The 144,179-nt window shown below is 33.3% G+C and overlaps 3 protein-coding genes and 2 pseudogenes across 4 annotated transcripts; 1 reads left to right on the top strand and 4 right to left on the bottom strand.

The window, feature by feature from the left end:
- Positions 1-38,974: 38,974 nt before the first annotated feature.
- On the bottom strand, positions 38,975-39,536 carry LOC127731914 (histone H1-delta-like; annotated as a pseudogene).
- A 12,460-nt stretch (positions 39,537-51,996) lies between these two features.
- LOC127731915 (uncharacterized) lies at positions 51,997-54,088 on the top strand (annotated as a pseudogene).
- Positions 54,089-74,454: 20,366 nt separating this feature from the next.
- Positions 74,455-100,144, bottom strand: LOC127731981 (uncharacterized). Of its 2 annotated transcripts, XM_052240971.1 has the most exons (6): positions 100,089-100,144; positions 97,448-97,526; positions 94,333-94,443; positions 78,367-80,133; positions 77,764-78,267; positions 74,455-76,158 (listed from the first exon to the last, which is right to left on the bottom strand). In XM_052240971.1, the coding sequence occupies exons 1-6, from the start codon at positions 100,125-100,127 to the stop codon at positions 74,753-74,755; spliced, it is 3,906 nt and encodes a 1,301-aa protein (XP_052096931.1). In that variant the 5' UTR covers positions 100,128-100,144; the 3' UTR covers positions 74,455-74,752. The 2 variants fall into 2 exon arrangements, with proteins under 2 accessions (XP_052096931.1, XP_052096930.1); XM_052240970.1 differs by having other exon boundaries at positions 77,764-80,133.
- Positions 100,145-113,014: 12,870 nt separating this feature from the next.
- On the bottom strand, positions 113,015-113,658 carry LOC127731998 (histone H1-delta-like). The gene has a single exon (XM_052241046.1). The coding sequence runs from the start codon at positions 113,618-113,620 to the stop codon at positions 113,048-113,050; it is 573 nt and encodes a 190-aa protein (XP_052097006.1). The 5' UTR covers positions 113,621-113,658; the 3' UTR covers positions 113,015-113,047.
- Positions 113,659-117,217: 3,559 nt separating this feature from the next.
- On the bottom strand, positions 117,218-118,133 carry LOC127732014 (histone H1-delta-like). The gene has a single exon (XM_052241061.1). The coding sequence runs from the start codon at positions 118,090-118,092 to the stop codon at positions 117,526-117,528; it is 567 nt and encodes a 188-aa protein (XP_052097021.1). The 5' UTR covers positions 118,093-118,133; the 3' UTR covers positions 117,218-117,525.
- Positions 118,134-144,179: the final 26,046 nt, after the last annotated feature.

Raw genomic sequence — 144,179 nt, forward strand, 5'->3', positions numbered from 1 at the left:
TACACGTGCTGTTCTTATCCATAGTCATGCATATTCATCAGCTTTGTAGGCGTGTAATAGTCACATAAGCGATAATGACCAGCCAGTACACACTGTTTTGATTTCATTAACCAGTATTAAAAAGATAAATATAACATCCCCGCCCACAAATTAGAAATTTCTAAAAATTTCTTACTGGTAAATGAAATCTGTATAAATAAAAATTATGAATAATAAAAATAAAATGCTCCACTGGGCGCAGCTTGATACGACCTCAGAGGTCGAACCCTGAACAGTTGGGGCAAGTATGGACACAACATTCAAGCTTGATACAGCACTGAATTTGGATTCTGATTATATATTTGACACAGCATAGGTTTCTGACACAGAATGAATGTGGTCCAAGAACTTAAAAAATTTTAATTTACCTATTCAAACCATATCATTATTATTTGCTTTTATATATAAATCAGAAATAACCAATTTAAAATGGAAAATTTCAAAGAAAAAAAAAGGAAAAAGGAACCCCCCCCCCCCAATTTTTTGAACCTCCTTAAGATTCATTACCCCCAAACTCAATCCCAGCCTTCCTTTTGTGGTATGGTACCTTGTAGTACAATTTCAGAGAGATCCATACACTTGAACACAAGTTATTGTCTGGAAACTAGAAAAATGCTTGTTTTTTGGCCCCTTTTTGGCCCCAAATTCCTAAACGTTTAGGGCAATTACCCCCAAACTCAAACCCAGCTTTCCCTTTGAGATATGGAACCTTGTAGTACAATTTCATAAAGATCCATACACTAACACACAAGTGATTGTCTTGAAACTAGAAAATGCTTTTTTTTTGCCCCTTTTTGGCCCCTAATTCCTGAAAATTTGAGGCAATTACCCCCAAAATCAATCCCAGCCTTCCCTTTGTGGTATGGTACCTTGCAGTACAATTTCAGAGAGATCCATACAGTAGAACACAAGTTATTGTCTGGAAACTAGAAAAATGCTTGTTTTTTGGCCCCTTTTTGGCCCCTGGTTCCAAAACATTTTGGGCAATTACCCCCAAACTCAATTCCAGCTTCCCCTTTGAGATATGGAACCTTGTAGTACAATTTCATAAAGATCCATACACTTATACACAAGTTATTGTCATGAAACTAGAAAAATGCTTGTTTTTTGCCCCTTTTTTTGCCCCTAATTCCTAAAATTTTGAGGCAATTACCCCCAAAATCAATCCCAACATTCCCTTTGTGATATGGAAACTTGTGGTACAATGTCCGAGAGATCCATACACTAACACACAAGTTATGTCTGGAAGTTACAAAAATGCTTATTTTTGGCACCTAATTCCTTAACTGTTGGTACCATAACCCCCAAAATCAATCCCAACCTTCCTCTTGTGTAAAATTTCATAGAGATCCATTCACTTAAACTAAAGTTAGAGTGCGAAAACCAATGTGTCTTCATTATACGACAGCAAAAAAATCTATATGCAAATAAATTGTATACACATTAAAAAAAAATCAAAAGTTCTCATTAAGATACTATGTTTTAAATTGAATAACAATGAAATTTGGTGACAAAAAAAAAATTTAGTGCATAAAATGTAGCTTTAAAATATACATGATATACATACATGTTCAAAGTGATGACACTAGCAGAGACCTGTGACTCTTAATAAATTTCAAATAATAATTACTAGTTTATCTCACAAACTCACACAATTATCCATTAATCCCTGGCCGGAGATTAAAGATTCTTAGAACATTCCATCAAAAAAGATATTAATATATGAAAACATAGGTTATTTCTAGCATAACATCTTTTGCGCTACTACATCTGTTGTTCAACGTTCAAACAATTAACGAAATCCCGGCCATTTTTGGCCACTAATATTACACTTTAAACCTCTTTCATGAATCATTTGATTCCACACAAAAATTCCTAATACAATTCGCCACTTAAATAGCAAAAATAACTTTTACAAATAACCTTATCAGCACGATTTAAGGATCAACAAAATTACAACAAATTTTACTACTTCTAAATGCAGTCACGTGTAGCCATATATATATATATATATGCATGCAAAAGAACCAATTCAATATATGATCAAATAAAACAAACAAACGAAGCAAATGTCACTAACAATTCCATGTAAATCAGTGTTCTCATTAACATCATGCTGATTAACACATATTAACAAAATGTCAAATTTCAATATTGTCACAAAAATGTTCTTTCATCTACATCTGTGGTTTGGTATTTAGATATATCGATAGTGGCGAGACAATCACTTTACAAGTGCCGAATCAATATTCACACACTCAATGTCAGAGTGAGAGTATGGTAAACCATTCTCAATTTTAAAGAAAGTATACAGTGAAAACTTTAACATGTCTAATGGTTTTTGTAGTAAAATAAAAGTGTTATTAGGCAAACTTGGTTTTCAGCATGTTTGGGAAAATTAAAATACTATGTCAAAGACAAAATTACTTTTTTCATTTCAAAAGAAATTAGAGGAGGAATTCATAAAATCCTGGAAACAAGCTCTTTTTTGTGACTCTAATAAAGATAGTCATGGTAATAAACTAAGAACGTCTCGCAAAGTTAAAAATAATTTCGAATTAGAAAAATATCTCCTACTGGACCTTAACAAAAGTGTTATTTCTAAAATGGTAAAAATTAGAATTAGTAATAGCAAATTACTAATAGAAGTTGGTAGATATACTAGAACGCCTTTAGAACAGAGAATTTGACCACTTTGCAAGGATGGAATTGAAGATAAATTCCATTTCCTCATTAAATGTAAAGCGTTAGAATTTAATAGAAATATACTCTTTTGTAATTTAAGTGATATAGTTCCATCTTTTGTTAAAATGTCTGAACAAGATAAATTTAGTTTTATTTTGAAAAGTAATGATACTGACATTTGTACTGTATGTGTAGCTGGAATAAGCGATATGTATGATTCGAACATTCATTTAAAGCAAACATAATGTTGTTAAGAACTGTTGTAGTATTAAAGCTTATTGTTATAGCTTGAATTAATAATATAGTATGAATAACACCTCAACGCAATGTAGATATAAAATATGTGTCTCTTATCATTGAGAAAATATGTCTCTGTATATTTGTTTTTGTTTATTTTTGTCTATTTTTGTATTTGTATTTTGTAAATGTCAGCTGGTATTATTAATATTCCTGTATTGGAATTTACACCAATAAAATTATTTGATTTGATTTGATTTGATTTGACTCTTGTGGCAAGGCAATTCTCACACACAAGTATAATTTCTTCAAATAATGTTCACTAGCTGTGGCAAGGCAATTATCACACACAGATCAGTAAGAAACGTATGAAACAATGTTGGTTGTCATGGTTGTGGCGAAAGAATTTTCACACACAAAAATAAAATCACATTATTATCGGAGCATTTTAAATGGTAAAAATATATACACTTTATACAACATCTTCGTGATTATCCTTTTTTCACATTTAGAAGCAATTTTGGAGCAAATAGATATATAAATGCAAAATCCCAGAGAGTTTCGTAAACTGGCCTACCTCTAATATGAAGATGAAAATCTCATGGTCCATAATAATATTGAAAATTCCGTTGCTGTATATAGTTCCACAAATAATATATAATTATGTTGAAAAGTTATGGTTAGCTAATATGTCTCACTTGTTTTAATCGCCGTACTGGTCACAGCACCACCTCCGATATCAACAGAAATGTTTTTAAATCAGCAAACAATCCATATAAATTAAATGAATAGTTTATATATCCAGGAGAAAAACCTTTGTGAGCTGATCATCCAGCAACTACTACGAAATTAGGCGAGGTGTATCTTTCCGTTTGGCATTGTTTGAAAACACTTCAACTCGATGAAATATCCAATTCACAGAAAATTAATATACAAAGCTAGATAATTAAAAGTTAAAATTGAGTTAGGTCCTCCACCATGATACATGTAGATCCGTGTTTTTACTCGCTTGGCTTTATAATAATTAATAACTATATTTCCGATCTAATTTTCTATTCTATAAACTACATAAATATAACACAGACAGAAACACAAGGGCAATAACCAAAAGTCAATATAAAGTCCTCAACCATAGACAGGTGTCTTTACAATATGTCAGTGGTGTATACATCAGTATGACAGCAACCCGAAGGCAATAACCAAAAGTCAACATACAGTCCTCAACCTTAGACAGTTGTCTATACAATCATGAAAATATGTCAGTGGTTAATAAGACTGTTGTTTATAGATATACATGTAAGAAGATGTGGTATGAGTGTCTACAATATATATCACAAGGATAAGAACCAGGACAACCTCATAGGTACTTGGGGACAGGAGAATTTTTTTTTGCCCTCCCCTTTTTTTTCCAAAAATCAGTTATTTATTCGTTTTCTATTGATTTTAATTATTTTCACGTTTTTCTGTATTATACGAACATAATTATACGACAAATAACTTGTATTTGCTATTTACTATCAATTCCAAGTTTACTATCCACAGCTGTCACTGATGTTTTATATAGAGAGAAGGTATCTCACTTCGTACCTTATCACCTATTTAAGTATTTTCCTACTTGAATTCTAAGAGGAATCCCAATTCTAATTCATTAAATATTTAATTTCCTTTGGGTCAGTGGGTATGACTCGTTTTCACAAACATTCCTCTTCTCGAAGTGCCGACATTTTTAATATAATTTGACATTTAGCGACAGAACAGATCAATTTTACTCGTCGTGTCGTCATTTTGATTCTTAATTGACAGAAGTGTTGTATGGGCGACAACTCTAAATTTGGTTCCCTGTAACAAACGTTCCGAATGTTATTGTACAGCAGGATAAGGGACGAGAGTACGTCATAACAGTATAAAGTATAAATAAACAGTAAACTCTAAATCCTGTTCCCTGTAACAAACGTTCCGAATGTTATTGTACAGCAGGATATGGCACGAGAGTACGTCATAACAGTATAAAGTATAAATAAACGCTAAACCTGCTCGACTTTATTTATGCTTAATACTGTTAAGGGGAACTCTCGTACCTTATCGTGCTGTAAAATAACATTCAGAACGTTTGTTACAGGGAACCCGATTTAGAGTTGTCGCCCATACAATACTTCCATCAATTAAGAATCAAAATAAGACAACACGATGAGCAAAATTGATCCCTTTTGTCGATAGACTTTGAATTATATCAGTGATCTCCCCAGGCTGTTTTAGAGTCGCGACAGCGCGACGCTATAATAATTTCCGCGACACTATAATTATTTTGAGGATGCTATTTTTCTTGTATATACATTGCCGCAAAATCGATGTCCTAATTTTTGAACTTTCATCTAATTACCACTTGTGTGATCATAAAAATTATATCACCTTTAATTGTAATCCCTTCCAGTCGGACAATAGAGGCAATTAAGACTTAAGAGTGATAAAATACATGTAGGTGTTAATTCTGTTAATAACTGTTTGGATACGAATATCCCAAGCTGACATTTATGACATGACTAATAACACTTGGTCCAATCGCAAATTTTGACATCGAGAAAATGGAATCAGAAAATCATAAACAATTCGAAATCTACGTTTGCATCATGGCATAACCATCTCCTAAGATAAGAAAAAACCTAAGCAGGGTACCTCGATGTAAACAAAATTGCTGACCAAACGAAATTTGTTTCATGTCGATTGAACAGCAATTTTTCATTTATAAGTGAAGAAATTCAAAGATATAAACGATTTATTTCTTTAGAAAAGAGGTGAAAGTACTGACTTTACAGATTGGTCGTATGTTATTTCAAACTAACAACTTTTAAAGAAGTATTTTCTTTCCCTTCCGGTACTTGTTACTCGAGAGCATACATTAAACTTTTTGAATTTCGGCAAAATAAGTTTGATTCTTCATTAGAACGTGATGAAAATTGCCTTTAGTTAATGGTTTATCCATTTATTGCATTTAAAGCGACTTATTCATTCCAAACCGCTTGTCAAACATTGTTTATTTTCATTAATTTTTCTTCGACCACCATTGAAATATTTGTACAAACTACGGATTGGGTGTGGGATTCATGGGAAGCGGACCAGCTATGACAAAAATCCACATTTTTACAATAATAACTACAGACGCACAAATGGCACAGCTGACAGAATAATAATGATCCCAAAAAGGAAAACTACGTATTCCACACGCATTAACGGACTATTTGTTAGATCTCCTTGCTAAATGTATTTATTTCTATGTAAATGCATTGTTTCAATTTACTGATTAAATTAGCTTAACTTTGTTAAATATATCTAACTTTTTGATAAGAAACAACTGGGACTAATACATTGAGTCCCAGGAAATAATGAATTTCATAAACATGATAAACAGAATAGTTTTTTAATTGAAATTTTATTACTATATGATACTTTCTTTTCCTTTTTGATATAAAAAAAAGTTCTTTTTTGTACTAGATATTTCGTTAACAGTTTCTGATAAGAGGAAAAATATAATTCTGTAACTATAAATGAATATTGAAGACATAAACCATTGTAAACTGAAACAACTGTTATACTTTTATTGTATTCTCAGTTATGATTTGAACAATATAAACATTACTTGAAGCAAGGATTTGTATAGTGACACTATACAAATCCTTGCTTAAAGGAAATAGAGCATCGCCATGACGCGACAAATGACACTGAAAAAAATACAATTTATTTTTTTACACCAAATGTGATGCTATCCAAAATTTCTGGGGAGAACACTGTTATATTATAATTAAAACTAAAAGTGCCGACACTTTAAGAAGAGGAATGTTTGCGAAAACGAGTCATACACACTGACCCAAAGGAAATTAAATATTTAATGAATTAGAATTTGGATTCCTCTTAGAATGCACATAGGAAAATAGGTGATAAGGTATCCCGCAATGGTGGTAAGTCGTGCACTTAAGGACATTTTTATTTTATTTTTCTATGGACTTAGCTTTGTTTTTTTTATTACTGTGTATTGTCAAACTTGGTTATTCATAATTGTTTTTCAGTCACTGAATGTACGATGTTGTTCCATACTGGAGCGGATGACCCAGTTTGTTTACATTCAAATTCTAATGGCTTCAAAACCATGTGACACATTGAATCGTTATATTCAATCAAATTGCTCTACTGTCAATTTGGTGAATTTTTAGTACAAGGCAATTATATTATTTGTTTGTATGATATTGCTTTGAAATAGTTTGCAATAAATTTAGGGGTTTATTCAATAGGAAACCTCATTATTAGCCATGAAATTTGACATCAATGGAATTTTATATGAATATTTACTTATGGTCAGAATATCGATCTCTTTATATTGAACCAAAAATTTTTTTTATGAAAAATATATGTATATTGTTTTTTATTAACCTACTCTATATTCCTGTACAAAAATATGGCATGATTATCGTTTGTTTCCCAAAGTTTTTCTTTCGATTTGGATGGGGTTTTTTCGCGGGAAAATCGCTTAAGACGTAAGGTGCTTGCAATTTTGAAATCCTTAAAAATACGATTTGCTTGGCCTGTTTGGTCTGCCATTAAGATTGATGACGCTTAATGGAATGTAAACAAAGCAATGGAGGCCGGAAGAGGGATTTTCTGAAGTTCTGGAATGTGTTTAGGCATTCGGAAGTCCGGTTTGAAACGGCCATTAGAAAATTGGCATTTTTGTACACTACTTTAGAATAACAATGAAAACATATCTTTAGAATTTTTTTTTTAATTAATTTTGTACGCTGGTATTAGCGTAGTGACGTCAATGCAGAGTTTTCCCGTGTGATAAGTACAATAAAAAATTCCGAACGAACCAACATGACCGATTATAGACTATGGTAGGATACGAAGTGAGTTAATTACCTTCTCTCTAAGGCTCTATATAAGATATCAGTGACCGCTGTGGATAGTAAACTTAAGATTAATAGTAAGTAGCAAATACAAGTTATCTGTCGTATATTTATGCACTTATAAATACAGAAAAACGAAAAATAACTGATTTTGGAAAAAAGGGGGAGGGCAAAAAAAATTGTCCTGTCCACAACCTGGGACCAATATTTTCAAAATGCACGTCTTATTTTAACTTACTTCTATGCATTCTCACAATATCTTGGACATATCTTTGAGTATGTTTGACCAAAACCGTCTGCATTGCCATTTCTTTCACAAACCTATTTTTGACAGGGGCGCGAAAACTAGTGCGCATAATATACAACTCGATTCGGGACTTGTTTCCGGAAAATCTAAAGATGAGATAAGTCAGATAAGGACATGGAAAAATGAATGTTGGTTTCCCTTGATAGGAGAATTATTAAGGCCCAGCAGGAGGAAAATCTCTTTATTTTTATTTTTTAGGTTTTGTGATCAGTTTGTTTTTTCTAAAAAACAAGTAATTACGATGCGAAATATGTTCTAGTTACTCCCCTTTGGCCGATCGTTTGATATTCTCGCTTAACTGATTTTGATTTGTGTTCACTCCACTTTTAATTTTAAAGTGAATTGTTTTTCCTAGTCATTACGTTAGAATTCTTTAGAGTAATAAGATCGAAAAATTTTCCCACCTCCCTCCCTATTTATATTGTTTGAAAAATATTTTATTATTTTTTTTATTTTTATTTTTTTTTGCATATTTTTGCATATTTTGCATCAGTGACTTATGCGGCGGATATTTAATGTTTGTGGCCCGCCATTAAATGTATTTTTCTAGCTATAACTGAATAAGTATTAGTATTTGTATATGTATTGATATTTGTTCTTTATATTATTGTAATGACATGTATGTAAAGATTTATGTTTTCGGCCAAATAAATTTATATTATTATTACAGTCTTTAATGAAGCCAAAAGTAATTAGTTTAGATCTGCTAATGTTAACCTGACAACCTTATCACAAATAATAATATATTAAATGACAGTCAACATGGGTTTAGGAGTAAAAGGTCTTGCGAGACCCAACTAATTATCAGTATACAAGATCTAGCAAAATCATTGTCAAATGGCAATCAAATAGATGTTATACTTTTAGATTTTTCTAAAGCATTTGATAAAGTCCCCAATCAAAGATTAGCTCAAAAATTAGATTTTTATGGTATTAGGAATCAAAACTTAAATTGGATATCAGATTTTTTAGCTGCAACAGCAGGTACTCTTAAATGGTGTTAAATCTTCTAAAGAGGTAGGGCCAATTTCCCCTGAAATTTTTTCACAGAAGGGCCAATTTCAAAAAGTGCCGAAAGAATAAAATTTACGATAAAAACAAGAAATAAAAATGTTTTTTATGTATTATGTTATGTCTTGAAAATAGTAAATTTAACCTCCAAAAAAGGATGAAAGTCAAATATGCGGAATTTACCGTGTTTTTAGGTTGGAAAAACAGGGAATCCCCCTAGAAGGACACTTCAAACCAAAACAAAGTTTTGTTTTTTATTGTTGTTGTAATTTATACAACATTTCCCCTCAAAAATGAAATTGGTTTAGTGTGTCCTTAATATCTAAAAAACAACTTTTTTAATAAAAAGTGGAACATCACTAAATTTTACCTATATAGCTGCTTAATAACAATTATGTTTAAGAGTCGCCGTGGCTCCATCGGTAGCGCTTACGACTGTAAATAATGGATTGTTTTTAAGATTGGGTTCAAATCTCACGCTAATTTTTCTCATTTTTTATGTTGAAATATTAAAATGTTATGTTTCTATCACATTTTTTCGGATGTTTGTTTAATTCAAAGAATCACACTGAAGTAGGTGCTTGTACATAACCAATAACACGAGAATTGATTATATAGCAATGAAGCCCAAATGTTGTTTGTATTATACAAATAACGAAATAAGGCCATAGCAGAAAAATTTCAAAACAACAAAATTTTTTTTTCTAAATCTTGAACAAGAACGTTTTAGAAAATGGTATGATATGTAACAAATGCAGACAGTAATTTTATCGCCAATCAACCAACTGTGTAGATACAAGACTGGCATTGTTACATTGTACCACCGTCCTTACACCGATCATAAGTCATCAGAAAATGAAACAACACAACAGAAAAAATCAATTACACTACCAATCGTGACTGTAGGTAAAACATCAAGAAAATGTTGAATCTGTATCACAACATAGGGTCGATCCATTTCGTACAATGCCATGCAGAAAAGACCAGATTACATGTGTTTGTTACGTACGGAAGCCTTTTAGGGCCATGTTACGCAAGCCGTTCTAGTACCAACTGGTGTAGTACCAACTGGTGTAATCTGTTTTCCTGTTCATAAAGGCGGTAAACCTTAAAAGCCGGAAAAGTGTTTAGATATAGATACATCCAGATTGAGGAAAACAACATCCCAGTTAAATGCGTCCGATATTTTTGGCTTCTTGGCATTAAAACAGAAACCTATCTTGAATCAGATTAGCTGATTTATATCAGATAATTAGATTATTAAATGTTTCTTGTATTTATATTTAACCCCCCTTTTTTAGGCGCCACTTAGGGGCATTCAGTTTTTCGGTCTGTGCGTCCGTCCGTTCGTTCGTTTGTCCTTCCGTCCGTCCGTCCGTCCCTTCGTTCGCCCGTCTGTCCCGTTTCAGGTTAAAGTTTTTGTTCAAGGTAGTTTTTGATGAAGTGGAAGTCCAACCAACTTGAAACATAGTACACATGATCCCTATAATATGAGCTTTCTCATTTTAATGCTAAATTACAGTTTTTACCCCAATTCCACGGTTCACTGAACATAGAAAATGATAGTACGAGTGGGGCATCCGTGGACTATGGACACATTCTTGTTTTTTAATATTTTGTTAGTTTTAAGTTAAACGAAGCTGTGAAATACATGTACGCTACAAATCACCTACCAAAATTAACACGCTAACTGAAGCACCATGTTTTCTTTAATACAAAACTAATTTTGAATATCTATTAGTTGATAATTCATATTTTAATGCTCCTCAGGGGCACTAACAAACAAAATCAATATTGGTTTTGATAAACAAAAAAAAATCAATAGTCTTGGCCTTGATTATTGTAGGAATACCTGTTCAAGGTATGAAAATAGATAATGTGACGTGTTTTCATATACTATAATTAGCATCTATCGGGCTATTTAAAAACATGATTTACCTAGCTAATCAAATGAAAAACTCAAGGGAAAATGGCCCTACCTCTTAGCTGTTGACTCTGGTGTTCCTCAGGGAACAGTATTAGGCCCAACATTATTTGTATTATTTATTAATGACTTACAAGAACATGTAACTTGCAATGCAAGACTTTTTGCAGATGACTGCTTAATTTATTGTACGATAGAAATGTAAATAATAATTCTGACGCACAATTACTTCAGAAAGATTTATCTAATTTAGTATAATGGGAACTTACAAAACTGCACACGTAAGGTTAAAAACCTAACGTACACATCACTTGTCCGTCCAGTCGTCGAATACTCTTCCCCTGTCTGGGATCCGTACAAAAAGCACCACATCACTCAGGTTGAGCAGATTCAGCGTAAAGCAGCCAGTCTGAGATTTGTCTATAATGATTATAAAGATAGAACACCGAGAGCAGTTTCTAACATGATTAATTCTTTACAATGGAAAAATTTACACATTAGGCGAAAAAAGGCTAGATTAACTATGCTATATAAAATTAATTGGGGGTTAGTAAAAATTCCAAAGGACAATTTAACAAAATCTGATAGACGTACTAGGGGGAAACATAAATTTCGGCAAAAAGCATCCAAAAAAGACTTCTATAAATATCCAAACACTATCTCTGACTGGAACACATTACCTGAAGCAATAGGTATGTCTGACACCCTGGAATCCTTCAAAAGTGGCATATCCACTCTAACATTTGAAGGACCCACAACAACTTTTTAAACTACCAATGCCACTATACACAATGTATATATATGTGTTATTTTACAAATTATTTGTCCTTTTTACTTTATTGTTTGTATTATTTAAGTATGTCCATATGTACATAGCACGCAAGTTCCGGGAAGTTTTTAGCCTAGGATCCTGGCTCACTGCTCGACAGTATCGACGAAGTATTAGATTGGGTCAGGATGCCAGGCTAGGAAGTTTAAACTTCTACCTAGGAGTCTACTCCCGTACTAGGAAGAAGAAGACATTCTTTGTTTTACATTCTACTAAAACACACCCGCGACATCGCGAATCTGTGACTGAATTAAAGTACCTAGGCCTTATGTTTAGCCTGGATTTTAAGTATCCGTATTGTCATCTAATAAATCATGCTGATAAGAAAGTGCACAATTGCTTTTTCTGCTTTCAAAATCTTTCTGTTTAAATCCGTCCTCGGGTTTACTTACTACAACCTGGGAACAGTATATCTAACTGAACCCGTCCTCGGGTTTACATACTATAACCTGAGAACAGACCAGTATATCTAACTGAACCCGTCCTCTAGTTTTCTTACTACAACCTGGGAACAGTATATCTAACGTCTAAAGTCAATATATATGTTACTGCTACAACTGTGTGTTCGTATTATTTATTGCACTTATTGTTTTTTGGTAAAGTTAACTTTCTGGTAGTAAGAGCCGTCACGGCCAGGCTGGGAAATTGGGTTGGCAAATGCTCACATTAATTCTGTACTGATACAGTGTGTTAAAGGTCATCCTTTACACCATAACCCATGGATCATGTGGATGTGCTCCTATTAAAGGAGGGAGATACATACATTCAACCGGAAACTACATGTGACACATACTATTGGTATCGGTATCGGATTCTACACGGAACTTGTATTTTTTGGTAATATTAATTATGTGGAAAACAAACGGAATGGTGTAATTTTTCATCAAAACCATTGTCCTATATTAGTTAAATATAAAGACGAATTCTTTGATTCGTCGTTTTTACGTCATGCCGGCTAACCGTAACTAGCCTCTTTTAAAAGTGAGGCAAAATATAGTTGCCGCTCATGTCCCCCAGAAGCTCTGGACATAATGACGCAAAATCGTGCATTCTTAGCGTTTACCGGGCATTCTCTTAATCTGAAACGCAAGGTTTGTTTTAATTATTTTTTTGACAATATTCTGGTCTCAAAGCAAAATATATAGATTCAGATTTAGCCTTTTAGTTTTTAGAGACAGCATCAAAAGACCGATGGCGATATGTAGGATAAAGCAAAAATCATAATTCACATAGTTAAGGGTACATTCAGGGTAGATTCAGGAAAACATTGCTAAAATGTTTGTGCTGTTTTAATATGTATACCGGCTGATTAATGTCGGATCTGTCTGATCTGGTCTTATATTGTGTTAAGACTTTGGTGTAATATTTTTGTGACTTTGAAATTTATTCACAGGACAATACTTTAAGTACTGCTTAAATCGACGCATGGGGCCGTGTTGACCTTGTTGTAGGGTATGAATGATTCGATCATTAACGAAGACCTCCAGCGCCTGTCAAGATGAAGAACAGGAATAATTTGTATTTTTTCAATGAATTGTGTGCGATTTTGTCCAAAGCACATTTACTCCATATCAAATTGAGAATGGAAATGGGGAATATGTCTGAACAAAAATGTGTACTAGTTCAGCGAAAATTGGCGTCACACTAAACTCCGAAACATATAAATGAACCAAAATTTAAAAAACCTACAAGATTAACAAAGGCCAGAGGCTCCTGACTTGGGACAGGCGCAAAAATGAGGCGTGGTTTTATGAGTGTCTATCTATCCAAGTCATGCATAATGTGTAAAAAGTAAACAATTATAGGTCAAAGAAAGACATTCAACACGGAGCCTTGGCTCACACCAAACAGCACGCTATAAAGGGCCCCAAAATGACTAGTGTAAAACAATTAAAACGGGAAAACCAACGTTAAACATGTTTGGTGAGATCTGAACCCTCCCCCTATACCTTTAGCCAATATAGAATAAACAAACATACAGTAATACACACAGTAAAACTCAGAGTCTGATGTCAGAATAGGTAACAGAAGAAACTACTAATAACCAAACTGACAATGATACATAAATTAACAAAGGACTACTATAGCAGTTACTGACATGCCAGCTCCAGACCTGAATTAAACTGACTGAAAGTTTATGTCTTCATCATATATCCCCGTTTATTTTCTATTAGTAATGACCTGTACACGGCTTAATGCAAGTTTAGTCCTTCAATGTAAAAAGTAATATGGCAATAAATTTTTTTTCTTTTTAAATGATTTGATTCTGGGAGATTGGTTGTCTCACTTTAATTTAACTTATTCAGCCTTTTAGTTTTATTTACAGAAAAGAGAGCCAGTTTGTATTCTTTTATATAAAGTTTAATTTTCCATGAAAAAAACGACCAATTTGCCTATGTCCGTTTGCATCGTATCTTCTCAAAACAACATCTGGACATCGGTGGACATGTAAAATTGCCAAACCACACAACCGTTCACCCTTCATTGTAGATCTTTTCCAAGTCTTAAGTCTTACGAATTTCAAGTATTTTTACAATTTAAAATTAGACAAAAGGTCCTTAAATATAATGAAACTCACGTTTAAAATTAAATTACTAATACAAATGAAATTCAACACTGAGACAATATGTTCATAAAGAAGGGAAATCAATGAACAAAAGACAAAACCGTAAACAGATAAGACACATAACGACAAACAATAGACAATCAACACTGAAAACTAAAATAAATGAGAAACATGGATCCCGAAAAAACAGGGACACGTCAGAGGGTGAACAAAACTTGCTTCCTGCAAGACACTCGCCGTGAAAACAATTTGATATGAAGACAAGCTTTTGTCTCAACTTATTATTTTTTAATTAAATGTTGACACACTTAAAAATAAATCAGACAATTTTAAAAAGAATTATTGAAAATTATCAATAGTAACCAAAATAGAATTGAGAATGGAAATGGGGAATGTGTCAAAGAGACAACAACCCGACCATAGAACAGAAAACAGCAGAAGGTCACCAACAGGTCTTCAATGCAGCGAGAAATTCCCGCACCCGGAGGCGTCCTTCAGCTGGCCCCTAAACAAATATATATACTAGTTCAGTGATAATGAACGCCATACTAAACTCCAAATTGTACACAAAAAACTAAAATTAAAAATAATACATGACTAACAAAGGCTAGAGGCTCCTGACTTGGGACAGGCGCAAAAATGCGGCGGGTTTAAACATGTTAATGAGATCTCAACCCTTCCCCTATACCTCTAGCCAATGTAGAAAAGTAAACGCATAACAATACGCACATTAAAATTCAGTTCAAGAGAAGTCCGAGTCTGATGTCAGAAGATGTAACCAAAGAAAATAAACAAAATGACAATAATACATAAATAACAACAGACTACTAGCAGTTAACTGACATGCCAGCTCCAGACTTCAATTAAACTGATTGAAAGATTATGTCTTCATCATATGAATATCAGGCACAATCCTTCCCGTTAGGGGTTTAGTATCATACCATCATAAAATATATGAGAAGAACATAAACCGTGTCATGCCAACAACTGGTTTTTAAATAAATGTGTTTAGTGCCGATGCAAAGACCCTATAAGTGAATCAATATTAACGCCAAAATATGCAATCTTTAATGACCTGACAACAGTATCGTAACTATATCCCTTCTTAATAAGTCTATTTAAAGGTTTTGTTAGCTTCAGAGGTGAATACTGACATTTTTGAAAGCATACACTTTTTTGTTATCTACAAAAAGTCCAATGAAAACAAATGACCCGACAGGGTAAAACAAACCCGACAGGTTTAGGGGAAACAATCAATCATTTTTGCATGACTTTAGGTTGCAGTCGCATTGGCGGTAACTCCTTTGATCGGCAAAAAGTTCGCATGTTACTCGCGATTTTAATGATTTTTAGCCATAATTGTCCAAAATAATTTCGGCCCGCTCCGCTTTGCGGTAAATATATATATATTCCGTTATATGGAATTAAGCCCCCTTTAAAAAAAACAACCCGTAAATGCCCCCTGAGTCTTGTATATTTACTGCTTCATAGTTTTATATATTGAACAGCTGATCTTTGAAAAAAATAAAATAAAATGCTACATATAATTGTCATTCATGTAGTAATCTGATACCAGTCTTCTTAAAAGTTTGGATTTTGTGCTCGACATCTGGTCAGGCAAATGAAAAAAAATATGCCTGACCAAAACATTATTTGAAAATGAAGAAAAAATGTCTGACATATGGTTAGATAATTGTATGACATAATTATGAAAATACTGCGATTATGAGGTATTGTCAAAGAGAGAACTCTCCATCACAGACCAAATACGAAGGAGGTAGCAACTATATTTATCGTTAGGCCTACGACAAAGAGTAAAACCCCGGCGTACCGCATAGCAAGCTATACAGGCTCCCGGAATTACAAATGTTTCAGACTGGTTGAGAACTAAATCAAACTTTTAAGTATGGTCTAGATCAGGGTCGAGTACAAATCAATACAGTTAAGTATGGTCAAAATTCGGGAGAAGTGGTTTCTATGGTGGCCGGATGCAGCCATTTCACCTTTTCGCGTTTTCGCCTTTTCTTCTTTCTTTTGCAAACACGAAATAGAGAAATCGAGAAATCGAGAAATCGAGAAATTGAGAAATCGGGAAATCGAGAAATCGGGAAATCGGGAAATTGAGAAAGCGAAAAAGCGAAATCGAGAAATCTATTTCCCGTTTTTGCGTTTTCTCCTTCGCGTTTTCGCGTTTTTGCTTTCTCGATTTCCCGATTTCTCGATTTCTCGATTTCCCGATTTCCCGATTTTATCGATTTCTCTATTTCTCGATTTCTCGATTTCGCTTTCTCTATTTCTCGATTTCCCGATTCCTCGATTTCTCGATTTTTCGTAAAAGTGAAAGGAGAAAACGCGAAAACGCGAAAACGCGAAATGGCCACATCCGGCCACCATACATTTCCAGTAAAATTCTTACTTGTTCAGACGGTCGCGTAAGAATCAGAACGTTAGAGTACTGCTAATTTCATACTTTATCTGGTTTATTATGATGGGTAAACGAAAACTTATCATTTGATAGTTTTTAAAATAACTTTACATCATGAACATTTGCCTTATTTTATATAAAGTATCAAGTATAAATGTGTAGACTTTCACATATTTTGGGAGAGGTAATTTAGTTCAATGACATTCCGGTAGTCGTCTTTTCATGTCAACGTACATGTATAATTGCTCCAAGTTCTCCTGGAAACTTTGTTATATAAACAATGTCATAATGTCTTTTCCTGTGGGAACAAATATTCTATACCCTTTATTCCGTAAGGAGCAAATACTGTAAAAATTGTTCCAGTGGAAATAATACTGTAGAATATTTCTTCCACTTGGAACGTATATTATGAAAGAACTTCTATTTTTTTACATACAAAATAATAATCTCTACTTCATGTAAGCAAATTATTAAATACATATTTACCCTAAAGCTGTCATTCGTATTCATAGAAAAGTAAATTTGGCCTCCAACATTCTCATTCGGTAAAGATTCATTGATGTCCCTCTAATTGCTGTAGTGTTAGTTAACAACAACGTCCAAAGCACTTATGTTTTCATTGGTTTTGTCAAAGTAGGTTATACCACATCTTCTTTTTTATATTTAAATGTTCTTGCTGCTCATTGGATGATTTGGTTGTGTGACACCATACTGAAGAACCGTTCTACTTAAGTACAAAATCGAGCGCACCAGTTATCTATTACGATACTATTTTCGTTGTATTTCAAGTAGTGGTTTTGAAATAAACTATATCAGAGGCGATTTGCCCTGTTCCCCCTGTTGTGGTAAAAATTTGGTTGATTATATAATGAATCACTGAAGCATGACTGGAGCGGGCCCCCCTCTTAGGCAGTCAGTGCCCCCCTCCCCACTTATAAACATTTCTGGATCCGCCACCATATGTAGCACAATACAAATTCTTCATACAAGAACTTCATCCAAACTTAATTTGAATCATTTACAAGGCAGCAAAATTCAAGTACAATGAGCTGCAAAAGTTTCTTACCTACATCCGATTTCACCTGGATAGATGCACGCTCGGTGAAGCTAGTTTGTCTATCGAAATATTGCGTTTATTTTTTATCGCATTGTAAATATTTCTTAACATTTTTATTATTAACCTAATGAATAGTGTGTTCAAAATACATTGTTAGGCAATGCACAATACAAATACCAATACATAACACTCTGTCGGCAGTTTTTATAGACAATAAATTCAATTAATACGGCAAAGGTTTACAGTATTTAAAATGAGATATGTCACAGATGTTGGTAACATTTTGCATACAACTTTGGCTCGTTTAACTATATTTATTGCATTGGTAGCAATGAATTACATTGATTTCCCAGTCAAATAAAAACCGATAATTTCACATGTGAAATAAACGTGGTTATTTCACTCTCTGACGGCATACAACAATAGGCGTTGTCAAGACGTTGATAACGTCGGATCAAAACAAATTGTGAATGCGTAAAAAAAAGATATAGTTCCTTACATTTTCTACATTAATTTCATTAAAAAAGCCATTTGCCAATGTAATAAAAAGAATAACTAATCAAAGAATTCAAATATCGAAAAATATTCAACTCGTGACTGAACAACACTGATAATTAACTCATGCGCTACGCGCATTCGTGAATTAATGTGTTGTTCGGTCACTGGTTGAATATTTTTCTCTACTTGAATTCTTCGATTAGTTATTCTATAAATATATACACTGGAAATGGAAAAAGTAATGCATAAATGGAGGTGTTTAATTTTTTTAAAAATATTACTGAAGTGATCTTTTTAAGAAAATATGCATATTTGTATAGAAACTACAATAAATAGTCTAAAAATAATCAAATCGCCAATCACCAATGCATAGATTTTTCTCAAAATTGATATATTGTAGATACATGTATTTCCGTTTTAATGATGTAAAATTAAAACACAGTTCAAAGTTTAAATTTCAATTTAGAATTTCCTTCTTCCTTAATGTACTACATGTATGATAAGAGGTTTCCGTTTCTCCAGGAATAAGCTCTTTTCTCGTGAATTGAAGTAAAACAAATTTTGATAACTGAAAAATCCTTTTGACAATTGTGTAACTATACAGTGTTTGACAGAGGATAGAAAGTTTTCAGAACCATAAGCATGATAAGCTTAAGGTTTGATTTCCATCTTCTCCGATAGCTTCAACAAAATAATTCATTCTTTTCCTGACAAATTGTCGTCAATGAAATCTTCCCATTGTTCCTTTCATTGTGGTTGTGTATTTTAAAAATCATTATAATATTTATTTCATTTATGTATTTGCTTTACAAGTCCGTTTTATGATCCTTCCTATGTTTAGCCTTTCTTTAAAAACGTTTGAAAATATTACATTTCTTAATTTCTTTTTTTTCCCATAGTCTCAACAGGCCTTTAATTATCTTTCTTAAAAGTTGGAAAAAAATCTGAACATATAGTGAGGGAAAATGATCATATACAATGTAATTAATCATATTTACCGTTCTGGACAGTACGTTAGAAAAAAACGCCTTGTTGCCTTAAAAGGCCTCAGTTTGAAGGAAGAGTTCGATTAGTAATGAACACAGGAAGTGAAGATATGTAGTGAAAACGAGACAATCATAAAAGTACTGACGTACTGTTGACTCATAGATTGAGTTTTGTACACAATGTACACAATGAATGTATTCCCATAGCGCCATTTTCAAATCAATTTAACACAAAACTCTTATCGAAAAATGTCCTAATTGATTGCTACATTAAGAGGGAAATGATAACATGATATATAGGAAATTTAATTTTTCTTTTCATTTTTACTAGATTGTGTTCTTGTGCACTTATGACCCGTAGCGTCCCCACGGAGAACGAGTAAAATATTGAGTTTAATTTCCCCGCGTTTAAGGAATGTTTTATCACTTGATTATCTACTTTCCTTCGTCCCCGAAACCTTTTCTTTCATTTCTAACTTTCACATTCGAAAAAGTCTTAGAGTTAGAAAATTTTATCTATCAATGAAGACGACTTGTGGTTAGAATTAATATTTGTTAATGGTTTTCGTATTTGTTGATGTTTTAGGATTAGAAAATTAACATGTATCAATGGTTTTTGTATTTGGAGATGTCTTAGTATTAAAGATTTAACTAGTATCAATGATTATTGTATTTGTGGATGTCGTAGGATTAGAGAGTAAACAAGTATCAATGGTTTTCGTATTTGTTGACGTCTTAGGGTTACCGAAACAAGTATCAATGGATTTCGTACTTGGTGACGTCTCAAGGTTAGATAATTTACATGTACCAATGGTTTTTGTATTTGGTGACGTCTTAGGGTTAGACAATAAACTAAAATTGAGAATGCAAATAGGGAATATGTCAAAGAGACAACAACCCGACCAAAGATGCACATTTAAAAATTCGTTACTATATATAGGATGCCTAATCGATTGATAAGAAGGGCACAACTGGTGTCATTTGTGGAGCAAATAATATCTTTTCCTGTGGGAACAAATATTCTATACCCTTTATTCGGTAAGGAGCAAATACTTTAAAAATTGTTCCAGTGGAAATAATACAATAGAATATTTCTTCCACTTGGAACGTATAGTATGAAAGAACTTCTATTTTTTTACATACTAAATAAAAATCTCGATTTCATGTAAGCAAATTATCAAATGCATATTTACCCGAAAGCTGTCATTCGTATTCATAGAAAAGTAAATTTGGCCTCCAAAATTCTCATTCAGTAAAGATTCATTGATGTCCCTCTAATATTATTGCTAGTGTTAGTTAACAACAACGGCCAAAGCACTTATGTTTTCATTGGTTTTGTCAAAGTAGGTTTTACCACATCTTCTTTTTTATATTTGAATGTTCTTAATGCTCATTGGATGATTTGGTTGTGTGACACCATACTGAGGAACCGTTCTACTTAAGTACAAAATCGAGCGCACCAGTTATCTATTACGATACTATTTTCGTTGTATTTCAAGTAGTGGTTTTGAAAAAAAACTATATCAGAGGCGATTTGCCCTGCTCCCCCTGTTGTGGTAAAAATTTGGTTGATTATATAATGAATCACTGAAGCATGACTGGAGCGGGCCTCCCTCTTAGGCAGTCAGTGCCCCCTCCCCACTTATAAACATTTCTGGATCCGCCACCATATGTAGCACAATACAAATTCTTCATACAAGAACTTCATCCAAACTTAATTTGAATCATTTACAAGGCAGCAAAATTTATGTACAATGAGCTGCAAAAGTTTCTTATCTACATCCGATTTCACCTGGATAGATGCACGCTCGATGAAGCTAGTTTGTCTAGCGAAATATTGCGTTTATTTTTTATCGCATTGTAAATATTTCTTAACATTTCTATAATTAACCTAATGAATAGTGTGTTCAAAATACATTGTTAGGCAATGCACAATGCAAATACCAATACATAACAATCTGTCGGCAGTTTTTATAGACAATAAATTCAATTAATACGGCAAAGGTTTACAGTATTTAAAATGATATATGTCACAGATTTTGGTAACATTTTGCATACAACTTTGACTCGTTTAACTATATATATTAACTGGAAATGGAAAAAGAATGAAAAGAAGGCATTTATCTGTTTAATTTTCTAAAATATTACTGAAGTGATCTTTTTTTTAAAAAAAGATGCATATTTGTGTAGAAACTACATTAAATAGGTGAAAACGTTCTTAAATTTGTCTAAAAATAATCAAACCGCCAATCACCAATGCATAGATTTTTCTCAAAATTGATATATTGTAGATACAAGTATTTCCGTTTTAATGATGTAAAATTAAAACACAGTTCAAAGTTTAAATTTCAATTTCGAATTTCCGTCTTCCTCACTGTTACTACATTTATGATAAGAGGTTTCCGTTTCTCCAGGAATAAGCTCTTTTCTCGTGAATTGAAGTAAAACAAATTTTGAAAACTGAAAAATCATTTTGACAATATGTAACTATACAGTGTTTGGCAGGGGATAGAAATATTTCAGAACTAAAAGCATGATAAGCTATAAGGCTTGATTTCCACCTTCTCCGATAGGCTTCAACAAAATAATTCATTCTTTTCCTGACAAATTGTCGTCAATGAAATCTTCCGATTGTTCCTTTCATTGTGGTTGTGTATTTTAAAAATCATTATAACATTTATTTCATTTATGTATTTGCTTTACAAATCCGTTTTATGATCCTTCCTATGTTTAGTCTTTCTTTAAAAACGTTTGAAAATATTACATTTCTTAATTTCTTTTTTTCCCATAGCCTGAAAAGGCCTTTAGTTATCTTTCTTGAAAGTTGGACAAAAAAATCTGAACATAGTGAGGGAAAATGATCATATACAATGTAATTAATCATATTTACCGTTCTGGACAGTACGTTAGAAAAAAACGCCTTGTTGCCTTAAAAGGCCTCAGTTTGAAGGAAGAGTTCGATTAGTAATGAACACAGGAAGTAAAGATATGTAGTGAAAACGAGACAATCATAAAAGTAATGACGTACTGTTGACTCATAGATTGAGTTTTGTACACAATGTACACAATGAATGTATTCCCATAGCGCCATTTTCAAATCAATTTAACACAAAACTCTTATCGAAAAATGTCCTAATTGATTGCTACATTAAGAGGGAAATGATAACATGATATATAGGAAATTTAATTTTTCTTTTCATTTTTACTAGATTGTGTTCTTGTGCACTTAAGACCAGTAGCGTCCCACGGAGAACGAGTAAAATATTGAGTTTAATTTCCCAGCGTTTAAGGAATGTTTTATCACTGGATTATCTACTTTCCTTCGTCCCCGAAACCTTTTTTTTTTCATTTCTAACTTTCACATTCGAATAAGTCTTAGGGTTAGAAAATTTTATCTATCAATGAAGACGACTTGTGGTTAGAATTAATATTTGTTAATGGTTTTCGTATTTGTTGATGTTTTAGGATTAGAAAATTAACATGTATCAATGGTTTTTGTATTTGGAGATGTCTTAGTATTAAAGATTTAACTAGTATCAATGATTATTGTATTTGTGGATGTCGTAGGATTAGAGAGTAAACAAGTATCAATGGTTTTCGTATTTGTTGACGTCTTAGGGTTACCGAAACAAGTATCAATGGATTTCGTACTTGGTGACGTCTCAAGGTTAGATAATTTACATGTACCAATGGTTTTTGTATTTGGTGACGTCTTAGGGTTAAACAATAAAGTAAAATTGAGAATGCAAATAGGGAATATGTCAAAGAGACAACAACCCGACCAAAGATGCACATTTAAAAATTCGTTACTATATATAGGATGCCTTATCGATTGATAAGAAGGGCACAACTGGTGTCATTTGTGGAGCAAATAATATCTATTCCTGTGGGAACAAATATTCTATACCCTTTATTCGGTAAGGAGCAAATACTTTAAAAATTGTTCCAGTGGAAATAATACAATAGAATATTTCTTCCACTTGGAACGTATAGTATGAAAGAACTTCTATTTTTTTACATACTAAATAAAAATCTCGATTTCATGTAAGCAAATTATCAAATGCATATTTACCCGAAAGCTGTCATTCGTATTCATAGAAAAGTAAATTTGGCCTCCAAAATTCTCATTCAGTAAAGATTCATTGATGTCCCTCTAATATTATTGCTAGTGTTAGTTAACAACAACGGCCAAAGCACTTATGTTTTCATTGGTTTTGTCAAAGTAGGTTTTACCACATCTTCTTTTTTATATTTGAATGTTCTTAATGCTCATTGGATGATTTGGTTGTGTGACACCATACTGAGGAACCGTTCTACTTAAGTACAAAATCGAGCGCACCAGTTATCTATTACGATACTATTTTCGTTGTATTTCAAGTAGTGGTTTTGAAAATAAACTATATCAGAGGCGATTTGCCCTGCTCCCCCTGTTGTGGTAAAAATTTGGTTGATTATATAATGAATCACTGAAGCATGACTGGAGCGGGCCCCCCTCTTAGGCAGTCAGTGCCCCCCTCCCCACTTATAAACATTTCTGGATCCGCCACCATATGTAGCACAATACAAATTCTTCATACAAGAACTTCATCCAAACTTAATTTGAATCATTTACAAGGCAGCAAAATTCAAGTACAATGAGCTGCAAAAGTTTCTTACCTACATCCGATTTCACCTGGATAGATGCACGCTCGGTGAAGCTAGTTTGTCTAGCGAAATATTGCGTTTATTTTTTATCGCATTGTAAATATTTCTTAACATTTCTATAATTAACCTAATGAATAGTGTGTTCAAAATACATTGTTAGGCAATGCACAATGCAAATACCAATACATAACAATCTGTCGGCAGTTTTTATAGACAATAAATTCAATTAATACGGCAAAGGTTTACAGTATTTAAAAGGAGATATGTCACAGATGTTGGTAACATTTTGCATACAACTTTGGCTCGTTTAACTATATATATTAACTGGAAATGGAAAAAGAATGAAAAGAAGGCATTTATCTGTTTAATTTTCTAAAATATTACTGAAGTGATCTTTTTTTTAAAAAAAGATGCATATTTGTATAGAAACTACATTAAATAGGTGAAAACGTTCTTAAATTTGTCTAAAAATAATCAAATCGCCAATCACCAATGCATAGATTTTTCTCAAAATTGATATATTGTAGATACAAGTATTTCCGTTTTAATGATGTAAAATTAAAACACAGTTCAAAGTTTAAATTTCAATTTCGAATTTCCGTCTTCCTCACTGTTACTACATTTATGATAAGAGGTTTCCGTTTCTCCAGGAATAAGCTCTTTTCTCGTGAATTGAAGTAAAACAAATTTTGAAAACTGAAAAATCATTTTGACAATATGTAACTATACAGTGTTTGGCAGGGGATAGAAATATTTCAGAACTATAAGCATGATAAGCTATAAGGCTTGATTTCCACCTTCTCCGATAGGCTTCAACAAAATAATTCATTCTTTTCCTGACAAATTGTCGTCAATGAAATCTTCCGATTGTTCCTTTCATTGTGGTTGTGTATTTTAAAAATCATTATAACATTTATTTCATTTATGTATTTGCTTTACAAATCCGTTTTATGATCCTTCCTATGTTTAGTCTTTCTTTAAAAACGTTTGAAAATATTACATTTCTTAATTTCTTTTTTTCCCATAGCCTGAAAAGGCCTTTAGTTATCTTTCTTGAAAGTTGGACAAAAAAATCTGAACATAGTGAGGGAAAATGATCATATACAATGTAATTAATCATATTTACCGTTCTGTACAGTACGTTAGAAAAAAACGCCTTGTTGCCTTAAAAGGCCTCAGTTTGAAGGAAGAGTTCGATTAGTAATGAACACAGGAAGTGAAGATATGTAGTGAAAACGAGACAATCATAAAAGTACTGACGTACTGTTGACTCATAGATTGAGTTTTGTACACAATGTACACAATGAATGTATTCCCATAGCGCCATTTTCAAATCAATTTAACACAAAACTCTTATCGAAAAATGTCCTAATTGATTGCTACATTAAGAGGGAAATGATAACATGATATATAGGAAATTTAATTTTTCTTTTCATTTTTACTAGATTGTGTTCTTGTGCACTTAAGACCAGTAGCGTCCCACGGAGAACGAGTAAAATATTGAGTTTAATTTCCCAGCGTTTAAGGAATGTTTTATCACTTGATTATCTACTTTCCTTCGTCCCCGAAACCTTTTTTTTCATTTCTAACTTTCACATTCGAATAAGTCTTAGGGTTAGAAAATTTTATCTATCAATGAAGACGACTTGTGGTTAGAATTAATATTTGTTAATGGTTTTCGTATTTGTTGATGTTTTAGGATTAGAAAATTAACATGTATCAATGGTTTTTGTATTTGGAGATGTCTTAGTATTAAAGATTTAACTAGTATCAATGATTATTGTATTTGTGGATGTCGTAGGATTAGAGAGTAAACAAGTATCAATGGTTTTCGTATTTGTTGACGTCTTAGGGTTACCGAAACAAGTATCAATGGATTTCGTACTTGGTGACGTCTCAAGGTTAGATAATTTACATGTACCAATGGTTTTTGTATTTGGTGACGTCTTAGGGTTAGACAATAAACTAAAATTGAGAAAGCAAATAGGGAATATGTTTACCTCTTTATTTAGACTCGGAACGATTTAGAGCTCGACATTTTGTATAGACGTTTGTCTATGGAAAGCCTCAGCTGTCATATATTAGAGATTTACAAAACGTTATGCTGAAGCTTAAAATGTAACGTTAAGACAGCGTGATGTTGAATTGAGTCATCAAAATGCTAACTCTAAATTACAATATGCTAAGTTGAATTTGCGCAATGTTGACTTGCAATGACAAGTGCTTTAGTCGTGATAGTATAATGATAAGTCACGATGTTGTGATGATATGCCAAACACACGTAACGTTGGGTTTAATGTACATGATGTGAAGTTGACGCTGCATGATGTTAGCTTGCAGATTGATACTGCTCAGTCATCCACATCGACAGCTATGATAACAAATAAAATGAATAGCTAAAATGTATGGTGCTGACTTGTTATTAATAAATGTAGAGCTGAGATAGTACGATGTTATATCATTGTGATATTACGATTGGTCTATCATGCAATCTGTTGATTTAAAACACCATGATGCACAGTTGAAAGTACATGATGTTAAGTTAAGATAACACGATGCTACACCACTATATTGAAACGAAATGTTTACCATACAATTTGTTGACTTAAAACAACACGATGCAACGTGTTAAGCTAAGATGCTCACTTGAAACTACAGGACGTACAGTTGAAATTTTGTAATGTTAAGCTACGATAGCACGATGTTATATCATTATCATGTCACAATAGGCTTATTATACAATTTGCTCATTTAAAACTACACAACGTACAGTTGAAAGTACGTGATGTTAGGCTTACCACACGATATGCTCATTTAAAACTACATGATTTTCAGTTGAAACTAGGTGATGTTAAGCTAAGATAGCACGTTGTTATATCATTAGAATGTTACGATAGGCTTACCACACGATATGCTCGTTTATAACTACACGACGTACAGTTTAAAGTACGTGATGTTGAGCTATGATAGCAATATCTTATATCATAATAATATCACGATAGGCTTGCCATACAATATGCTCATTCAAAACTACACGACGTACAGTTGAAAGTACGTGTTGTTCAGCTAAGATAGCACGATGTTATATCATTATAATGTCACGATAGGCTTATTATACAATTTGCTCATCTAAAATTACACCACGTACAGCTGAAAGTACGTGGTGTTAAGCTAAGATAGCACGTTGTTATATCATTAGAATGTCACGATAAGCTTACCACACGATATGCTCATTTAAAACTACATGATTTTCAGTTGAAACTAGGTGATGTTAAGCTAAGATAGCATGTTGTTATATCATTTGAATGTCACGATAGGCTTACCATACAATATGCTCATTTTAAACTATACAACGTACAGTTGAAAGTATGTGATGTTGAGCTATGATGGCACGATGTTATATTATAATAATATCACGATAGGCTTGCCATACAATATGCTCATTCAAAACTACACGACGTACAGTTGAAAGTACGTGTTGTTGAGCTAAGATAGCACGATGTTATATCATTATGACGTCACGAGAGGCTTATCATTCAATGTGTTGACTTGAAACTACACGATGTAAATTTGAAGTAGTTTGGTCTTGACTTGAAACAGTAAAATGTTAAGTTATAAAAACAGAACGTAAAGTCAAAATAAAACAATGATAGGATGACATATACTTGTGCAGAATTGAAGATTTTTTGGTGTTGACTTCGAATATAGTACAAATATTAGATCGTTTTATGTTAAATTGAAAGACAATAATGATTCGTAAAACATTACAGAATTATGTGAATTGAAACTGCAATTATATGGAAAAGAATGAGGGACAAATCCCCAGGATTTTTTCTTCTTCATTTGCAAGTTCGGAGGCAAAATGATATACAAAGAAAGTTTTCCATAAATTCATAAAGCAAAAGAATTACCCATCGCTATATATTACACTTGAATACAGTTTTGCCGTATATTTTACATGTTTTGTTTGGATTTTTTTTTATGATTAAAAACCAGACTTTTTTTTATGGACAATATTTAAGAAAATATTTATCTATGTTGTGTGTTAATATATACAACATAATATTGTGCTTATAAGACTTATGACTGTGAGGGTCAAATTTTACTCATATAAAATCACATCTATGTAAGAGTTAGCGGAGAATTTGTATTTACCACTCCCGTTTTCCACGAAATAGAACATAAAATCTGGAGTCTTAATCTTAAAAAACAAAGATCAACTGATATGACAAATAATACGATTAGCGTAGGACTGAGAGGGTCAGAGCTATATAAGAATGTGACCCCACCCCGGTCTTGTTAGAGGTATCTGAAAATTTGAATTTTCTTTTCCATGAAATTAGCGATGCGATTACGATTTCCATAGAATGTCAGAGACAGTTTGTCGACTAGTTCGTTGAAAATTCGGCTAGGCAAGTAAAGTATGTCTTGTAACAAAGCAGGGTTTATTCATTATTCATATCACACGTACATGTTCTCGTCCTGCTATGCATGTAATATTTGCCACTGTACGTAAAACGCACCCCTTTTCCCCGAAATAAAACCAAAAAATCTGGACTTTATCAAAACCGATGCTATTTGGATTTCCATAGATTGTCAGAGTCGGTTTGTCAACTGGTTTATTAAAAATTCGGCTAAGTAAGCAAAATATGTCTTGTACAGAGCCAAGATTTATTCATATTCATATTACACTTACATATTCTTGTCCTTATATGCATGTAATATTTGCCACTGTACACTAAATACAAATACATTTTCATCAATTCTTTTTTATGAAAAGGAGTCTATTTTAAGCACGTTCATCGATTTGACACCCTGTAGTTCATGTTTTTTTTGGGAGTTCCTCGAAAATTATAACACATTCCTTCTTTATTTGCAAAATCGCCAAGTGACGGGTGCCACATATGAAACAGGATCTGCTTACCCTTCTGGAGCACCTGAGATCACCCCTTTTTTTGAGGGTTTCGTGTTGTTCAGTTTTTGGTTTTCTATATGTTGCGCTTAATATACTGTTGTTTGGCTTTTGATCTTTTTTCTCTCGTTTATTTCGGCTCATGAGTTTTGGTCATGACATTGTCAGTTTGGTTAAGATTTTTACTATCCCTTTTGTATCTTTCGCCTTCTTTTATCCATTTTTGTGTATTTTTTTTCTTTCGATTCTCCCCTCCCCCTGAACAGTATAATAGATAGATAAAATGAAAACAGAAACCCTTTTCAACAAAAGGAGATCTACAAATAACTCGACGTGACCAAAATTGTAAATTTCTTCCTCATTAGACATATTACCCTTAGGGTAGATCGGGCGTCTTCCGCCATCTTAGGGAGCTACCATTTGATTTTTATTGGGGGGCTAGAATGAAATTTGAAAAAAAGGCAGGACAGGAGTTTTGAGTAAAAAAAAAGGCAGGATGAGCAACTTGGCAAAAAAAAAAAAGGCAGGATGACAATTTATGTAAAGAAAAGTCGGAATAAACTAATAAAAAAAAATGCAGGACCGAATAGAGTGAAAAATAAAAAAGGCAGGACAGAGATTACAACTAATATAGCTCAACACAATCGGTCTAGATCTAAAAAAATATACACATTTTGAGAGAGGAATGTTATTCATATGTAGTACTTTTCATCTTGATGAAGAAAATTATGAGATTTATCAGATTAAAACGACTATTTGTTTTTGAATACAGAACGTTTTTTGCATATGTTTTTCAACTTTTCCATATAGGGGAAATAACTCGGATAACAATATTTTTTGTCGTTTTTTATTTTTTTTATTTTTTGCCATGGCATTGTCAGTCTGTTTTCGACTTATGAGTTTGAAATCCCTTTGGCATATTTCGTCTCTAATGATGGAATGTGTAGGGACTTTATCTATTTTGTTTTGTAGACAGAAAACGAGTCTCGTGATCCCAATTTTTATTTTTATTTTCTAACATTGAGTTTTCCATGTATAGTTTATACAAGATCTGACAATACTGCATAACCTGTAGCTTGCAAAATGCTCTGTGGCCCAAACTTTTTATTATGTTTTTCAAAAAAGAATCAACTACATTTTGGCAAATAATCAAAAAAAATCTACCGATTTTAATTTAGACCACACTCGTGAAAACTATGAGAGAGAGAGAGAGAGAGAGAGAGAGAGAGAGAGAGAGAGAGAGAGAGAGAGAGAACACATATAGATAGAGAGAAGCTGCAAAGAACCAAGAAAATCCCTATGGACAAGAAAATAAGTGACGGAAATCATTAATTGGCTTCTTATTATAAGTTATAGGGGTCATTGTCCATTAATGACTTTACCAATTTAAAAAAAAATAGAATATTCTCCGAGTGGATATATACATAAACCATGGCACTATCTTACTTGGTGCTGGAAAAATGGTTGGCACTGCTGTAAAAGATGTATTTTTTTTTAAAGTTGACGATTTAGAATGGAGGCTCTAGGTCAAATTTCATTAGGTTTCATATAGACTTCATGTATGAGCGAAAAGTATACAACAGAATCTACCATACTTTATGTTTGGGTTGGCCCCATGCAGTAGGATTCTTCCACCTATCAATTCTTTTTTTTTATTTCGTGGAAAAGAAAATTTAAATTTTCAGATACCTCTAACAAGGCCGGGGGTGGGGGTCACATTCTCATATAGCTCTGACCCTCCAGGGGCGGTTCTAGCCATTTTTAAAAGGGGAGTTCCCAACCCAGGATAAAGGGGGGGGGGGGTTCCAACTATATGTCCCCATTCAAATGCATTGATCGTCAAGAAAAAAGGGGGGTTCCAGCCCCCGGAACCCCCCCCCCCCCCTCTGGATCCGCCATTGCTCTCTCAGTCCTACGCTTTACCGTATTATTTGTCATATCAGAAGGCGAAAGATACAAAAGGGATAGTAAAAATCTTAACCAAACTGACAATGTCATGACCAAAACTCATGAGCCGAAATAAACGAGAGAAAAAAGATCAAAAGCCAAACAACAGTATATTAAGCGCAACATATAGAAAACCAAAAACTGAACAACACGAAACCCTCAAAAAAAGGGGTGATCTCAGGTGCTCCAGAAGGGTAAGCAGATCCTGTTTCATATGTGGCACCCGTCACTTGGCGATTTTGCAAATAAAGAAGGAATGTGTTATAATTTTTCGAGGAACTCCCAAAACAAACATGAACTACAGGGTGTCAAATCGATGAACGTGCTTAAAATAGACTCCTTTTCATAAAAAAGAATTGATGAAAATGTATTTGTATTTAGTGTACAGTGGCAAATATTACATGCATATAAGGACAAGAATATGTAAGTGTAATATGAATATGAATAAATCTTGGCTCTGTACAAGACATATTTTGCTTACTTAGCCGAACTTTTAATAAACCAGTTGACAAACCGACTCTGACAATCTATGGAAATCCAAATAGCATCGGTTTTGATAAAGTCCAGATTTTTTGGTTTTATTTCGGGGAAAAGGGGTGCGTTTTACGTACAGTGGCAAATATTACATGCATAGCAGGACGAGAACATGTACGTGTGATATGAATAATGAATAAACCCTGCTTTGTTACAAGACATACTTTACTTGCCTAGCCGAATTTTCAACGAACTAGTCGACAAACTGTCTCTGACATTCTATGGAAATCGTAATCGCATCGCTAATTTCATGGAAAAGAAAATTCAAATTTTCAGATACCTCTAACAAGACCGGGGTGGGGTCACATTCTTATATAGCTCTGACCCTCTCAGTCCTACGCTAATCGTATTATTTGTCATATCAGTTGATCTTTGTTTTTTAAGATTAAGACTCCAGATTTTATGTTCTATTTCGTGGAAAACGGGAGTGGTAAATACAAATTCTCCGCTAACTCTTACATAGATGTGATTTTATATGAGTAAAATTTGACCCTCACAGTCATAAGTCTTATAAGCACAATATTATGTTGTATATATTAACACACAACATAGATAAATATTTTCTTAAATATTGTCCATAAAAAAAAGTCTGGTTTTTAATCATAAAAAAAAATCCAAACAAAACATGTAAAATATACGGCAAAACTGTATTCAAGTGTAATATATAGCGATGGGTAATTCTTTTGCTTTATGAATTTATGGAAAACTTTCTTTGTATATCATTTTGCCTCCGAACTTGCAAATGAAGAAGAAAAATCCTGGGGATTTGTCCCTCATTCTTTTCCATATAATTGCAGTTTCAATTCACATAATTCTGTAATGTTTTACGAATCATTATTGTCTTTCAATTTAACATAAAACGATCTAATATTTGTACTATATTCGAAGTCAACACCAAAAATCTTCAATTCTGCACAAGTATATGTCATCCTATCATTGTTTTATTTTGACTTTACGTTCTGTTTTTATAACTTAACATTTTACTGTTTCAAGTCAAGACCAAACTACTTCAAATTTACATCGTGTAGTTTCAAGTCAACACATTGAATGATAAGCCTCTCGTGACGTCATAATGATATAACATCGTGCTATCTTAGCTCAACAACACGTACTTTCAACTGTACGTCGTGTAGTTTTGAATGAGCATATTGTATGGCAAGCCTATCGTGATATTATTATGATATAACATCGTGCCATCATAGCTCAACATCACATACTTTCAACTGTACGTTGTGTAGTTTTAAATGAGCATATTGTATGGTAAGCCTATCGTGACATTCAAATGATATAACAACATGCTATCTTAGCTTAACATCACCTAGTTTCAACTGAAAATCATGTAGTTTTAAATGAGCATATCGTGTGGTAAGCCTATCGTGACATTCTAATGATATAACAACGTGCTATCTTAGCTTAACACCACGTACTTTCAGCTGTACGTGGTGTAATTTTAGATGAGCAAATTGTATAATAAGCCTATCGTGACATCATAATGATATAACATCGTGCTATCTTAGCTGAACAACACGTACTTTCAACTGTACGTCGTGTAGTTTTGAATGAGCATATTGTATGGCAAGCCTATCGTGATATTATTATGATATAAGATATTGCTATCATAGCTCAACATCACGTACTTTAAACTGTACGTCGTGTAGTTATAAACGAGCATATCGTGTGGTAGGCCTATCGTAACATTCTAATGATATAACAACGTGCTATCTTAGCTTAACATCACCTAGTTTCAACTGAAAATCATGTAGTTTTAAATGAGCATATCGTGTGGTAAGCCTAACATCACGTACTTTCAACTGTACGTTGTGTAGTTTTAAATGAGCAAATTGTATAATAAGCCTATTGTGACATGATAATGATATAACATCGTGCTATCGTAGCTTAAAATTACAAAATTTCAACTGTACGTCCTGTAGTTTCAAGTGAGCATCTTAGCTTAACACGTTGCATCGTGTTGTTTTAAGTCAACAAATTGTATGGTAAACATTTCGTTTCAATATAGTGGTGTAGCATCGTGTTATCTTAACTTAACATCATGTACTTTCAACTGTGCATCATGGTGTTTTAAATCAACAGATTGCATGCATGATAGACCAATCGTAATATCACAATGATATAACATCGTACTATCTCAGCTCTACATTTATTAATAACAAGTCAGCACCATACATTTTAGCTATTCATTTTATTTGTTATCATAGCTGTCGATGTGGATGACTGAGCAGTATCAATCTGCAAGCTAACATCATGCAGCGTCAACTTCACATCATGTACTTTAAACCCAACGTTACGTGTGTTTGGCATATCATCACAACATCGTGACTTATCATTATACTATCACGACTAAAGCACTTGTCATTGCAAGTCAACATTGCGCAAATTCAACTTAGCATATTGTAATTTAGAGTTAGCATTTTGATGACTCAATTCAACATCACGCTGTCTTAACGTTACATTTTAAGCTTCAGCATAACGTTTTGTAAATCTCTAATATATGACAGCTGAGGCTTTCCATATTTGTCTATTTATAAGACTGTATGTTGACCTCTTTATTTAGAGCTGGATATTTTGTAGATGCTTGTCTATTGTTTTGGACTGTATGTTGACCTCTTTACTGTGGATTCATTTATTTTCGTGGGTATCAATTTTCGTGGATTGAGGAAAACTAGCATTTTCGTGGTTATTTGATTTCATGGTTTTGCAAATCTCTGCATACAAAGCCTATAGAAATTTTGTAATTCGTTGAACATTTGAATTCGTGGTTCAATTGTTCCCACGAAACCCACGAAAATTGGTATCCAACGAATAATAATGAATTCACAGTATTTAGACTCGGAACGATTTAGAGCTTGACATTTTGTATAGACGCTTGTCTATTGCTTAAGACTGTATGTTGACATCTTTATTTAGACTCGGAACGATTTAGAGCTGGATATTTTGTACAGACGCTTGTCTATTGTTTAAGACTGTATGTTGACTTCTTTATTTAGACTAGGAACGGTTTAGAGCTTGAAATTTTGTATAGACGCTTGTCTATTGTTAAAGACTGTATGTTGACATCTTTATTCAGACTCGGGACGATTTAGAGCCGGATATTTTGTACAGACGCTTGTCTATTGTTTTGGACTGTATGTTTACCTTTTTATTAAGACTCGGAACGATTTAGAGCTAGCCATTTTGTAAAGACGCTTGTCTATATTTGAGTCTATCTGTTGACCTCTTTATTCGGACTCGGAACAATTTAGAGCTGGATATTTTGTATAGATGCTTGTCTATTGTTTAGGACTGTATGTTGACATCTTTATTCAGACTCTGAACGAGTTAGAGCTGGATATTTTGTACAGACGCTTGTCTATTGTTTAAGACTGTACCTCTTTATTCAAACTCGGAACGATTTAGAGCTAGATATTTTGTATAGACGTTTGTCTATTGTTTAAGACTGTATGTCGACCTCTTTATTTAGACTCAAGACGATTTAGAGCTGGATATTTTGTATAGACGTTTGTCTATTGTTTAAGGCTGTATGTTGACTTCTTTATTTAGACTCGTAACGATTTAGAGCTTGATATTTTGTATAGACGCTTGTCTATATTTGAGTCTCTCTACTGACCTCTTTATCCAGACTCGGAACAATTTAGAGCTGGATATTTTGTATAGACGCTTGTTTATTGTTTAAGACTGTATGTTGACTTCTTTATTTAGACTCGGGACGAGTAAGAGCTGGATATTTTGTATAGACGCTTGTCTATTGTTTAAGGCTGTATGTTGACTTCTTTATTCAGAATCGGGACGATTTAGAGCTGAATATTATGTAAAGACGTTTGTCTATTGTTTTAGACTGTATGTTGACCTCTTTATTTAGACTCGGAAAGATTTAGAGCTAGACATTTTGTAAAGACGTTTGTCTATTGTTTAAGGCTGTATGTTGACCTCTTTATTTAGACTCGGAATGATTTTGAGCTAAACATTTTGTAAAGACGTTTGTCTATTGTTTAAGGCTGTATGTTGACCTCTTTATTCAGACTCGGAATGATTTAGAGCTAGACATTTTGTATAGACGTTTGTCTATTGTTTAAAGACTGTATGTTGACCTCTTTACCGAGACTCGGGACGATTTAGATCTTGACATTTTGTAAAGACGTTTGTCCATTGTTAAAGGCTGTGTGTTGACATCTTTATTTAGACTCGGAACGATTTAGATCTTGACATTTTGTAAAGACGTTTGTCTATTCTGAAAGGCTGTACGTTGACCTCTTTATTTAGCTTTTAGCTGGTGACTTGGCTGCCTTCTTTGGCTTGGCTGCTTTCTTTGCTGTCTTAATTGATAATTACAAAGGTTCATTTATTTCCCTAAAAAAGGGGGATGTGTGTCACAGTGAAGACTCTGGCTATACATATGCATTTTACCTATATAAGCTAGGCAAGTAAAACCAGAACCTGTACTGGGTGAAGCAGTATCCATACGGACGATTAAAAAGAGACAAAAAGGACAAAAACACGTCAGTGTTAACCATTTGACTTGGGGTAAAACATTTTTCCACCGTATTCAACTGAACCTCCACCCCAGCCCAAAAAAAATCCGGAGAAAAAAGGGGGGACATATTTTCAATGAATTGTATTTGGACTGAAATATTTGTAAACAGTTATAAGCAGATTTAATGTAAAAAGAATTCAAAACCAAGATTGAAACGAAGAAAAAAAATTTCCATTAAAAAAAATAATAAATAGGGTTCTCTATTGAAGACTTATTAGCATAGCGTTTAATGGATGTCAGTACAAGTTCTAACATGCTGTGTGTGTGGTTTTTTTCTTTCTTAAGGCCAAATAAAAAAAATATGTGTGTTTCCTATTTTCCTACCTACCCTATATTTTAATCTTAGAAATAGCCTATCTTAAAGTTTTTTTGTCATTTTTCAATAAGCACTGTTAAAGTCAGAATTTCTCTCCCATGGACTCAATGTAAAATAAAATTGTAAAATAAAAAAAAAATCCCTACCTACCTAGCTACCCTATTTTTTTTCAAAGATGTATTAGGAAACACACATATTATTTTATTTGGCCTAATTTGTAAACCTTTTTCTCAAATTCTTTCTCTCTCTTGTGGAGGTTTGGATAGCGGTAGGGTGGGGTTATTGTTTGACATGAAAAAAAAGTTAAGAATCAATTTCTTCCAAACGTGAATCCTAACCTTCTTGCAGCTATAGTAAGAAACGTAAATAACAGGAAAAATGTTTGGCATGTTCCTTGAGACAGAAACCTAACAACACCAGACCGATAGATTTTTTATTTCCAATAGAGGACTTAATCTATAATCAAATATTTCATTCTTGGGCTTTTTATTACTTTCTATCTCCTTTTTTATTTTCTTCTTTAAATGTTTTTATGAATTATCATATTTGAAGCTATTCTTTTCATATTGACATTGAACGCCTTTTCTCTGTCTCAATATAAAGTATGTATCCCAAATGAAGGAACAATATCTTGGCGAAAAGAGGTGTGTTTGCTGTCCGGGAGTTAGGGTAGTCTTAATTGAAAACGGCAGCAACAAACGTTTCTCAATGTATACACAAATAAGCGCATTTAATACTGTCAGTCACACGTTGTCTGTATATACTAGTAGACTATGTTTTTCTGTGTCGTTAAGTTGCTGTCATTTCAATATAAAAATAACATCTTCTGTTATATCAGGATCCTATAATTTCGAGAACAATTCTTTAAAATGCATGATACATGTTATCAAAGCTTTGCAGCTAAAGTTAGAAACGTAAATAACAGGACAAGTTTGGCATGTTCCTTGAGACAGAAACCCAACAACACCAGATCGATAGAGTTTATATGTTCAATAGAGGACTTAATTATATCATTCTTGGGCTTTTTATTACTTTCTATCTCCCTTTTTTCTTCTTCTTTAAATGTTTTTATGAATTACTAGTATTATATTTGAAGCTTTATTTTTCATATTGATATTAAACGCCTTTTTCTCGGTCTCAATTTATCGCATTAAAGCATTTATCCCAAATTAAGGAAAATATCATGGCGAAAAGAGATGTGTTTGCTGCCCAGGGGTTGAGGGAAGTCTTTATTGACAACGGCAGTAATAGACGTTTCTCAATGTATACACAAATAAGCACAACAAATACTGTCAGTCACACATTGTCTGTATATACTAGTAGACTATGTTTTTCTGTGTCGTTAAGTTGCTGTCATTTCAATATAAAAATAAGGAGATGTGGTATGATTGCCAATGAGACAACTATCCACCATAGTTCAAATAAAGTGGATGTAAGCAATCATAGGCAACCGTATGGTCTTCAACAATGAGAGAGAAAAAAACTATACCGTAAACCTACAATTCACGATACCTGTTATCAAAGAAATGAACTTGTTCTTACTTTTAGTACAACTGTCCGTACATCCTTGTTTCTGTTCATCACAGTAGACATATGTGACGTCACTGTAATGTTTCTGTTCATCACAGTAGACATATGTGACGTCACTGTAATGTTTCTGTTCATCACAGTAGACATATGTGACGTCACTGTAATGTTTCTGATTTATTCATCTCGCGTGCTTTCAACAGATTAAAATGACATAACAAAGATACAGTCACACACTAAAAAAATAGAGAGAAAAAAGAAGAGAAAAACAATCTGGACAATCCATTTGAAAGAAACATAGAAGCAAGTAGGTGTGCATTTATTTCATACACGAGTAAACCAAAGGAGAATTCGAAAGGTAGAGAATAGTATAATTTGCATAATAAATCCCACTATATATGTGTTTATATATGCATGTAATAAAATGAAAAATAATTGCAGAACTGTTAAATGTTGAACAAAAACTTCCGTACTTGAGAGTTTCCTGCTAACTTTTAACATGTTTAATACACACTATTATTGTAGTAATTTTGACAAATAATAAATATGATAAATAAATAACAGACAAACGTCACTGCATTCTTTTGCTACTAGTATTTGTTTACTTGTATGATTTTGACAATACGTTGTACGTCTTTTGTATTGTGCACATTTTAACAGTATATTTATATAGTACCGAAAAAAAAAAGTACTCAGTTTAATTTTTAAAATGTCAGTCAAGTTGAACATGAAGAAGGGAGAAATGGAAAAACTCACATAATGAGAAAAATGATTTATTCGGTTGAAGGTTAAATGTATGAGTTTGACCCCCCCCCCCCTTTCCCCCTAAAAAAAAGAGCACAATAAAACCCTATCATGACTTCCCTTAATATTAGGTAGTCATTCTATCGAGTACTGTTTAGAAATAATCTGATGCATAGATGTTAGAAATAGTATACTCTTAAGGAGTGAAATGAAGCAAAAAATGGAAATAATTTGACTGAAAAAAATATTTCGAAGAGCAGTGCAAAGTGAAGAGAAAATTAGGTAGCCCTTAAAAGGGCTTTTGGTGGCGAATGGCCTCTGCAGGCTGAAGTCTGGAACAGTTTACTTCTTCGTTGGTGTCTTCTTGGCTTTTGGTTTGGCTGCCTTCTTTTTAGCTGGTGACTTGGCTGCCTTCTTTGGCTTGGCTGCATGGTTTCTTAGCTTTAGGCTTGGCTGCCTTTTTTTCTCCAGCTGGTTTCATTGCTGCCGGCTTCTTTTTCTTAGGTGTGCTCTTTGCCTTCTTAGGCTTGGCGGCCTTAGGTTTAGTTGCTTTCTTTGCCTTTGCTGGATTCTTTTTAGCTTGTTTTGCCTCTCCAATTCTGAAAGATCCGGATGCTCCAGTTTCCTTGGACTGCTTCAAACTGTTTTTCATAACTCCGGCTCTGAGTGCAAGTTTTAAATGAGCGTTTACTGACTTGGCATCTTTTCCGACGTTGAAGTTGGCCATGATGTACTTCAGAATTGCTTGCCTTGAGGAACCTCCACGTTCTTTCAAAGCGGCGATGGCTTTCCCAATCATCTCGCTGTATTTAGGAGGTGCTGAAGGCTTCTTTGGCTCGGTTGCTGCCTTTTTCTTTGGTGATTCAGCTGGTGCTGTTGCTGGTGCCGCTGCTGCGTCTGCCATTTTGAATGATTCAAAATATTATCCTTTACGAAGTTTATACTACGAATAACGATTTGAAAATAACGCCATTCCAGACCTTGTTTATTTATACCTGATCTCCTTAATTCAAAACAGTCACAAATATTACAGCCCAGTTTTTCCATAAGAGTTACATTTTCTTGGGTCAAGAGCCATAAAAATTTAGAAGATTTATTTAAATTTTTTAAATTATAACAATTGTTAGAAATGTATTGAAAAAAATCTTCCCTTTGAATATCATAAAGAGGGCATTCAAACAAAAAATGAAGCTCATCTTCAACTTTACCAAGTGACTATTATTGTTGTTGTTACCAATTATGTAAATCAATTGTATCTGATTTTTTTGCCCTTTATGGGCCCTGTAATTTGGGAAATAAAAATATTCTATATATTCTATTCTATAGCAGACGAACGCGGACCTCGACGAAGACACCCTTAAAAATTACTTGTAAAATCCATTACGCGATCTCGGTAAAATGAATATGTGCTTCTTCGAAGACTTTTATGATAATTTTTATGATAATTCTATCAAAAACATTCACATATAGCTTACAATAGTCATTAATCTTGCATGTTAGATGAACTGTGTATTTTCAATAAACACAGTTAAAAGATATTAATAGTTAAAGTAGAACCGACTGATTTGTCTTCGCAGGTATGTTGACAGAAAAATTTACGAGTTTTTCTCATTACAAAAATATTCTATCGTCGTAAAATTGTACAGCGGGAGAAATATCTTTTTATTTATTCTAGCTTTGGGAACTTTTCAGAGAGCGACTTTATTTTCGGCGGATCTGATCGAGGCACTAGAAAACTGTGCTGTACGTATATGATGCGTCTCCGCTTTTATTTCCATTTGCGTGTAAAATTTGCGCACTTTGAGGTAAAAAACTCGAATATGTCTTATTGAATATACCATATTTTTCAACAAAATATATGTAATTAATTGTATTCTTTATGACACAATGGCACTGTGTGCATCCTTTTTCACAATATAATCTGCTGAATGACATTTGAGATTTCACTAAATCAAGACTTGACCATTCACCGACCTACTACTGGGGGTATTGTTATTTTATAAGCTTTCACTGTTTACAAGTTACTTGGCGTCCATTATGTCTGTCTGTCTGTTGACAATTTTAAAAAAAAAAGTGTTGTGCACAACATAAACGTTTAGATTTTTTATCTGTAAAAAAACAGTGCTGCTGTTACATAAATAGGATATATTATATTAAAGACTGATATATGCCGAAATTTTTAAACAAACTGTTGTTAGAGTTTGGCCCTGAATCATGTAGGCTTGGTGATCAATGTGAACAATTCAGGCATATAATTTACATAAAATATAATATATGGGATGATAAAAAAACAAAAAATCTACAAGTGGCAATACAATTTGTCTAGACTTATTGATTTTGTCTCGTTGTATTATTTTGTCCCGACATAAAGTGTGTAGGACATATTATTTTCCCCATGTTTATTATTATATCCCCAAAACAAATATATATTGTTTTTGTTATTTTCTAAAATTATTCTTCTTTCCACTTCACTTTGTGTAGTGATTTATAGTAGGGTGCCCAAGGTCCAAAAAGTCCTCTAGTTAACGAGTTTAAGTTAACGGATAACACACGGCTGATTGTTTTGCACATTATTGGAAAATCATTATATTTTACAATCATGATTGTCGACGTAAGTTCCCGTGGTCACGATTTTCTAAATTTCGTGTTTTTACAGGGTACCACCAGATCCCGTATTGTACGGTGAATCTTTAACATGAAACATAAAATTATTGCGTTCTTTGTTGGTAGTTAAAACAGTACCTATAATATAGTTACTATATATATATAAAAATATTAATTTTCGCGAACCATTTAGGTCACGGAAATTCCATTTTTTGCCATCAGTAAGGAGAGTTGTACAAATAATGTGAATACACAGAACCCCGATCCAATTCATCTTTTGCTAAAAATATTTATCATTTTCTGTTTTATATTTCCTAACATCATTCCATTTTTCTCTAATTTCGATTAAATAAACCAAAACCTGCAGTAAAAATAGATGTATGCCCCAAATAAACATTCCCCGATTGGTTGAACTACTATGGCGTCGATGTAAAGCAACGCAAGCCTCGATGTAAAGCACACGCTTCCCAAGAGTAAGGAGAGTTGTACAAATAATGTGAATTCACAGACACCCGATCCAATTTATCTTTTGCTATAAGTGTTCATCATTTTCTGTTTTGTATCTACCAACAACATTCCATATTTCTATAATCCCGATTTAAAAATGTCGAAACCTGCAGTAAAAATAGATGTATGCCCCAAGTAAACATTCCCCGATTGGTTGAAAAGCTGTGGCCTCGATCTAAAGCAACGCAAGCACACGCAAAAATTTCCGTTGATATGTTGAACTTCGACCCCGGGATTCAGCCGAGGTAACCTTCAGCCGATTCACATAGAGATTTTCTTGCGCTCAATTGTAATTCTAAGTGAAGTATACTGGTAAAGTAAAATTATATTCTTTTACAGAAATATTTGCACATTTCATCATTAATGTATTGTCATGCTTCTGCATATTTACGCTGAGCTTTAGTTAAGTATAATTCTATACAAATTTTGTTACGTCAAGTATTAAGAGTAAGAATATATTTCGCGCCAAAACAAGAAAATAATCTGTGTCACAAAATAAGTTTATCAGCATCTTTCTGAAATTTTCCAACAGAAAATAGCGTTAATTATAGAGAAATTTTGGTGAGTATTACTTATTAATGTTAAAGTTCTCCAGAGGTGGTTCTCTACACCTTGTTGGCGGTCAATTTAATCCCATTTATCAATTATCCCCGGGGGCGATGACACCCAGTCGATTTGTATCATGAGCGAAAATCTTATCTATTTGATGAAATAACTTCTTCATTAACTGTACATGCAAAGGCGTCAAAGCAAAAATTTAAAATAGCCTTCCAAGACGTCATAATTATTTGGACTATGGCGGAGGATAAAAATTTGTGACGGTCAGTGCGTGATCACGTGACATTATTATTTGTAAACAAACGGGCTCCCCATGTAACACGTGTCGGAACTATCCATACAAGGTGCAATCAATCTTATATTTCACTATTTGATGATATTTCTGTGTCTGTTTGTAGGTTTTGCAGATCAGATGTCATAGTGTAGTTTCATAGACAAAAAAGTACCATGATTGTTCCTGTTCAGTAGTTGTGAATTTTTGTTATAGAATTAGAAGGTACATGTAAGTCTACATTAGTCATTATTTAATGAATATAAAAATGACTCAATTCTCTGTGTAATTTTTCCCCAATTTTTGAAACATGCATAATTTAAAGAGCATTTGCTTCCCTTGAACCCTCCCCCCCCCCCCCCGCCCCCCCCCCCCCCCCCCCCCTTACAAATTGCCCAAAACTCATACTCATAGTCCGAAGATTACTCTGATGTTCAACATCTGTTTTTGCGATTCCAGCATTTTAACTCTTTATTTTCAAATTGAACACACTCGGCCATTCAGCTTATTTGCATCATAAATGAACGAGGTGTTAGATTATGTTTTCCTATTGAATAAGGGTCATTTTCATAAATCAGCTCTCATAATGGAGGGGCCTGATGGTTTATTTTCGTTCTTCGTGATCGGCGCATTTTCGCTATGGTGATCCGTTTTTCTACAGATTTTTTTTGTGTTTTTTATATTTTCGTGATCCGTGATCATGGAAATTTATTTTCTGTGAATCTTGATTGACAAAGAAATCAACTCGTGAATCGTGATGAGACCCAAATGCCAAATGACGTTAACGGTAATTTTTGGTGCATGACGATAAAATGAAGACTTTCTTTAAGACAATAAAAAAATCGACAGATTTTGATGAATCACGTTAATTTTTTCCCAATAATAACGGTAACGATAATTATTTGAGACCTCTGACGAATCACGATAAGGATATGTTGACGAATCACGGTAAAATGTTAACATATTTGACGCTAACGGTAGCCGTATAGACCGTTTGACGCCTGACGGTAAAGGGCATTCATACCCTCTAAAATGCCAGTATTGATGGGTCAATGTGTAAACTGTCCAAATATGAGAAGATAACGGGTGGCAGGTTGATCAAACTTACTTAAATCAAGAGAAAAATGAATAAATTGAGGCTTGATTTATATGGATCCAGTCGCCTCCAGAAGCAACGAAGCAGCACATCCAATTTGGACGGGCAAATATCATCTATCTGATATGGGACCAGCTGAAGTCCCACTGCCTTAGCTGGTGTTGAAAAACAGTCGTTGGAGGTTAGAGTAATCTCCAGACTACAAAACTCAATTCAAATGACAAAAATGCCCTAATCTTAAATTGAAAGCGTTGGAAAAGTAAACTAAATTATAATTTTGACAATGACCACAATTTGTTTTAGTTCAATGTACATGTAAAAGTATGCGGGATAATACATGAACTTAATACTGCTTCATGGTTATACAGGTTTGTCAATGTAAAAATAAAATAATTTGTTTGCTAACTTAGGGAACTACCATTTGATTTTTAGGGGGTGGGGGTCTAGGATGAAATTTGAAAAAAAGGCAGGATGAGACAATATGAAAAAAGGCAGGATGACAATTTATGTAAAAACAAGTCGGGATAAACTAATAGAAAAAAGGCAGGACAGATTACATCTCGAACTGAAAAAAAAAAATGCGGGACAAAATTTTTCATCCTAGCCCCCCCCCCCCTTTTTCCCCCATAAAAATGGAAAGGACTACTTTGTGTTTCCTTCAGAGGGTGTTGGCCCATTAACTCTAAAAATGCTTTGTTCACTAACTCTTCAACGCTTTCACCAATTTGCATGAAACTGTTGTGAATTGATTATTTTATAAATTTTAGGTTTCCCGTTTCAGAGTTATATGGGATTGTATTCATATATTGATGTGAGCTCCCTTTAGATTGTTTTGGAATATTAGAATTTACATTTAATGATTATCCAGTTACAATGTAAGGGGTTTTATTCATTCAAAATGGGGGATTTCCATGTTTTCGGACATTAACTTGAAAATGCTTTAAGCAGTTGTCATTTGTCATGAAACTTTGGTTAATTGTTTATATATATCTATTGATGCAAGCTCCCTTTCAGTTTAATAGATTGTGGAATTTTATTCATAAAAAAGAATAGCTTTCCCAGTTTGCAGATCAAATTCAAAAGTTTGTACATGCACTTCTCTGGCATGTTTCAGTAAATGTGTAAATTATAACTGACATAACTAACATTGACAATGACCACATATTTTTAAGTTCAATGTACATGAAATATACAAGGTAATGCATGTAGACTCCATACTGCTGCAAGGTTATACAGGGTTGTCAATGAAAAAAAAAAATGGGACGTACTATGGTATACCGTTGTCCGTCTGTCCGTCAACAACATGTCGGACATTAACTCAAAACCGCTTTAACCAATTTGCATAAAACTTTGGTGAATTGTTTATATCTATTGACATGAGCTCCCTTCCATTTTTTATAAATTTAAGATTTTGGGTTTCTGAGTTTTGGGGTTTTATTCATTAAAAAAGGGGGATTTTCCAGTTTTCGGACAATAAAAGCTTTCACCAACTTGCAAGAAATTGTGGTGAATTGTTTATATCTATTGACATGAGTTCCCTTTCGATTTTTATATACTTTAGATTATACATTTCTGAGTTACAGGGTTTTATTCATGACAAAAGGGGGGATTTTCCAGTTTCGGACAAAAATCAAAAATGCTTTCAGCAGTTTGTATGAAACTTTGGTGAATTGTTTATATCTATATTGATGTAAGCTCCATTTAGAATTTTATAAATTTTACATTTCTGAGTGATGGGGTTTTATTCATTAAAAAAGGGGTGATTTTCCAGTTTTCGGACAATAGCTCAAAAATGCTGTCAGCAATTCTTATGAAACTTAAGTGAATTGTTTATATCTATTGATGCAAGCTCCCTTTACATTTTTATAAATTTCTAATATGACTGGGAATTAATTGAACTTTATTTGTTTATAGTCTGACGACAGATTTACTAAGTATTGCGCAACAGCACAGTGTATTGCACAACATCAAGAAATCTTTAATTTCATCACGTTCTAATGAAGTAACAAGCTTATTTTGCCGAAAGTTTGAATGATTTGATCTAAGCTTGAGTATCAAGTACCAGAAGTGATAAAAAAATTGTCTTTATGAAAATAACATGCAACCAACTTTAAAATCAATGCTTTAACCTCCTAAAGAAAATAAATCGTTTATGTCTTTGAATTTCTTTACTTTCAAATGAAAAATTGCTGTTTCATCGACTTGGTAAATGTTGAATATTGCCGATGACAAAAGCGACTGAATTTGAGTATCGTAAACAAACAGGGCGACTAGATTTCGCTTTTGAAGGTCGGTCAAAGCGAAGTGGCGACCGGGAAAGCGACTTTGTCGCCCCAGTAGCATGGTAATGTGAGCCCTGCACAATGCTTATTACTTTAAAACACAGTCCTGTAATATTTTTTATTCTACTTTGAATATTGCCTGCTTATTTCAGCAACTATTCTTACAAAACAATCCTCTATTTATCCTAGGTGTTGCACTCAGTATTGTTGACTATATTTATATGTATATGTAGTAAAGTGAATGCAACCCCCTTTTTGAAGGTAAGTAACAGTTAACAAACTTTATCACTTATCAGTAGTTTAGAATGGTTTAAAAAAGATCTAATAGATGTTACATGCATTATGACTTCCTCTCAAAAAGTTTGCATGTGTTTTAAAGTGCTTATTTAGCAATGTAATTTTTTCCCTCAGTATTAACATTAATTTGGAAGTAAGTTAAAGGATTTCAGTTAACCAAAATTATTTCACGCCTAATTTATATAAACAAATCCCACGTCGATATATAACATGTATATTTGCAATATTTATAATGCATAGTTTAAAATCTTTTGAGTTTTAGGTTCCACCTACCATTTTAGAAAACTGGGATTTCATTGCAACTAGTCTATTAGATAATATTTTATAGTTTTGAATGTTTCTTCATCAGTTAACTAAAATTAGGTGGAGGTATGATCTTATTTCTGACAGAGTGATACTCAAGCTATATCAATTTGTGCATGAAGCGATTGATAGTTGCTAGATACTGAATGATTTTACCACAAATTTGTTAAAGTTTTAACCGGTGTATATACTTAAAATATGTTAATAAAGTTCATGTCTTTTTCAGGACTTCTGATCCAACCATGTAGTATGGCATGTTTGTGAGATATGGTTTTGGCCAGTAGGATGTTCATGAAGGACCTGTAGTACAAAGTATATCACTGGATTGAGCTCATTGTCTAAGTGTATTATTAAAGTGCTTTGCTTTGAGCTCAGTTCATTGTTATGCAATTCATTCTTTGTGAAATAAAGATTTGACAGACAACTCTCATGTACAAGGAATTGTCAAAGTAGTATCCATTCTGTGTACAATGTAAGTAATAGGGAGATAAAAGCATTTTATTTAGATTTGAACCAAACATTTTTTGTCTATTAGCCAAACTAAAAAAAAAAAGCACAAATTCACCAAACAATGCTACTGGCGCTACTAGCAATATGATGCTAGGTTCTTTTGTTACACTTTATTTTTTTACATCTGTACTGCCTACTGGCGACTCAGTCCTGAGTGTAAAAGGTCATTCAGTATGTTAAGAAAAAGACCAAAATTTATAAGGCCTATCTGGCCTAATTGATTTCTAAAATATATTTCATTGTACATGTTCAACATTTATCATTCATTTGTTTATTTCTTAATTTGTGTGAATTAACAGTAAATGTTAATTACTACACTTTCATACCATAACAAAACTGCCTTACTGTATTGGTATCACTTATATTTGTATCCATATAACAAAAAAAACTGAAAAGAGAATACTTTTGCAATAGCTTTTTCATATTGAATACTAAAACTTTTTAGATATTTAGACATATTAAGTAGATGTTCATAATATCCACTTGACATTTTATCATATGACTTCTGTAGTTAGTTATGAGTCTTTGAAGCATGCTCACAAAGGTTCATTTGTTGATATCATTTTCATACTGGTAAAAACTTTTGTTTGCTTTGACCAGCTTTGGAGGAGATGTTTTCAAAGAATTAATAAAAAATAACACAGAAATTCACTTTCTAGCTCATCTAGCCCCAATCATCATGTCAGGCATTGTCATTACTAAAAAACATTAAATGTCTTCTAAACTGAGAAACAATTTCCACATTTAACCGAAATCTTTTACTTATGATACTGACAATCCCCCACAAAGTAATATAAATAGAACCATACAAATAGTAAGCAAATACGTGTTCTCAGATACCATCTCCCATATAAAAAAATCACATTAAGAAAAAAATGAACCTATCATGTGTTCCTCTCCTAGCTACAAAATGTATCCAAAATCAAAGATGTGGAACATATATATTCTTTCATAATCATTTGGTAATTAATGCAATTAGTATCTCTTCCATGCCCGTGTTGAACATAAAAAACTAAATATTACATAAACAACACCCCTAATGCTCATGTTGGTTGTCATTGTACAACACAGTTAATACATAGAAAACATAAAACATAGAACTCCTTTTGTCATATAAAACACTGTCAAACATCCAATCATACTATCCACACTGATCTGTGTCCACACTTGTTTATATATTAAATATATCATATAACGAAATCGGCAAGTATTTAAGTGATTTTGATATTAGTATTTCAGCATTTTAGTAAGAGTAAAATTTTACCCGAAATTTACACTATTTTCATCGAAAGCAAAATTATTACGTGTATCATCACACTATTTTTTACTCTGATTTAAGCAATAAGACCTGGGACTATTATACTACAATATTAGTATAATAGTCCAAGATAAGACACAGTGCATGTGTGTGTCAAATTGCATGCGTGAAATAAAAATCGTTTTAAAGAAATTAGCAATTAAAAACACAAATTAAGTCAACATTTTGGTATTGATTAAACACGGATTATCTCGTGCCATTAATCATTTTGTTGCTTACACTATTAGGTCATGAACAAGGACAAAGGTCACTCAAAACATTTGTCTTTTTTGCTTGCTGTGTGGTTGATTTATTTTTTGTGAATAGCCAGCTAACTTTATAGATTGTCACTTTGTTCGGAGAAATCTGTTTTGTGTCTGTTTTTCAAAACTTTAAACTTTTTATTGAAATTAACACTATAAATGTTCCATGTAAATGAGGTAAGGTCAGATGAACTCTGCCACAAAATCACGTACATCTTGTTACCATTCCATACACCAAATATATTTAACCCACTACTATCTGAGACTGTACGGACTTGACCACTGAAACTTAACCTTATTCACTGATCCCTGAAATTAGGTCGAGGTCAGGTGAATCATGTCTGACGGTCATGTAGACCTTACAAGGATACCATATATTAGTAACCAAATATAGTAATATTAGAACTTGTGATAATTGAGACATTCACATGACGGAAACAGCTATACAGTTTTTTAGCAGTCACTTAACCATGAATATGAGGTCAAGGATAATGATTATATGACGGGAACTTCGTAACACAATGGATCTATATACAAAGTAGGAATCATCCAGTTCCTCTACCCTCTGAAATATAAAGCTATACAAATAGTTTACGGTGTTGCCGCCACTACCACCAGATTGTATTCTGTATGCCTCGCATTCTGCGACTTGCGTCGAATGCGATTTAAACAAGAACAACTGAAATTAGCTCTCTTATCTAAACCTAGTCGATGGGCTTTCAACTTAACCGTAGACAATGAAACGTAATAGCTACTACTATCTTCGGTAATTTTTCTATGTTGTTTCGCTCTTATTAAAATTCTGATCTTTATTAACTCGCGTGCTCTTATATATAAGCTCAAATGAGGATAACAAAATCAGAGATCTATATTTTAATTAGATTGATGTTGTTTACAAGTGTTTGTAAAATACATCGATGCGGTACAAAACTTTCTATTTGTAGATAATCTTTAACTTCATGTCAATTGAAGGCCAATTTATGTTCGATAAGTCATGTACATTACACTTGATATAAGTGTGTAAGATGGAGTGATTAGCCTGCTATTTCTAATTCTCATTTTGTTTTCATAACTTGTAACATAAACCCTCCCCCTTTTTCACCGTTTGCAGTTTTTTTTTTATTTTTGTAAAGCAAATATATACTCAGACCTGCTAATTCAATCATTTCTGCGTTAATATTCATCAGTTTTGGAACTAAGTACTATTTGATGTGCTTCCACTTTCACCAAAAGAAAATTGGATATTTACCCAGAAAATCATGACGAACACCTTCTATCAAAAGACGGAAAAATAACATTTTGGGAGGGCAACTTGTAAATGTTAATATCTAAAAAAACATCTCTAAAGATCACTTGTATCGAATCTTATGTGAAAATTCCGATTTTGGAACTTTTAAAAGGTCAAGGTCACTGTTATTTAACAGCTGAATGAAAATTGTAAATGTGCACCCTATAAGTACAAATGTCAATCTCGAACCATATTTGGCAATAAAATTATCAAATTAGTCATAAATATAGAAACTTTAGCTATAATCCTTTGAATTGTTCGAATTGATTTTGCAATAAACGCAAATATGTAGGGGTGGCCAGCTGTCTAAACGTGACTATACGTTTTCCTTGAAATTTTAGATTTGACCTTTGACCCAAATTTAAGAAAATCGTGACCACTGTAGACAACGACGACATCAATAATTCGACGAGGCTTGTTCTCCTCTTTCCATTGATATAAAATATAACCGTGTGTTATTCCGTTAACCCAAATCGATCAAATTTGTTGACTGGGCACCCTACTATTAATCGGAGATGCCTGAACCGAACTTAATGAAACTTTGTACAAAAATAGTTTACCACATGCGCCTCTCAGTTTTGTAATTTTCAAAATGTCTGCCATCGAACTTGAAAAAAAAATCGAAATTAATTCATAAAAAATCGTATACGCTCCAAAATGGTGTGAGGGGTGGGGGACAAATACTTTGTCACCCAATGTTAATGAAGGAAGTTTTGGGGATAAATGTGACTTGCTTGCAATCATAATCAGTACTTATTATTATCATGTCATGGACGTAGTATTATGACCCGATCGACTACCCGTGGGACACTATAGTAACCAGCTTTGGAGTTAAGCAATGAAACTTCACTAATGTTTGTCGCACACAAGAAATATTTCTGAAGGTCAAAAGACGTTGCAGAATAATTTATCTAAATTGCGTGGCCATGCCCCTGTGATGGCATACACCACTTTCATCTGGTCTCTTCTGTTTTGTTTAGTTTTTATATATTTGTCAAATAATGTTTTAGGTTGGTCAAGAAAAGGAAAATAAACAGTTGCTTGAATGGAATAAGGACATAATAAATCATTATTGGCACACTGCAGAAGTCGCCAATACTGAAGAAGAATTTCTTGTAAGGTTTTTTTTCAACAGTTAATATATATTCAAGTATAGTATTCATTAGCTGCATGATCCAAGAGACTGTGAAAAAGCAAACCACTCAAGTATTTCACACGTTCAGGGGGTGACACACTTTTGGGATGTGGGATGAAGGGGGTTAATAAAGTGGAATCTGGGAAAAAAAAGGAAAAAAAATTAGGAAGTGGGAAAAATGGTCTGAAAAATTTGGGAAGTGGGAAAAATTTCCCAAAAAAAGAAGGATTTGTGAAAAGAACACCACTGTGTCACCCCCCATGAAATGGTGGGAACATATATATTTATCATTGTATATTGATTTGTCCTGACATTGGTTGTTTGTGAGTTTAGGTCCATATCTCAGCTACTATACAAGCTAGACCAATGATACGTACCGATTATCAGGTTGTCTGCATATTGATATTTTACAATCTCAATATGCAGATAACCTGATAATCGATTTATCGGGCTGTATTTGCGTCTTTTGGAAGTGTTTTCTTTGTTTCACCAGCAAACCGGGAGAGGACTTGATAAGTTCGGGTCAAACTTATCAACGTCGGTTCATATATTATGACGTCGGTGATATGTCCGGGTCAAAGTTATTAAGGCCGGGTGAACGTGTTTGACGTCACAAAGCCGTGATATGCAATTTTATTAAGAGCTGAGCAGAGTGATATAGACAGTGGGACGACCGATAATTGGTAAATATATTAATCTTGGGTTGTAAGCTCATACTCATTTATTAAATGATAATGGGAGGGACACCATGTGGCTTTGCTCATAGACAAATTTATAGTTAGAATTAAACTTTCAGGATGTGTGGTATGGTGTTCTTTATCATGTGGTTGGTGAACATGAGTGGTTTGTGCTATTCGCCAAGTCTCCAGTGACAAGCAGCTGTCAACATAGTCCATTGGAAGATCCAAGACCAAAAGAGTGACCACCACACAATGCCTTTGCAGAGTATTGTAATGAACACCCGGCTTGTGAACAACATCCCCTACTACTTAAACTGCAGGTATTACCCCTACTACTTAAACTGCAGGTATTACCCCTACTACTTAAACTGCAGGTATTACCCCTACTACTTAAACTGCAGGTATTACCCCTACTACTTAAACTGCAGGTATTACCCCTACTACTTAAACTGCAGGTATTACCCCTACTACTTAAACTGCAGGTATTACCCCTACTACTTAAACTGCAGGTATTACCCCTACTACTTAAACTGCAGGTATTACCCCTACTACTTAAACTGCAGGTATTACCCCTACTACTTAAACTGCAGGTATTACCCCTACTACTTAAACTGCAGGTATTACCCCTACTACTTAAACTGCAGGTATTACTATGTTTTCATGCATTTTCAATTTGAAAATTTCAATTCAAATCACACAGAAATTTATAATTGGTCAACAGTGCTTATGATTGGTCTGTGTCAATGGTTGTTATCTTCTAATACAAAGATGATAAAGTAAAAAGCTTAAGAACATCTGGGCCACATTAATGTCAATCTTTAACGTTAATTCAAGTAGAAATATACATGTTTTGGAAAAATGATGTGTCATTTAATTATAAAACGGATATGGTGAAATACAACAAATGGACAAGGTAACTGCAATAAGCAAAGCCTTTAGAGATCACCACGAGATCTATTATATCATATAAGTATGATTTTCTTCATCCACCAACACAGCATTGGTCAATGATTTGTACATTTTAAACGTTTTGATTACTTATTCCCACTCTACAATAAATACCATTTATAAGTTTCCATAGATGGTCAGTATAATCTCAATATTTGAATTTTTATGTGTTACACAATTTAATTTTAGGAGCACATCAGAATTGGAAAATTCTAAAACCTTATTCTTGCCTTTGCTTCCAAGAGGCATTCCTCATCTCCAACAGTATATAGGGCCAGAAACAGATTAGCTGCGCTTGACCATAACGGACATATAGAACCAGAAAAGATGAAGAACAAAGATGGTTCCTCAAGGTTTGTAGCTTTCCGAAGGACTACCTGATCATGGTTAGGTCAGTATATTAGATATGTGTAACTCTCTTTTATTAGTCCCCTAACAGTGAAGTTGAAAGGGACTTTAGGCTCGGTCTCTCCGTCAGTCCCTCAGAACAGTGTTACACACTTTTTTTTCATTGTGCTTGCAGATATTGATTTGACAGTTGGTATATAGTTTAATCATGAGCAGTTTAAGATCAGGTTAGAATTTTGCTCCAGTCTGATAATTTTTTGCACAGTTATGGTCCTTGGACTTCATGCAAATAATCAGTTTTCCACACTTTTTGCTTTAAGACATTGATTTGATATTATGTATATAGTTTTATCATGAACAGTGACAGATCAATTTTGTTGATTCATGTGTTGATATCGTCCAAACTTACCCCTACAAATTAGGGTTTGACCTTTGCAGTCATATCAAGCTGTGCCCCAGCCAGTAGGGGACTATGTGTTGTTTGCAATACGATCAGAATGCTTGTTAATCCATATTTTAATGGGAAAATTTTGACAAACCACATTTTAAAAGTCATTAATAATAATGAAACAACTAAACAAAGCTTTTCAAATGATCATAAGAACGTCGATGAAAAGTAAGGGAAAAAAATATTTGCAGCTCAGCAAACATCCTAGAGCTGAAATCAACAATCACCCAGTAGAAATTGTATAACATTCATGTGAATAACCTAGAATCATTATACTTCAATGTGTGATGTTGAATTTTACATTTTAGTTGAATCTATATATTTTTGTAGGTTGCAAAAAAGTTACAACAAAAAAACTTCGAGATGGTCAGTGCAACATGTAAAGGAGGAAAAAAACATGCCTATATGTCTGAACTCTTGTACCAAATTGTATGTGCTTGGTTAGATGATGATATTGGTATGAACCAGCCAATGGATTTGAAAGCAGATGATCCACGGCGTATATCACCTCACCTAGCACCTGTTCCACCACCATCAACTAGAGAAAATATGGCCAATCAGATCTCCAGATTTGAAAGTTTGGATAAGACTATTGATTATTGGGATCCTGAGGGACAATAAATGATTTTATATTTGACATATGTTGAATACTTATTGTTACAGTATTTGTTTATCACAATTCTACTCACAAGACTGTCATATTAAAGTCTGTTATTGTCTGGCCATAGAGGTTTGGAGTTCTTCTCATCTAACCTGTATATGAGCCAAACATAGTTCTTGTTTAATGTGCAGGAGAACATTATGACTAATGTTGATGGCCAAGTTTATTATGTCATGAATTATAAATCCTAGGCTTTCAATGTTTGGTATGTTTTCCACATCTCAGGAATAAAATAACTATTTGGCATGGTGATGCCCCACTTTAACTACATGGTAGCCTTGCCCATGACTTTTGACCTTGACCTCAATTTTATGGTTCCTTGATTTTATCTCACCTGACTAGTAGTTGGTGAGAGCTTTTACCATCACAAAATGCCATTGCACCTATCGTGCAACCATTAACATTTCAAATTTTGATTTTCTTGAGATCCACTGAACAGAATTTAACCAAACTTGGCAGAGTTGACTTGAAGTTCATACACAAGTGTTGTTAATTATTTGCAACTATAAATTGTTCATTCACATATAATTTTAAAATAATAGGGCAGCCATCTGGGAAACTCAAGCACTCTTTGCTGATCTGTTTTGTCCCTCAAGCAGTATGTTGCACCTAAATTAAAGACTTCATTTCACATTTTTTATGGCTGTCATCTCAAGTTGATTGACCCCTATGGGGTTGTCTATCACACATGATAAACATTTTAATAACAATTTTGGACATCTTAACGACAAATCTTGATTCATTTTGCTCATGTCATCAGAGGACCAATATGTAATTAAACACATTGGGGAATTAATAAACAATCTCAATTCTGAGAGAGACTTGCTGCTCGTGAAAATATAGAATACATAAAAAAGTAACAGAAACTTATTTGAAGACACCTGTGGATTATGCTGTTCATTTAAAATGAATGCTGAAAAAGGGGAGGGGGGCTTTGTTCATATATTCTGTTTATGTTTTAAAAAATAAACAATGACAATCATATAATACTCTGTTATGTTATATATATTTTATTTGTTTTATTCTGATCATTATTGTTATTACGTTGTATTGTATGCTGATTCACTTTAATTGTAACAGCTCAGAAATGGGCGTCTTGATTGACATAATACAATATTTGTATTAATGAAAACAGATCTTCTACAAAATTTGTCTTAGTGTCCTTTACTCTGTTCCTGAAAGTCACCTTTATGAGAAACAGTCGCCCAAAATTTCGGGGTCGCCGCCGTTACTAAACACAGAAAATAGGGGTCAAACAAAATGTTTTGGCAAAAATCTCAAAAACTCATTTTAGCAAAAATCTGGTATGTGCTAATATTGTTTAGTATTATAAGACGGACTTATGCTGCAAATTTCAAGAAGATTGTATTACTGATGTTGGGGTTACGGCCCCTGAAATATGATTTTTGATAACTTTGTGTTTACAATTTTAAAACTCTTCTCCTCTGAAACTACTGGGTAGACCTCATTGAAAGTTGGCATGGATGTTCCTTAGGGTATCCTGCACAAAATGATCGTTTAAAATTTTTTGTTTATCGAAAAACATGGCCGGCATTACTAAAAATAGAACATAGGGATCAAACAGCATATTTTGGCAAATATCTAAAAAAAAAAAACTTTTAGCCAAAATCTGGTAGAGGTTATTATTGTTCAGTCTGATAAGACAGACCTATGCTAAAATTATCAGAAAGATCGGTTGACGGATATTGGAGTTGTGGCCCCTGAAACATCTAGGCCAAGGTAATTAGGTCAGCGATTCAGGCCCCTAAGAGCCACTCGTTGTCCTTATGTGTTTGTTGTCTTGTCTGCGCAGTAACAGCGAGACATAGGTATGGTTATACATGTGACGGGGTTAATATTGCAACCAAGTTCGGTGATTAAATCCATATCTCGTAAAGTATAAGGCTTCGGGTTTCAATGTTTGGTATTCAGATGCCACATTACTATTGCTTGTCAGTCTGACATTAATCATTAACCTACTTTTCATGCTTGAATGACACTGACGAAATTTGACCAAGTTTGGTGATTAAGAACCTCCGATGTTGATGATATGTTGCCATTAGCAGGGATGTCAGTCTGATACTTGTCATTTGAGCTTGACCTTTGTCTCCTGGTTGATTGACTTTGACAATTTGTTACCAAATCATATTTGTAGAACAAGAAGGCATAGGTTAATGGTTTTTAGAATGTAGGCCCCCACTACCAGGGGATGACAGTCTGACACCCGTTATTGTACCTTGACCACCTTGTTTTCATGATGGTTTTACAAAATTTCAAACTTTCATTATCGTACAACATATATTGTGAGATAGATGCACAGAGTACTGTCCATGGTATAGCTCTAATAAACTAGAGGTTCCCAGGAGCTTTTATACCATATATATCTTTATTCTCAAAAACCAACATACATGGTACAGAGAAAATATCAAACAAAACATATAATAAACAATACATAAACAACTTATTGTTATAGTCAAAGTATAATAATACACATCATTTAATAAATTACTCCGGAGAGTTTAACCTACAACTGATAAGTTTGAGTAACTTGCACATGTCTTTTAGTTCTGCCAGTTTTGTGCTACTCATTAGCTCCTTAAATTTTATAACATTAGGACGGTTAACATAATAATGCTTAATACGCTGTTTTCTTGCGTCTTGAAAGTATGCACATGACAAAATAAAATGGTATTCATCACCAATATCACCTCTAATACATAGGGTACATATTCTATCTTCCATAGTAATATTATGCCATCTCACGGTCTCAATAGAGAGTTTATTATTTAAAGTTCTAAATTGGCACAGTGTTTTAATATTTTTGTCATTTAATACTTTAAAATAGAATTCTTTTTCTATATTACCTTTAAAGAGTCTACAATTAAGCGCCTTGGGCGATTTTTGTAACGTAGCGTGCCAAGTTTGTCTAAATTGGTCTAAAAGTTTTTCTTTTGTGATTTTGTACAATATTGTGTCACTAGTAAAACAATGTGAGGTCCATTTATAAGACAGACCAAAGTTATCAAATATTGTTTTGACATTTTCTATCCATGGGATATTTTCATGTCTAAGAGCACTGAAAAATATAACAGAACAGGAAGTTTTTCTGGCTTGCCAATTATTAATTTTGCCCAGTAGTCAACTGTTCGTAATTTAATCGAGATGTCAAGAGAGTATCTACCCAGCTCTCTATATACCATAAAATCTGGAGTACTTTTTTCATGTTCAGTATCAATTTACAAAATTTCAAATGTACTCGCTCGATAACTTTATATTATCCCCAAAACCCCAAACTTCGCATCCGTACAAACATTTCACTTCTTTTTCAAAAAGGTCTAATATTAAAATGCTTTTTTTTATAAAAATACTAAAGAATCTGGCAATAGCAAGAAGACGTAACAGCATAAACTCACCCGTAATACAATACACAAAAGATCGAGACATGCAGAGATCATCACATAATGATATGTCTCACAAAAATATGTTTCTTAATTATGCATTCAATTAACCATGAGTTATCCTAATCAAAAGAGATAAAGGCGCTCACTAGTATATGGAATAGGAACAACAATCTTACCACGAATATTGACTGATAGGCATAGTTATTTGTTTGTGTCCGATGGACCCGCACGTACGAACGAGTCGACCGACAGTCCAACCATCATTGAATAGTTTTGCATCATTTATGAATTGGTTATAAGACCTTTGAGGCACTTCTTTTTAACCATCTTAGATCGAAAAAAGATTTATTTTCTGCAAAAAAGGGTCCAAAAAAATGGGCGAAAATATTTGGCCTCGCTACGCTCGACAACTTCTGCGTGCACATCATTATAATTCTACCTACGACAATGGTACAAATTTGTGTCTGAATCTAAGTTGGATCGGGTGTTTAATTCTGAGCATCCTCTCTGGTCAGGTTGCAAACACTTTAATTTACCTTCATCAAATTGTTAAAAATATTATCTAATATATAGCAAAAACATAAGACAATTGAAATTATGCCATAAATCTTTTATTATCAAACTTGCTTAGAGCGTATTTGTTTTTTTCAGAATAAAACCAGGGGGAGATAATTATACTGAAATAGATAGGAAATTTTTTTTTTTTTTTTTGCTAATGACTCCCTGTTTTTATTTTATATTTTTGATGGTATACATTAAAAGAAATGTTCTCCTTGATTTGTAGAGAAATCTGTCATTTTGTTTGGTCTCCATTTTTTCTTTTTGTTTTCTGAAAGCATATTATAAAACCTATCTTCTCATATTTTATTTCAAAGATTTCTTTTTATTCATAAAAATGTGTTTTTTTCGTAAACATTCTAAGCAAATTTGGGCAATTTTGAACGACTCTTAGCTTGAAAAATAGCACGGTGACCCATATTTTTTATTATATTTTTGATAAAAGCAAAGTAAAATCTTCATTTCGGCAAAGTTTAAAAAATTCTATCTGAGGAAAACCCGAACTTATCAAGTCATCTTCAGGTTGCTTGTGAAACCAAGAAAACGCTTCCAAAAGACGCATGAACAGCCCTATTAAACGATTATCAGGTTGTCCGCATGTTGATATTGTAAAATATATTGTAAAAATGCTTCATATTGTGACTCGCAGCTGATATTTTACAACATGCAGACAACCTGATAATCGGTACCTCTCGTCTCAAAACCGTGATACGAGAATTACGGAGTGACTGTGCAGGGTGATATATAGGCGTAGGGAAGGAAGATAAACGTCTACAGTAAATTATATCGCTTCGTGTTATCTGTACACCTGTATTAGTATAGCAGAAAGGTCGATTGCAAGTGTAGTATTTACAATGTCGATATTAATCAGTTCAAGTTTGTTTACGTTAATCATCTGTCGGTACTATAAACTGTATGCATCAATGGATAGATATGGCACAAAATGTGCACCTGAATATAGGTATCTTGTTTTGTTACCCCCGTTGAAGCAATGGTTACATTGGTTACACACATGGACCTTTACGAAATGATATGCAATACCGGCTTTATAATTGACCATTTCTGCTGCAAACTGAATAGGTAGGGGTAGAGCTATTGCAATGATTACATACACATTGAAGTTAGGTTACAATGATAACATGCATGTGGAAGTCAGGTTACAATGATAAAATACATATGGTTTGGGGATAACAATGGTTACATAAATGGGAAATGATGGTAACAATGGTTACATGCATGGAGAATGAGGGTTACAATGGTTACATACATGGGAAATCAGGTTACAATGGTTACATGCATGGGGAAGTCTAGTTACAATGATTACATGCATGGAGAATGAGGGTTACAATGGTTACATACATGGAGAATGAGAGTTACAATGGTTACATACATGGGAAATCAGGTTACAATGGTTACATGCATGGGGAAGTCTAGTTACAATGATTACATGCATGGAGAATGAGGGTTACAATGGTTACATACATGGAGAATGAGAGTTACAATGGTTACATACATGGGAAATCAGGTTACAATGGTTACATGCATGGGGAAGTCTAGTTACAATGATTACATGCATAGGGATTGCTGGTTACAATGGTTACATGCATGGGAAATCAAGTTACAATGGTTACATGCATGGGGAAGTCTAGTTACAATGATTACATGCATGGAGAATGAGGGTTACAATGGTTACATACATAAAGAATGAGAGTTACAATGGTTACATACATGGGGATTGCTGGTTACAATGGTTACATGCATGGGAAATCGGGTTACAATGGTTACATACATGGGGATTGCTGGTTACAATGGTTACATGCATGGGAAATCAAGTTACAATGGTTACATGCATGGGGAAGTCAGGTTACAATGGTTACATACATGGGGAAGTCAGGTTACAATGGTTACATGCATGGGAAATGAGGTTACATGCATGGGGAAGTCGGGTTACAATGGTTACATACATGGAGAATCAGGTTACATGTAATGGTTACATGCATGGGGAAGTCGGGTTACAATGGTTACATACATGGAGAATCAGGTTACAATGGTAACATGCATGGGGAAGTCGGGTTAAAATGGTTACATGCATGGGAAATCAGGTTACAATGGTTACATGCATAGGAAAGTCAGGTTACAATGTTTACATGCATGGAAAAGTCAGGTTACAATGGTTACATGCATGGGAAATCAGGTTACAATGGTTACGTACATGGGGAAGTCAGGTTACAATGGTAACATACATGGGGAAGTCAGGTTACAATGGTTACATGCATGGGGAAGTTGAGTTACAATGGTTACATGCATGGGGAAGTCAGATTACAATAGTTACATACATGGGGAAATCAGGTTACAATGGTTACATGCATGGGGAAGTCTAGTTACAATGGTTACATGCATGGAGAATGAGGGTTACAATGGTTACATACATGGAGAATCAGGTTACAATGGTTACATGCATGGGAAAGTCAGGTTACAATGGTTACATACATAGAGAATTAGGTTTACAATGGTTACATACATGGGGATTGCTAGTTACAATGGTTACATGCATGGGAAATCAGGTTACAATGGTTACATGCATGGGAAATCAGGTTACAATGGTTACATGCATGGGGAAGTCAGGTTACAATGGTTACATACATTGGGAAGTCAGATTACAATGGTTACATGTATGGGAAATCAGGTTACATGCATGGGGAAGTCGGGTTACAATGGTTACATACATGGAGAATCAGTTTACAATGGTTACATGCATGGGGAAATTGGGTTACAATGGTTACATGCATGGGAAATCAGGTTACAATGGTTACATGCATGGGAAAGTCAGGTTACAATGGTCACATACATGGAGAATGAGGGTTACAATGGTTACATGCATGGGAAATCAGGTTACAATGGTTACATACATGGGGAAGTCAGGTTACAATGGTTACATACATGGGAGAGTCAGGCTACAATGGTTACATGCATGGGGAAGTTGAGTTACAATGGTTACATGCATGGGAAATCAGGTTACTATGGTTACATGCATGGGAAATCAGGTTACAATGGTTACATGCATGGGAAATCAGGTTACAATGGTTGCATGCATGGGGAAGTCGGGTTACAATGGTTACATACATGGAGAATCAGGTTACAATGGTTACATGCATGGGGAAGTTGGGTTACAATGGTTACATGCATGTGAAATCAGGTTACAATGGTTACATGCATGGGGAAGTCAGGTTACAATGGTTACATACATTGGGAAGTCAGGTTACAATGGTTACATGCATGGGAAATCAGGTTACATGCATGGGGAAGTCAGGTTACAATGGTTACATACATGGAGAATCAGGTTACAATGGTTACAGGCATGGGGAAATTGGGTTACAATGGTTACATGCATGGGAAATCAGGTTTCAATGGTTACATGCATGGGAAAGTCAGGTTACAATGGTTACATGCATGGGAAAGTCAGGTTACAATGGTTACATGCATGGGAAAGTCAGGTTACAATGGTTACATGCATGGGAAATCAGGTTACAATGGTTACATACATGGGGAAGTCAGGTTACAATGGTTACATACATGGAGAATCAGGTTACAATGGTTACAGGCATGGGGAAATTGGGTTACAATGGTTACATGCATGGGAAATCAGGTTACAATTGTTACATGCATGGGAAAGTCAGGTTACAATGGTTACATGCATGGGAAAGTCAGGTTACAATGGTTACATGCATGGGAAATCAGGTTACAATGGTTACATACATGGGGAAGTCAGGTTACAATGGTTACATACATGGGAGAGTCAGGTTACAATGGTTACATGCATGGGGAAGTCGGGTTACAATGGTTACATACATGGAGAATCAGGTTACAATGGTTACATGCATGGGGAAGTTGGGTTACAATGGTTACATGCATGTGAAATCAGGTTACAATGGTTACATGCATGGGAAATCAGGTTTCAATGGTTACATGTATGGGAAATCAGGTTATAATGGTTACATGCATGGGGAAGTCGGGTTACAATGGTTACATACATGGAGAATCAGGTTACAATGGTTACATGCATGGGGAAGTTGAGTTACAATGGTTACATGCATGGGGAAGTTGAGTTACAATGGTTACATGCATGTGAAATCAGGTTACAATGGTTACATGCATGGGGAAGTTGAGTTACAATGGTTACATGCATGGGGAAGTTGAGTTACAATGGTTACATGCATGTGAAATCAGGTTACAATGGTTACATGCATGGGGAAGTCAGGTTACAATGGTTACATACATGGGGAAGTCAGGTTACAATGGTTACATACATGGAGAATCAGTTTACAATGGTTACATACATGGGGAAGTCAGGTTACAATGGTTACATGCATGTGAAGTCAGGTTACAATGGTTACATGCATGGGGAAGTCAGGTTACAATGGTTACATACATGGGGAAGTCGGGTTACAATGGTTACATGCATGGGAAATCAGGTTACAATGGTTACATGCATGGGGAAGTCGGGTTACAATGGTTACATGCATGGGGAAGTCGGGTTACAATGGTTACATGCATGTGAAATCAGGTTACAATGGTTACATGCATGGGGAAGTCAGGTTACAATGGTTACATACATGGGGAAGTCAGGTTACAATGGTTACATACATGGAGAATGAAGGTTACAATGGTTACATGCATGGGAAATCAGGTTACAATGGTTACATGCATGGGGAAGTCGGTTTACAATGGTTACATACATGGAGAATCAGGTTACAATGGTTATATGCATGGGGAAGTTGAGTTACAATGGTTACATGCATGAGAAATCAGGTTACAATGGTTACATGCATGGGGAAGTCAGGTTACAATGGTTACATACATTGGGAAGTCAGGTTACAATGGTTACATGCATGGGAAATCAGGTTACATGCATGGGGAAGTCAGGTTACAATGGTTACATACATTGGGAAGTCAGGTTACAATGGTTACATACATTGGGAAGTCAGGTTACAATGGTTACATGCATGGGAAAGTCAGGTTACAATGGTTACATGCATGGGAAAGTCAGGTTACAATGGTTACATGCATGGGAAATCAGGTTACAATGGTTACATACATGGGGAAGTCAGGTTACAATGGTTACATACATGGAGAATCAGGTTACAATGGTTACAGGCATGGGGAAATTGGGTTACAATGGTTACATGCATGGGAAATCAGGTTACAATTGTTACATGCATGGGAAAGTCAGGTTACAATGGTTACATGCATGGGAAAGTCAGGTTACAATGGTTACATGCATGGGAAATCAGGTTACAATGGTTACATACATGGGGAAGTCAGGTTACAATGGTTACATACATGGGAGAGTCAGGTTACAATGGTTACATGCATGGGGAAGTCGGGTTACAATGGTTACATACATGAAGAATCAGGTTACAATGGTTACATGCATGGGGAAGTTGGGTTACAATGGTTACATGCATGTGAAATCAGGTTACAATGGTTACATGCATGGGAAATCAGGTTTCAATGGTTACATGTATGGGAAATCAGGTTATAATGGTTACATGCATGGGGAAGTCGGGTTACAATGGTAACATACATGGAGAATCAGGTTACAATGGTTACATGCATGGGGAAGTTGAGTTACAATGGTTACATGCATGGGGAAGTTGAGTTACAATGGTAACATGCATGGGGAAGTTGAGTTACAATGGTAACATGCATGGGGAAGTTGAGTTACAATGGTAACATGCATGGGGAAGTTGAGTTACAATGGTTACATGCATGTGAAATCAGGTTACAATGGTTACATGCATGGGGAAGTTGAGTTACAATGGTAACATGCATGGGGAAGTTGAGTTACAATGGTTACATGCATGTGAAATCAGGTTACAATGGTTACATGCATGGGGAAGTTGAGTTACAATGGTTACATGCATGGGGAAGTTGAGTTACAATGGTTACATGCATGTGAAATCAGGTTACAATGGTTACATGCATGGGGAAGTCAGGTTACAATGGTTACATACATGGGGAAGTCAGGTTACAATGGTTACATACATGGAGAATGAAGGTTACAATGGTTACATGCATGGGAAATCAGGTTACAATGGTTACATGCATGGGGAAGTCGGTTTACAATGGTTACATACATGGAGAATCAGGTTACAATGGTTATATGCATGGGGAAGTTGAGTTACAATGGTTACATGCATGAGAAATCAGGTTACAATGGTTACATGCATGGGGAAGTCAGGTTACAATGGTTACATACATTGGGAAGTCAGGTTACAATGGTTACATGCATGGGAAATCAGGTTACATGCATGGGGAAGTCAGGTTACAATGGTTACATACATTAGGAAGTCAGGTTACAATGGTTACATACATTGGGAAGTCAGGTTACAATGGTTACATGCATGGGAAATCAGGTTACATGCATGGGGAAGTCAGGTTACAATGGTTACACACATGGAGAATCAGGTTACAATGGTAACAGGCATGGGGAAATTGGGTTACAATGGTTACATGCATGGGAAATCAGGTTACAATGGTTACATGCATGGGAAAGTCAGGTTCAAAAATACAGCGGGGTTAAACATGTTTTGTGAGACCTCAACCCTCCACCTATACCTCTAGCCAATATAGAGTAAACAAACACACAGCAATACAAACAGTAAAACTCAGTTAAGGAGAAGTCAGAGTCTGATGTCAGAATAGGTAATAAAAGAAACTATGGTTAGCAAAATGACAATGATCTCTAATGTATGGAAAAAGTGTTAGGAAATTATTTGAAATTGTATGGAGTTAATATCAACTGGATAGTGTTTTAGAATGTCTTACATTGGAAAAGTGTTTGCCTCATTCTCACTTTCAAAAAATAAAGCAGATCAATTTATTAAATTAATGTTGTTGATTTCAACTGCGATGTAGGACTTGTTTGCTTGGGTTCACATGTACTCTGCGTTTATATGTCATTAAATTATTTTGAAGTGAAATCAAGTTGCGGTATAAGTATTATTTGTATTTCTATCTTCACCATATTTGCTTTATTTATATATCTAAAATCTACCACTAGTTCAAAGTAAGAAATTTGTTAAGATATCTCCATCATCCCTAATTATGTAATTTAAATATAAATCCCATATCCTACAAAAATGACTGCCCACAACTATTTGTTTTTATCTCTTTCAATTTTGTTCATACATTGTGATATTTTGTGTATATTTTTTCATTTTGTTTCTATGATGATGATGATGGTGTTGTGTGTGTATTTTCAGGTATGCATAGATCGTTTGGCTGCAATTTGCTGTAACTTATTTGCTATACTGAACCCAAATGGGTGAAAGTATAGAAGACTACAGGGCAGCCATAGGTTCATTTCATATGACAAGAAAAAAGTCTTTTAGATTTCTCGACTGTCGGTCTAGTTCTTATTACGAAATATTTATAACCAACTTACGGTCTACTTGTTTAATCTTCTCACTTTTTCTTCTACAGTCAGTAAATCCAAACATCGATATAGTTTTTCTGTTTTTTGTACTTCACTCCATCCTAATTATTGGGAATATTGAAACAAATCCTGGTCCTAGTGAAATGAAGGAATCGAATACACCCTTAACGGTCAATGAAAAATCCATTTCAATATGCACTTTAAATATCCGTAGTATAAGGAATAAACTAGAGTTCCTAGACAATTTCAGTGATGAATTTGATATTTTAGCTATCACAGAGACACACTTAGATTCAAATATATGCGACAAAGATCTAGAACTTAATTCATTTTCAAATAAAATCATCAGAAAAGATCGTAACAATTTTGGCGGCGGCCTCCTTATTTATGTTAAGGTTCATGTGGACCCTTTGGCTAAAATGGCTGCGTTTTCACCTCAAAATTTACTCTGAGCACAGACAAACCTGTGCATCTGGAAAAGTTTTAAGGCATAGCATGCCCTAGATAAATAAAATTCAAATACATTGTATGTTTTAGAAAATTTAAAACTCAACTGGATTTTGCAGTGCACTTTTTTTCGTCCCTGCAGAAGATGATAAAATTTGAGTTTGACTTGATACGGTCCACTCAGGTACACAGTTTAAATCACCAATTATTGTCAGGTATCTATATTGTCCATCTATTGTCCATGTCAATTAATACAGTTCACTTCAATTATTACCAGTGGGGAAGTTCTCAAACCTCTTTCACAACTTAGTTTATTTTGGCATCTACAGGAGGATTGAAAAAAAGTGCACTGCAAAATCCTGTAAAGTTTTCAATTTTCTAAAACATAAAATATATTTGAGTTTTATTTATCTAGGGCATGCTATGCCTTAAAACTTTTCCAGATACACAGGTTTGTCTGTACTCAGAGTAAATTTTGAGGTGAAAATGCAGCCATTTTAGCCGAAGGGTCCACATGAACCTTAAAGACGATATTGGTATTCTTCGTAGAAATGATCTTGAAAATCAATCAGATGAATCTCTCTGGGTTGAAATCCGTGCTAAAGGTCAAACATTCTTACTCTGTAATACCTATCGACCTCCCGAATTGACAGACGGTCATTATTGGACACGCTTAAATCATGCAATAGGATTGGCTTATCAATTTAATGAAAATATCGTAATTACGGGTGACCTGAACAGTGATTTATTCAAGACGCAGAACAACAAACTAATAGAAATTCTAAATATATTTAATTTAAGAAATGTTATTAATAAACCAACTCGAATGACAAATCATAGTAGCACACTACTCGATCCAATTATTTTAAGTGACACTTTGTCGTACTATATGTCAGATGTTATACCAACGCCTGCTAATATAAGCGACCACGATGCACCAATCATTTTTCTCGAGTGTCCGACAACTGTTACACGTTCGTATAAAAGAGAAGTGTGGATTTATGAAAAAGTTGATACAGTTAAATTCTCTGAAAAAATGGACGACGTTGACTGGAATGCACTGCTTCCTGATAATAAAGATGTGGATGAACTATCTGGAATCTTTACTGAAACATTCTTGAATATCGCGAGGGAGTGCATTCCAACTAAATTAGTTACTATACGTAGTTCTGATAAACCATGGTTTAATGGTGAATTAAAAAGAGAAATTCGAAAACGAGACCGTTTTAGAAAAAATGCCCTGAAATATAAAAGAGACCTGTTGAACAAATATTTTGGTTTGATATCCAAACTCGAGGAAGAAAATGTTCCTGTTCCAGAATTTAAAGTAAAAACTAATACTAATATTCAAGATATATACATAAATCAAACTGAAATAATTGATATTATCAAAACTATTGATCCGAATAAGGCATCGGGACCAGATTTGATTAGTCACAGAATGCTGAAAATTTGCCCTAAGAAAGTGTCGGTTCCTTTACAAATAATATTAAATAAATCTCTTCAACAATGTAAGTATCCTTCTAGCTGGAAGATTGCAAATGTTATTGCTATTTTTAAAAAAGGTGATTCGTCATTACCTTCAAACTATAGGCCAATCTCTTTAATAAGCTGTGTAGGTAAAATCATGGAACGAATTGTTTTTAAACATGTATATAATCATCTACATATGAATAAACTAATTTATGAATATCAGTCTGGATTTTTGCCAAAATACTCAACTGTACATCAGCTTCTAGAAATGTATAATTGTATTCTTGACTCACTAGAAAAGAAGGAAATAAACTGTTTTGTCTTTTGCGATTTTTCTAGAGCTTTTGACAAGGTATGGCATAGAGGGCTCTTACATAAAATGAAAGCTTACGGAATACATGGTAATTTACTTAACTGGTTTGAGAGTTATCTTAGTGATAGGAAACAAAAAGTTGATATTAATAAATCAGCATCCTCATTTTGCAGTCTTTCAGCTGGAGTACCTCAAGGATCAGTCCTTGGTCCCTTATTATTTATAATATATATAAATGACATTGCAGAGAAACTCACATCCCTGACCAGACTCTATGCGGATGACACTTCGTTTAATTACTCAGGGCACGACGAAAAACAGATAAAAAATGTTATTGGTCGTGACCTTGAGGAGCTGAACGAATGGTCAAGAAGGTGGCTTATGTCTTTTAATCCAGACAAAACAGAAATAATGATTTTTTCAAATAATGACGCTCCAGATCTAAAATTCTGCTTAAATAACAAAGAAATTCCTATTACAAAATGTCACAAACATCTTGGGGTAACGTTTTGCTCTGATGCTCGGTGGAAAAGCCATATAGACAATTTGATTATTAGTGTAACGAAACATTTAAATATACTGAGAAAACTCAAGTATCAACTTTGTAGGAAAAACTTAGAAAAACTCTATATAGTATTTATAAGACCAATTTTTGAATATGCAACTGAAGTTTGGGATAATTGTGGGATAGGATATGCTAATAAACTTGAAAGTCTGCAGCTAGAAGCTGCTAGAATAGTTACTGGTTTGCCTATATTTACAAAATCTGAAAATCTGTATGAGGAAGTTGGGTGGGAAACTTTAGCTGACAGGAGGAAAAGACGAAAATTACAAATGTTTTATAACATTCAATACAAACATGCTCCGGATTATCTATGTAATCTAGTTCCACCCAGTGTACAGAGCACAACTGTATATCCCTTGCGAAATGGCAATGATATTATTGTTCCCTTTTGTAGATTATCCCTTACTAAAGAATCTTTTATACCATCAACTATTAGACTATGGAATCATACCGATTTGTTCCTTCGAAAATCAGACTCTATCTCAAAATTTAAAATCCAATTAAAAAGGCTAAATACTATAAATAAAGATGTACCGAAGCACTATTCATATGGACCGAGGAAACTAAATATGATTCTAACACAATTCAGATGCTATTCATCTTTCTTGAACTATGACTTGTTTAGAGTCAATATAATTTCTGACCCATCTTGTTTTTGTAAATGCAACATTGAGACTGTACACCATTTCCTTCTCGACTGTTCTTTATATACACACCAGAGAGAAATTCTGATGAACAATCTAAGATGGCTCCCTGATGACCTTATATTAAATGTTAAGTTACTAACATCTGGTAATCCAAACCTTTCGTATGAACAAAACGTCAATATATTTAAACATGCATTGTATTCGAGTTTATTAAAAGTTCTGAGAGATTTCTTGTTATATGATACTAATAGTGTATTTGCGGTACATTCACGTCATCATCCTCATCATCATTACCAATTTTTCCGTTATTATTGTTTTATCTTTTTTTTTCAATAGATAGACTCTTATAGTATTGTATATTCTGAATTATTGCATGCTCACATTAATATTGTATTGTAATTTATTGTTATTCGGAGCGGACTTCATAAGTATGGTTTACTTGTGTCCAATCCATTTTACTTTGAGTAAATAAAATATGTTTAAACTTTTAGAATGTTCCAACATCGTTATTTATGTTAGAATACATGGGCGTAGTGTTTCAATGTTTGTGTTTATTGTAATTGAATAAATTTTTTAAGATTGTAAACAAAATGTGGTTCATGAAAATATCAAGTTTTTACAAACAATTCAACAGACAGCAATTAACTACTTAAATGGCTTCAATTTACCATCTACTTTTCCTATCCATCGCTTTTTGTTCTGTATATAACATATATATATATATAATCACTGTTTTTAGCGAGATATTAATGGTGCCTGACTATATGCAGCTAGATAACCAGGGAAAATTAACATTTCTAATGGTGAACCGTCCAAGGAAAATAGCTAAATACTTAGCAGCATCCCTTTTCCGTTGAAAACAAACAGTTTACTCTAGTTAACATTCTTAAACTTTTTCACAAACTTTAGAAGAATAATATCTGAACTTTTACAAACGCTAATTCTTAAAATATAATTATCCTTCTCTCGAATTTAAATTTAAATTGACAATTAACACGTGATATTGGAACATTTATATTGAATTGAAAGTAAAAGGTGACTTATTGGTCCATTGGGTCGGGTGTATTATGTATGTAATTATATTCTGTACAAATTTATATATTTATGTTGATATTCACGTCACTATATATATAACAAACAATTTACTTACTTACTTATAACACTTAAAACCTTGAAAAAAATAGGTTTATATTATTGATATATGATTTTTTACCATTTAAGGTGAATCCCTACAGATATATAGCAACTTTTTTTTCACCATTGAATTTTTCTTCAAATTTAAATAAACATACTATGCACTGGCCTCTATAAAAATTTGAATTCTGTATAACTTTAAAAGAAAAGAAAAGAAATGATATTCTTTAAACATTTGTTCAAGAATAGTCATTATTTCTTACCAGATTTGTAACTTTTTTTCAATACTTTTATCAGGACATGCAGGATGTGAGACTTTTTTTCCTACCAAATGTGTGATTCTTTTTCCCCCGAGTCTTCCTTTTACCAATCATGTTCCAATGGGATAAACTTTATACACTAAAGTCAATATATTGTTAAATTTTTAAGACTGGATTTTTCACAATTTTTCAGTTGTCCGTATTTTACTGATCACTTGACACACTGTTTTTTTACAGTTAACATAATGAGAAGTCTAAGATCAATAATTTTGTCAAACCTATGTGGAATTTTTTGAAACTTAGCTTTTTATGATAAAAACCGCCTGATCAAAAGACAATACATGTATCCACATCACAATCTTAATTCCTTATATTTTCGTTTGTTTGTATCCCAATTTTCGACTTTTTTAATACAAAATACAAGACTTATAAAAGAAAAAACTTAGAACATGCCGTGGTTTCATATATATGTTCAACCTGTATACATGGTATACATGTAATGGTCTTAGGACACGTCTTAGTCTTAAGTCAGGCTAACGAAAGTCTTTTAAAATAATATGTCCGAAATTGGGTGTCTTGGGATAGTCCTAAAAGTTACGATGTCCAAGTCAAAATAAAAACAACAAATAAGGCATAAAATAAATGATAAAAAAAAAACTAATGCAATATTAAACTATTATCATGATTATACTGTTATAAGAAATAAACTAAATAAACAAAATATTCCTCAATTTTTGTTAAAGATTTAATTGCGTTACATTATTTTAAATTTTTAGACAAATTTGATTAATAAGATACTTCCAGATATCAACAAAGATTGTATATTATTCAGTTTGAGTTTTGGGAATAATAAGGAATATTACAAGGACTTTGTCTGGGTGTTCGAGAACCAACCAGATGCACATATCTAAATATATTGAGATATTCAGTTAAATATCAAATTTTGATAAATGCTCATTAAAAATTCAAATCTTAATGAAAAATGTTCTTATCTCTCAGAATAAAGTGAATCTTATGAAAAGAAATTATATAAAGAAAATTGTCTTGCTTTTTGAAACAATTGTAAACTTATCAAATATGTTATCTTCAGTTTGGCTAATTTCTGTCAGTTAACAAGCAAAATTTGTCTCCAGAAAAAATAAAGTACACTTCTATAGATTGTGACATTTTTATGGTCTATTAATTAAATCGCTTTTTGTTCTGTGTATTATATTGTCGAAACTGCTGGACTGGCATCATACATATACTTGGTATACATTTGCCGAGAATATTTCACTCAACCCAGGCCTTTTAGATAAAGTTAATAATTGCAGGAACTTTAATGAATTAGACTCTTTAAAGCCCTTGATTAAACATGAATTTACAGGAAAATATAAAGATATTTTTGAAAATAGAATAAAAACTTTTGATTGAAAACTTAACTGTAAACTCAAATGCTTCAGTAAGCAAAGAGTTAGTTTTTCATAATTTAGAAATAGAAAATAGTGGATAATATAAAATTCCTAGAAAGGATAGAATATGTTAACTGTGCCACTTGCTGGACGATGAAGAACACTTCCTCCTTGATTGTAAAATTAACAAAACAACCTAGATATAATCTATTTAAAAATTGTTTACCTTCTCATTATTATGTCTCTTACCCATGTTACCCAAGAACAAAAAGTAAAAGAAATGCTTAACCTCTATAACATGGAAAATGTTTAAAATATTGGCTCCTTTATAAAATAGTCATTAGAACTGAGGGTAGAAAACTAATAATTTTTTTCCATGTGTTTAAAATTGTTATTTCTTTGCATTATAATGTTTGTTGTTTTTGTTTTTTTTTTGTCACAAACTAATTATAATATGTTTATCATGTTTATATGACAATAAAAATATTATCAAATTTTGCTGTTATAAATATATTTTGAATATATTTATTCAATAGAGAAATAATGAATTGCCTAAATTTTAAACAATGTTGAATGCAGATCAGTTTCTCTAAGTATAAACAATATGATTTTAGAAAATTAATTTGAGAAACACCTTTTCAATAGAAAAAGGCAGGCATTGTGAAAGTTTGCATTATATTCATTAGAAGTCATGATATTCATTATTCTTCAGTTGTCAAAAAATACAAGTAAAAATAACTTAAATTGATAGAATTATTTAAAATGTATAACATCAAAACAAACAGTCATGAGAAAATTTTTTCAAAAAAAATGTTATGAAGCAATATGTTCAACCAGGGACATATAATCTGTATTATATGTCTCCTGTTCAACTAGTTTTATTATTCATTTTATTTTTGAATTTTCTTGTCATAATCACAGCTAGTAATTAAATTTGACAAACACATATATTTTACCTGAGACACTTGACCTGTAAGTTATATAATTTTAACACTTTAATGCAGTCATGATTTCCCTTTATCCTTGACTAGTTTTTGATTAATACCTTGTGTATTAATTAAGCAACAGGGGGTATAATGATGGACATATAGTGCCATCATGGTGGACATAATTTTTATGGCCACCATTAAAAAGAAAAAGTCATAAGTAGTGTAACCATTGTAACCCTGACTTTCCATGCATGTAACCATTGTAACCCTACTTCCCCATGCATGTAACCATTGTAACCAGACTTCCCATGTATGTAACCACTGTAACTAGACTTTCCCATGCATGTAACCATTGTAACCCTCATTCCCCATGCATGTAACCATTGTAACCCTCATTCCCCATGCATGTAACCACTGTAACCAGACTTCCCCATGCATGTAACCACTGTAACCAGACTTCCCCATGCATGTAACCACTGTAACCAGACTTCCCCATGCATGTAACCATTGTAACCTGATTTCCCATGCATGTAACCATTGTAAGCTGACTTCCCCATGTATGTAACCATTGTAACCTGATTTCCAATGCATGTAATCATTGTAACCCTCATTCTCCATGTATGTAACCATTGTAACCTGACTTTCCCATGCATGTAACCATTGTAACCTGATTTCCCATGCATGTAACCATTGTAACCCGATTTGCCCATGCATGTAACCATTGTAACCTGATTCTCCATGTATGTAACCATTGTAACCAGCAATCCACATGTATGTAACCATTGTAACCTGACTTCCCCATGCATGTAACCATTGTAACCTGATTTCCCATGCATGTAACCATTGTAACCAGCAATCCCCATGTATGTAACCATTGTAACCCGATTTCCCATGCATGTAACCATTGTAACCAGCAATCCCCATGTATGTAACCATTGTAACCTGACTTTCCCATGCATGTAACCATTGTAACCAGCAATCCCCATGTATGTAACCATTGTAACCTGACTTTCCCATGCATGTAACCATTGTAACCTGATTCTCCATGTATGTAACCATTGTAACCAGCAGTCCCCATGTATGTAACCATTGTAACCTGACTTCCCCATGCATGTAACCATTGTAATCTGATTTCCCATGCATGTAACCATTGTAACCAGCAATCCCCATGTATATAACCATTGTAACCCGATTTCCCATGCATGTAACCATTGTAACCAGCAATCCCCATGTATGTAACCATTGTAACCTGACTTTCCCATGCATGTAACCATTGTAACCTGATTCTCCATGTATGTAACCATTGTAACCCTCATTCTCCATGCATGTAACCATTGTAACTAGACTTCCCCATGCATGTAACCATTGTAACTAGACTTCCCCATGCATGTAACCATTGTAACCTGATTTCCCATGCATGTAACCATTGTAACCCTCAATCCCCATGGATGTAACCATTGTAACCCTAATTCACCTAAACCGTTGTAACCTGACTGACTTATGTAACCTCACATCGATTAATAAAGGGGTTGCCATGGTAACATGATGGCATAAAGGATTCTTGCATGTGTGTAACCAGTGTAACCAATGTAACCATTAGGCCAATGGAGGTTACAAATGTACCAGGATTTGAGAATTTCTGAATATATGATGATTTATGATAGTTTGTATGAGTGTAACCAATGTAACCAATGTAACCATTAGGTCAATGGGGGTTACAAAACAAGGTAACTTAATTCTGGTGCACATTTTGTGCCTTATATGTCAATGGATGCAGTGACATGAGTTATGACTTTATCTAAGATTCCCACGATCTGTATTTCTACTTAATGATCTTAAGAGCTTGTTATAAAAGCATGTGTATTGCTGTTAATTCGAGTTAGTACTCCTCAAAGACTGAAATAATTGCATATTGAGAAATAACTGCTTCTGGATTTGCAGGTGATTTGCTATTTCCTAGAGGAGTTGAAACACAAAAAAATAACGAACTATTGGACTGTACATCTTAACACTAGTAATACATTAAAATCTTAAATTGTAACAAAAAAAGCCTTAAGATCAGATTAAACTAGTAGTAGGTATTCTGTATAGTCTCTTCGTGCACAAAATACAGACGAGATATATCGACAGTAGACTGACCATCGTCACCAAAAGTGTCTACCTGTCTGCCAAGATTGTGGTCAATCATACTTGCTGCCTGTCGGCACTCATTGCGATCAGTCAAATTTGATTCCTGTCTGCCAACATTGTGACCAGTCATTCCGACTGTCTGTCTGCCACCATTATTTCCAAACTTACTGGCCGCATGCTTGCCTATATTGTGACTTTTTAACATATGTCTAAGTAAACTATGTCTGTGTTTAAAAGTGTTCGAACATATGTCACAGTGATAAGCGTTATATTCTAAATGTGTTGTCTTGTGTTGTTGTAGACTTGCAGGCTGAGTAAATCCTTTACCACATAGAGCACATAGATATGGCTTAAGCCCCGTGTGTATGAGCTTGTGGTTCTTCAGAGGCCCACTCTGGCTAAACCCTTTACCACATATGTCACATTTATAAGGCTTTTCACCGGTATGCGATCGCATGTGAACATTTAATAACGAGGCAGTGATAAAACCTTTGCCACACAGTTCACATAAGTGTGGTTTCTCTCCCGTGTGTGTTTTCGTGTGTATCAGCCAAGCACTTTTCTTATCAAACTCTCTATTACACACCTCACATTTGTGAGTTTTTTCCCCGGTATGTCCTCTCAGGTGTTTCTGTAGATGTTCCGGCCTGACTATTATACCACATACTTCACATGTTATATTACCAGTGTGTATGCTATCAACATGTCTTTTAATCGAGCGTTTCTGTTTGAATTCTTGACCACACACTTCACACACAAACATTTTACCAACAACATGTGTTGTCATGTGATTTTTTAGATTCACCTTTTGATGGAACACTTTATTACACACTTCACAAGTAAACTGTTTCTGGGTTGAATGTTTTACGTTAGTGTGCCTAACCATGTACCTTTTCAGTTTAAACGCCATACCACACAGGTCGCACACAAAGTTGTTTTCATTCGTGTGTGTTTTTATATGAGCTTGTAGGTTTGCCGATTCTCTAAACTCTTTCCCACATATATCACATTTATGCGTGACCTGGACGCCAGACCTATGTGTTTTTAGATGAGTTTTGTGGTTTGACTGTTCACGAAATTCTTTGCCACATACCTCACATTTATATGGTTTTTCATCACTGTGTAACTTCAGGTGGTTTTTCAGGTATCGTTTCTGGGGAAACCCTTTACCACAAACATCACATGCATAGGTTTTAGTTGAATGTGTTTTTCTCTTATGAACCCCTAAGTACTTATAGGTAGAAAACACCTTTCTGCAGTCGCCAATATCACACCTAAACCCTTCTGTCGTGTCCGTCCTTGTGTTGTCTGCAGCACCATTGCCATCATTTTGTCCACCAGAGCCTGATAAGATAGGATAAAACAAGTTACTAGTGTTAATGATACAAAATGTAGAAATATTCAACTGTATATGTGTCACCCTGTCATTTTATGAACAGAGTTGGAAAAAAAATCATGATTGTCAATAATATAATGGGTATTAATATGATGATTTAAGACGGAACGGGTAAGAAATGTTTTGGCACATATATGTATCTTGACATCTTTGTATGTTCATGGAATTTTAGATTCCACTAAATTTGTTTCTTTAATTGTATTCCCTTCCCCTTCAACATAGGCGGATCCGGGGGGGGGGGGCTTTCGAGGGAAAAAAATTGGTTGATTATATAAGGAATCACTGAAGCAAGACTCGAGCGGGGCCCCTCTAAGGCCATACCAAATACTAGTAATATATAATTGTCATCTGCACTAGTAAGTTTAATAAGGTTACATGAATATAACATGCTGCAGAATTATTTTGAGATGACAATATCACAAGCTAGTTATAATATCATAAGAATGAGTTTAAGAGGTAGGTGTTGTACAAATATATTGAGATCATGGTAAGATCATCCGTAGCATCTGAACAGTTGCAACTGGCCAATATGTTTGGGCATTAATTTGAAAAATCCATGTAGGAGAACTTTTTAATAAACTTCACTATTGTTCTTTCTTTCGTAGCATGCTTCAATAAAAGTTAAAATGAAATTGTTTTTTTTTGCCTTTTAGACTTGTTGAAGACTTTTGGGGACGTAACAGTTATTTTTATCTTTCATGTCATGTCATGTGATTTATATTTGATCTAATTGTAATGTTATTATGTTTGTTGTATCGGATACATTCCATATGTCTTTAGATTATAAAATATTTTGAAAAGGAGTTACATAACCGTAGTATTATAATACTTTTAGGTTATTTTGTTCCTTATCTACTGCTCTTCTGATTGATAGAAAATATTTTAATTCTAGACTTGTTTAATTTCACATAACTATATGTATATCCTTAAGGGCATACGATACAGTTACAGGGGAGGTAATGACGTTGTTAACGTAAAATATTATTTCCCCTGACGTCAAAATATGACATATCGGGAAAAGATGCATTTTTCGACTGATTTTTATCATTCAAATTGATTTAACTTGAAATCGAGTTCATGGACCACCTGTTTTTAAAATGACATTTGGTTTAACTATGTATGAGGATTATTCGTACCAATTTTCATAAAAAAGTCAATAATGCAATTTTTCCAAATTTGATAAATATACAGCAAAAAAATTACTTTTTTTTTTCTTATTTCATGAACATTTGATAAAAATGAGTAATTTCTATGAACAAAATGCACAAATTTATAGGATACTTATAAATAGCTTGTGTTTATCTTTGAAAAAACAAAAAAAAGGTATGTAAATCTTTCGAATGGAAAAATACGTCAACAAATCCGAATTTTGAACAAATATCTGAAATTTCGACCTCATTTTACACAAAAAGTAGCACAGGAAGGTATATTTTTTATTACAGCTATTTATTTATCGGGTAAAAAATAGCCTTTATGCAAATTTTCATCCAAATTTCAATATGGGATCAAAACTGTATCGTATGCCCTTAAACAACAATGTATAGACTACTTACTTGATGCCTTTGAATCTTTACTTCTAGAAGTTTGGTCCTCCCTATCAGCACCATCAATATCAACAATGGTCTTTACTGCTTCACTAGTTTCCTTGAACTCAATGTTCTTGTCTTCATCTGACGAAGATGGGTAATCCCTATCCATATGACCCATATCAAGAATCTTCTTACCTGCCTGACAGGTTTCCATCGGCTCCCCAGTCTGATCAATATCAGTAATGGCATCGACTGCTTCATGCGTTTCCATTGACTCCATAACCTCATCTTCGTCTGAAAATTCAACTTCAGCAATATTTTCAACTAGCATAATTGACTTTTCTTTTTTTGAAGCTGAAGTTGAGGCATCATTAGGAGTAAAGCCATCATTGTTAATACCGTCTGTAGCTGGAATAGAGCTTTTTACACCTGATTGACCTGACCTTGTTGACATGGCGGTTTGAGCGTTATTATGAGTATAACCATCCTTGATGATATTGTTGGTAGCTGGAATAGAGTTTGTCATACCTGATGAACTTGATGTGGTTGCCTTAATAGTTGGAACGCTTTTATGAGTATAACCATCCTTGATGATATTGTCGGTAGCTGGAATAGAGTTTGTCATACCTGATGAACTTGATGTGGTTGCCTTAATAGTTGGAGCGCTTTTATGAGTATAACCATCCTTGATGATATTGTCGGTAGCTGGAATAGAGTTTGTCATACCTGATGAACTTGATCTGGTTGACTTAATAGTTGGAGCGTTATTATGAGTATAACCATCCTTGATGATATTGTCGGTAGCTGGAATAGAGTTTGTCATACCTGATGAACTTGATCTGGTTGCAATAGCAGTTGAAGTGTTATTCTGAGTAAACCCTTCCATATTAATGCTGTCTGTAGCTGGAATGACAGTATTTTTGAAGCCTAATTGACTTGACTGGGTGACTGTGACAATTGGGGCGTTATAATGAGTATACCCCTCCATAAAGCCGTTGTCCGCTTGGACTACAGAGGTATTTGTTTCAGATCGTCTTGACCTGGTTGCCATGACAGTTGGGACTTTATTATGAGTATACTCCTTCATAATGCTGTTGTTGGTAACTGGAAGGACAGAGTTTTTCACTCCAGAGCATCCTGATCGTGTCACCATGCCAGTTGGTCCTTTTTTGTGAATATATTTCTCCTTCACTTCATTTCCAGTATTTACACTAAATGGAGTAGATGTGGTTGTTGAATTTACAGTTTGTTTATATTTCTCCTTGACGCCACTCCTAGTCTCCACGGTAAACTCATTTGCTTTCAACTGTGTAGGTATGGTCGTTGAATTTATATTTGGGTTATAAATGTAATCATCATCAGTCATGTCAGTGTCTTCAGCCTGTATGGCAGACATATTTTCTCTCAATGAGTTTGATGTTTCCTCGTTTTCTGGGAGATTATCTATTTTCTTCATTTCACAGCCTGTAGTTTGCATAGCTAAATTGTTGACATCTAACAAACTTGAAGAAGTAGATGCAACAGAAGTTTTGCATGGTTGAATATCACAGTATTTTCTTTTGACTTTATATATATGATTACTACCTGTAGTTTGAATAGTCCAAATATTTTTATTTAACATGATTTGTGCAGTAGTAATGTTGTTAGTTTGATTATTTATTGCTTTGTCTTTTTTGCTAATGATTTTTTTGTCTGTCATATTCCCATCCAAGGTTGTTGATGCGGCCGTATCATTTTTAGGTGGATTATTTTTTGCTTTGTCTTTATTGCCTATGAGTTGTATGTCTGACATATTCCCTTTGAAAGGTGTAAATGTGCCAGTTGACTTGACACTTTTTTTCGGCGTCTTCTTGGTATCACTGTCTGTAATTTTTGTAGTTGGATTATTTACAACTGGCATGACTGGTATTAATACAAACTTCATAATGTTGGTAGATTGGATATTTTCTGATGTTGCACACTTTTCTAACACTACAGTTTCACCATGTGTTGTTTTACCATTCTGTTCACCTTCTAATACCACAGTTTTACTGTGTGTAGTCTGAGCAATCTGTTCACCTTCTAATACCACAGTTTCACTATGTGTAGTTTCCAAATTCTGTTCATTTTTTAACACCACAGCTTCACAGTTTGTAGTGTCTACATTATGTTTGAGAATTTCTAAGTCCTTAGTCTTTGGTGTTGGTTCGGTATTGTCTATTTTAGTCATTTCTTCTTCATTTAATGCAGGCAAAGCATTTCTAGACTTATCCTGATTTGGCTTGATCAAATTTGCAGGATAATCTGTAATGGCCATTTGAATAGTATCTGACAGATTTGTGTTGTTCTGAAGTGCATCGTCATGACCGTGTTGGCTACTTTGATTTGATCTAGAAACATTTCCACTGCTGATATCTGAATTAAAAAAATATGATATTGTACATCTTTAACCAAATATTAAGACAAATAATTTATAATTCAATTGATCTCATGTATAAATTGAATTGTGAGCTCAATTACGAATTTGGAAAATTGAAATCGGATAAAAACTGGGTTTTCTGGAGAGGTTGGCTTCCCTCCGGTGCCTTACACAGGAAGGTCAGAGGCCTAAAACTTGCAAAAATAGTGCAAACCCGCAGGCATATAACTACTGATCCTAATTATTATTGAAATATGTATAGGAAACGACTACTTCCGGTTTCAGCTTCAGTTGAAGTCAAAAATCGAAAAAAAAATTGTGAAATTCCGTATTTTGGATCCAAATGACCTTCTTTAGACTGCTGAACTAAGTTCAGATTCACTCCCACCTAACAAATGTTGAGGTCAATTTGTTAACTGGTGCCCACTCCAAACTTGGGGTCAATTACATTGGAATGTAATTAATTGAATTACACATTACATTGCAAAAATGATCAATTACACTAATTACCATTACACAGTTTTGGCAATGTAATTCATTAAATTACAATTAGTTTACCAAAGCAATTAATTAAATTACACACTACATTTTATCAGAATTGTATAAACCAATATGTTATGTACAATGTAAATATATATAACTTGTCTCAAATTTAGCCCAACAATGTTAAATCTTCTTCCCTCAGCTGAATTTGACCTCTTGATTCTTTATATATATATCGCATGAGCCAAGGCACAGTGTTGAAGACCGTACTTTGACCTATAATGGTTTACTTTTATAAATTGTGACTTGGATGGAGAGTTGTCTCATTGGCACTCATACCACATTTTCTTATATCTATTGTAAGCTTATGTGACAATTTGGATGTAAAGTGTTTTCATTTACTTGATAACTGGTATTTTTTGTCAGCTTTTGTCTTTTGTCATTAAATTTCTAAACTTTTCAATTTTAACTATTGCCAAGCTATATATATGTCAAAGGCAACAAACATCACTATGGCATCCGTTTTTGTTTTTTTTTTTGCATTTGGTCAAATACCATTGAATTTCCTTTCATTAAGGTAGCCATTTTTTTGTTATTTAATTAAAAGTTTTATATAAATTACAAATTTATTTTGTTCTTTAAAAATTTCAAAAGAAATATAGTTGTAATAACATTGAAAATAATTGCAGTATAATGCTTCATACATTTGTATACATTTGCTAATTAGATAAAATACATGTAATAGTTTACATTGTCCCTAGGCTGTTTTACACACATATTAATCAGACTAATTGCCATTTGTTTTTACAGCTGATAATTTTATTTCTATAAACTTATTGTGTATACTAATTTGACAAAATTAGTGTGTGCAAGGATTTAAAACATGTTTACCTTCATGTAAGTCACAAAGTCAAACTTCCAGATATTTTAGAAGTACATTGATGGCAATTTGCTCTAAAAGTTTCATTAGGATTTGTTGGTTTCTCATTAATATATGTGAACTAAATATTATTTTACAATTAATATTAACATAATTTCTTATGATTAACATCAAAAATTACATGCACATGTAATTGAAATGTAATTGAAAAGTAATTTAGCATTACATGCTTTTTTCAATGTAATTAATTAAATTACCATTACATGTGATTTTAAACATGCTCAATTACACATTACATTCAATTACATGGAAAATTGTAATGCATTATACTTAATTACAATTACATTTTCAATTACCCCATCCCTGGTCCACTCGACATGCAAACTACAGCTGGATACCTATACCAGCATCCCTGGGTCTTAGGGGTCAAGAATAAGGATGAAAAATCGTCAAAATTGACGCTTTTGGCACCTGATGACCAACTTTTTGGCAAATTCCCGCCCACCCTTCCCCGCATCCTCACAATTTTCTAAAACCTCCAGGACTAGCAACGGCCATTCACCAACTGAGTTCCCGACGCCATTGGGAGTAGTAAACCTTCGTCACCTAGCTCTGACAGGTAGGAAGCCAATGGAAATGGTACAGAATCTAGTGTGGTTTCGTCCATTTGGGAGAACAATTACTGACTTGTAAATAATAAACACAAAAACCTTCTTATATTTCTATAAATAACTTTAATAAATTGTACTTTCATTTTCCATATATATATACTGTAACTATCCAGCTACATTCAAATTTTTTTCTGAATGAACTTCTCACTCATTATGACGTCAATGTTCTGTACCTTCACCCTGTACTTCAGGGGTTCTCATTTCTATGTACCTTGTCCTGATGACGTCAATGTTCTGTACCTTCACCCTGTACTTCAGGGGCTCTCATTTCTATGTACCTTGTCCTGATGACGTCAATGTTCTCTACCTTCACCCTGTACTTCAGGGGCTCTCATTTCTATGTACCTTGTCCTGATGACGTCAATGTTCTCTACCTTCACCCTGTACTTCAGGGGCTCTCATTTCTATGTACCTTGCCCTGATGACGTCAATGTTCTGTACCTTCACCCTGTACTTCAGGGGCTCTCATTTCTATGTACCTTGTCCTGATGACGTCAATGTTCTGTACCTTCACCCTGTACTTCAGGGGCTCTCATTTCTATGTACCTTGTCCTGATGACGTCAATGTTCTGTACCTTTACCCTGTACTTCAGGGGCTCTCATTTCTATGTACCTTGTCCTGATGACGTCAATGTTCTGTACCTTTACCCTGTACTTCAGGGCTCTCATTTCTATGTACCTTGTCCTGATGACGTCAATGTTCTGTACCTTTACCCTGTACTTCAGGGGCTCTCATTTCTATGTACCTTGTCCTGATGACGTCAATGTTCTGTACCTTTACCCTGTACTTCAGGGGCTCTCATTTCTATGTACCTTGTCCTGATGACGTCAATGTTCTGTACCTTTAACCTGTACTTCAGGGGCTCTCATTTCTATGTACCTTGTCCTGATGACGTCAATGTTCTCTACCTTCACCCTGTACTTCAGGGGCTCTCATTTCTATGTACCTTGTCCTGATGACGTCAATGCTCTGTACCTTCACCCTGTATTTCAGGGGCTCTCATTTCTATGTACCTTGTCCTGATGACGTCAATGTTCTGTACCTTCACCCTGTACTTCAGGGGCTCTCATTTCTATGTACCTTGTCCTGGTGACGTCAATGTTCTGTACCTTCACCCTGTACTATAGGGGCTCTCATTTCTATGTACCTTGTCCTGATGATGTCAATGTTCTCGACCTTCACCCTGTACTTCAGGGGTTCTCATTTCTATGTACCTTGTCCTGATAACGTTGATCTTATCGGCGAAACATGTTGACCCAACAAATTATAGCAGTTTCTTTTAAGTGTTGTTGTCAATCCAGTACCTTCATCATGTTCATGATTATTTTAATTTGACGACCCTGCATACCTTTGGTATCCACTTAAGGAGACGTTACCCAATCTAGAAACATGTCGATACAACAAATAATAGCAGTGTCTTTAAGTGTTGATGTCAATCCAGTACCTTCATGATTATTTTAGTGTATTTTAATGATTTAATTGTTTATCTTTATCAAACTTTTAAATAATCAGTTTCAAATAGCATTCATTCCATTTTGGCCATTCAAGCTTCATTAATTTTTAGCTTACTATTGTAAGTGTTAGTTTATGTATTAATTGTGTTTCATGCACTCAAATAAAGTTTGACTCCAAATGTTTTATACATGTGAAAGTTATCAAAGGTACCAGGTTTATAATTTAATACTCCAGACGCGCGTTTCGTCTGAGAGGTCGTCAAATTCTCTTGTTTCAGGTTTGATGAAATTGATATTTAAGGTAAATCGAGCATATACCACTGAGGTTCTTTTACAAATCTTTATTTTTTTTAGGTAAAAATGTATAACTTGTATGATATCATTACAGTTTTTTTTTTTCAAAATAATATAATGTATAAAATTGAAAAGATTTGCATTGATAGAAAAATGACAGCAAATGGACCATTTTGGCGGGAAATAAATCTTCAGAGAATTTCAATAGAAAACAATAGGAAATTTTAGTTTATTCAAAATAGCAGGAAAACAAGAATGGTTACCTCAAGTTTTCTTTTAAGAATATCGAAGTGTATCAAATTAGCAATCTTTTCACCATTTTATATGAAATTGTATCTGCTATTTTTACAACACTTGCATCGTTTAATAATAATTAGGTGTAAAATCTCTATGTAACCAGTTAAAAATTCAGTGCAAAGGCCTTTTTTTCAAAGATGTATAACAAAACTAGATGCTTCCAGGAGCCTGAATCACTCACTTGGACACCTGAGCCTACACGACTAACAATCAGATCTATTAGTAATTAACCAAAATAGACAAAACTAGACCTCAAAGGGGCCACACAAAATTGACATTAAAAATCTGGAAAAAGCTAATTATAACTATAAAATGTGTCAGTAAGACCACAGATATCCCTACTGTAGATTGCACTTTCCACAAGAACTTAACCAAAGCGTGAGAACGGACGAACAAGGGTAACTTTCCACAAGAACTTAAACAAAGCGTGAGTAGGGACAAACAAGGGTAACTTTCCACAAGAACTTAAACAAAGCGTGAGTACGGACGGACAAGGGTAACTTTCCACAAGAACTTAACCAAAGCGTGAGTACAGACAAGGGTAACACTATATGTCACGTCTACATTCATGGTCGGGATATTAAATAAAGGCATTTCGCTGTTCGAAAGTCATAAATTGATACTGAGAAAACAAATCGGGGTTACAAACTAAAACTGAGGGAAACACATCAAATATAAGAGGAAAACAACGAAACAACAGAAACACTAAAGTGCAACCAAAAACCAAACGACAATGCAACACACACAGAAACGAACTGTAGGATAACAATTGCCATTTTCCTGACTTGGTACAGGACATTTTAAAACTAGAGGCTCTCAAGAGCCTGTGTCGCTCACCTGTATTTACTGATGCTTTGGAAATCATGTAAAATAAGGTTAAAATCACAATTAATAGTATTATATATTAGATATTATATTGATATCTAAGATAATAACAAATAACTGCAAAATTTTTGTAAAATTACTATCTCAGGGGCAGGAACCCAACAACTGGTTGTCGGATTCGTCTGAAAATTTCAGGGCAGATAAATCAAAATCTGATGAACATTTTTGCCACCCGTCAGATTTGCTCTAAATGCTTTAGTTGCAGAGATATAAACCAAAAACTGCATTTTACCGTTATGTTCTATTTTTAACCAAGTCGGCCATGATGGTTGGAAGGCGGGGTCATCGGACAAATTTTTTAAACTAGATACCCTAATAATGATTATGGCCAAGTATGGTTAAATTTGTTTCAGTAGTTTCAGAGAAGAAGATTTTTGTAAAAGATTACAAAAATTTACGAAAAATTGTTAAAAATTGATTATAAAGGGCAATAACTCCTAAAGGGGTCGACTGACAATTTTGTAGATCTTACTTTGCTGAACATTATTGCTGTTTACAGTTTATCTCTATCTATAATAATATTCAAGATAATAACCAAAAACTGCAAAATTTCCTTAAAATTACCAATTCAGAGGTAGCAACCCAACAACAGTTTGTCAGATTTGTCTGAAAATCTCGGGGCAGATAGATCTTGACCTGATAATCAGTTTTATCCTATGTCAGATTTACTCTAAATGCTTTGGTTTCAGAGATATAAGCCAAAATCTACATTTTACCCCTATGTTTTATTTTTAGCCATGGCGGCCATCTTGGTTGGTTGGCGGGGTCATCGGACACATTTTTTAAACTAGATACCCTAATGATGATTGTGGCCAAGTTTGGTTAAATTTTGCCCAGTGGTTTCAGAGGAGAAGATTTTTGTAAAAAGCTAACGACGACGACGACGACGGACGCCAAGTGATGAGAAAAGCTCACTTGGCCCTTCGGGCCAGGTGAGCTAAAAAAATGGTGGATTGAACCTGGTTTTGTGGCTAGCCAAACCTCCCGCTTTTATGGCAATGATAAATATAACACTAAAATGACAACATTACATGACAGGATTACAATACAAATAGAAATGTGTTACTATATGAATTGCAAATTGCTGAGTGTTGGTTTCTGACATCACAGTGCCCCAATTGTGTTCTACTCTATAAACTGTGTCGCTCAACCGATGAAAATACTTTTTGCTACTCAAATTAAACAAGTAATGTAACATCTGATTTATAAGTCACATGTATTCCCAAAACGTCCCCCATAACCATCTGAGTGAAAACCTATTCGTTCTCCACCACCATACCCTTATTTTGAGTGTGTATGACAAACCAGCAGGCAACCAAAACTAGAGGCTCCAAAGAGCCTGAATCACTCACCTGGATACCTTAGCCTACATGATTTTGGGCTATCTTATAAACCAAATTCGACAAAAATGAACCTTAACTCCACCATCAGTACTTGGATATTGACGAAACTTGGCAAGCAAAAAGAGCCTGGTATACTGATCTGCTCAGATATTTACATGAATTACTTATCTCTTATATATATAGTTTTCATGATAATATCCAAATAAACCAAAAATCGTCAAAAAATTACCTTTAAGGGGCCACAACACCTTCTAGTAGGATGCCCAATCAACGAATTTGATCGATTTGGGTTAACGGAATAACACACGGCTATATTTTATATCATTGGAAAGGGGAAAACAAACCTCATCGAAATATCGTTGTCGTCGTTGTCTGCAACGGTCACGTTTCTTTGTAATCAGGGTCAAAGGTCAAAGCAAAACTTCCACGAAAATGCAGAGTCACATTTGGATAGCTTATTTCTCCTATATATATGTGTTTGGAGCAAAATAAATACAACTAATTTATAGAAAAATATCTTTTGTTTCTACATTTAGAACTTATTTTATATTGGTATCGCCAAAAATAACTTTAGATTGATATTTTTACCTATAGGGTGCAAATTTGAAATTTTCAAACATCTGTTAAATAACAGTGAATTTGGCCAATTTCAATTTCAAAATTCGGAATTTTTATATTCAATTCGTTACAAGTAAGATCTAAAGATTTTTTCTAGATCTTAGCTGTAATAGTTTGTCGAATAAAAAATGTGTTTTTCACGTCTTTTGATAGTCAGGTGTTTGTCAATTTCTAGGTAAATATTAAATTTCTGTTATTGAGTGTGAAAGCGTATATATTATTGATTTGTTTCGAAACTTGTGTAACATAAACGTCGAACTTGGTTGAATATAAAGCTCTGTGTATAGCTTTGCTTTACAGAAGTAAAGATTACTGCAAACGGAGAAAAAGGAGGGGGTAAAGTTATGAGAAGAAAAAAATCTGTTAGAAACAGTTAAAGCACCCTATCCTACATAAACAGATGACTAAATGAGCAACAATTGGCTATAATGTTTACAAGTATTCAAAGAATATAATCAGGGAGAGGGTTATGTACAGTACCGATGTATTTTACAAATACTTACAAACAAAAAAGGCGTGAGATACCAAAGGGACATTAAAAACTTATAAATTAAAGACAAGCTGACAACAGCATGGCAAAAACACGAAAAACAAGTGCAAATAGAAAATTATGATCGAAGCTAGTATTAGCTACTACGTTTTTTTTTGTTTTTATTTTTACATATCTTCCCCCACTAGATAGATGATTACTATATTTTCCACGATTTCAAAATTTAGTAGATATTTTATTTATTGTTTAGAAAATATTATGGAGTGCTTAATTTTCATTTGATTTCTACCAATGCTTAAGAAGGTACCAATAGAAAAATTAAATATTATATATCGTCATCTTCGTCGTCATCAATGTTTCTAACTGCAAACAGACAAGTATTTACATTTTGACATATAATGTCGTTTGCCTGACAAGGGCATATATCTGTACATGATAGATTTTGTTCGAAGCAAAAGCAACCCTTTGAACACACAGATTTCCCAGAGTGCAAACTAAATCTTCGAAATAGACAGGAACAAGTTTAATCTTCTTTTCCCATCCGAAATGAAGAGGAGAATGTAAGGGTAGTTTTGCTATATGGGACGACATCCAAATATATGTCTGGAGTGAAGCTCCAGGGGTTCAAATTAGCGGTGGTCTGAGGTTCGTGGCCTTCCCGCCGGTAGTTAGCTAGACCCGACGGACTTTCGTATTTTGCAGATTTAAAAAAAATCGAAAGCATTCTGAATGAAATTAATAAATTTAGTATAAAAATTATCTTCAAATATGTGATTTTACTGAAAGGAAACTTTTGAGTTTGCTAAAATTCTTCACAATATGATTTGGTGTGTAGTCATGTGACGGGTCGTCGTACGAGATACCGCGAATCTTGAGAATATATTATTCAATTGACAAACAGAACTACTATTAAACGGCATGAGTCTTTTTCGTTTTGGGGTGACCTCTACTAAAAGAAAACCAGATGAAACAGGTGAAACATCGGTGGTGACTGATGAAAAGCAGCCGAAAAAAACAGGATCTTTCCAAAGACCAGAAATATGATCGGGAAAAGAAAGAAGGCAAATTTTTGCCCCAGTGGAAGGTTAATCGTCCTTGGCTTAATTTCGACGAGACACCTGGTCTAATGGAGTGCATGTATTGTGTCAAGTATCCCACACACAGTTAAAGGGAAAGTGCCCTGGTTCGGGGGACTAAAAACTTTAAACTTGACCCCATCAAAAATCATGAAACCACCTCCCAGCATCTATCGTGCCAAAAACAGTGGCTAAAAGAAACGGATCCAAAATTTGACAAAAAGGTCGAGTTGTTATCTGACACAAAGTTAGGTCAGTGTGTTCTGAAGCAACAATTAAGACCAGAACAATTAAAACGATATAAGGTTTTATTTAACACAGCTTATAGTGTGGGGAAAAAAGGGAAGCCTTTTTCCGACTATGAATTTATTTTAGAGGTACAGAAAAAATTGAGGTTGATGAAGGAGACCAGTATTCAACATTGAGGGATGTAAACTGTTCCTTAAATGGATATCTCAGCAATTAAGATCACAAATTGTTTCAAGTTTACTTGCAGCACCATTTGTTAGTATTTTGTCAGATGGTAGTACTGACAGGTCTGTTATTGAACAGGAAATAGTTTATCTCCGGTATGTTGACCAGTGTATGCCCACCACTAAAATGATTAATCTTATATCCTTAGAATCAGCAACAGCAGAAGGGATTTTCAACGCAATTTTTAATGCTCTTAAAATTGTGGGCCTAAATGAGGAAAAGATCCGCCATGATACCCCTGGTCCTAAACTTATTTGTGGTAATTTCGACGGAGCTTCTGTTAATTTTGGTAACAAATCTGGTGTCTTCAAAAGATTGAAAGATGAGGTGAAGCAAGCAATAGGTATTCACTGTATTGCTCACAAACTTGAATTGGCAATACTAGATGCAAATAAAACTATTCTATATATGTCAACATTTGAAACCACATTGAAAGGGGTTTTCAAGTTCTACTATTATTCCCCTAAGCGCAGACGTGAACTTACAGATATAAGTGAGATTCTTGATCAAATTCTTTTGCACTTTGGTGATATAAAACAAGTACGCTGGTTGTCAAGCAAGGAAAGGGCAGTAAAAGCAATGCTTTCAAATTATGAGGTTGTTGTAAGTCATCTAGAGCATGATTTTGTTGCTGGATCCCGTGCTGATGATGCAAATAGAGCAAAAGGGTACCACACTGTTATTACATCTGTCAAATTTCTTAAGTTTCTTCATTTCCTGATGGACTACCTACCAATTGTGGCCAAGCTATCCAGCACTTTTCAACTTGATGATTATTTAGTTATAGAACTAAATAATCATATCGAAGCAGCAATCATCCATCTTACTCAATTGAAAAATGGTTATGGCAAATATTGTACACAATTTGCAGAGAAATTTGATGTAACAAACAAAACATTTGGGGAAATAAAAATAAGTACAAGAAATGTCCAGTCTGTTGACATGAAATCTGATAAAGATTTCCATGCATTAACTGATGGTACCATCAAATATATTGAATCAAGATTCAAGTCTTTGAATGAAAAACCCCTCTCACTTCTTCAGATATTAAATTTTCATCAGTGGCCTCTTGGCAGGGGATTTGAACTTGCTGAATTTGGTAATGACCAGTTAGTAGAATTGGTAAATCAACCAGAGTTTAGAGAAATATTTTCTGATACTGAAAAGGAGCAAATAAAATCTGAATGGACAGAACTTAAACTTTATCTAAGCAGATTTAGGGCAAATCCATTGTTAAATATGTACAGTATGGTGTTACAAAACAAAGCTGCCACAAGGAAAAATGAGGGTGCAGTACTTGGTGCTTGTCCTACTTTAGTTGAAGATGAAAGTCAAACACTGTTGCTATTGAGAAGCTAATTTATTGGTTGTTTACTATTTCATCATCTACTTGCGGCTGTGAGAGGGGTTTTTCCTTAATGAATACACTTAAAAGTAAATTGAGAACTAGATTAACACAGGAATCTCTGCAAAATCAGCTGTATATCATGAGTGAAGGCCCTTCTATTAAAGAATTTGAACCTTTACCCAGTATAATGTATTGGTTTGAGAATAGCACCAGAACCCCTCACTGCAGTGGGCACAAATTAAAGGGGAAAAAGAATGAAACAGAGGAAGAATTTGAACTGCCCATGTCTGGAAAATGAGTTAAAATAACTGATTCAGTTTTAAGTAAACATAATAAGAACTTCAAATGGCCATATAATGACAATGCAACAATTAATTATCATTTTAATTTATCTATCTTCATAGTTACAATACTAGATGTTTTGATTTATTTGAGACTGAATTAAAGAAAATCAGTTTATAAACTTTACTTACTTATTTATGTTACAGAGTTATATTTTACTTCAGTGAAATACATTATTTAACAATTCAAACATTAAAAATATGATATAAAAAGCAGTAAACTCACATTTTTACAAACAGCACAAAGTCATATAATCAAACAAAGAGTTAAGATCATACCAAATTTGCCAAACTGATTTAGTGAACATAGTATGCATGGTTTCTTTTGGGTTTTTAGATATCAAACCTTTAAACAGTAAGAAGTTAGAACTGATGAATGCTTTGGAAGTGTAAGGACTTTTTCTGATTTTTTATAAATTCAATTTCAAAATTCAAGTTCATTTAGAATTGGACCTTCTAAGTCTTAAGGAGGACCTTTCAGTTTTTTTGGTCAAAGGTCCTGGACCTTCCATTGCCTAAAGTTAATTTGAAACCCTGAGCTCATATCACATGTTTTTTAATGGTAGATTCACAATGAGGAAATTTGACAAGGGAGAAATTTTTAATTGTAGCTGAAATTTTACCCTCAATTTGTTTAGGTCACTATGATCTGTTTTGAGTTTTGAATTGAGATCGTGCAACCTAACAACAAGATTTCAAGCTGCATCTATAGATTCATTGATGTCACTATTCAAAAGGTTTGACAAATCGGTGAAATCATCTGGGTTGTCCTTTAAGACTTTAAAAAAAGTGCGCTTACTGATCCCAAACAGGGATGACATTGTATCGCATCCTGTTACAGCATGTGTGGCTGGTAGAATGTTACAGATGACAGACCCGAGACTTTTACATATTTCGTGGACAGGTATATAGCGGCGCAAATCTTGTGTGCAATTTATAGTGCCTGTTTGAAACTATAGCTCATGCGTATGCTGCATGAAGGAGAAGTAATGAACGCATAAGATCAGTACATCTGTATCTGGTGACTTTATTATTATCCTACCCTTGATTCCTTTCACACCGAACTCTTTGTCTACATGAATAGCATGTAAATTCATGCGAGTATCTGCTTCATCGTGCGTAAAAAATAATTCTTCAAATCTGAATACTCCTTCTGACATATTTAGGGGCAGTGGAAGTGCCAGCTAGATAAGTGACTTTCTCATGTGTCATAGTAACTGTTGATCTGACCTGATGCTGAACAATTGATTCCCAAGAAATCTGAATCAGGCCTGCTTGTAATCACCGACTCCAAGAAACTTTTTTCCAATCAGGAATTTGACGACCTTCTATATATGACACTTTTACAGACGAACAAGAACTTGATTCAGCTTTAAAATGACTGCAGTTGTGTCTGCTAGTGTACGATTTATAGCAAGAATGGTGGTACATTATTTTGTAATCAGCAGTACGAAGGTGATCTAGGTCGGAAGCATCATGTAATATACTAAAATATACATCTTTCTGTGCTCTCATGGCCTCAATAAAGCTTCTTTTTTTGCTAATTCCTCGCATATTAATAAGCAATTCAGTAGAAGTACCCTGACATATAACACACTTATCCCATTGTATTTTATTCCTACTTCGTTTAGGGTTTGATAGGCATAGTTTAACAGGACTGTGAATGTGTTCCATATTCCGGGTTTGAAACGTGACCAAAGGATTTAATTTGTATATTACAATTATAACAAATCTATCAATTCAAAAAAACAATTAAAGTTATAAAAACCAACCTAAAAAAACATTTCCTAACAAAACAACCATATTCAAACTTACTGGACTATTCAAAACATACAAATCGACCATACAATGAGCAAAAAAGAGAAATGAAGTGAGTGACAGTTATCCTAGTTAATGACCTGATAGTGTAAACTACAAAACAATTAACGGCACGAGATAAGGCGTGTTTGAATCAAGGCAGAAATTTTGACTTAATTTGTGTTTTAAATTGCTATTTTCTTCTCATCGATTAACATTACACGAAAGATATTTGACACACATATGAACCATGATGTATTGCTTTAATGACAGTAAAAATCCCGTGAAAGTAACACATAATAAATTTTCTTTCGTTCAAAATGTAGTAAACTTCAGCTAAAAAAAGTCTTACTAAAATCATGAAATACTTAACTTAAATTATATAAATATTTTTAGCTTTCGTTAAATGATTAATTTAATTTTTAAGCTAAATGCTAAGTATAATTTGAACAAATAACACAGAGAGCAATAATTTTATTTTTTGTGTTGAAGATGACCTGTATGGTGCGGTTTCTTTTGGTACCCTAAGAAACCACAAAATTTTGAAAATGTGACCACGGTAGCTTACGACGACATTCATGATTGGAAAGAATAATAATTTTCCCATAGTTTGCATATAAATATTGCCGTGTGTTATCCGTTAACTTAAACTCGTTAACTAGACGTCTTTTTTTCGATACCGGACACCCTACCATTCAACACTACTCCGATATTGACAAACGTTTACAAGCAAGAAGGGCTTATTATACTGATCATTTCAGCAATTTACATTGATTACTTATCTCTTATAGTTTTCAAGATAATAGCAAAAATCGTCAAAAAATGGCCTTTAAGGGATTGCAACTCTACATTGGTACTTGGATATTGATGAAACTAAGCAAGCCAGAAGAGCCCATTATACCGATCATTTAGCATTTTACGTCGATTACCTTTTTCTTATAATTTTCAAGATAATAGCCAAATAAACCAAAACTTGCCAAAAAATTACCTTTAAGGGGCAACAACTCCACCTTCAGTAATTGGATTTCGATGAAACTTCTCATTCAAGTAGAACTGACCATGTTGGTCATTTGTAAGTATCGGCTTTTTCAGTATCCCATATAATTGCCCAAAATATGCATTTGACCCTATGTCCTATATTAAGCAACAGCGGCCATGTTTATTGGATGACAGAAAAAAATCAACACAAGTTTTAAAATAGATAACCTAATTATGATTGTGGCTAAGTTTGAGCCAAATCTGTTCAGTAGTTTCAGAAAAGAAGATTTGTTAAAAAGTTTACAACAGACGTGAAGGCAATAGCTCACATGGCCCTATGGGCAAGGAGAGCTTCTTGTAAGTACATGATGCTGAAAATGAACATGCACTCCCAAATTGAAAACCAAATGTCATTGAAATCGAAACATTTAAAGATTTTGGTGGCCATCTGAATCCAAAATAGATATTATTAATTCATTTTTAAAAGGGAGGGAATGGGACCCTCAGATCCCCAAAACTGTCAATTAATTCCTTAAGTCACCAGGAACAAGAATATATATGGTTTAGGATGGGGATCTTGAGGGTTTTTGAGATATGAAGTTATATTTAAAATGGAGGAGATGGGGTTGACCCCCCTCAGACCCCCTATAATGTCAATAAATTACTTCATGAGGATCAAGAATATATATTGTTAAGGGGTGGGGATCTCAATAGTTTTTGATATATACCACTCACTCAGTTAGATTCTATATTTTTTATCTTTACCTTTAGCATGTTCAGGGAAAACAGGCTGTGGTTTACATAACATGCATAATGTAAGAAGATCCTTGTATTTCTTTATGAGTTCCAATGTAATATTCTTCATCTCATTGGTACCTACAAAATATAAACAAACAATATGTAAATAAAAGAACAGCGTTCAAATGTCTCCCATCTGGCAGTGAAATTTTCAGAATTAAACAGGGCAATAACTGTTACAACAAGAGTGCACACGCTGAAATGTCTCACCTTCTTTACTAACCATTGATTTTATGTTGATAGTCCTAAATACAAAGCTTTACTACAAGTAACACATAAACTTAACATGATCCAAGAAAATGAGGTCAAGGTCAGATAAACCAAACGAGAAATACATGTACACCTCACAATCATTCAATAAACCAAACATAGTTGACCTATTGCTTATTGTTTCTAAGAAACAGTCTTAAACCAGAAAACTTAACATTGACCAATGAACCATGAAAATGAGGTCAAGGTCAGATGAACCATGCCAGACAGACATGTACACCTTACAATCAATTTAGGCATTAAATGTTGACCTATTGCTAATAGTATCTTAGATACAAACTTAACCATGAAAAACTTAACATTGACCAATGAACCATGAAAATGAGGTCAAGGTCAGATGATACCTGCCAGACAGACATATACACCTTACAATCCTTCCATACATCAAATATAGTTGATCTATTGCTTATAGTTGAAGAAAAACAGACCAAAACACAAAAACTTAACACTGAGAAATGAACCGTGAAAATGAGGTCAAGGTCAAATAAAACCTGTGACACTGACATGTACATCATAAAATATTTCCATACACCATTTATAGTTGACCTATTGCATATAGTATTAGAAAAAAAGACCAAAACTCAAAAACTTAACTTTGACCACTGAACCATGAAAATGAGGTCAAGGTCAGATGACACCTACCAGTTGGACATGTACACCTTACAATCATTCCATATACCAAATATAGTAGACCTACTGCTTATAGTATCTGATATATGGACTTGACCACGAAAACTTAACCTTGTTCACTGATCCATGAAATGAGGTAGAGGTCAAATGAAAATTAACTGACGGGCATGAGGACCTTGCAAGGTATGCACATACTAAATATAGTTATCCTATCATTCATAATAAGAAAGTAATTAACATTACAAAAAATGTTGACTTTTTTTTCAAGTAGTCACTGAACCATGAAAATGAGGTCAAGGACAATGGACATATGACAGACGGAAACCTTGTAACATAAGGCATCTGTATGCAAAGTATGAAGCATCCAGGTCTTCTAGCTTCTAAAATATAAAGCTTTTAAGAAGTTAGCTAACGCCGCCGCCGGATCACTATCCCTATGTCGAGCTTTCTGCGACAAAAGTCGCAGGCTCAACAAAAATGATGGTACAGCACTGAAATTCCAACTTGACCAAGGTAATACGGAATTACAACTATGATATAAATTTAAATAAAATCTATAGTCCGGCACCACATTGCGGCAGGGGACAAAAATATAGAAATTATAAGTAGAAGTATTTATTATAAGCATTTATCCATTACAATTAACACACACACCCAGGAAAGCAACTTTAGAAGTCGTAGATACTGAAGTGGGACAGGATGACAGACAGAAGAACCAAAAATTTTGAGGAATATTGCCAAATAACTAAACAAGAGTGCACACGCTGAAATGTCTTGCCTTCTTTACTAATCATTGATATTATGTTGAAAGTCCTAAATATAAAGCTTTATTAAAACTGTCACATAAACTTAACATTAACCAAGAAAACTAAACATTGACCAATGGTCCATGAAAATGAGGTCAAGGTCAGATGAATTGTGCCAGGCAGACATGTACAGTTAACAATTCTTCCATAAAACAAATATAGTTGACCTATTGCTTATAGTTTAAGAAAAACAGACCAAAAAACAAAAACTTAACACTGAGCAATGAACCGTGAAAATGAGGTCAAGGTCATATAAAACCTGCGTGACTGACATATAGACCAAAAAATATTTCCATACACCAAATATAGTTGACCTATGGCATATAGTATTAGAAAAAAAGACCAAAACTCAAAAACTTAACTTTGACCACTAGTACTGAACCATGAAAACGAGGTCAAGGTCAGATGACACCTGCCAGTTAGACATGTACACCTTACAATCATTCCATACACCAAATATAGAAGACCTATTGCATACAGTATAAGAAAAACAGACCAAAACACAAAAACTTAACTATAACCACTGAACCATGAAAATGAGGTCAAGGTCAGATGACACCTGCCAGTTGGACATGTACACCTTACAGTCCTTCCATACACCGAATATACTAGACCTATTGCTTATAGTATCTGAGATATGGACTTGACCACCAAAACTTAATCTTGTTCACTGATCCATGAAATGAGGTTGAGGTCAAGTGAAAACTGTCTGACGGGCATGAGGACCTTGCAAGGTATGCACATACCAAATATAGTTATCCTACTACTTATAATAAGAGAGAATTTAACATTACAAAAATTGATAACTTTTTTTTCAAGTAGTCACTGAACCATGAAAATGAGGTCAAGGACATTGGACATGTGACTGACGGAAACTTCGTAACATGAGGCATCCATATACAAAGTATGAAGCATCCAGGTCTTCCACCTTCTAAAATATAAAGCTTTTAAGAAGTTAGCTAACGCCCCCGCCCCCGCCGGATCACTATCCCTATGTCGAGCTTTCTGCGACAAAAGTGGCAGGCTCGACAAAAATTGTGTTTTCAGGGGCAATAACTCATACATGGGTTGTCTGATTTTTCTGAAAATTTTCAGGTAGATAAAATTTGTCCTTCTGATAATTTTTGCTATCAAAGTTTTCATCTGTCTTCTGTAGATTTGACCATAGCAGCCAAATACCTGCTAATATGTCATTTAGGGTCAATAACTTCTAAAGTACATATAGTAAACTGATTGTTCTGAAATTAGGCAGGTAAATAGATTTTGTCCATTTGATAATTTTTGCTGATCAAACGTTTCATCTATCTTCTATAGCTTTGGCGACAGTAGTGTAAACAGTTTTATTTTCGAAGCGTCATAAACATATATATTCTAACCTTCACAAACAACATCATTATCTATCCAGGCAAGGCAGATCACATGGGCTGTTGGGTAAATCACATTAAACTCCAACACCTGTAATAAAATACATTTATTTAAACACGAATCATGTGGGCTCTGATGATCGGGTATTTTAACGACTTTCCCTAACTCTAACGCTCTCACATGGCTATCAAAATTAATCATGTTAATTCAGAATTGTCTTTATTTAATTTTTTAACTAGTTTATAATTAGTTGATTCTGATTTATTGTAAAACAACTCACATGAACTGTTTGGTTGATATAGTATAATTTAACCCCAAAACCTGCAATTTTAAAAGAACCTTGAAAAAAACCTTTGTGGTTAGTCTGACAAGATCAGTCAACACTTCATTTCAAGGTTGGGCAGTTAACACCATTGGTTTTTAACCGGTTAAATTGACCCAGTCAATACTCCCAAAGTGGTCAATACTGGTCGATTGAAATTTTGCAAAAGAGTATTCTATCATTTTAAGTGTAAAATGGTATATTTTTGTGTTTAGGTAGAATAACAGTTTATATATATAGAGTGTCTACTTTATTTCAGTGTTTTTAAGGTTACCATGGTTACATACTGCTTAAAAGCTACCATATAGCGGGTTATTTTCGCAGGGTGTAAATTTTTTGCTTATTTTCGCGAATAGAACAAAATCGCCAAAATAAACTCCACCAATTTAAAAGTGTACTCACAAAGGTATTGATAAAAGTTTTGAATCCGCCAAAATATTTCGGATACCTAATTCAATGAAAATTAAGAAATTTTACATCCGCGAAAAATAACCCGCTATACAGTATTTAATGAAGTAATATGATACATTTCATTTATTATACAAAAATCAATAAATTCATGTTGAAATACTACATCAATTAAATTCATGTTAAAATACTTCATCAATTAAATTCATGTTAAAATACTATATCAATAAAATTCATGTTAAGATACTACATCAATTAAATCTTAAAATGTAAATGCATGTAGAGTTATTTGTTTCAAAAGAAAAGTATCAAAAGTGCTTTTTTACAGGTAGCTTAATTATTAAGAGCAGAACTGGTAACTTTACACCTGGCTGACAGGTGGCCAATTTACATGATTTACAACATTAATTACTAAATAATAAAACAACACCCTCTCACAAAAAGATAATTGGTCATAAAATAATATAAAGGGATAGTTTAAAACAATAAATGTTTAAAGGCTGAAGGACTCTTCATGTCTTCTCTCATATATGGTATCTTCCTAATGATTTATAAATATGTCCAAAATCAGCTCTTTATACTACCATTGTCATAAACCATGCTCACCAAGACAAAAACCCAAAGACCCTTTTTGGAACTTTCACACCATCGATGAAGACACCAGAGTCAGTTGAAAAGACTGCATTGCTGTAGTCAATGCCAAAGTAAAATACTTGCGGGCCAAAGTAAGAATGTTATTTTTTTGTTATAAAATAGTAGACAAATCTAATGTTAGAAGTCCATGTAAAAGAATAATTGAAAAGCCACTATGAAATTAATAGTACACATTTAATTCCCCCGGTTTGGAACCATTGTTCATATAATTTAACTTGTTCAAAATCCAATCGACCAGTATTGATCACTAATGACCAGTTAAAACCAGTATTGACAACCTTGCTTCATTTCATCATAAAAGTACATTTATTGTAAGACCAATTGCATAGTCTTGGATTTATAATAAGTACTTAGAGGGAAGTTATTTCAAAAGGGGCTTTTCCAGGAAAAAATATCCATTGGGATCAGAACCCTATTTATTTTAATTTATCTTAGATAGATAGGGGTAATTTTTATTATTTTGTATCTATTATCATGATAAAGTTTGTAAGGGTTCCACTGAACACAGTGTCTTGCCTACTTTTGCTGTTATTCGCAGGTTCAACAAAAATGAGGGAAAATATTATTAAAAATATTCCTCTCGATACTATCTTTTGATTGTAAGAATCTTCTGTCCAAGATTGGTAAAAATCCAGGATAGTTTATGAATCTAATAAATGTTTTAAAAACTTTAACTACAGACTGTATGTAATGATAACTGCAAGAAATACTAAGTCCATTAATAAGTAAAATACTGATAAAAAGGTGCAAAATTTTAACAAAGTTTACTTCTAGATACTAGTTTTTGATCATAAACAAACCTATGTCCAAGTCTGGTACAAATCCAGGATAGTTTAAGAAAGTTATTAAAATTTTAAAAACAAGAATGAATGTATTGTTTCCTGGCAGAAAAACTAAGTCCATTTATAAGTAAAATACAGAAAAAATGGATTTTTTTTTTTGATTTACTTCTGGATACTATCTTATGATCATAAACAAGCTTCTGTCCAAGTTTGGTACAAATCCAGTATAGTTTGTGAAAGTTATTAAAATTTCAAAAATCAAAAATTTTAACCACAGAGTGAATATTTGTGGACGCGGCCGACGCCAACGACGGAATGTAGGATTGCTATGTCTCTCTTTTTTGACCTAAGTCGAATGCTCGACAAAAATGGATCAAATCCAAAACAATTAAAATTTGAGAGGTTGTACCCCTTATTTTACTTTGAGAGCTAACCCTTCATGTCTTTAGAGTTTACATTTCCATTAAGTTTGTAAATCAGTATTACCTTTTCCCTAAAGCCATTCCAATGTTCTCGTAGTGGCATCTTCCTATTTCATTAATCTAAAATAAAAATAACAATGATCCATTCAGCACATTACCGGTAATTTTTAAGAACTTCATTTTGAAATCTTATACGGGTCATTTTCAAAAAATGTCTTTATAACTCCTAGAAGACTTTTGGATGCTAAACATGATGCAATGATCTCAATAAACACGTTTATTGAAGAAAACTACTATTCTAAATCACAGAACAAGTGAAGTGCAAAAAACAAATTGTTCAAAATTGAAAATAACAGCATATCTCAATCCTTATGTCCATATCTCGTGTCTGTCCTGTTACCAGTACAAAAGCAAAAAAACAATAACTATTTAAATCCAATTTTCTGTTTTCTTTAACACAATTGTGATCAAAATATTAAAGTTATGAGGTAGTTATAGGTATAATATTTTAACATTGTTATAGCATAACTTTTATTCCATTTGAGATTACCATACAAAAAATGTCAAAAACTTAGGTATTTTTGCATAATTAGATCAGCTATTCCTAAAGAAATAAAATATTCAATTTGCTAACGGGTAAAACACAATAAAGGAAACAGTAAGGTTGCACTTGGGGTCAAAAATAAAGGTCAACACAATAGAAAAAAAATTTGTGATCTTGAATAAGTATTGCTTGAAACTTGTGAAACTCATTTGGTTAGTTGAAAAAACAATCAAAAGTGTTTTATTTTCTATTTAGTATGGGGTAAGGTAAATGGTGGTTACTGACACTACTTATACTAGCCTCCAGAAATTAATGTCTTTAATGAACTATCCCAAGTCTTTTTGCATAATTATTACTCCAATGCAATTTATTAACAAAATACCAACCAGAAAAAATCACAGGAATAAAGTTGAACTTTAGCATGCTGCAAAATTATACCCCCTTTCTTAATGAGTAAACAAGAGTGCACACGCTGAAAATTCTCGCCTTCTTTATTAACCATTGATTTTATGCTGATAGTCCTAAATATTAAGCTTTACTGCAACTATCACATTAACTTAAAATGATCCAAAAACAGGAGGTCAAGGTCATAAAAACCAGACAAGAAATAGATGTTCACCTTACAATCATTAAATACACTAAATATAGTTGACCTATTGCTTTTAGTTTCTAAGAAACAGACTTAATCAAGAAAACTTAACATTGACCAATGAACCATGAAAATGAGGTCAAGGTCAGATGAACCATGCCAGGCAGGCATGTACAGCTTACAATCCTTCCATACAATAAATATAGTTGACCTATTGCTTATAGTTTAAGAAAAACAGTCAAAACACAAAAACTTAAAACTGAGCAATGAAACGTGAAAATGAGGTCACGGTCAAATAAAACCTGCGAGACTGACATGTACATCATAAAATATTTCCATACACCAAATATAGTTGACCTATTGCATATAGTATTAGAAAAATTGACCAAAACTCAAAAACTTAACTTTGACCACTGAACCATGAAAATGAGATAAAGGTCATATGACACCTGCCAGTTGGACATGTACACCTTACAATCATTCCATACACCAAATATTGTAGACCTATTGCATACAGTATAAGAAAAGCAGACCAAAACACAAAAACTTAACTATAACCACTGAACCATGAAAATGAGGTCAAGGTCAGATGACACCTGCCAGTTGGACATGTACATCTTACATGGAGATCACCCCCAGTTTTTGGTGGGGTTCGTGTTGCTTAGTCTTTAGTTTTCAACGTTGTGTCATCTGTACTATTATTTGTCTATTTGTCTTTTTATTTTTGGCCATGGCGTTGTCAGTTTGTTTTCGATCTATGAGTTTGACTGTCCCTCTGGTATCTTTCGTCCCTCTTTTACAATCCTTCCATACACCAAATATACTATGCCTATCATGCCTATTGCTTATAGTATCCAAGATATGGACTTGACCACCAAAACTTAACCTTGTTCACTGATCCGTGAAATGAGGTCGAGTTCAAGTGAAAACTGTCTGGCGGGGATGATATAGTTATCCTATTACTCATAATAAGAAAGAAATTAACATTACAAAAAATCATAACTTTTTTTTCAAGTAGTCACTGAACCATGAAAATGAGGTCAAGGACAATGGACATGTGACAGACGGAAACTTCGTAACATAAGGCATCTATATACAAAGTATGAAGCATGCAGGTCTTCCACTTTCAAAAATATAAAGCTTTTAAGAAGTTAGTTAATGCCGCCGCCGGATCACTAATCCCTATGTTGAGCTTTCTGCAACTAAAGTCGCATGCTCGACAAAAAGGATTATTGTAAGAACAGCACCTCTCTTAAAATGAAAGACTATATACATGTAGCCCATCAAAATCATTAAAAATTGACCTTCTATGTCTTCATGGGAATATAAATCACAGCAGAAAAAGTATTCCTTACATAAATCATTTTTATTTACTTGAAGAAATAATATTAATATACTTATATAAGTAAATTTGTAGGATACTTATACGTTAATTTTATTTACTTGTATAGGTAAAATAAAATTGGCTTAGTTATGTCCCTTAGACATTCAGATTTTTTTACTTATATAAGTGAAAAAGTCATCTTATCTTTTCTTGAATTCTTAAGATTTCTTTGCTCTAATAGAATTTTAAATTGTCTGCCCTTTGCAGATGTCTTTACTAATCATTTAAGTGTAATTTCATGGACAATGAATAATAACTCAATAAAAGTGCAATTTAACTTCAGGAAATCAATAAGCATGTCTTGTAAGTTATATGCAAATTACTTGTTGAAAACAATATGGCGGACGTAATTATTCAAAAGGTAGACAACTTTAAAAATTTGCATATCAACCGATTTCTTGAAGATAACTTGTATTTCTTTTGAGTATTTACGACTTTAACGTCTCAGACCATATAATTATACAAGTTTAAGCAGTTTAACACCATGTAAAATGATGTTTTTGGGACAAATCAATTTGTTCTTGTAATCCTCGGGAAATCGTGGTACCCGTAGATAAGAGACATTCTGCTTAGTTGACATTTAGATTTTATAGCAGATGAAAACGTTTTTAGTGTAAATAAACCTTGACAATTTGTTTTATTAGTGAAGGATTGTGATAGAACTGTAAATAATTCAATAGTGTGGATCATGTTTTTATATATTGGTGGATAGTGGCCTTCTACTCCAATTGCAGAGGTGTGCTTAGATTGGCAGAAGATAGAAAATACAGATACATTTCCCTTCACAAGGTTTCATAGTACACACTTTTTTGTGTACAAAGTAATTGCATGGATGATAAATTATCACAATTTTAAGATGGCGTTGTACTCTAATCAAGGTATAAAGAACCATATTTGTTACTCTTTATTCAAATGAAAGAAACTTGCAATCGTCAAAAACATTTTTTTAGATCCAAAGATTTTAATAGCAGTATATTTAAAAATCAATGTGAAAACTAATTTCATACTATTTAATTTAATTTGGAACACAGCATTTTATTTCAAAATAGCCAGTGGCATTTTTTGTTTTAATATCTTGATTACGATACAATGAAATCTTACCCTTGTGGTCATTCATGCATGGTTATACTTAGTACACGGAAAAAGTATGTACTATGAAAATTAGAAGGCAAATTCAATCAATTTGATTGGACAAGATTTAATTAGAAGGCAAATTCAATCAATTTGATTGGACGAGATTTAATTAGAAGGCAAATTCAATCAATTTGATTGGACGAGATTTAATTAGAAAACATATTCAATCAATTTGATTGGACGAGAAGTTGTACATGTAAGTATGTGCTAAGTTACCCTTCTTAAAATAATGTGAATTGATAAAACAATATAAACTAAATACAAATTAAACAAAGAATCATAAAAGGATGGCAATTAAAAGATTTTGTATGCCTTAAGACAAAAAAAAAATGATACAATGTATTTTAAAAATCACTTAAAAGATCTATACTTCTATTCAATGTTTATATTGAAATTTATAAGATATGTATTGAACCAAATTTAGTGAAATATAAATGTGCACGCACATATTGCACCATCAGTGACAACATGATTGCTCTCATATAACAGAGGTATCTAGGGCGAAAAGTTGTCCTGATGGGATTCAAATGTCAAAGATGATGAAATAGGAAAGAAACAAACAACACACCTTCTGTAGGGTATAACCATATTTAAAGAAACAAAGTATATCTATTAACTCTTATATGTGTTTCGTAGATAAATAAATAAACACGTCATATATTTCACTTGAAAATGTCATTCGCGCAACCCCCCCCCCCCCCCCTTTCAGCTGTCATAGCTGAGAGGGAGATCTCCCTCTTTGAAGGTTTCAGAGGTTGGCAGGTATGCCTACTATGATCTATAACTTGTCATGGTGTAAACTACATAAAATAACAAACAAACCTATCACTAAATTCCTCAAACAAATCTTATGTCTTATGTCAAGTGACATGGGGCACAGGAATCGGAAATTCTATCAATAAAATTCTGTAAATAATACGAGAAGCTCTATTGATAGTCGACTTTATTATTTACAGAATTTTATTGATAGAATTTCCGATTCCTGTGCATGGGGCCCTGATAAAGCTGATAACGGATTGTTTGCTGTAAAAAAAAACTTAATTTTGTGTCCTGTATTTGCTCCAATATTAAAAGATAAAGTAAGGGTTGATAAGTCTCTTTCTTACTAAAAAAATTCAAGGGGAATGCTGGAATCGGGGAAAGAAACCTTTGTTCGTGACTGCAAGGTCGGCTCGTACCCGGTATTCTCGTGCCAATCCGTCTCGTCCTTTTTTATTGTTTTGGCATGGTTTGATTGATTTTATTGTTGGTTGCTTAACGTCAAGGTATAAATAAAATCGTACATTATAAGGACGAGATAGTTCCCCAATGAATATGGCAGCTTTCTGAAGTTGCTTTATTTTTTATCAGATTCATGTCATGTATAAGTAACAGGCACCCTCTTACAGAAAAAATGAAAGTTCAGTTTAAATACTTAAAATGTATTAGATAAAATTTATCAGCTAAGCCAAATCAACGACAAAAATCTCCGAAGCCAGGGTAATCATGGAAACCTGTTACACTGTGGTACTTACCCATTTTGGAATTTCATTATAATCATTTTTTTTAATAAATATGCGTTTTACAAGTTTTTATTTAGGGGGCGACCATTTGATATTCTTGGGGGGGGGGGCAGGAAGATTTTGAAAATAAATACCTCAGCCTTGATAATATCAAAATTAAATTGTTTGTTTTGGGGTTGTTTGAAAATAAATAACCTGAATTATGATGTATTGAAAATAGATAACTCGGCAGGTCTCTTAAGCCATTTTCATGATAATAAAGGCTATTCTTAAGTATGAGATGGCACCAGATTCTTCAAAAATTCGCCTTTTTTTTTTTTAAATCGGGAAAAACTTCTCAAATCTTTTAAAAAAACAATGTATAGATATTAATGTACTTGAAATGTCTTCATATAGGTTTCATTTTACTTGAGGTATATTGTGTCAGGAACATTTACCTCCCTTTTATTACAGGGCTGTAACTACATAAAGGCAAACGCCTCATGTAGGAAATTTCAAAAACAAAACCTTGTCTTCATATCAAATTGTTTTCACGGCGAGTGTCTTGCAAGAAGCAAGTTCTGTTCACCCTCTGACGTAGCCCCCGTTTTTCGGGATCCATGCCAGTTTCTCATTTATTTTTAGTTTTCAGTGTTATTTGTCTATTGTTTGTTGTTTTGTGTTTTATCTGGTCCCGGGTTTGTCTGTTGTTCATTGATTGCCCTTCTTTATTCTCTTAGTGTTGCGTTCTATTAATTTTGTAATTAAGTAATTTTGTTTTATTCTTGAGTTTTATTTTATTTAAGGACTTTTTGACCTAATTTTACAAACTTCTTTAAATTGTATCCCAGTTATAGGAACTACATCAAGTTGTAATTGAAAAGTGTTATAAAAACTTACCTGACATAGTTATATCAATGATAATCAGCCCCCTCTTAACTTAATTTAAAAAAAAACCAAACATATAATTGACAGGTATGAAAGATTTTCTGCAAGCCAAAACACCACTTAAAAAAAAACAGCAGCCACATACTTAACTATGTGAGTTACATTTTTTGCTTTATCTTACATATTGGTCTTTTGGTGTTGTCCCTAAAAACTAAAAGTCTTACTCTGAATCTATATATTTTACTTTGAGACCAAAATATTGTCGGAAAAATGATAAAAACAGAACTTGTGTTTCAGATTAAGAAAGGGTCTGGGAAACGCGCAGATTGAATGATTTTGCATGATTTTTCTAAAGCTTCTTGGGGCCTTCAGCGACCGCCAAACCCTTCGCTGAAATTTTTTTATAAATATGTTTGCCATTACTTTTAAAAGAGGCTAGTTACAGCCCAGCTTTAATTAAACCTGGTACGTATGCAATATATGCAGTTTGGAATTTAAAAGATTTACTTCCAGCATGTCCAAAGGAGAATGATTAATTCTGATTTAATGGTACATAATGACTTGACTATACATCATTGATTTAAGAATAAAAAAAATAATTTAAAAATTGTGTGTTTTCAAATATTATAAATATAATTGTGAAAATAAATAATCAGTCCCTTGTTTAACTTTTAATGAAAAATCATGCTTCAACAGTGCAGATAACAAATAATCTGTCATTTTAGTCCACAAAAATAAATAACCGATCCAAAACAAATCCTCCTGCCCCCCCCCCCCCCCCCCCCCCCTAGAATATCAAATGGTCGTCCCCTTAGCTTCTAGATCTATCACGTTTAAAACAAATTAGTCAAATACTCTCACAGTGTTGATAATAACCAGTGTAATCTACTTTTTGCACCAGTGAGCCCAACTTTGAGGAGGGGTGTTCATACATAGAGCATCAGATCTGAGCACCATGGAGCACCGTCCATATGTGTCTTCTGCTTCTTATCATTTTATGAATTTTTATCTGTTCTCATCTATTCAACAATTGAACTAGCACAATTTGCTCTTCTGCATCATACACGAGGAGGAGTGCAAATCACACTGCTTGACTGCACGATTGAAAATCCCGTGATCAGACACGAGGAGGAGTGCAAATCACGTGACTGCTTGACTGCACGATTGAAAATCCTTCAGCACCATCCTTTGGTGTTACTGCTGATAAACACATAATACCACTTTTTTGTTTACAATTAATTGTCGTGCTCCCCTGGATCAGATACGAGGAGAATCACCATCGGATTATGCAGCACCGTCCTTTGGTGTTACTGCTGATAAACACATAATACCACTTTTTTGTTTACAATTAATTGTTGTGCTCCCCTGGATCAGATACGAGGAGAATCACCATCGGATTATGCAGCACCGTCCTTTGGTGTTACTGCTGATAAACACATAATACCACTTTTTTGTTTACAATTAATTGTCGTGCTCCCCTGGATCACGTCTGTAAATTGTAAATAGTACTAAATACCAATATATAGGACGTTACTGCCCCCAGGGGCGGATTTAGGTGGGGGCGTGCCGAACGTGCGCCCTTGCCCACCTTAAAATTGAAAAAAATATGATTTTTTAAAATGAAATCTTGATTTTTCGATAATTTGATCACAATTTTTTCTCACTTACAACTCTTAAATCTAAGATTTTTTACGCACAAAACTCGCACCACCGCCACTTTATTTAAGTATCGCATCTATCGGCCGACACTGTACTCATTCATTTGTATATATACCAAAAGATTCGTTTTTGTCTATGATCATTTGAATATCAAAATATTTAATCCATATCTGTTCTCTTTTTTACGACAAAATGGTCATGTAAGATGTAACAACGAAATCCTCATACCGACATAACTATCTATGAAAAATATAGAAGACATCGACATAATTCTGCAAAATTTCACGCAGCAACCTTACAATTAATGGCCAAACTATTGATTGCGACTGTTTCGGCGAAAATGTGACATCATTTCACAAAATGGAGGCAAAATTGTAAGCATTGTAGGCATTTGAATCTTACCCTTAAATTACGTCTAATACTACGATATTTGAACTAATGTAATTGGAATAAATTTTGGTTCTTATGAATTTTGAAACATTTATTCTTAATGCTCATATATTCAACTACAAAATACCTGAAATGTGTAAGAAAAAACAATTTCTTACGATGCAAACAAGTCAAATAGCTGAGTCTTACAAAATGTCCCCCTTGGAGGATTTGCAGTTTCATTGCCATGATTGCGTAATTGGTAAAAAATAACGACTTCAGTGTTTTTCGTTTATTGATTAACATGTTTTTTTCATTGCACTTTTCATAAACTTGGGTTTAAAACTATGTTTACATATTATATAAGGTGAGGTAGCTACTTCATTTTTAAATTTTAACATTTCGAAGTCCTACGTCTTATTTTGTCATAATTTACATTATAACTGTTTTTGGGTGTTCCCAACAGAAGATTGATATGCATAAATCTTCCCCTGTAAACTAAATTATTAACCCCTAAAAATTTCGCGCCGAGCGGCAATTATATGTTGCTCCCTCCCTAATCGCCAATCCTGGATCCGCCCATGGCCCCGGACTGCTGCCAAACAGAACACCAACGTAATTGACATGTTTACACACGTACATATTCAATCGGTGAATAGTGTGCAATGCATTTACAGTTGATCACAGTTGTTTCGTGTCTGTATGTCTCCAATACTTATTGTAACTTGTATTGCCCCTTGTTGATCTTTGAATGGTGTAACACATACTTCGAAATTTGAACTTTTAAGCGTACGCGAGATTTCTACATGCGAGTCCGGCACGCAATACCGATATTAATATTAACGGGTTCGCTGGACCCCGTTTCTAATTTGTACGGCAGACCCGATGTCATTTTTGTGGCGTACGCTGGACCCAAGGGGGGTTATCCCCTCTCCCTACATGTTTTTTTTTTAAAGATTCCATCTCGGGAAACTAAGTACATACATTTTATTGAAAACAAGTTTTGGTCTAGAAAAAAACCTAAATTTGAGCAGACATAATCAATGACTCCGCATCCCCGCTCACATACTTGATAGTATAGTTGATGGAAGAGGGTATTGATTGGGGTTCCGTAATTTACATTATATTCTTCATTTTGTTCACTCATTAATAATTCTGTATATTTTTAAAAATAATGTCTATTCTGTAATTACTTGCTTATTGTTATCTGTAAATAGTTGTTTTTTAATCAGTATATGTTTACCCAATTCTTTAATTTTTGCAGTTATTCTTTATATATTAGTCCGCGGTTATTCTCTATATATTAGTCCGCGGTTATTCTCTATATATTAGTCCGCGGTTATTCTCTATATATTAGTCCGCGGTTATTCTTTATATATTAGTCCGCGGTTATTCTCTATATATTAGTCCGCGGTTATTCTCTATTCTTACTTTTGTTGTTGCCCATTTTCACTATTCTTTATTGTAAAGCCCATTTTACTCTATTCTGTTAACCCCATTCACGCCCTTATGGAAGGCATACTTAATCACAGTGGTATTTGTCCTAAATGCTCACTATAAATGAAGTAGAGGATGAAATTTCTTTTTTGTTATCCTTTAGTAAACAAATGACTATTAAGATTTTATCTCTGATAACTGTAAAAGAAAATTAAATTATGTGAACGGAACAAACTAATCTAATGCGAGGACAGTCATATTTTGGCAAGTCTCGCACGGTCCATTTAAAAAATAACTAATCATTCTAGTAATCTTTGCTAATTGTTCGATATAACTCACTACTCTTGATTTAAAAACTCTCTCATGTTTGGTTTTAAACCTTTCCCGAGCCCATGTGCAGTGACTAGACTTTTGAAAAAGTGACAAACTTTTGCTTGGAACAGAGAACAATTCAATTTTTACAATTGTCAAACAGTGATTTCGTAGTGCATTTCTTTTAGACAACTAATTCAAATTAAAAAAAATTGCACCTGCTCTATCTCAAAAAGATTTTTACAGTGTAGTGTACTACTATTGGGACAAATAATATCAAAATTAAAGAAAAGTCTACCACCTCTAACTCAAAATATTGACAATTCTATGTTAAGTTAAAATCTAACATGTTATTTCATCCCTTTACTTAATATTTCATGCAAAAATACAAACAGCAATAGACGTTTCTCAATGTATACTAGTAGACTATGTTTTTCTGTGTCGCTAAGTTGCTGTCATTGCAATATGAAAATAAGGAGATGTGGTATGATTGCCAATGAGACAACTATCCACCATAGTTCAAATGAAGTGGATGTAAGCAATCATAGGCAACCGTATGGTCTTCAACAATGAGAGAGAAAAAAACTATACCGTAAACCTACAATTCACGATACCTGTTATCAAAGAAATAAACTTGTTCTTACTTTTAGTACAACTGTCCGTACATCCTTGTTTCTGTTCATCACAGTAGACATATGTGACGTCACTGTATTGTTTCTGTTCATCACAGTAGACACATGTGACGTCACTGTAATGTTTCTGTTCATCACAGTAGACATATGTGACGTCACTGTATTGTTTCTGATTTATTCATCTCGCGTGCTTTCAACAGATTAAAATGACATAACAAAGACACAGACAAGTCTTCAAAACACTAAAAAACAGAGAGAAAAAAGAAGAGAAAAACAAACAGGACAACCCATAGTTGTTTATGAATAGAAAACACACTTTAATAGTAAATCCAAAGTACTACTTAGGTCGTTTTTTATTCCCAGCATGATGGAACTATTTTCTACATGTTAGGACCAACCTCATGATGTTGACAACCAGTAGAAATTTTAAACTTTTTCTTTCTAGTTCTCTCTTAGTCGTATCAAATCCAGAAAAAAAGAAATAAGAATCAATTTCTATCAAACGTGAATCCTAACCCTCTTTGCAGCTATGGTTAGAAACGTAAACAACAGGACAAGTTTGGCATGTTCCTTGGGACAGAAACCCAACAACACCAGATCGATAGATTTTTTATTTCCAATAGAGGACTTAATCTATAATCAAATATTTCATTCTTGGGCTTTTTATTACTTTCTATCTCCTTATTTATTTTCTTCTTTAAATGTTTTTATGAATTATCATATTTGAAGCTATTCTTTTCATATTGACATTGAACGCCTTTTCTCTGTCTCAATATACAGTATTTATCACAAATGAAGGAAAATGTCTTGGCGAAAAGAGGTGTGTTTGCTGTCCGGGGGTTAGGGTAGTCTTAGTTGAAAACGGCAGCAACAAACGTTTCTCAATGTATACACAAATAAGCGCATTTAATACTGTCAGTCACACATTGTCTGTATATACTAGTAGACTTTGTTTTTCTGTGTCTTTAAGTTTCTGTCATTTCAATATGAAAATAACCTCTTCTGTTATATTAGAATCCTACAATTTCGTGAACAATCCTTTAAAATGCATGATACATGTTATCAAAGAAATAAACCCTTTTCTTACCTTTTGTACAAATGTCCGTCCATCCTTGATTTATTTCATAACAGTAGACATGCTACGTATGTGACGTCACTGTATTGTTTCTGGTTTATTCATCTCGCGTGCTTTGAACAGATTAAAATGACATAACAAAGACACAGACAAGTCGTCAAAACACTAAAAAACAGAGAGAAAAAAGAAGAGAAAAACAAACAGGACAACCCATTTGAAAGAAACATAAAAGCAAGTAGGTGCATTTATTTCATACACGAGTAAAACAAAAAAAAATCGATAGGTGAAGAAAAGTATAAATATGGTTACATAATCAGCTATCGTCAATAACAGGAACGCCCCTTTTACTCTCCCCCACCCCCAAACACACATCTCCAACGATAGAACCACGATGAAAAGCGAGTCCAAACATAAAAGACTGATGATATATGAATGTAAGTACACTCGCACTATATATATGTGCATGTAATAAAATGAAAAATAATTGCAGAACTGTTAAATGTTTAACAAAAACCTCCATACTTTAGAGTTTCCTGCTAACTTTTACTACACAATTGTAGTAATTTTGACCAAAAAAAAAAAAATACAAAAAAAACCCCCAAAAAATAACAAACGTCACTGCATTCATTTTCTATTTGTTTACTTGTATGTTGACAATACATCTATACATCTTTTGTATTGTAAATTTGAGAATGGAAATGGGGAATATGTCAAAGAGACAACAACCCGATCAAAGAGCAGACAACAGCCAAAATCACCAATGGGTCTTCAACGCAGCGAGAAAACCCGCACCCGGAGGTGGTCCTCAGCTGGCCCCTAAATAAAATTGTGTACTAGTTCAGTGAAAATGGACGTCACATAATCAGCACATTTTTACAGTATATTAGTACCGAAAAAAATACTGAGTTTAATTTAGAGTTACCTCCACATTGACTTGTTGATATGAAATAGACGTCCAACCTTTGGCATTGCATACGTGTAGAAAAAGTCCTCTAAAAAATTTCAGTCAAGATGAAAATGAATAAGAAGGGTGAAAAAAATCACATAATGAGAAAATTGAATTAGTTGGTTGAAGTGTTTAAATGTGTGATTTGCCTCCCCCAAAAAGAGAATGAATAAAAAAACTATCACTTCCTTTATTCTTAGATTGTATTTTAATCGAATATTATTTTGAAAGAATTTTAATCAGTTCAAAAAATATGTGCGTGAAAGTAAAATGATATATCTTTAATATTTCCTTACTAAAAATAATTTCCCCAAAAGGCAACTGCATAAATGTTAGAAATAGTATACTCTTAAGGAGTGAAATGAAGCAAAAAATGGAAATAATTTGACTGAAAAAAATATTTCAAAGAACAGTGCAAAGTGAAGAAAAAAGAAAAGGGCAGGGTAGGGCTCAGCTATATTTAGTTTGATAACTAATGTACAACAATTGTAGATTCTTTTTGAACAAATTGGGTAGCCCTTAAAAGGGCTGTTGGTGGCTGAATAGCCTCTGCAGACTGTAGTCTGGAACAGTTTACTTCTTCTTTGGTGTCTTCTTGGCTTTTGGTTTGGCTGCCTTCTTTTTAGCTGGTGACTTGGCTGCCTTCTTTGGCTTGGCTGCTTTCTTTGCTGCTGGTTTCTTAGCTTTAGGCTTGGCTGCCTTTTTCTCTCCAGCTGGTTTCTTTGCTGCCTTCTTTTTCTTAGGTGTGCTCTTTGCCTTCTTTGGCTTGGCAGCCTTAGGTTTAGCTGCTTTCTTTGCCTTTGCTGGCTTCTTTTTAGCTTGTTTTGCTTCTCCAATTCTGAAAGATCCGGATGCTCCAGTTCCCTTGGACTGCTTCAAACTGTTGTTCTTAACTCCGGCTCTGAGTGCAAGTTTTAAATGAGCGTTTACTGACTTGGCATCTTTTCCGACGTTGAAGTTGGCCATGATGTACTTCAAAATTGCTTGCCTTGAGGAACCTCCACGTTCTTTCAAAGCAGCGATGGCTTTCCCAATCATCTCGCTGTATTTAGGATGTGCTGAAGGCTTCTTTGGCTTAGCTGCTGCCTTTTTCTTTGGTGATTTATCTGGTGCTGGTGCTGGTGCTGGTGCTGCTACGTCTGCCATTTTGAACGATTCAAAATATTATCCTTTACGAAGTTTATACTACGAATAACGATTTGAAAATAACGCCATTCAAGGCCTCGTTTATTTATAACAGACGAACGCGGACCTCGACGAAGACACCCTTAAAAATAACTTGTAAAATCCATTACGCGATCTCGGTAAAATGATTATGTGCTTCTTCGAAGACTTTTATGATAATGTTTAGTATAATTCTATCAAAAACATTCACATATAGCATATCAAATTGCTCAACAGTCATTAATCTTGCAGGTTAGATAAACTGTGTATTTTTCAATGAACACAGTAGAAAGATATTAATAGTTAAAGTAGAACCGACTGATTTGTCTTCGCAGGTATGTTGACAGAAAATTTACGAGTTTTTCTCAATAGAAAAATATTCTACCGTCGTAAAATTGTGCAGCGGAAGAAATATCATTTCTCTACAGGTTTCTTTCCGTTTTTATTCACTGGACGTATGTTACTCGTCGTAATAAGTTTGTTTTCAGCTGGAGGGAAACACACAAAAAGTTCACGCGCCATTGTTTGGTTGCAGATTTTTACGAAAACTTCAAAAAACATTTTTATTCAACCTGAGCGAAATTTCACAGACATCCTAGATTCGAATGAATAAAACCAATATCTAGAATATGTATTTGGAATGTCGTTTAATTTAATCTAGCTTTGGGAACTTTTCAGAGAGCGACTTTATGTTCAGTGGATATGAGGCACTAGAAAACTGTGCTGTATGATGCGTCTCTGCTTTTATTTCCATTTTCATGTAAAATTTGAGCACTTCGTGCTCTAAAACTCGAATATGTCTTGTTGAATATATCATATTTTTCAAAAAATATATGTACTTAATTTTATTATCAATTAAACGATGGTCCGTGCTCGAACTGGCCACCTGAAAGTTTCAATACAAAATATACCAACCAAACCAAAGATTCTTGTATTTTTATAATTCGAAAGTTGTACACATCATTTGCCTCTAAATTAACAATTACAAAGGTTCATCTGTTTTTAAAAAGGGGGGGGGGGGGGTTTCACGGTGAAGACTCTGGCCATAAATATGCATTTTTCCTATATACGCTAGGCAAGTATAAGACCAGAATCGGTACCGGGTGAAGCAGCATACACACGGACGATTCAAAAGAGACATAAAGACAAACATCACACCAATGTTAACCATTAGACTTGGGGCAAAAATCGTCTCCACTGTATTTAACTGAACCCCTTCCCCCACAAAAAAAAATCCCGAGGAAAAGGGGGGTGTATATATTTTCAATGAATGATAGTTGGACTGAAATATTTGTTACCTATTGCAACATTAACAAGCAGATTTAATGTAAAAAGAATCCCAAAGCAAGATTGAAACGAAGAAAAAGATATTCTCCGTTAAAAAAATAAATAAATAGGTTTCTCTATTGTCTGTTGATTTCTGTGAAGGCCAATTAGCATAGCGTTTAATGGATGTTAGTTCAAGTCTCAACATGCTGTGGGTTTTTCTTTCTTTCTTAATTTGTAAACCCTTTTTTCTGTTTCTTTTTCATTTTTGTGGAGGATTATTTTTTTTGGGGGGGGGGAGTAATTGTTTGACATGAAATTTAGTTGTTTATGAATAGAACACACACTTTAATAGTAAATCCAAAGTACTATTTAGGTCGTTTTTTATTCCCAGCATGATGGAACTATTTTCTACATGTTAGGACAACCTCATGATGTTGACAACCAGTAGAAATTTAAAACTTTTTCTTTCTAGTTCTCTCTTAGTCGTATCAAATCCAGAAAAAAAAGAAATAAGAATCAATTTCTATCAAACGTGATTCCTATCCCTCTTTTCAGCTATGGTTAGAAACGTAAACAACAGGACAAGTTTGGCATGTTCTTTGGGACAGAAACCCAACAACACCAGATCGATAGATTTTTTATTTCCAATAGAGGACTTAATCTATAATCAAATATTTCATTCTTGGGCTTTTTATTACTTTCTATCTCCTTTTTTATTTTCTTCTTTTAATGTTTTTATGAATTATCATATTTGAAGCTATTCTTTTCATATTGACATTGAACGCCTTTTCTCTGTCTCAATATACAGTATTTATCACAAATGAAGGAAAATGTCTTGGCGAAAAGAGGTGTGTTTGCTGTCCGGGGGTTAGAGTAGTCTTAATTGAAAACGGCAGCAACAAACGTTTCTCAATGTATACACAAATAAGCGCATTTAATACTGTCAGTCACACATTGTCTGTATATACTAGTAGAATTTGTTTTTCTGTGTCGTTAAGTTGCTGTCATTTCAATATGAAAATAACCTCTTCTGTTATATTAGAATCCTACAATTTCGTAAACAATCCTTTAAAATGCATGATACATGTTATCAAAGAAATAAACCCTTTTCTTACCTTTTGTACAAATGTCCGTCCATCCTTGTTTTAGTTCATAACAGTAGACGTGCTACGTATGTGACGTCACTGTATTGTTTCTGGTTTATTCATCTCGCGTGCTTTGAACAGATTAAAATGACATAACAAAGACACAGACAGTCGTCAAAACACTAAAAAACAGAGAGAAAAAAGAAGAGAAAAACAAACAGGACAACCCATTTTAAAGAAACATAAAAGCAAGTAGGTGCATTTATTTCATACACGAGTAAAACAAAGGAAAATTCGAGAGGTGAAGAAAAGTATAAATATGGTTACATAATCAGCTATCGTCAATAACAGGAACGCTCCTTTTACTCTCCCCCAACCCCAAACACACATCTCCAACGATAGAACCACGATGAAAAGCGAGTCCAAACATAAAAGACTGATGATATATGAATGTAAGTACACTCGCACTATATATATCTGCATGTAATAAAATGAAAAATAATTGCAGAACTGTTAAATGTTTAACAAAAACCTCCATACTTTAGAGTTTCCTGCTAACTTTTAATACACAATTGTAGTAATTTTGACAACAAAAAAAAACAAAAACAAAAAATAACAAACGTCACTGCATTCATTTTCTATTTGTTTACTTGTATGTTGACATTACATCTATACATCTTTTGTATTGTAAAATTGAGAATGGAAATGGGGAATCATGATGTCAAAGAGACAACAACCCGACCAAAGAGCAGACAACAGCCGAAGGCCACCAATGGGTCTTCAACGCAGCGAGAAAATCCCGCACCCGGAGGTGGTCCTCAGCTGGCCCCTAAATAAAATTGTGTACTAGTTCAGTGAAAATGGACGTCACATAATCAGCACATTTTTACAGTATATTAGTACCGAAAAAAGTACTGAGTTTAATTTAGAGTTACCTCCCCATTGACTAGTTGATATGAAATAGACGTCCAACCTTTGACATTGCATACGTGTAGAAAAAGTCCTCTAAAAAATTTCAGTCAAGATGAAAATGAATAAGAAGGGAGAAAAAAATCACAAAATGAGAAAAATGAATTAGTTGGTTGAAGTGTTTAAATGTGTGATTTGCCCCAAAAAAAAAAGAGAATGAATAAAAAAACTATCACTTCCTTTATTCTTAGATTGTATTTTAATCGAATATTATTTTGAAAGAATTTTAATCAGTTCAAAAAATATGTGCGTGAAAGTAAAATGATATATCTTTAATATTTCCTTACTAAAAATAATTTTCCCAAAAGGCAACTGCATAAATGTTAGAAATAGTATACTCTTAAGGAGTGAAATGAAGCAAAAAATGGAAATAATTTGACTGAAAAAAATATTTCAAAGAACAGTGCAAAGTGAAGAAAAAAGAAAAGGGCAGGGTAGGGCTCAGCTATATTTAGTTTGATAACTAATGTACAACAATTGTAGATTCTTTTTGAACAAATTGGGTAGCCCTTAAAAGGGCTTTTGGTGGCTGAATAGCCTCTGCAGACTGTAGTCTGGAACAGTTTACTTCTTCTTTGGTGTCTTCTTGGCTTTTGGTTTGGCTGCCTTCTTTTTAGCTGGTGGCTTGGCTGCCTTCTTTGGCTTGGCTGCTTTCTTTGCTGCTGGTTTCTTAGCTTTAGGCTTGGCTGCCTTTTTCTCTCCAGCTGGTTTCTTTGCTGCCTTCTTTTCCTTAGGTGTGCTCTTTGCCTTCTTTGGCTTGGCAGCCTTAGGTTTAGCTGCTTTCTTTGCCTTTGCTGGCTTCTTTTTAGCTTGTTTTGTTTCTCCAATTCTGAAAGATCCGGATGCTCCAGTTCCCTTGGACTGCTTCAAACTGTTGTTCTTAACTCCGGCTCTGAGTGCAAGTTTTAAATGAGCGTTTACTGACTTGGCATCTTTTCCGACGTTGAAGTTGGCCATGATGTACTTCAAAATTGCTTGCCTTGAGGAACCTCCACGTTCTTTCAAAGCAGCGATGGCTTTCCCAATCATCTCGCTGTATTTAGGATGTGCTGAAGGCTTCTTTGGCTTAGCTGCTGCCTTTTTCTTTGGTGATTTAGCTGGTGCTGGTGCTGGTGCTGCTACGTCTGCCATTTTGAACGATTCAAAATATTATCCTTTACGAAGTTTATACTACGAATAACGATTTGAAAATAACGCCATTGAAGGCCTCGTTTATTTATAACAGACGAACGCGGACCTCGACGAAGACACCCTTAAAAAATAACTTGTAAAATCCATTAGGAAGTACACCACTAATTCGTGGCCCCATTGCTTTCTATGTTAAATTCCTCAATTTCAAGCAGACACAGCTCTTTTGTTTCAAGTTCAAATAAAGTGACAATCATTGCATGTCAAAGCAACACTTTACGGTGTCTTGTACTGGAAAAATCAACATACCTTTAATGGCATATAAGAAAGAACTGGTTCCCGGAACTTCGGATGTACCAAAACAGGTACTTCAGATCTGACATACAGGCAAAAAGTACCCTCTTTATAAAATTTGGTGCAGTTTTTTTAATATTTAAAATTATAAGTCAAAAAGTGTTCTACAATGATCACCAGTCATTAAGCTTTCATTTGATACCAACAATACCTAAATATTCTACATATTTTGAAAGTTACACTCATGCGTAGGAACTATTTTGTGCTAAATATGTACTACTTTCTGGTATGTGCTTTCTGGCCGGGCCGAATTAGTGGTGTTACACCTATAACAGAACAAAACTTGCTATACTGACTTCAGCATCACTTTATTTCATTCTATGATCTATTTCAAGCAATAAAAATTACATAAAGCTTAAGTCCAAATACTATTTTACTAATTTTAAGCTCAAATTGGACTGGTAGTAACATATAGGTTATTCAAAGAAAACTGCATATGGATATTATAAATGGCCAATATACTTATTTTATTCTCAATATCATTGTTGTATTTAATAATTTCTGTTAGGAAAACAATGTGCTTACCAATAGTCATATTTCACCAGAGTTTGTTCATTTAATAAAAATATATTAGACCAAACCTAAAACATAATTGAGAAAATTGTCCCCCCTTTTTTCTTCAAATTGGAAAAGGGACATTTTTGGTATAAACCATACTTCTGTGGTACAACATAGATTATAAAGAGCAATTTATATATATTTCAGCTGGATAACTTGCTAAGCTGGTTCAAAATTGCATGTACAGTGAGATTTTGGAATTCTTATATGAGTATATACCAATTGCCTAGATTGTAAAAGGCTATCATAAGAAAACCAATAAAACTTGAAAAATCATAGAATTATTTGACCAAGAGCTATTTTTTTTACCATAAACAAGTCATTATATACATGTTTTATTGATTGCAATCCCAAATAATGCAAAAATAAGAATTTGGAGTCAAGTCTTAACTGCATGCATGTTGTGTGACCATAAAAGGCTAAAATACCTGATTATGTCAATTTAAGAGCTGAAATTTCCCATAAACAGAATTGTTCATCCAAAAAAGATGATTAAACATGTTTACTTACATCAAATATGACTTATTTTCATTGGAATAGGTACAACTTCTAAGAATTGAATTTCTGATGATTCTCTGTAATAGGAAGTACACCACTAATTCGTGGCCCCATTGCTTTCTATGTTAAATTCCTCAATTTCAAGCAGACACAGCTCTTTTGTTTCAAGTTCAAATAAAGTGACAATCATTGCATGTCAAAGCAACACTTTACGGTGTCTTGTACTGGAAAAATCAACATACCTTTAATGGCATATAAGAAAGAACTGGTTCCCGGAACTTCGGATGTACCAAAACAGGTACTTCAGATCTGACATACAGGCAAAAAGTACCCTCTTTATAAAATTTGGTGCAGTTTTTTTAATATTTAAAATTATAAGTCAAAAAGTGTTCTACAATGATCACCAGTCATTAAGCTTTCATTTGATACCAACAATACCTAAATATTCTACATATTTTGAAAGTTACACTCATGCGTAGGAACTATTTTGTGCTAAATATGTACTACTTTCTGGTATGTGCTTTCTGGCCGGGCCGAATTAGTGGTGTTACACCTATAACAGAACAAAACTTGCTATACTGACTTCAGCATCACTTTATTTCATTCTATGATCTATTTCAAGCAATAAAAATTACATAAAGCTTAAGTCCAAATACTATTTTACTAATTTTAAGCTCAAATTGGACTGGTAGTAACATATAGGTTATTCAAAGAAAACTGCATATGGATATTATAAATGGCCAATATACTTATTTTATTCTCAATATCATTGTTGTATTTAATAATTTCTGTTAGGAAAACAATGTGCTTACCAATAGTCATATTTCACCAGAGTTTGTTCATTTAATAAAAATATATTAGACCAAACCTAAAACATAATTGAGAAAATTGTCCCCCCTTTTTTCTTCAAATTGGAAAAGGGACATTTTTGGTATAAACCATACTTCTGTGGTACAACATAGATTATAAAGAGCAATTTATATATATTTCAGCTGGATAACTTGCTAAGCTGGTTCAAAATTGCATGTACAGTGAGATTTTGGAATTCTTATATGAGTATATACCAATTGCCTAGATTGTAAAAGGCTATCATAAGAAAACCAATAAAACTTGAAAAATCATAGAATTATTTGACCAAGAGCTATTTTTTTTACCATAAACAAGTCATTATATACATGTTTTATTGATTGCAATCCCAAATAATGCAAAAATAAGAATTTGGAGTCAAGTCTTAACTGCATGCATGTTGTGTGACCATAAAAGGCTAAAATACCTGATTATGTCAATTTAAGAGCTGAAATTTCCCATAAACAGAATTGTTCATCCAAAAAAGATGATTAAACATGTTTACTTACATCAAATATGACTTATTTTCATTGGAATAGGTACAACTTCTAAGAATTGAATTTCTGATGATTCTCTGTAATAGGAAGTACACCACTAATTCGTGGCCCCATTGCTTTCTATGTTAAATTCCTCAATTTCAAGCAGACACAGCTCTTTTGTTTCAAGTTCAAATAAAGTGACAATCATTGCATGTCAAAGCAACACTTTACGGTGTCTTGTACTGGAAAAATCAACATACCTTTAATGGCATATAAGAAAGAACTGGTTCCCGGAACTTCGGATGTACCAAAACAGGTACTTCAGATCTGACATACAGGCAAAAAGTACCCTCTTTATAAAATTTGGTGCAGTTTTTTTAATATTTAAAATTATAAGTCAAAAAGTGTTCTACAATGATCACCAGTCATTAAGCTTTCATTTGATACCAACAATACCTAAATATTCTACATATTTTGAAAGTTACACTCATGCGTAGGAACTATTTTGTGCTAAATATGTACTACTTTCTGGTATGTGCTTTCTGGCCGGGCCGAATTAGTGGTGTTACACCTATAACAGAACAAAACTTGCTATACTGACTTCAGCATCACTTTATTTCATTCTATGATCTATTTCAAGCAATAAAAATTACATAAAGCTTAAGTCCAAATACTATTTTACTAATTTTAAGCTCAAATTGGACTGGTAGTAACATATAGGTTATTCAAAGAAAACTGCATATGGATATTATAAATGGCCAATATACTTATTTTATTCTCAATATCATTGTTGTATTTAATAATTTCTGTTAGGAAAACAATGTGCTTACCAATAGTCATATTTCACCAGAGTTTGTTCATTTAATAAAAATATATTAGACCAAACCTAAAACATAATTGAGAAAATTGTCCCCCCTTTTTTCTTCAAATTGGAAAAGGGACATTTTTGGTATAAACCATACTTCTGTGGTACAACATAGATTATAAAGAGCAATTTATATATATTTCAGCTGGATAACTTGCTAAGCTGGTTCAAAATTGCATGTACAGTGAGATTTTGGAATTCTTATATGAGTATATACCAATTGCCTAGATTGTAAAAGGCTATCATAAGAAAACCAATAAAACTTGAAAAATCATAGAATTATTTGACCAAGAGCTATTTTTTTTACCATAAACAAGTCATTATATACATGTTTTATTGATTGCAATCCCAAATAATGCAAAAATAAGAATTTGGAGTCAAGTCTTAACTGCATGCATGTTGTGTGACCATAAAAGGCTAAAATACCTGATTATGTCAATTTAAGAGCTGAAATTTCCCATAAACAGAATTGTTCATCCAAAAAAGATGATTAAACATGTTTACTTACATCAAATATGACTTATTTTCATTGGAATAGGTACAACTTCTAAGAATTGAATTTCTGATGATTCTCTGTAATAGGAAGTACACCACTAATTCGTGGCCCCATTGCTTTCTATGTTAAATTCCTCAATTTCAAGCAGACACAGCTCTTTTGTTTCAAGTTCAAATAAAGTGACAATCATTGCATGTCAAAGCAACACTTTACGGTGTCTTGTACTGGAAAAATCAACATACCTTTAATGGCATATAAGAAAGAACTGGTTCCCGGAACTTCGGATGTACCAAAACAGGTACTTCAGATCTGACATACAGGCAAAAAGTACCCTCTTTATAAAATTTGGTGCAGTTTTTTTAATATTTAAAATTATAAGTCAAAAAGTGTTCTACAATGATCACCAGTCATTAAGCTTTCATTTGATACCAACAATACCTAAATATTCTACATATTTTGAAAGTTACACTCATGCGTAGGAACTATTTTGTGCTAAATATGTACTACTTTCTGGTATGTGCTTTCTGGCCGGGCCGAATTAGTGGTGTTACACCTATAACAGAACAAAACTTGCTATACTGACTTCAGCATCACTTTATTTCATTCTATGATCTATTTCAAGCAATAAAAATTACATAAAGCTTAAGTCCAAATACTATTTTACTAATTTTAAGCTCAAATTGGACTGGTAGTAACATATAGGTTATTCAAAGAAAACTGCATATGGATATTATAAATGGCCAATATACTTATTTTATTCTCAATATCATTGTTGTATTTAATAATTTCTGTTAGGAAAACAATGTGCTTACCAATAGTCATATTTCACCAGAGTTTGTTCATTTAATAAAAATATATTAGACCAAACCTAAAACATAATTGAGAAAATTGTCCCCCCTTTTTTCTTCAAATTGGAAAAGGGACATTTTTGGTATAAACCATACTTCTGTGGTACAACATAGATTATAAAGAGCAATTTATATATATTTCAGCTGGATAACTTGCTAAGCTGGTTCAAAATTGCATGTACAGTGAGATTTTGGAATTCTTATATGAGTATATACCAATTGCCTAGATTGTAAAAGGCTATCATAAGAAAACCAATAAAACTTGAAAAATCATAGAATTATTTGACCAAGAGCTATTTTTTTTACCATAAACAAGTCATTATATACATGTTTTATTGATTGCAATCCCAAATAATGCAAAAATAAGAATTTGGAGTCAAGTCTTAACTGCATGCATGTTGTGTGACCATAAAAGGCTAAAATACCTGATTATGTCAATTTAAGAGCTGAAATTTCCCATAAACAGAATTGTTCATCCAAAAAAGATGATTAAACATGTTTACTTACATCAAATATGACTTATTTTCATTGGAATAGGTACAACTTCTAAGAATTGAATTTCTGATGATTCTCTGTAATAGGAAGTACACCACTAATTCGTGGCCCCATTGCTTTCTATGTTAAATTCCTCAATTTCAAGCAGACACAGCTCTTTTGTTTCAAGTTCAAATAAAGTGACAATCATTGCATGTCAAAGCAACACTTTACGGTGTCTTGTACTGGAAAAATCAACATACCTTTAATGGCATATAAGAAAGAACTGGTTCCCGGAACTTCGGATGTACCAAAACAGGTACTTCAGATCTGACATACAGGCAAAAAGTACCCTCTTTATAAAATTTGGTGCAGTTTTTTTAATATTTAAAATTATAAGTCAAAAAGTGTTCTACAATGATCACCAGTCATTAAGCTTTCATTTGATACCAACAATACCTAAATATTCTACATATTTTGAAAGTTACACTCATGCGTAGGAACTATTTTGTGCTAAATATGTACTACTTTCTGGTATGTGCTTTCTGGCCGGGCCGAATTAGTGGTGTTACACCTATAACAGAACAAAACTTGCTATACTGACTTCAGCATCACTTTATTTCATTCTATGATCTATTTCAAGCAATAAAAATTACATAAAGCTTAAGTCCAAATACTATTTTACTAATTTTAAGCTCAAATTGGACTGGTAGTAACATATAGGTTATTCAAAGAAAACTGCATATGGATATTATAAATGGCCAATATACTTATTTTATTCTCAATATCATTGTTGTATTTAATAATTTCTGTTAGGAAAACAATGTGCTTACCAATAGTCATATTTCACCAGAGTTTGTTCATTTAATAAAAATATATTAGACCAAACCTAAAACATAATTGAGAAAATTGTCCCCCCTTTTTTCTTCAAATTGGAAAAGGGACATTTTTGGTATAAACCATACTTCTGTGGTACAACATAGATTATAAAGAGCAATTTATATATATTTCAGCTGGATAACTTGCTAAGCTGGTTCAAAATTGCATGTACAGTGAGATTTTGGAATTCTTATATGAGTATATACCAATTGCCTAGATTGTAAAAGGCTATCATAAGAAAACCAATAAAACTTGAAAAATCATAGAATTATTTGACCAAGAGCTATTTTTTTTACCATAAACAAGTCATTATATACATGTTTTATTGATTGCAATCCCAAATAATGCAAAAATAAGAATTTGGAGTCAAGTCTTAACTGCATGCATGTTGTGTGACCATAAAAGGCTAAAATACCTGATTATGTCAATTTAAGAGCTGAAATTTCCCATAAACAGAATTGTTCATCCAAAAAAGATGATTAAACATGTTTACTTACATCAAATATGACTTATTTTCATTGGAATAGGTACAACTTCTAAGAATTGAATTTCTGATGATTCTCTGTAATAGGAAGTACACCACTAATTCGTGGCCCCATTGCTTTCTATGTTAAATTCCTCAATTTCAAGCAGACACAGCTCTTTTGTTTCAAGTTCAAATAAAGTGACAATCATTGCATGTCAAAGCAACACTTTACGGTGTCTTGTACTGGAAAAATCAACATACCTTTAATGGCATATAAGAAAGAACTGGTTCCCGGAACTTCGGATGTACCAAAACAGGTACTTCAGATCTGACATACAGGCAAAAAGTACCCTCTTTATAAAATTTGGTGCAGTTTTTTTAATATTTAAAATTATAAGTCAAAAAGTGTTCTACAATGATCACCAGTCATTAAGCTTTCATTTGATACCAACAATACCTAAATATTCTACATATTTTGAAAGTTACACTCATGCGTAGGAACTATTTTGTGCTAAATATGTACTACTTTCTGGTATGTGCTTTCTGGCCGGGCCGAATTAGTGGTGTTACACCTATAACAGAACAAAACTTGCTATACTGACTTCAGCATCACTTTATTTCATTCTATGATCTATTTCAAGCAATAAAAATTACATAAAGCTTAAGTCCAAATACTATTTTACTAATTTTAAGCTCAAATTGGACTGGTAGTAACATATAGGTTATTCAAAGAAAACTGCATATGGATATTATAAATGGCCAATATACTTATTTTATTCTCAATATCATTGTTGTATTTAATAATTTCTGTTAGGAAAACAATGTGCTTACCAATAGTCATATTTCACCAGAGTTTGTTCATTTAATAAAAATATATTAGACCAAACCTAAAACATAATTGAGAAAATTGTCCCCCCTTTTTTCTTCAAATTGGAAAAGGGACATTTTTGGTATAAACCATACTTCTGTGGTACAACATAGATTATAAAGAGCAATTTATATATATTTCAGCTGGATAACTTGCTAAGCTGGTTCAAAATTGCATGTACAGTGAGATTTTGGAATTCTTATATGAGTATATACCAATTGCCTAGATTGTAAAAGGCTATCATAAGAAAACCAATAAAACTTGAAAAATCATAGAATTATTTGACCAAGAGCTATTTTTTTTACCATAAACAAGTCATTATATACATGTTTTATTGATTGCAATCCCAAATAATGCAAAAATAAGAATTTGGAGTCAAGTCTTAACTGCATGCATGTTGTGTGACCATAAAAGGCTAAAATACCTGATTATGTCAATTTAAGAGCTGAAATTTCCCATAAACAGAATTGTTCATCCAAAAAAGATGATTAAACATGTTTACTTACATCAAATATGACTTATTTTCATTGGAATAGGTACAACTTCTAAGAATTGAATTTCTGATGATTCTCTGTAATAGGAAGTACACCACTAATTCGTGGCCCCATTGCTTTCTATGTTAAATTCCTCAATTTCAAGCAGACACAGCTCTTTTGTTTCAAGTTCAAATAAAGTGACAATCATTGCATGTCAAAGCAACACTTTACGGTGTCTTGTACTGGAAAAATCAACATACCTTTAATGGCATATAAGAAAGAACTGGTTCCCGGAACTTCGGATGTACCAAAACAGGTACTTCAGATCTGACATACAGGCAAAAAGTACCCTCTTTATAAAATTTGGTGCAGTTTTTTTAATATTTAAAATTATAAGTCAAAAAGTGTTCTACAATGATCACCAGTCATTAAGCTTTCATTTGATACCAACAATACCTAAATATTCTACATATTTTGAAAGTTACACTCATGCGTAGGAACTATTTTGTGCTAAATATGTACTACTTTCTGGTATGTGCTTTCTGGCCGGGCCGAATTAGTGGTGTTACACCTATAACAGAACAAAACTTGCTATACTGACTTCAGCATCACTTTATTTCATTCTATGATCTATTTCAAGCAATAAAAATTACATAAAGCTTAAGTCCAAATACTATTTTACTAATTTTAAGCTCAAATTGGACTGGTAGTAACATATAGGTTATTCAAAGAAAACTGCATATGGATATTATAAATGGCCAATATACTTATTTTATTCTCAATATCATTGTTGTATTTAATAATTTCTGTTAGGAAAACAATGTGCTTACCAATAGTCATATTTCACCAGAGTTTGTTCATTTAATAAAAATATATTAGACCAAACCTAAAACATAATTGAGAAAATTGTCCCCCCTTTTTTCTTCAAATTGGAAAAGGGACATTTTTGGTATAAACCATACTTCTGTGGTACAACATAGATTATAAAGAGCAATTTATATATATTTCAGCTGGATAACTTGCTAAGCTGGTTCAAAATTGCATGTACAGTGAGATTTTGGAATTCTTATATGAGTATATACCAATTGCCTAGATTGTAAAAGGCTATCATAAGAAAACCAATAAAACTTGAAAAATCATAGAATTATTTGACCAAGAGCTATTTTTTTTACCATAAACAAGTCATTATATACATGTTTTATTGATTGCAATCCCAAATAATGCAAAAATAAGAATTTGGAGTCAAGTCTTAACTGCATGCATGTTGTGTGACCATAAAAGGCTAAAATACCTGATTATGTCAATTTAAGAGCTGAAATTTCCCATAAACAGAATTGTTCATCCAAAAAAGATGATTAAACATGTTTACTTACATCAAATATGACTTATTTTCATTGGAATAGGTACAACTTCTAAGAATTGAATTTCTGATGATTCTCTGTAATAACAGAACAAAACTTGCTATACTGACTTCAGCATCACTTTATTTCATTCTATGATCTATTTCAAGCAATAAAAATTACATAAAGCTTAAGTCCAAATACTATTTTACTAATTTTAAGCTCAAATTGGACTGGTAGTAACATATAGGTTATTCAAAGAAAACTGCATATGGATATTATAAATGGCCAATATACTTATTTTATTCTCAATATCATTGTTGTATTTAATAATTTCTGTTAGGAAAACAATGTGCTTACCAATAGTCATATTTCACCAGAGTTTGTTCATTTAATAAAAATATATTAGACCAAACCTAAAACATAATTGAGAAAATTGTCCCCCCTTTTTTCTTCAAATTGGAAAAGGGACATTTTTGGTATAAACCATACTTCTGTGGTACAACATAGATTATAAAGAGCAATTTATATATATTTCAGCTGGATAACTTGCTAAGCTGGTTCAAAATTGCATGTACAGTGAGATTTTGGAATTCTTATATGAGTATATACCAATTGCCTAGATTGTAAAAGGCTATCATAAGAAAACCAATAAAACTTGAAAAATCATAGAATTATTTGACCAAGAGCTATTTTTTTTACCATAAACAAGTCATTATATACATGTTTTATTGATTGCAATCCCAAATAATGCAAAAATAAGAATTTGGAGTCAAGTCTTAACTGCATGCATGTTGTGTGACCATAAAAGGCTAAAATACCTGATTATGTCAATTTAAGAGCTGAAATTTCCCATAAACAGAATTGTTCATCCAAAAAAGATGATTAAACATGTTTACTTACATCAAATATGACTTATTTTCATTGGAATAGGTACAACTTCTAAGAATTGAATTTCTGATGATTCTCTGTAATAGGAAGTACACCACTAATTCGTGGCCCCATTGCTTTCTATGTTAAATTCCTCAATTTCAAGCAGACACAGCTCTTTTGTTTCAAGTTCAAATAAAGTGACAATCATTGCATGTCAAAGCAACACTTTACGGTGTCTTGTACTGGAAAAATCAACATACCTTTAATGGCATATAAGAAAGAACTGGTTCCCGGAACTTCGGATGTACCAAAACAGGTACTTCAGATCTGACATACAGGCAAAAAGTACCCTCTTTATAAAATTTGGTGCAGTTTTTTTAATATTTAAAATTATAAGTCAAAAAGTGTTCTACAATGATCACCAGTCATTAAGCTTTCATTTGATACCAACAATACCTAAATATTCTACATATTTTGAAAGTTACACTCATGCGTAGGAACTATTTTGTGCTAAATATGTACTACTTTCTGGTATGTGCTTTCTGGCCGGGCCGAATTAGTGGTGTTACACCTATAACAGAACAAAACTTGCTATACTGACTTCAGCATCACTTTATTTCATTCTATGATCTATTTCAAGCAATAAAAATTACATAAAGCTTAAGTCCAAATACTATTTTACTAATTTTAAGCTCAAATTGGACTGGTAGTAACATATAGGTTATTCAAAGAAAACTGCATATGGATATTATAAATGGCCAATATACTTATTTTATTCTCAATATCATTGTTGTATTTAATAATTTCTGTTAGGAAAACAATGTGCTTACCAATAGTCATATTTCACCAGAGTTTGTTCATTTAATAAAAATATATTAGACCAAACCTAAAACATAATTGAGAAAATTGTCCCCCCTTTTTTCTTCAAATTGGAAAAGGGACATTTTTGGTATAAACCATACTTCTGTGGTACAACATAGATTATAAAGAGCAATTTATATATATTTCAGCTGGATAACTTGCTAAGCTGGTTCAAAATTGCATGTACAGTGAGATTTTGGAATTCTTATATGAGTATATACCAATTGCCTAGATTGTAAAAGGCTATCATAAGAAAACCAATAAAACTTGAAAAATCATAGAATTATTTGACCAAGAGCTATTTTTTTTACCATAAACAAGTCATTATATACATGTTTTATTGATTGCAATCCCAAATAATGCAAAAATAAGAATTTGGAGTCAAGTCTTAACTGCATGCATGTTGTGTGACCATAAAAGGCTAAAATACCTGATTATGTCAATTTAAGAGCTGAAATTTCCCATAAACAGAATTGTTCATCCAAAAAAGATGATTAAACATGTTTACTTACATCAAATATGACTTATTTTCATTGGAATAGGTACAACTTCTAAGAATTGAATTTCTGATGATTCTCTGTAATAGGAAGTACACCACTAATTCGTGGCCCCATTGCTTTCTATGTTAAATTCCTCAATTTCAAGCAGACACAGCTCTTTTGTTTCAAGTTCAAATAAAGTGACAATCATTGCATGTCAAAGCAACACTTTACGGTGTCTTGTACTGGAAAAATCAACATACCTTTAATGGCATATAAGAAAGAACTGGTTCCCGGAACTTCGGATGTACCAAAACAGGTACTTCAGATCTGACATACAGGCAAAAAGTACCCTCTTTATAAAATTTGGTGCAGTTTTTTTAATATTTAAAATTATAAGTCAAAAAGTGTTCTACAATGATCACCAGTCATTAAGCTTTCATTTGATACCAACAATACCTAAATATTCTACATATTTTGAAAGTTACACTCATGCGTAGGAACTATTTTGTGCTAAATATGTACTACTTTCTGGTATGTGCTTTCTGGCCGGGCCGAATTAGTGGTGTTACACCTATAACAGAACAAAACTTGCTATACTGACTTCAGCATCACTTTATTTCATTCTATGATCTATTTCAAGCAATAAAAATTACATAAAGCTTAAGTCCAAATACTATTTTACTAATTTTAAGCTCAAATTGGACTGGTAGTAACATATAGGTTATTCAAAGAAAACTGCATATGGATATTATAAATGGCCAATATACTTATTTTATTCTCAATATCATTGTTGTATTTAATAATTTCTGTTAGGAAAACAATGTGCTTACCAATAGTCATATTTCACCAGAGTTTGTTCATTTAATAAAAATATATTAGACCAAACCTAAAACATAATTGAGAAAATTGTCCCCCCTTTTTTCTTCAAATTGGAAAAGGGACATTTTTGGTATAAACCATACTTCTGTGGTACAACATAGATTATAAAGAGCAATTTATATATATTTCAGCTGGATAACTTGCTAAGCTGGTTCAAAATTGCATGTACAGTGAGATTTTGGAATTCTTATATGAGTATATACCAATTGCCTAGATTGTAAAAGGCTATCATAAGAAAACCAATAAAACTTGAAAAATCATAGAATTATTTGACCAAGAGCTATTTTTTTTACCATAAACAAGTCATTATATACATGTTTTATTGATTGCAATCCCAAATAATGCAAAAATAAGAATTTGGAGTCAAGTCTTAACTGCATGCATGTTGTGTGACCATAAAAGGCTAAAATACCTGATTATGTCAATTTAAGAGCTGAAATTTCCCATAAACAGAATTGTTCATCCAAAAAAGATGATTAAACATGTTTACTTACATCAAATATGACTTATTTTCATTGGAATAGGTACAACTTCTAAGAATTGAATTTCTGATGATTCTCTGTAATAGGAAGTACACCACTAATTCGTGGCCCCATTGCTTTCTATGTTAAATTCCTCAATTTCAAGCAGACACAGCTCTTTTGTTTCAAGTTCAAATAAAGTGACAATCATTGCATGTCAAAGCAACACTTTACGGTGTCTTGTACTGGAAAAATCAACATACCTTTAATGGCATATAAGAAAGAACTGGTTCCCGGAACTTCGGATGTACCAAAACAGGTACTTCAGATCTGACATACAGGCAAAAAGTACCCTCTTTATAAAATTTGGTGCAGTTTTTTTAATATTTAAAATTATAAGTCAAAAAGTGTTCTACAATGATCACCAGTCATTAAGCTTTCATTTGATACCAACAATACCTAAATATTCTACATATTTTGAAAGTTACACTCATGCGTAGGAACTATTTTGTGCTAAATATGTACTACTTTCTGGTATGTGCTTTCTGGCCGGGCCGAATTAGTGGTGTTACACCTATAACAGAACAAAACTTGCTATACTGACTTCAGCATCACTTTATTTCATTCTATGATCTATTTCAAGCAATAAAAATTACATAAAGCTTAAGTCCAAATACTATTTTACTAATTTTAAGCTCAAATTGGACTGGTAGTAACATATAGGTTATTCAAAGAAAACTGCATATGGATATTATAAATGGCCAATATACTTATTTTATTCTCAATATCATTGTTGTATTTAATAATTTCTGTTAGGAAAACAATGTGCTTACCAATAGTCATATTTCACCAGAGTTTGTTCATTTAATAAAAATATATTAGACCAAACCTAAAACATAATTGAGAAAATTGTCCCCCCTTTTTTCTTCAAATTGGAAAAGGGACATTTTTGGTATAAACCATACTTCTGTGGTACAACATAGATTATAAAGAGCAATTTATATATATTTCAGCTGGATAACTTGCTAAGCTGGTTCAAAATTGCATGTACAGTGAGATTTTGGAATTCTTATATGAGTATATACCAATTGCCTAGATTGTAAAAGGCTATCATAAGAAAACCAATAAAACTTGAAAAATCATAGAATTATTTGACCAAGAGCTATTTTTTTTACCATAAACAAGTCATTATATACATGTTTTATTGATTGCAATCCCAAATAATGCAAAAATAAGAATTTGGAGTCAAGTCTTAACTGCATGCATGTTGTGTGACCATAAAAGGCTAAAATACCTGATTATGTCAATTTAAGAGCTGAAATTTCCCATAAACAGAATTGTTCATCCAAAAAAGATGATTAAACATGTTTACTTACATCAAATATGACTTATTTTCATTGGAATAGGTACAACTTCTAAGAATTGAATTTCTGATGATTCTCTGTAATAGGAAGTACACCACTAATTCGTGGCCCCATTGCTTTCTATGTTAAATTCCTCAATTTCAAGCAGACACAGCTCTTTTGTTTCAAGTTCAAATAAAGTGACAATCATTGCATGTCAAAGCAACACTTTACGGTGTCTTGTACTGGAAAAATCAACATACCTTTAATGGCATATAAGAAAGAACTGGTTCCCGGAACTTCGGATGTACCAAAACAGGTACTTCAGATCTGACATACAGGCAAAAAGTACCCTCTTTATAAAATTTGGTGCAGTTTTTTTAATATTTAAAATTATAAGTCAAAAAGTGTTCTACAATGATCACCAGTCATTAAGCTTTCATTTGATACCAACAATACCTAAATATTCTACATATTTTGAAAGTTACACTCATGCGTAGGAACTATTTTGTGCTAAATATGTACTACTTTCTGGTATGTGCTTTCTGGCCGGGCCGAATTAGTGGTGTTACACCTATAACAGAACAAAACTTGCTATACTGACTTCAGCATCACTTTATTTCATTCTATGATCTATTTCAAGCAATAAAAATTACATAAAGCTTAAGTCCAAATACTATTTTACTAATTTTAAGCTCAAATTGGACTGGTAGTAACATATAGGTTATTCAAAGAAAACTGCATATGGATATTATAAATGGCCAATATACTTATTTTATTCTCAATATCATTGTTGTATTTAATAATTTCTGTTAGGAAAACAATGTGCTTACCAATAGTCATATTTCACCAGAGTTTGTTCATTTAATAAAAATATATTAGACCAAACCTAAAACATAATTGAGAAAATTGTCCCCCCTTTTTTCTTCAAATTGGAAAAGGGACATTTTTGGTATAAACCATACTTCTGTGGTACAACATAGATTATAAAGAGCAATTTATATATATTTCAGCTGGATAACTTGCTAAGCTGGTTCAAAATTGCATGTACAGTGAGATTTTGGAATTCTTATATGAGTATATACCAATTGCCTAGATTGTAAAAGGCTATCATAAGAAAACCAATAAAACTTGAAAAATCATAGAATTATTTGACCAAGAGCTATTTTTTTTACCATAAACAAGTCATTATATACATGTTTTATTGATTGCAATCCCAAATAATGCAAAAATAAGAATTTGGAGTCAAGTCTTAACTGCATGCATGTTGTGTGACCATAAAAGGCTAAAATACCTGATTATGTCAATTTAAGAGCTGAAATTTCCCATAAACAGAATTGTTCATCCAAAAAAGATGATTAAACATGTTTACTTACATCAAATATGACTTATTTTCATTGGAATAGGTACAACTTCTAAGAATTGAATTTCTGATGATTCTCTGTAATAGGAAGTACACCACTAATTCGTGGCCCCATTGCTTTCTATGTTAAATTCCTCAATTTCAAGCAGACACAGCTCTTTTGTTTCAAGTTCAAATAAAGTGACAATCATTGCATGTCAAAGCAACACTTTACGGTGTCTTGTACTGGAAAAATCAACATACCTTTAATGGCATATAAGAAAGAACTGGTTCCCGGAACTTCGGATGTACCAAAACAGGTACTTCAGATCTGACATACAGGCAAAAAGTACCCTCTTTATAAAATTTGGTGCAGTTTTTTTAATATTTAAAATTATAAGTCAAAAAGTGTTCTACAATGATCACCAGTCATTAAGCTTTCATTTGATACCAACAATACCTAAATATTCTACATATTTTGAAAGTTACACTCATGCGTAGGAACTATTTTGTGCTAAATATGTACTACTTTCTGGTATGTGCTTTCTGGCCGGGCCGAATTAGTGGTGTTACACCTATAACAGAACAAAACTTGCTATACTGACTTCAGCATCACTTTATTTCATTCTATGATCTATTTCAAGCAATAAAAATTACATAAAGCTTAAGTCCAAATACTATTTTACTAATTTTAAGCTCAAATTGGACTGGTAGTAACATATAGGTTATTCAAAGAAAACTGCATATGGATATTATAAATGGCCAATATACTTATTTTATTCTCAATATCATTGTTGTATTTAATAATTTCTGTTAGGAAAACAATGTGCTTACCAATAGTCATATTTCACCAGAGTTTGTTCATTTAATAAAAATATATTAGACCAAACCTAAAACATAATTGAGAAAATTGTCCCCCCTTTTTTCTTCAAATTGGAAAAGGGACATTTTTGGTATAAACCATACTTCTGTGGTACAACATAGATTATAAAGAGCAATTTATATATATTTCAGCTGGATAACTTGCTAAGCTGGTTCAAAATTGCATGTACAGTGAGATTTTGGAATTCTTATATGAGTATATACCAATTGCCTAGATTGTAAAAGGCTATCATAAGAAAACCAATAAAACTTGAAAAATCATAGAATTATTTGACCAAGAGCTATTTTTTTTACCATAAACAAGTCATTATATACATGTTTTATTGATTGCAATCCCAAATAATGCAAAAATAAGAATTTGGAGTCAAGTCTTAACTGCATGCATGTTGTGTGACCATAAAAGGCTAAAATACCTGATTATGTCAATTTAAGAGCTGAAATTTCCCATAAACAGAATTGTTCATCCAAAAAAGATGATTAAACATGTTTACTTACATCAAATATGACTTATTTTCATTGGAATAGGTACAACTTCTAAGAATTGAATTTCTGATGATTCTCTGTAATAGGAAGTACACCACTAATTCGTGGCCCCATTGCTTTCTATGTTAAATTCCTCAATTTCAAGCAGACACAGCTCTTTTGTTTCAAGTTCAAATAAAGTGACAATCATTGCATGTCAAAGCAACACTTTACGGTGTCTTGTACTGGAAAAATCAACATACCTTTAATGGCATATAAGAAAGAACTGGTTCCCGGAACTTCGGATGTACCAAAACAGGTACTTCAGATCTGACATACAGGCAAAAAGTACCCTCTTTATAAAATTTGGTGCAGTTTTTTTAATATTTAAAATTATAAGTCAAAAAGTGTTCTACAATGATCACCAGTCATTAAGCTTTCATTTGATACCAACAATACCTAAATATTCTACATATTTTGAAAGTTACACTCATGCGTAGGAACTATTTTGTGCTAAATATGTACTACTTTCTGGTATGTGCTTTCTGGCCGGGCCGAATTAGTGGTGTTACACCTATAACAGAACAAAACTTGCTATACTGACTTCAGCATCACTTTATTTCATTCTATGATCTATTTCAAGCAATAAAAATTACATAAAGCTTAAGTCCAAATACTATTTTACTAATTTTAAGCTCAAATTGGACTGGTAGTAACATATAGGTTATTCAAAGAAAACTGCATATGGATATTATAAATGGCCAATATACTTATTTTATTCTCAATATCATTGTTGTATTTAATAATTTCTGTTAGGAAAACAATGTGCTTACCAATAGTCATATTTCACCAGAGTTTGTTCATTTAATAAAAATATATTAGACCAAACCTAAAACATAATTGAGAAAATTGTCCCCCCTTTTTTCTTCAAATTGGAAAAGGGACATTTTTGGTATAAACCATACTTCTGTGGTACAACATAGATTATAAAGAGCAATTTATATATATTTCAGCTGGATAACTTGCTAAGCTGGTTCAAAATTGCATGTACAGTGAGATTTTGGAATTCTTATATGAGTATATACCAATTGCCTAGATTGTAAAAGGCTATCATAAGAAAACCAATAAAACTTGAAAAATCATAGAATTATTTGACCAAGAGCTATTTTTTTTACCATAAACAAGTCATTATATACATGTTTTATTGATTGCAATCCCAAATAATGCAAAAATAAGAATTTGGAGTCAAGTCTTAACTGCATGCATGTTGTGTGACCATAAAAGGCTAAAATACCTGATTATGTCAATTTAAGAGCTGAAATTTCCCATAAACAGAATTGTTCATCCAAAAAAGATGATTAAACATGTTTACTTACATCAAATATGACTTATTTTCATTGGAATAGGTACAACTTCTAAGAATTGAATTTCTGATGATTCTCTGTAATAGGAAGTACACCACTAATTCGTGGCCCCATTGCTTTCTATGTTAAATTCCTCAATTTCAAGCAGACACAGCTCTTTTGTTTCAAGTTCAAATAAAGTGACAATCATTGCATGTCAAAGCAACACTTTACGGTGTCTTGTACTGGAAAAATCAACATACCTTTAATGGCATATAAGAAAGAACTGGTTCCCGGAACTTCGGATGTACCAAAACAGGTACTTCAGATCTGACATACAGGCAAAAAGTACCCTCTTTATAAAATTTGGTGCAGTTTTTTTAATATTTAAAATTATAAGTCAAAAAGTGTTCTACAATGATCACCAGTCATTAAGCTTTCATTTGATACCAACAATACCTAAATATTCTACATATTTTGAAAGTTACACTCATGCGTAGGAACTATTTTGTGCTAAATATGTACTACTTTCTGGTATGTGCTTTCTGGCCGGGCCGAATTAGTGGTGTTACACCTATAACAGAACAAAACTTGCTATACTGACTTCAGCATCACTTTATTTCATTCTATGATCTATTTCAAGCAATAAAAATTACATAAAGCTTAAGTCCAAATACTATTTTACTAATTTTAAGCTCAAATTGGACTGGTAGTAACATATAGGTTATTCAAAGAAAACTGCATATGGATATTATAAATGGCCAATATACTTATTTTATTCTCAATATCATTGTTGTATTTAATAATTTCTGTTAGGAAAACAATGTGCTTACCAATAGTCATATTTCACCAGAGTTTGTTCATTTAATAAAAATATATTAGACCAAACCTAAAACATAATTGAGAAAATTGTCCCCCCTTTTTTCTTCAAATTGGAAAAGGGACATTTTTGGTATAAACCATACTTCTGTGGTACAACATAGATTATAAAGAGCAATTTATATATATTTCAGCTGGATAACTTGCTAAGCTGGTTCAAAATTGCATGTACAGTGAGATTTTGGAATTCTTATATGAGTATATACCAATTGCCTAGATTGTAAAAGGCTATCATAAGAAAACCAATAAAACTTGAAAAATCATAGAATTATTTGACCAAGAGCTATTTTTTTTACCATAAACAAGTCATTATATACATGTTTTATTGATTGCAATCCCAAATAATGCAAAAATAAGAATTTGGAGTCAAGTCTTAACTGCATGCATGTTGTGTGACCATAAAAGGCTAAAATACCTGATTATGTCAATTTAAGAGCTGAAATTTCCCATAAACAGAATTGTTCATCCAAAAAAGATGATTAAACATGTTTACTTACATCAAATATGACTTATTTTCATTGGAATAGGTACAACTTCTAAGAATTGAATTTCTGATGATTCTCTGTAATAGGAAGTACACCACTAATTCGTGGCCCCATTGCTTTCTATGTTAAATTCCTCAATTTCAAGCAGACACAGCTCTTTTGTTTCAAGTTCAAATAAAGTGACAATCATTGCATGTCAAAGCAACACTTTACGGTGTCTTGTACTGGAAAAATCAACATACCTTTAATGGCATATAAGAAAGAACTGGTTCCCGGAACTTCGGATGTACCAAAACAGGTACTTCAGATCTGACATACAGGCAAAAAGTACCCTCTTTATAAAATTTGGTGCAGTTTTTTTAATATTTAAAATTATAAGTCAAAAAGTGTTCTACAATGATCACCAGTCATTAAGCTTTCATTTGATACCAACAATACCTAAATATTCTACATATTTTGAAAGTTACACTCATGCGTAGGAACTATTTTGTGCTAAATATGTACTACTTTCTGGTATGTGCTTTCTGGCCGGGCCGAATTAGTGGTGTTACACCTATAACAGAACAAAACTTGCTATACTGACTTCAGCATCACTTTATTTCATTCTATGATCTATTTCAAGCAATAAAAATTACATAAAGCTTAAGTCCAAATACTATTTTACTAATTTTAAGCTCAAATTGGACTGGTAGTAACATATAGGTTATTCAAAGAAAACTGCATATGGATATTATAAATGGCCAATATACTTATTTTATTCTCAATATCATTGTTGTATTTAATAATTTCTGTTAGGAAAACAATGTGCTTACCAATAGTCATATTTCACCAGAGTTTGTTCATTTAATAAAAATATATTAGACCAAACCTAAAACATAATTGAGAAAATTGTCCCCCCTTTTTTCTTCAAATTGGAAAAGGGACATTTTTGGTATAAACCATACTTCTGTGGTACAACATAGATTATAAAGAGCAATTTATATATATTTCAGCTGGATAACTTGCTAAGCTGGTTCAAAATTGCATGTACAGTGAGATTTTGGAATTCTTATATGAGTATATACCAATTGCCTAGATTGTAAAAGGCTATCATAAGAAAACCAATAAAACTTGAAAAATCATAGAATTATTTGACCAAGAGCTATTTTTTTTACCATAAACAAGTCATTATATACATGTTTTATTGATTGCAATCCCAAATAATGCAAAAATAAGAATTTGGAGTCAAGTCTTAACTGCATGCATGTTGTGTGACCATAAAAGGCTAAAATACCTGATTATGTCAATTTAAGAGCTGAAATTTCCCATAAACAGAATTGTTCATCCAAAAAAGATGATTAAACATGTTTACTTACATCAAATATGACTTATTTTCATTGGAATAGGTACAACTTCTAAGAATTGAATTTCTGATGATTCTCTGTAATAGGAAGTACACCACTAATTCGTGGCCCCATTGCTTTCTATGTTAAATTCCTCAATTTCAAGCAGACACAGCTCTTTTGTTTCAAGTTCAAATAAAGTGACAATCATTGCATGTCAAAGCAACACTTTACGGTGTCTTGTACTGGAAAAATCAACATACCTTTAATGGCATATAAGAAAGAACTGGTTCCCGGAACTTCGGATGTACCAAAACAGGTACTTCAGATCTGACATACAGGCAAAAAGTACCCTCTTTATAAAATTTGGTGCAGTTTTTTTAATATTTAAAATTATAAGTCAAAAAGTGTTCTACAATGATCACCAGTCATTAAGCTTTCATTTGATACCAACAATACCTAAATATTCTACATATTTTGAAAGTTACACTCATGCGTAGGAACTATTTTGTGCTAAATATGTACTACTTTCTGGTATGTGCTTTCTGGCCGGGCCGAATTAGTGGTGTTACACCTATAACAGAACAAAACTTGCTATACTGACTTCAGCATCACTTTATTTCATTCTATGATCTATTTCAAGCAATAAAAATTACATAAAGCTTAAGTCCAAATACTATTTTACTAATTTTAAGCTCAAATTGGACTGGTAGTAACATATAGGTTATTCAAAGAAAACTGCATATGGATATTATAAATGGCCAATATACTTATTTTATTCTCAATATCATTGTTGTATTTAATAATTTCTGTTAGGAAAACAATGTGCTTACCAATAGTCATATTTCACCAGAGTTTGTTCATTTAATAAAAATATATTAGACCAAACCTAAAACATAATTGAGAAAATTGTCCCCCCTTTTTTCTTCAAATTGGAAAAGGGACATTTTTGGTATAAACCATACTTCTGTGGTACAACATAGATTATAAAGAGCAATTTATATATATTTCAGCTGGATAACTTGCTAAGCTGGTTCAAAATTGCATGTACAGTGAGATTTTGGAATTCTTATATGAGTATATACCAATTGCCTAGATTGTAAAAGGCTATCATAAGAAAACCAATAAAACTTGAAAAATCATAGAATTATTTGACCAAGAGCTATTTTTTTTACCATAAACAAGTCATTATATACATGTTTTATTGATTGCAATCCCAAATAATGCAAAAATAAGAATTTGGAGTCAAGTCTTAACTGCATGCATGTTGTGTGACCATAAAAGGCTAAAATACCTGATTATGTCAATTTAAGAGCTGAAATTTCCCATAAACAGAATTGTTCATCCAAAAAAGATGATTAAACATGTTTACTTACATCAAATATGACTTATTTTCATTGGAATAGGTACAACTTCTAAGAATTGAATTTCTGATGATTCTCTGTAATAGGAAGTACACCACTAATTCGTGGCCCCATTGCTTTCTATGTTAAATTCCTCAATTTCAAGCAGACACAGCTCTTTTGTTTCAAGTTCAAATAAAGTGACAATCATTGCATGTCAAAGCAACACTTTACGGTGTCTTGTACTGGAAAAATCAACATACCTTTAATGGCATATAAGAAAGAACTGGTTCCCGGAACTTCGGATGTACCAAAACAGGTACTTCAGATCTGACATACAGGCAAAAAGTACCCTCTTTATAAAATTTGGTGCAGTTTTTTTAATATTTAAAATTATAAGTCAAAAAGTGTTCTACAATGATCACCAGTCATTAAGCTTTCATTTGATACCAACAATACCTAAATATTCTACATATTTTGAAAGTTACACTCATGCGTAGGAACTATTTTGTGCTAAATATGTACTACTTTCTGGTATGTGCTTTCTGGCCGGGCCGAATTAGTGGTGTTACACCTATAACAGAACAAAACTTGCTATACTGACTTCAGCATCACTTTATTTCATTCTATGATCTATTTCAAGCAATAAAAATTACATAAAGCTTAAGTCCAAATACTATTTTACTAATTTTAAGCTCAAATTGGACTGGTAGTAACATATAGGTTATTCAAAGAAAACTGCATATGGATATTATAAATGGCCAATATACTTATTTTATTCTCAATATCATTGTTGTATTTAATAATTTCTGTTAGGAAAACAATGTGCTTACCAATAGTCATATTTCACCAGAGTTTGTTCATTTAATAAAAATATATTAGACCAAACCTAAAACATAATTGAGAAAATTGTCCCCCCTTTTTTCTTCAAATTGGAAAAGGGACATTTTTGGTATAAACCATACTTCTGTGGTACAACATAGATTATAAAGAGCAATTTATATATATTTCAGCTGGATAACTTGCTAAGCTGGTTCAAAATTGCATGTACAGTGAGATTTTGGAATTCTTATATGAGTATATACCAATTGCCTAGATTGTAAAAGGCTATCATAAGAAAACCAATAAAACTTGAAAAATCATAGAATTATTTGACCAAGAGCTATTTTTTTTACCATAAACAAGTCATTATATACATGTTTTATTGATTGCAATCCCAAATAATGCAAAAATAAGAATTTGGAGTCAAGTCTTAACTGCATGCATGTTGTGTGACCATAAAAGGCTAAAATACCTGATTATGTCAATTTAAGAGCTGAAATTTCCCATAAACAGAATTGTTCATCCAAAAAAGATGATTAAACATGTTTACTTACATCAAATATGACTTATTTTCATTGGAATAGGTACAACTTCTAAGAATTGAATTTCTGATGATTCTCTGTAATAGGAAGTACACCACTAATTCGTGGCCCCATTGCTTTCTATGTTAAATTCCTCAATTTCAAGCAGACACAGCTCTTTTGTTTCAAGTTCAAATAAAGTGACAATCATTGCATGTCAAAGCAACACTTTACGGTGTCTTGTACTGGAAAAATCAACATACCTTTAATGGCATATAAGAAAGAACTGGTTCCCGGAACTTCGGATGTACCAAAACAGGTACTTCAGATCTGACATACAGGCAAAAAGTACCCTCTTTATAAAATTTGGTGCAGTTTTTTTAATATTTAAAATTATAAGTCAAAAAGTGTTCTACAATGATCACCAGTCATTAAGCTTTCATTTGATACCAACAATACCTAAATATTCTACATATTTTGAAAGTTACACTCATGCGTAGGAACTATTTTGTGCTAAATATGTACTACTTTCTGGTATGTGCTTTCTGGCCGGGCCGAATTAGTGGTGTTACACCTATAACAGAACAAAACTTGCTATACTGACTTCAGCATCACTTTATTTCATTCTATGATCTATTTCAAGCAATAAAAATTACATAAAGCTTAAGTCCAAATACTATTTTACTAATTTTAAGCTCAAATTGGACTGGTAGTAACATATAGGTTATTCAAAGAAAACTGCATATGGATATTATAAATGGCCAATATACTTATTTTATTCTCAATATCATTGTTGTATTTAATAATTTCTGTTAGGAAAACAATGTGCTTACCAATAGTCATATTTCACCAGAGTTTGTTCATTTAATAAAAATATATTAGACCAAACCTAAAACATAATTGAGAAAATTGTCCCCCCTTTTTTCTTCAAATTGGAAAAGGGACATTTTTGGTATAAACCATACTTCTGTGGTACAACATAGATTATAAAGAGCAATTTATATATATTTCAGCTGGATAACTTGCTAAGCTGGTTCAAAATTGCATGTACAGTGAGATTTTGGAATTCTTATATGAGTATATACCAATTGCCTAGATTGTAAAAGGCTATCATAAGAAAACCAATAAAACTTGAAAAATCATAGAATTATTTGACCAAGAGCTATTTTTTTTACCATAAACAAGTCATTATATACATGTTTTATTGATTGCAATCCCAAATAATGCAAAAATAAGAATTTGGAGTCAAGTCTTAACTGCATGCATGTTGTGTGACCATAAAAGGCTAAAATACCTGATTATGTCAATTTAAGAGCTGAAATTTCCCATAAACAGAATTGTTCATCCAAAAAAGATGATTAAACATGTTTACTTACATCAAATATGACTTATTTTCATTGGAATAGGTACAACTTCTAAGAATTGAATTTCTGATGATTCTCTGTAATAGGAAGTACACCACTAATTCGTGGCCCCATTGCTTTCTATGTTAAATTCCTCAATTTCAAGCAGACACAGCTCTTTTGTTTCAAGTTCAAATAAAGTGACAATCATTGCATGTCAAAGCAACACTTTACGGTGTCTTGTACTGGAAAAATCAACATACCTTTAATGGCATATAAGAAAGAACTGGTTCCCGGAACTTCGGATGTACCAAAACAGGTACTTCAGATCTGACATACAGGCAAAAAGTACCCTCTTTATAAAATTTGGTGCAGTTTTTTTAATATTTAAAATTATAAGTCAAAAAGTGTTCTACAATGATCACCAGTCATTAAGCTTTCATTTGATACCAACAATACCTAAATATTCTACATATTTTGAAAGTTACACTCATGCGTAGGAACTATTTTGTGCTAAATATGTACTACTTTCTGGTATGTGCTTTCTGGCCGGGCCGAATTAGTGGTGTTACACCTATAACAGAACAAAACTTGCTATACTGACTTCAGCATCACTTTATTTCATTCTATGATCTATTTCAAGCAATAAAAATTACATAAAGCTTAAGTCCAAATACTATTTTACTAATTTTAAGCTCAAATTGGACTGGTAGTAACATATAGGTTATTCAAAGAAAACTGCATATGGATATTATAAATGGCCAATATACTTATTTTATTCTCAATATCATTGTTGTATTTAATAATTTCTGTTAGGAAAACAATGTGCTTACCAATAGTCATATTTCACCAGAGTTTGTTCATTTAATAAAAATATATTAGACCAAACCTAAAACATAATTGAGAAAATTGTCCCCCCTTTTTTCTTCAAATTGGAAAAGGGACATTTTTGGTATAAACCATACTTCTGTGGTACAACATAGATTATAAAGAGCAATTT

The sequence above is a fragment of the Mytilus californianus genome, unplaced genomic scaffold, assembly GCF_021869535.1.
Source record: "Mytilus californianus isolate M0D057914Y unplaced genomic scaffold, xbMytCali1.0.p SCAF_21, whole genome shotgun sequence".
Taxonomy (NCBI): Eukaryota; Metazoa; Mollusca; class Bivalvia; order Mytilida; family Mytilidae; genus Mytilus; species Mytilus californianus.

Bases quoted from the DNA above. Each gene is read 5' to 3' on its own strand.
- LOC127731981 (XM_052240970.1), bottom strand. From the start codon at position 100,127: ATGCCACTACGAGAACATTGGAATGGCTTTAGGGAAAAG. The intron at 80,134-94,332 runs GTAAAGATAAAA...TTTTTAATTCAG, and splicing joins TTTCCCTGAACATGCTAAAG to ATATCAGCAGTGGAAATGTT. The intron at 76,159-77,763 runs GTAAGTAGTCTA...CTATCTTATCAG, and splicing joins TAAAGATTCAAAGGCATCAA to GCTCTGGTGGACAAAATGAT.
- LOC127731998 (XM_052241046.1), bottom strand. From the start codon at position 113,620: ATGGCAGACGTAGCAGCACCAGCACCAGCACCAGCACCAGATAAATCA.
- LOC127732014 (XM_052241061.1), bottom strand. From the start codon at position 118,092: ATGGCAGACGTAGCAGCACCAGCACCAGCACCAGCTAAATCACCAAAG.